This window comes from Aristolochia californica, unplaced genomic scaffold, assembly GCF_029961685.1.
Source record: "Aristolochia californica isolate CCGP_79_NKW_82.1479 unplaced genomic scaffold, dmAriCali1.0.hap1 SCAF_3, whole genome shotgun sequence".
Classification (NCBI taxonomy): Eukaryota; Viridiplantae; Streptophyta; class Magnoliopsida; order Piperales; family Aristolochiaceae; genus Aristolochia; species Aristolochia californica.
This window is the reverse complement of record NW_027181992.1, coordinates 46,483,681-46,591,555: the sequence shown is the minus strand read 5'-3', so window position 1 is coordinate 46,591,555 and position 107,875 is coordinate 46,483,681. Positions and strand designations below refer to the sequence as shown.

Sequence of the window (107,875 nt, the reverse complement as noted above, 5' to 3'; positions counted from 1 at the left end):
TAGGAGGAAAATTTACTCCATTATATTTTTAATAATAATTAAATATAAAAAATTTATAATATATTTAAAAATATCAATAAATAGGTTACTAACAACTAATAAGAAAATTTAAAACTATTATGACCTCTTTGAATATTTAAATTTACCATCACCTATTAATTTTAAATTTTATTATTTACTTAATTTTAAAATAATAATTTTTATTCAATTCAACCAATACAACAGGAGAAAAGTTGATTATTTCTCAATTTCTCTTTGAAATAAGATTTTTTTCTCATTTTTGTCGATCTTTTTAAGTTTTAACTCCTTGTAAAGGATAAAATAGGCTCTTTCATCTACAGTCGGGTTTTTTAACGTAAAGAACCCTTTTTAAAAAAAAAATATTTAAAAAATAATTGAATGATATAAAAGCTAGTAGAATAAATCTTTCACCTTACAAATATAGGCACTATGAGCCTTTATCTTTAAAGTCTTGGCAATTGTCACTTATGGCTTTAAAATGTTCATACAATTCACCTTTATTAGGCATAACATAGGGATCATATTATTTCATCTTATTCTTTTTCTTACTTTACATCAATATCTTATCCTTGTCATAAAAAAATCAATAATCACCTTAGGGAAATTGTATAAAAAAATAAACTTGGGACCAAGGGTAGATTTAGCCCTGTCATCTTAATTTGTGTTTTTATAATAAGAATGACAACTAATCTTAGAAATATTATATGGAAATGTGATAGACAAGTCACATAGATGATTAGATTAAAAAGTGCTTGTAGATCCATTGAAGGTGGGACAGATGACAAAAAACTAAAATAAAATAGGATGATATGATTCTTTTAGATTTTATATATTTTTTAATGATTTTATTAGATGATTCAAATATGTATATGGGTTTATACAGGTATTTGGGTACAAAACGTTATTTATTCATATCCATGTAATAAATCGAACACGAATAAATTAGCTATTTTACATGATTTTTTGTTCAGTATTCGATTATAATAAAATAAATAATCATGTAAAGTAGATTTAGAAGACAAAAAAGTAAGAAATATTATATTAAATAATTTAATTCCGATTGGATGACTATTTCATAAAAAAAACCCCTCCTCAGACACGTTACACGTTACACCTCGAACGTTCTCTTTAAAATGACATGTTTCCTAATTGATCATATCTACTACAATACAATAATTATCACTTTTCACTATATTTTTAAAACTTGTATTTATTTTCCATAATTTCCATTGACTTTTGACCTGCTTCCTCTAGAAAAAATACCCCTAACCTATTAGGCTTCTTAGAATATCTTGTATAAAAAAGCAATTTGAACTATAGAATGTCCTTCATTTAATAATCAATTTCCCTTTAAAATCCAAATGGGTGATGTTAATTTTGATTAATTTTCTTTAATTTACATTAAAACTAATAAATATAGAACATGTCACATATGTCACATACACGAAATAGACCCTTTTGTTTGTGTATACGAAACAACCCGGAGACCCTTCTAACCTTGGTTTTAATTGGTAGATGAGAGGATATTACTTTTAATGTATTTTGGTCCATGAATGACGAAACCCATCAATGGGTTCAGTGAAAAACAAGCGAGTAGTGGGTAAATGTCTCATCGAGGGCATGCAGTCACCGGTGGCGACGGGCAATAACTAAGAACCCTTACGTGGGCTACATGATTCTCTTTAACTCTACATTGGATTTACGCTATTCGAGTCAAGAATCGTGACTCAAAAGTCTTAAACAGCGTAGAAGAATGGAATCGCCCACCGAAAGATTTAAATCTCGAAAGTGGCCTCAGTTTGGCGTTACTGTCTTTTCTGCGTGTTTTCCGTCTCGTAGAATTGACTGAAGACTCAGTTACTTGGTTCGAGTTTGAGACTGGAGGACCCTTTTCGTGATTCTCCTCTAACTCGGGCATTAATAAGTGGGAACTTCTAGCGAACGTGAGCATTCAGTCCGGAAGAGTAAGAACAGGCCTGGAATGACAGGTAAGTGCCATCCGTCCAACTAATTTAGGTCTTGCCTTATTTAAGGGAGAGATGACTGTTTCCATCTCCTACAATCAAAAACAATGTTGACGAGGGAAAGCAATATTTCCACCATGAATTGCCAGCCTGCGTGTGGTTAAGCCATAAACTGCAGTAATGTCGAGTAGGACAGATGCATTCATCATTTAACTCTGCTAAGGAATTGATTTTCTCAAGTAACACTGTCAGTAACTACTGGGTAATTATATGTACAGCCACACACTTCTACAACTTTCTTCAGTTCATGTTATAGCAGGAAAAATGAAAATCGAGTGTAGATGACTTTAGTAAGCAAAGACTAGGGCTAAAGCAATGGAGAAACAAAATTTAGCCCAACAAATAATTGGACTGAACAATTGTAGTGATCTGTACTCTTTTCCAGCTTGGTTAACTGGCTTATGTGGAAGTAATCACTGTCAGGTGTGTATCAGCAAATCCTTTACTCATCTCTGGTTAGTTGCTCTCCTGGTAGACACCAATAGACAGCCATCACTATCCAGTGAATATCTAAGATTTCAAAACTTCACCTGAACCAAATTAACAAGCACACCCAATCTTGATATTGAAAGGCAAAACATAAACTTGCCCATGATAGAATGGTTTAGAAAGATGCAGGCACTATAACAAACAAATCATGTCAAGTCTTATTGACCATTTATGGCTGTTTGGTGACTGAAAAACAGTGAGAAGAGAACGATAGAAGATGTTATGTGTGGGTAATTTCAAATCGTCATCTGACTCTTCAGCAATAATACACTCATTTTAGAGTTGCATGTTTGTCTGAAGCCCATCTTAGTAGAACATTTCATAGCTTTAAGTGATCTTGTGTTTTTTAACTTTTGGATTTATTTTTTCCATTGTTTCCTTTTTTTTTTTTTAAATTGAAGGAAATTTCATTAAAACTCAAAAAGGGGAAACAAGAATTACCAAGCTCAGAAAACACGATGGTTAAGTCCTGTTGAGAGTTTCCCATTCTAGCCTAATGATTAGCCATAGAGTTTGCCTCATTGTTTCCTATTGGAGCAATAGGAAACTCATTTTCCAATCCTCTTAACATCTTATGAGATAAGAGGAATCAGAGTGCAATTTCTCTTATCCCCTTGAATCAGTATACATACAAAAAAGTTTTAGTCAAATTGAAAATTTTCTGTTTGAAACTGTCCTATAATTCCCTATTGGCACAAACACCCTAACTGTAGTGGAGTTCAAGAAATCACACCTGGGTTGCAGTATAAAGACTCAGAGAAAGATAAAGATGTGAAAAAAATCTACTTCATATTTGAGGCACAACAGCCGACAGTGGTGTTTGGAGATACCACCACATGCATGGCCACAAAAATGCCTTCGACTGCATGGGCCACAAAAATGCCTTCGACTGCATGGGTTATCAGGCCTCCTAGCCACTAAGTTAAATGGCTTCATTGATCTGGACTCCACCCATAGTGTTCCAGATCACTCTACGAAGGTACGAATTGAAAAATGAAAAATAAGTATTAACGTTCAAAGCATCCAGTTTATCATACATCGAGACATTAAGGAATTCAGAGCCTACCATAGAGATGGCCAATTAGTTTGTTTTCACCTACATCCAGAAAAGAAGCGACAGCCATACTCCCAAAGTCATGCCATGTAGGTGAAGTGATTCATAATAAAGTAATTTGCTTTTCATGAGACAATATAGACAAATGAATATCATAACGTCCACACCTTAAAGTGTTAAGTACCTCTAACTTGGCTTTTGCCTCAAAATCAAATGCCTTGCAGAGTATCTCATAACTCTTCTCAGCTCCTATCTGCAAGTAAATTGACAAGAGATAAGAAACCTAAACAAAAAGAAACAAACAAACTGGGAAGAAAATCACTTTTTATGACTTTTAAGCTTTAAGGTTTAAGAAGAAGCCTCACCAATGGATCTACTCTTGATGGAGAAATGATTGAAACTATGTATCTGTACAAAGATGGACATTCACAGTGTTAAATAAATATTAAATATTTGGAGTTTAATGACATAAACAGAGTTTGAATTCAAAGCTCACTCTCTACCACTTCAAGCACTTACCTTAGCTTGTTCATATAAAAGTTCATGGCTGATTGATTTGTTTTTTGAACAGTCAGCATGACAGCACCCATATGATTCTACGCAAGTGAAAGCCCATACCATAAAAAGTCAACCCTCATAGGAAACTAGATATACGCTCATACCTTTTTTTTTCCATTTATTAAAAATGAATAAATAGTTGTATCTTTATAAAAAAGGATTTACTACCTTGCGTGCAATAAGCTCAATAAGCTGCATCAAAAATTTTCCCAATCCCTTCCCTTGTACACAAGACTCAAGTTGCAACTCATACACATAAACAACTGGTATTTCTTCCTCAACAATAAATCGATAGTGTACAAACCCAACTAGGGGATCCCCCTCTCCCATCCAAAGAACATGACTGTCTTTGCCCTCTACTTTTGACGGAATTTCATCATCACTTTGTTTTGAAGATTCTCGCACAAAAACGTATCGAGCTTCAGTTGCTACCATTTCCCTGCGTTTCACCTTCTCTTCAGTAGGCCATTCTGACCCATAGGGTCCTTCCATGTTGACCTATGGAAGATAGATGTACAAGATGACTTAGTTTATTAGCTTTAAAAAGGAATAGTAAAACAAGATTATAATTTCTAATACCTTAAGAAGTTTCTGAATATATTGCTTGATAGGAGAAGAAAGCTTGTCACCAGACCCTGACTCCAAGTATACCGAAAGACCTGATTAAAAATAATATGTGGCACACCGACCAGCGAAATTATGAGCTGCCTTGAGGATTCAAAACAATTGAACGCCAATTCACATAGTCAAAGGGTTGGTTTTGAAAAAGAAAACATACACTAAACCTCAAAAGGACTGAGCAATAACAAGATGTAAATAAAAATGAGATAATGAGAATACAGAATGGAAGGTTATCAGAAATTTGTTGGATTTAGGATAGAGCAGTGCACAGCTTATCTTAACTATAGTCTTACCATTCCTATCATAGTGACGAAATGGTTGAAAAGAAACCAAATGGTCTTTCTCAGCAGATGCAGACTTTATTAGTTCATCTATAGCTTTCTTCTTCCCCAGGACCTACTTCATCTCCAACAGAAATTTAATTTTCTAATCAGTACAACTTCAGAGTTTTTAGAACTCAAGGCCATGGCAGTTCAAGACATTAAAAAAACTATAAGGACCATGAAGAGCAATGACATGGACAACTAAATGCGTAGATGACTTGGGTAGGAAGAACAAAATTTAGAGAAAAGAAAAGGTATATCAGTGAGAAAGGTGCCAGTGCATGTATATTAAACTTTGAATCAGTGGAGAACAGTTGAGAGAACTGAACAGCCAACAAATAAATGAAAAGTATCGTTTGTTTCCATGTAATAAACCCCATGTGTCTGTCTACTGGTCTTCTGTGTGAGCATCTCAATGCAAATTCTATAACAGAACTGGGGAAGGTTTCCCAAGTTTGAGCAAGTCCAGTTGCTCGTCTTTGATTTCTGGGGTGAACTCCGAATGCCTCTTTTTACTCTTTGGATGCTCCTCATCCAAATGAATATGAAACCACCTTGGATCCCAAGCTCGTCATATTTTACACAATCCCCATTGTAGAGTGAGTGAACCAATAAAATAAATCACCTAAGGAAGGAGAAAATGAATGTAAATTCCTGGGTGATTTACTTTCCTTGAGCTGAAGTATTTTTTACTTAATGGTAGTAAAGCGGAAAGTATGGGGCCACTCAATATTAAGGTCCCAAGTAGCAGAAGTGAGCCCCTTATGAAGGAAATCAGACTCTGCCTTTTGGCATGGGGTGATTCCCCTTCACATCCCCATTCACATAGTCTGAAATAAACGTCACTAGAGGCCTGTTTGGAACCCATAGAAAAGAAAAGAGGAGAGAAAATTATTATCTGTTGTTTGGCAGCAGAGAATCATCGAGAGAAAAGAAAATAAGAGAGAAAATTTTAATCATCAGAATTTTAAAATTTACTATTTTTTTTTCTTTTTTATTTTCCACGTATACCCAAACAAGAAAAACTATATTTATCTTCCACTTTCTCTCTCATTTTCCATTCGCATCCAAACAAGAGAAAATAAACCTCTTTTTCTTTTCTTTTCTTTACTCTTTCTCTTTCTCTTTCTCTTTCTCTTTCTCTTTCGCTTTGTTTTTTCTTTTTTTCTTTTCTTTTCTCTCCACTTTCTGTGTTCCAAACACAGCCTAGAAGAAAGTGAATATCATCCTCACTTTCGCGTACAGGAAGAAGTCCCAAAAATCTCCCACAAGGAAACAAAACTAGTGAAGTAAACTCCATCCTTGTTTTATATATTCATTCATTCAAGTGAAAGCACTTTTCTAAATCGTGGGCAGCTCGAATTCTTCATCCTATGATCACGGTGCTCATAGTTCACAACTTAAGTAATCTCTATCACGAATCGTCTTAACCTACCAAATCCCAAAGAAAATAGCTCTTCACCATCCTACAGCCAATAACACTAAACTAATACAAAGCGCGAAAAATTCTTCATCCGGCATTTTGACAAATTCAATTCCAGGAACCATCGAACGACATAAAACAAAATGGAACAACGAGGCAAGGAGGGGGAAGATTCAAGGGGATCGTGAGCAATAAAAATAACAAGAAAAATTAAATAAGCCAAAATTAAAACCTCTTTCCTCTTCATTTTCTTCTCTTTACTGCTCTGTGGCCTCCTGGGTTCCATTGTTGCGATTCTGCTCAGTCTGAACTCTGAATTCTTTCTCACTTCACATTGTTTCAGGTCTTTCGACAATAACCCAGGAATCGAGAAAGGAAAACGTGTGCGTCGAAGTTCTCGCGTTACTCTTTTCGTCGTTCGAGGGGGTTAAATATGGTATTTCACTTACCGAAGCAAAATGAAACGTCAGCGTATGGCGGGCACGGAGGAGCGATCGAAGTCCGCGCCTTTTCGAGCGACGGCAATACCGAAGTTTTAAAAAAGGTCGCGGGAATCTAGAGGAAATAACGCAAATGCCCTCGTCTCGAATTAAGGGTATTCCGAGTTGAACTCCGAACTCGAACGAGTTCTTTAAGAAGATCATGAAACTCCAATTCCAAAGAATAAGATGTGGGCCTCGAAATAAGCCCATTTTTAACCAAACACTTCTTTCGAATCCACAGAAAATAAATCTGGGCAAATCTAAGCATGAGGTTTTGATTCACATCAATTCCAATTCTCCTTGCGTCCTCACATGATTTGTTATTGAATAAACTAAAAATGGTTTGCATTATTTCTCTTTGTTCGATGGGGTAGTGAAGACCAGTCTGTTAGGAGTGGAAGACTAATATACTTAACCACAGGACCAGACGGAGCGTGAAATCTTAACACAGCCCCTCACGTGAAGCTCTAGGCCCGTCCTCCACACCCGCCTCCTTTACTTTCCCGCAAAGCGTTCATTGATACTAAATGTTGAAGTACCTAGCCAATACATTCCAAAAAACCGGCCTATTAAGAGTGGAAGACTAGTGTACTTAACTACAGGACCGGGCCGAGCGTGAAATCTTAATACGCCCCCTCACGCGAGGCTCCAGGCCCGTCCCGCCTCCTTTACCCTCCTCCCATAGAGGGCGTACTTTACCTCTTGGCAAGATTCGAAGGCGTAACGTGCCCAGTTTTGATACAAAATATTGAAGTACCTAGTCAATACATCCCAAAAGACCGGCTTGTTAGGAGCGGAAGACTAGCGTACTTAACTATAGGACCAAAGCCGAGTGTAAAATCTCAATACGCCCTCTCACGCGAGGCTCCGCGGAAAGCCCACTTTGCCTCTTGGCAGGGGTGACGTGGCTGAGCGTGAAATCTCAAAGGGGAACTTCTGTTTTTTCCGTTTCCGTTCTAATTACCCTCTGAATTTATTCTCAATAATTAAGCAACAAAGCTCAAGGGATAGAACTCAGACTTTTTTTTAAAAAACCCAGCGAACCGACTCTCGAGGAGTTGTTCTTTCCATTACCAAAAACTCACCTCCTTTTATCTTCTTCTCTGCAGGACCACACATCCCTGATACAAAATATTAACACAGGAGCGAGCAGGCAGGCAGGCGAGTAGCCTTCTCCTCTGCGAGGATATTTCCAGAGGTCGGCACATAAAGAAATGAAACTTTTTCTCAAGTTGGGTATGTTATTCAAGCCTCTTTGCTGTAATTTTTTTATTTTTTATTCAAGTCTCAATCAATCGGAGTGGTTGTTTTGAGGTCGAATAGAGTTGTGTTTTCTTCCCCCCCCTTTTGTTTTTATTGACATTTATACTGGAAGAATTCCTTCATTGGTTGCAAGTTGAGAACCCAAATTTGCAGCCACAAGATATAATATGGGGGGCTTCCATTTGACCCATTCATTGCCTTAATTTTCTTTTCTTTTCGTTTTGGAAGTTTTTAGTTGTCTCTGAGAGTGACAACTTGGGAAATGAAAAGAAAAGAGAGACAGACAGAGAGGGATAAGTTTGGCAGCAATCACATTAGGCTTTTGCCTGTGGAAAGCTGGTAACCAGCTCAATTCTTAGCAGCAGCAGCAGCAGAAAGCAGCATTGGCACTTTTGAAAACTACTGGCTATTGTTTCCCCTCTTACCTTTATAAGATACCCAAAAAATCGATATATATCGGCCGATATTAATAGTTATCATGTACTAATTTGTATCTGGTGCTACTGATGAATCATGTAAATGGCTCTAGGTTTGCTCGAATCTTAGAGGATAAAAACAAGTATAATATATAAAATGAGGAGAATTTATGTTGGAAAAACAACTTGGTCTGGACCTATTCAATCCAAGATTGAATGAAGTAATGGATCTTAGATACTCAACCTTGCCTCAAAATAAGTTCTGCCTTATCAGGTTTGAATTGAATAGTTCTTCCTAACATAAATTCTTCTGATTTTACATATTATAAGTTTTTATCCTCTGATCTTCCAAAAAGTTTTGTTCTTCTTCCTTGTTTGGCTCTATGGTTTCAGAGGACAAGAACCCAGTTTAAATAGAAGAGCAACTTGCTAAGTAAGAGATTCATTAAAATGCAGAACAAAACAGAGTGATAAGGCCTTATCAAAGTATCAGACTCACTCATCTGTTAATCTAACTATCTTTCTCATTTATTTCTTCATTTTTGGCATGAGATTCATAGGTTCTAATCGGTACACCATGTTTCAAACCCCTGTCAACAACAACTGGTTGGTTACAAGAAATATCCAGACTTGACCGATCCAAATGATCAAAGAAAGAAGAAGAATGCAACCAAGTCAAGCTCACATTTTGCTGCAGGGCTGCATCAAATGATAAAAAACAGCAACATCTGCTCAGAATAATTTACTGTCAGCTCTCCTGGTTCAGTGACATCGAGAGATGTATTTCATTGAAGGAATCACTGTGATAAATGGACAACAGAAAACCTGTTTCTGACTGGGGAATCAGGAAACTTTCCAGGCTCTCATGGGCAGGCTGCAACTGTTTTATTTTAGAGAAGTTAATGGAATCATCATGATCAAAGGGGTGTTTTTTAAATTAAGGTGTCCTGGTAAAAAACGTGGTAAAAACATGCACTTCACTCGGCTGAAAGCGAGTCTTCATCCATTCATGTTGGACCTACATAAACGAAGAACTCTGAATCTTTCTCATCTTGAGCTGCAGCTTAGAAGGTAGAGGCCAATTGAGGGGAGAAATTGTGAATCTACATGCTTCAAGTTAAGAAACTCATGAACAGTTAAATACCCAAGACACTCAGAATAGTATTCTCAAATCAATTTCTCCATGTTCAGTATTAATTCAACTATTCTTCTCTTGTTTTTTCAACTTCTTCTTGTTCATGACAAAGGAAAGAAAACCAGAAGCATTTCAATATCTGCTCCCGATTGAAAAGAGAGAAAACGCCGTTACTGTACATCGTCGCAAAAAAAAAAAAAAAGTATATGCACATAATGAAAAAAAGCTTCTTGAATCTTGCGACATAAAAATCACACCATAGAAAAAAGCTTCTTCTGAATCAAAATCTAGTTTTGAAAACTGGTTCTTCCCTCAGTTAACAATCGTCGGCTTGAAAACAGCTGAAGTGGTCGACTATTCTCTCCAATCTGTCCGACAATAAGAAGCTCTGGAAAGGATTTGAAATTCTCAACTTCTCGACCTCCACGTTGAAGACCGCTCGAACGGATCTGTGATCGGATAATCTTGATTCGCCTCTGCTGTATTCCTTCTGCTTCAACCCCTTCCCGTACCAGAGAATTCGATCACACCTGCAAATAAACCAACACCCAGATTAAATTTCTTCCTCTTCTTCTTCGTGTAATTACTAGATCGTGTCAAAGAATTTCGAACACCCAGAATTACCATGCCGGAGCACGCCTCTTTTCGCCCTTTTTAGGCTGTGCACAGCCGTAGTAGTTATCAGAGTTGGGATAGTATTTGTAGGTCGGAGCAAAATTGATGGGTCCTTCATGCCACCCTTCGAACACTCGACCCTCCGAGAGCTCCACTCTTAGCTTCAATTCAATTAGGTTCAGCGTCAGACACTGAGATTAATAATCGATCAATCAATCCTCTGGAAACTGGAAATTGAAACCCAGAATGGAATTCTCTCAGTACCTGATCGTTTTCTAATAAGATATCCCATTCACCTCTCTCCACCAGTGACCGCGTTGTAGCTGCAGGCATGGAGATTCTGTAATTCAAGTCTCCTAACCAGATTACCCGGCTGCACGAAGAGGTAAAACGAAATCAACCCAGATTCATAAAAAGTCCATGAGATAAACCAAAATCAATCCAGATTCAGAATATTAAATAATTCATGAGAAAACCCAGTTTAACAGCTAAATTAAAGTCGCTGGTGGCTTTATTATCTACCCATTAAGCAAAAGATAAGATGGGTGCTAAATGTCTTCATCGTCTGCAAATGGGGTTCTTTAAACAATCCAAGGTTTTGGCACTTTTTTCAACTTTCGATGATTCAGAGTAGGTTCACCCAGCAAAGAAATTCTTTCAGAAAGATGCTTTTGTCAATGTTTTAAGATCCAGTGATTCCAATCAATATTTCATAATTGAACTTGGCGTTAAAATATTCATCTGCAATTAAAATCGACCATGTTGATTAAGATAAAATGTTTAGTGGTTCGACTTTCTGCAACCACCCGTATTTTGTAATCGTTAGTATCCCCTCCATGATCATTAATGCCACCAAAATCAATAGCTTTGGAGATTTAAAATGCTAATATTCGACTAAATCATGTTGCAGAGAGAGAGAGAGAGAGAGAGAGAGAGAGGAAAATAACAAAGAACTACGCATTAGATTGATTAACTAAGGACGGAATCGAGCTCGCGCTTTGGTTGAATATGGAGAAGAAGCATAAGGTGACTTACTCATGATCTAGAATTTTTCCGGGCAAATCTATCGAGGGGCCACGGGGAAAGCTCGTTCTAGCCAGGATATCGGCGGCGTCGGAATTCCGATGGATCTCATCGCCGGTTTTCCCTCCCGATGCCAAATGACAACACACAAAGCAGAAGCTCGTTTCATGCAAGCAAAACCTAATGGACACTGACCCCTGCATACGCACAATCCCCACACAAGTTTGAGAAAAACTAGAATTCTTTCTGTTTTTCTTTGAAATTCATCACGGCGAACATAAGTTACATCGAAATATAGAACACGTTTTAGAGAACAGATTTGTTTTTCAGAGAATTGGAGTGGTTGCTGTGATAAGGAGGAAGAAGGAAATCGCCGTACCTTGTTTCCTAGACAACCCATGATCCCGCAACCAACGCAAGAAACACTGGGATGTCGAATGAATCGCCGTAGATCACCTCTGACCCAGACGGTGGTGAAAATTCCGACCATCTGTTTGCTGATGATGCATTTGAAATCTTGAGGAACGACTATCTTCGAGTCGCCATCTTTAACCGGGTAGACCTTTTGCTTCTCTCCAACCTTCGATTCTTGAATTTTTTTCCAGGTTTTTCTGGTTTTGTTCAGAGCTGCTCGGATCAGTGAGTTCCATTTCATGGCAATTTTACTGTTTTCGGAGCCCAGAACGTTGCCCGCGCTCAAAGGCACAGTCTCTTGAAACCTTTTTCAAACAGAAAACACAGATTAGCAAGCTCATTCTAAAGTACGTCGATAAACTGATTAATTTTCTGAAGAACCGCAAGGAAATCTGGTGATTACCCAAGAACATAGATGTCACAGGGATTATTGTCAATGTTCAGCCAATCTTCCAAGTTCAGATCATCAGATGGTGCAACACCTCCTACATTCCATGTGCTAACGAACAATCTAATCGAGAGAAAAAAACAGGAAACAGAATTAGGAAGTACGAATGAAGATACGAAGAAATGAAAATATAAACTATATGTGCTGGCAACTGACTTGTACTTTTGCGTGTCCTTCTCAACGCTTGTAGCTAACAAACTGTTGCTAGAGCTTTGGACTTCGATCAAGGCTTCTGTTTTCTGCAAGTCAGCCACAAAGCGGTCGCTGCCCATCCGTTTCCGCAGAAATTTGTTGGCTATCAGCTTCGGCCACATGACCTTCAACACCATAAAACCATTCATCGATCATTTCCTCTCTTAACATAAAAAAGAAAACCCAGTTCAGGAAAGCTTAGAGGGAGTGATATTAATGGCGGTTGTGCTTACTTCTCCCTGCGTGCTCTGCATGGTGATTTGGAGTAGTTAAGGAGAGTCGGTGTGGTGGAATGAGCTGAATAGGGAAGAGTGGAGCGACATGGGGCGAAAGGATTAAAAGGAGGAGCTCGTCTTAAAAAGGGGTGGGAAGAAAGAAAGAGAACAAGATAGAGGACCCACTTGGCATTCTGAAGTGCCAATTGGCAAGTTGGGAGAGGGAAGATTGCTCCAGCCTGACGTTGACGATGATGTATGTCAGCATGTCTGCTCAGAGCACAGGCCAATGGGATTTCTTCTCTTTTCTCTTGTTTCTTTCAAGGCCATTCCGATCATGGAAAATAAAAAAACGAAAAGCACCTAACGTATCAGATATCAAAATTACATAAAGCGTGCAGAATTTGCAAGAAGAAATTTTCCGAAAAGTGCAAAATCCGTTTCTGGGTTTTCTGCGTTGTCTTTATCTACTCAAGCTGTTCGAGCGAGAGCAATTTCTTACAGTAGAGTGAAGAACAAAACGTATAGTTGGAGTTGCAGAACCTTGCTGTGAAGCAAGAAGAATCACAGCACAGAATTTAGAGAAAACACCAATCACAGCACAGAATTTAGAACAAAAGCCAGGTGGGTCCTGAATCATCTTCCCTTCTCGTGTGAACATTCCTTCCAGTCGATGCGAATATTTTCATGTGGCAAATATAGTCAAACAGGGAAAGACAGATGAACAATAGAAAAAAAAAAAAAAAGGGATCTGCTACTGCTTCGAATGTTCCTCAAGGACTCAAATAGGTTTTTCTCTTGTCAAGCATTTGTTTAGAAATGCAAGGCAGGTAGATAAGCCCCACGCTAGAAAGCATAGAGCAAGTTGCCCACAGTCGACACAAGTTGCTTCCGTGAGGAGTGGGTCACAGGCCAGTCAAGTCTGCTCCAATGGTGACCACAAGAACAGGGAAGAAGACAAGCCGGAGCCTGTGGCTCTCAACATGAGTGCGTGTATCGCCGGCCGATGACAGAGCATTTACTTACATGGCTGGGAATTGGGGCCTTCCTATTTACAAATCGTTTTAATTCTAACACAAGATTAGAAGAAAACGAACAGTAAAATGAAAAGTACAGTAAAGAAGAAAAACAGTGACAACCATTTTCAAAGTTGACTAACTAAATAGACATAAACAACTCTCAGTGTAGGAGACTTGACAAGGATGACGATGTCAAAACCATTTCTAGATAGTAAGAACACCTCCAAAGCTTATTTTATGGACATGAACATGGAGCAGGTCATATGAAAGGATTTGCAGATTACAAGCCAAATCCATCGTCTTCCATCATGGACATTAGTGAAGCAAGCTTGATGGATCAGTTGCTCTAACGACGATGGAAAGTAAAACTATAATAAGCTAATGACCTTTGGTTATAAACAAAGAGCTCTTAGAGGTTCCAACCAAAGTTAGTTTTTCTCTTTAAAAATGATCCAAGTTGTGTTATGATCTGAGAAGTATAATGTTATGGTCTTGGGTTAAATACCTATGTCTTCCGCTCCTAACAGGCAGGTTTTTTGGGATATATCAGTTAGGTGCTTAACATTTGGTATCAGACTTAGCGCTACGTGTTGGGTTCGAATCCCGTGTACTGCAAGCGGCGTGTGGAGGTATGTAGCCCTGGGCGAAGGCAGAGTGTGTTCCCGCAACACGGGTCATTGCTATAAACGGAAGAGGCGACCTGAGTGTGTGCCTGCACCTTAAGGCCGTCGCTAGAGTGAGCCGTCGTCAGAAGTGGGTCGTCTCCATTGTAGGCCGCCGTGGGCATCGGCCTCGCGACGGTGGGTGTGATGTTATGGTCCTAGGTTAAGTACTTATGTCTTCCGCTCCTAACAGGCCGATCTTTTGGGATGTATTGGCTAGGTGCTTAACATACAAGGACAAGCTTTTAACAACATAGGCTGTTAATATTTTAACTTTCTTGGTTTAAGGCTTAAAAACTAATATAAGGAGTGCATAACTGCAAATGAAAGTAAATTAAAGTAGTTCATAACTTAGCATATTCTCACTATAAAAAAATTATTAGTTTGAACCACCCACACCGACCATCGACGAAGCAAAGAGTAACAAATGAAATTCCTTGTGTGATCTACCGGTTAAGCAAATGAAAATAGTTGCAGGTTTAGTAGAACTGATAAACCAACTAAATCAACAGTGACCAGAACTGATAAACGATTTTCACGAAAAGAAAAGAAAACTTCAAGAACAGAAATGCTGAGCTCAACTGATAGCTGTAGCTGTAGTGAATGAATACTTAATAGCCATTTGCATGTTTAGACAAACCAAGCTGAAGGACAGCAAGATTATTTGATTGATCAGGAGTTTAATTAACGCCGCGGTGCGTCTTTGAATAAGTTTTCGATATCTTTGTTTGAAGCCTGACCTCAAGTTTGCCCCTTTAATCTGGGACAGACCCATGGAGATGAACAGTACTCTCAGGCGTGACGAGAACAAGGTATTGTTTATTGATCATAATGAGCTTTAAAGAAATAAGCGAAAATGATAAAGCAATTTAATAACAAAATATTTGCAGTTTTATATTAGCAATTTGCCCAACGAATGAAGCTCTCTTGCTTGGAAACAAGTGGATGCATGTCAAGATCAATCTTAGCTTCAAATATGATAATAATGCTCTTGATTATATAGATATAATATCTGCTAAATTCACCAAAATTTCTGTTTATATTTGCTAGATTGCTCCTTCTCCCTCTCTCAATATGGTTCAGGTCCGTGCATATTCAAAATTGAAATGCGATTTATCCATTCCTTCTTCTTTATATCCATTGCCAACGTTAGCTCCATTAATTAACTACACAGCCAAATCAGTTCGGATATCGGAATCCCAGAAGATCTCGGCCACCTTAGACGCATAAAAACAAACAGCCCTTATCAGCAATGACCAGACGAAGAAGGTTGACTGAAGAGTTCTTCACCCTTTAACCTCACTGAAATCACGCTTTTTGGTGATTAAAACCCGAGGGAGAACGCAACAAAATAATGCAGATCATATGTTCGATTGTTGCTCCGTGTCAACCCGCGACTGGTAAACATGATCCATTTCACTTGGCCGAAATCATGCAGAGATCAATCCGCCATTGATGAGGCCACCCATTGGCGGATTGCTTATTATTCTAATGATGAGGGAAGAAAAAGGTCCCTGAAACTTTCTCCGGCGATAAGTTGGACTCCTCTCTTCTCCACCCACCTGTCCCGTGAGTCAATTTTTTCACCAGACCCATATAATCTAAACAAAAGATAAGGTAGAGAGGATTCGTTCCAGAATCCACCGATCACCCTCCATTTTTCTATTGTTTCGATGCTGAAGATGATACTGAAAACATGTCACCTTGCTCCCCAGCATCAGTCTACAGTCTCTCTATTCCTGCCTGCACAATTCAGCCCCGCCGCGTGGTGGATCAGTCCAAACTCAAGGCCTGAAACTCTGATTGATTGGCCGAGGGTCACCAATAAATAGATGAACTACCCACCCGTCTGATGGAGACTGTTTCCCTGCAGCATCGCTGTCGGATTCTCCGAGCATCATTACGACTTGGTACGTGTAATTTGCAGAGAGAATTTGCTGCCTGGACGAAAGAAAAAAATTCTGTCGAATGATTTATCTCTGCAAGTCCATCGTATAAAGAGAACAGTCTTCGTTCTCTGAATTGGCTTTGGAATGTTATTGGGTGGACGGTGCTTTAATATCTCGATTAATAAATTCAAGAATGATTATGTCATGGATTAGGAACTTTTGGCCATGGGTTAGAGTAGTTTAATGGGGTATTAAATGAGTATCAGTAATGCTAATCACGTCGATTTGTTTGTAACAAGAGAGACATGTCTCCTTTCCTTTCTTAGTTTTCTTAAGATAAATTAATTGGGTGATTTGAACTTTAAGCATGTTAAATACAGGTTAGATGCTAGAGAGAAGAACATAAGGAGACTAGGAGGGGTGCTAATGACATTGTTGAGGGAAAAAAAATTGGATGTGATTAGAAAGAGTAAAAATGTGCTTAACTAGTACGGAGAGTTTAGATTAGATGGGAGTGCCCAGGGACCGATCTTTAGAGGAGAAAACGATAAAGTAGTTGAAGTTTTATAATCTACGACATTCTTTATTGATATTTTAAAAAGTCATCGAAATAATTTTTTTTAAAATTTTTTATTTTTTAAAATATTTAAATTGTTCGAAATTGTGATCTGGAAGCGTAACAACATAGGTGGTAAGGTATAATGTATGGTCCTCCCTCACTCTCACCCTAGCCTAAACGATTAGTAGAGAGTTTATAAGGTCTCATTCATGCATGCTTGACCTACATGGTTGGATTGGGGGATGGAAATTTACCTAATATTTATTTGAATAGAAAATTTTACACTTGTTTGAGTTCTTATACATATTGACTTCAATTGAGCTGAGAACTTGCCATCATCAAGTGATCCCAACCCAATTTTGTTCATAGTGGCCTCATTACTCCTATCAATTAATCGAACTAAAAAATAGACAATTGGAAGCCAATAAAAGTTTAATTAAAAAAATAAAGTACGAACATTTTAAAAAAAGAATAATAAGTATTATTTTGATTCACACAAAGCTCACCAATAAGAAAAGGACAAAAAACAACTAAATAATTGACATATATAAATGAATGGATAATCCATAATAATATCCTTTAGCTTCCAACCAAAACAAAAATGAACATAAACCCATCAAATATTGGATTATTGAATTGAACATTAAAACAATACTAAACTTCATCAACTATTGGAGATATTGGTTTTAATATCGTACAACGAAAAGACGTATTTAATTTATTATAATATTCTCTACTGGGTCTAGTGAAGAACAAACTTAATAAAAAGGGGGGAGGTGAATAGGTTTATTCAACTCGTTAGTAATTTTTTACTTCTTTTGTTCAATCCTTTTTAAAAGTGTCAGCAATCTTGTATTATTCGGTTGTGCAATGTAATTATCCAGATCAAAATTTAAACAAAGCTCACCAATAAGAAAAGGACAAAAAACAACTATATAAATGAATGGCTCTCATATCCTTTAGCTTCCAACCAACACAAAAATGAACATTGGATTATTGAATTGAACATTAAAACAATACTAAACTATATTCGTTTTAATATCATAAAATGAAAAGACGTATTTAATTTATTATAATATTCCATACTAGGTCTAATGAGGAACAAACTTAGAGGGGGGAGGTGAATAGGTTTATTCAACTCGCTAGTAATTTTTTACTTTTTTTTATTCTTTTGTCCAATCCTTTTTTAAAAGTGTCGGCAATCTTGTATTATTCGGCCGTGCAATGTAATTATCCAGATCAAAATTTAAACAACAATTTATAGTGGATCACAATATAAAACTATCTTAGATTGTTAATCCACTCTCAAGATATTTACACCTTGGAGTTAATTATATATGATGTTGACACCACTCAATTGACCAGAACAACCAATTTACTAAGTCCACTCACATATATAAATACAACAACAGATTAGATTATCCAACTTAGACCTACAAAGGGATTTTCTAGTAGCTAACTTACAAAGTAGTTTAATTGAATAAACGATTTCAAAGTATACACCATGAATAATAATATGAACTTTAACGAACAATCTCAAAATGTTATGGCTCTCAATGTACTACCTTCATATCTTAATCGTTATGTTAAGCCCCTTCAAAATCGAATGCTAGAGTATAAACAATGATTTTAAAGTACATAAACAATTTCTAAGATATACTTAGCACAATGAAAAAACTCTGGCAAATTTATTTTCCTTTTTTCACTATTGGAGGAGACTCAAAATCTCAAAATCCTGATAGGTTATAGGGCTCTTGAATAATACTCTCTCTAAGAGGATTCAACATTTGGATCAAGTTTGGTTAGGAAATTCACCCAATGTTCAAAAAGCTAGATGTTAGGGCTAGAATGACCTTGTATCATTTTGCTTAACTAGGGCAAAAATAGATCTAAATAGTTAATCCTATTTTAGCTGCTAAAACACAATTGTAGATTACTTACAATTCTTGGAGCCCTTCAACTCCAATTGTAGATTATTAGCTATTTTGTCCGCAAGAGAAAAGACATGATTAAAGGAGTACTGAAAGGAAACAAAATGCTTTCAAGCTATTTGGATTAAGAAAAATGGAGCATTTCATGTTTGGAATGCTTGAATGAGAGTATAAGAAATGATTAGCATCACAAGAGTTATACTCCAAGAACTTAAACTAGAAAATATGAGACCAAACAGTTCAGAGCCTACTCTTTTGACAAGTTAAAAGATCACCCAATTTCTGTCCAAGGTGTTCGAGATAGAAAGAATCCCCCTGAAACATTAAGACAGATGCAGCGATTCCAGCTTAATCCAAGCCAACGAATGCTTATCTAGCAGTAAGTGCGAACCTGATTGAGCAACTACTCAGTGGCTGTTCGGCTGTTCTCCTCTTTCCTATTGCAGTTAAGTCTTTAGCCTAGAGTTCAACCATTCAATGATGTCTTGTGTGACTGCTTCCCTTTCAGGTTCAGGTTCAAAGAGGAGATCATGCACGAAGCCCTCATACAGTTTGATGGATTTGTCTGTGGAAGAGGCTTCTTCGTAAAGCTTTTGAGATGCCTCTGGATCGGTCACAGTGTCAGCAGTACCATGCATAACCAAAAATGGAGTTGTTACATTGGCAAGGTTTTGCTGCAAGTAGGTCGATAAACGAAGAATTTCATAGCCCGTCCTCACTCTAATTGAACCAGTGTAAACAAGTGGATCTGAGTATTTAGCCGCAAGTGCTTCAGGATCACGAGAAACTGGTAATCCAGGCTTATTTGCAGCACTGAACTGAAACTTGGGTAAGAAGAAAGAGAAAACCGGAGCAAGTATCTGGTACAGAGAAAATAAACAATACATCAAACACAAAGTTAAGGAAGAGATCAAAGAAAGGAGGAGCAGATAATTAGACAAGATCGGTCGTTGAATTAATCGAGATAAAAGGGTTCATGATTTCATATCCTTACCCCGAATATTGGGTGAGAAGGTTGAACTCTTATTGCAGGTGAAGTCAATATCATACCATCGCATTTCACTTTTGTGTCTAGTACTGCCTTCAAATATTCATGAAACAGAAGAAAACTCCCATATAAGTAGAAAATTTGGGGGTCCATTAAGTTGGGTACATGAAGCTAATAAGCTGCTGATTTAGAACACAGCTGGAAAGATTGTAAGTGGAGAACAAATTTACCTTAACAATAATGGCTCCACCAGTTGAGTGTCCAAACAAGAAACATGGAAGCCCAGGGTTTTCTGCTAGAACCTTCTCAAGAAATTGTTTCTGTAGAAATGTAGATGGTTAGGTTAGGGACTAAACAAGCCTTCCTTATCATCTCCTTACAAATGTAATTTATGTGGAAACATACCATATCACTAACTGCCTCATCAAGAGAATGGACATAGGCATGCAATCCATCGCTTCCTCCATGTCCTGAGGGGAAACACATTATATCACCATTATTCCGAACTGAATGAAATAAGTTCATGACTAAATACTCGATCAACTCAAAGCTTGCATTTATGTTGGATACAAGTAAAAGGCCATGCAAGAAGTACTTGGATTGCTTCTCTGGTTTAGTTCAGCAAGAAAAAAAAATTGTTTGATATTCAAAGGGTGAGTCATTTTTCAATCGCTTTGACTAAATTGAAAACTTTAGTCATACTAAGAGTTTTTACGATTCCAATTGGTTCAATCGGCAGAAACCAGATAAAGTTCCAAGTTCTTGTAGATAGTGAAAAATTACTTAATTGAGAAAAAGAAGACATTTTTAAGTTGTTTTTATCTCTGCAGAAGTAGCTCATATATGAGAGAAGATTAAATGCAATAAAAAATGCATGAAACAGCAAATACGAAAATTGGAGATACAATAAACTTATTTGTCTTCCAGCAGAGTGGTGAGGATATTTTTTTTCTTTTCCTCTTTTTGCATCTGAACATGAATCTCTATGGCCAAAATACACTGGCTACTGCATAAAATAGGCACTTACCAATCCAATCCATGCCATATACTTTATAGCCATTGGCATTCAGTTTCTTTGAAAAATTGTCATATCGGCCACTGTTGCACCAAAAAGTATCATAAGTTCCATAATCCAGAAGGGCAGCAAATTAGAGACAGAAAGGAGAATGCATGTCACCTGTGCTCGTTAAGCCCATGTAAAAGAACCACCAGTCCCCTGCAGAACATAGTTGGAAGCCAATCAGTTACTACTTGAAACAACCAGTTCTCAATAAAGTATTTACCCATATTTATAAAATGGGTGGTTTAAAAAATCTTTACAAATTAGCCATTGAGGTGGTTCAGTTTTCATCTAGAATTAACCAAAACCATTCAGATGGCCCAACATATAAACTAGCTTTAACTAGCCAAGTAACCACTGACCTACAACACATCCAGTTCAGTGTACAAGTGCACACCTTAGGTTTCAGTTCTCAAAGATGATACTTAGCGTCTAGCAACAGTAAATGACAAACTAACAGAAAGAAGGGAAATTTATCATTGTAACAACAGTCTCATTCCATTTTTAATGCCTAAGAAACATTGACATCAACTACTTACTTCTTTAAGTTGCACTAATTACCTTTATCAAATATCTTATGCAGGGAACTAACTGGTATGCAGATTCTCTGTTGAGTGCATAACAGTAACTGTAATTTAATGAACACAGATTAATAAAATATCATACTTCAGTGCATAACCAGTGGAGTAGCATTGAAGTAACTTCCCTTCTTCATAATATAACGAAGACAGTTTCTATAAAAAAATGAACCACCATCCTAATAGAGCACACAGTCATTTTTTTCAGGAGCCAAAAAATCATGTTTTTTACCTCAATTTGTTGTTAAGCATCTTAGCCATACATGAGATATAGGAACTCGAAACAAAAGCCTCAACCTAGAAATTCCTCCAAAAATAAATAGAGATATCTCCTAATTCAAAATCATATTCTATTTGGAATAAACAAGTACAGAGAAAAACAGTAACATTTAACAAAATTAACTTGTTTTCAGCTGTGAAAATGAGCAATTGATATGATTGTCATTATGATTTGTGCAAAGACAACTCACAATGCAATATATTTACAACCAACAACTCAAAATGCAATAGATGTACAAACTAAAATAACACAAAATATTATTTGCTAAAGGACAGTGGCAGAAGTTGGTGCTCATAGGAGGCAGATGTGGCACCTTCTGAAGATATTCCAGCCACTAAAACTAGACGATGATAAGAAGTTTCAGTGGACGTTTGCAGGGTATATACTCCAGGGTACCTGGATACAGAATTAAAATCTTACCAGGAATCATGAATACATGAAGGAGACACAATTAAGCATGTATTTATGAATACTAAATGCATTTGTCAGAAGCAAGCAAGCAATACACATTATCAAGGAATAGCAGGATGGCTAAATAACAGCAGGAAGAAGCCAAAACCACATGTGCAAACAAATGATATACCATTATTGCTAAATACATCAGGAATACAAGTCCAAATCTCTGATACAAAAATATCTGACATTGAATACTAGTATGGTTAACACTCTCACCATTTCATGTTGGTAAGAATTCACCGTTCCATTTCATTCAGAATTCAAGGATATGTGTCAACCTAGTCATAAGCCTTGCACATCTGGCATTGGGCATCACATACTCAAGCTGAATATTTGAATCTATTTGAAACCAAAGAGAAACTACCAGTACAACTAGAGTCAACTTAGGATTTATTTCTAACATGATTTCACTTCTCAAATACATATCAAATCGTGAGAATTTTAATTGTCACTGGTTTATTTTAAAAATGGAGAAAACCAACAAACTAACGATCCCTCTAACCATGGCACTTGGTTGTCTCGTGAAACTATATATTCTAAAACTAATAATGTGGCTTATCATTTGTCTTTGAAAAATTATTTCCCCAGAGATATGAACACAATTTATCATCAACCTGTTTACAGAGCTGCTTAATCAGTACATGCCCAACTTGTAATTCTTTTTCTATAAAGTAAATATATTTTTCTGACACCATCCAAAAATCAGCTCATAATGTCTTTCACATAATCCATTCCAGAAAAAAAAGTCAGCAACCAGATCCCCCAATTTGATTTCCACACTTCCAACGAAGCAATTTATATGAGAATACTATCCAGGGAACTATGGCCCTGAAAACCACTCCATTTTTCTGCAAAATTGAGCTGCCATGGCATCAAACTCACAAGGATGTATCAGAAAATATCTAAAGGGAAAGAAAGACACAAGCATATATACACACAGCAGCCGAGAAAAAATTAAACACTAAACACAAGGTGATTGAACACATAAGCAGATCAGTTCAGAGAATCAAGATTTCTCTCAGATCTAATTTCCAATAAGATACTCTACTGAGGTGATTCTAGTTCAACATCAGCCTAAAGACCTTTAGGATAAACTGTCATAAGCATGTCTTATATATACTATGAATTACCTAAGAAAGGAAGAGCTATGAAAATAAATAGGACAAACCAATTGAGATATATCTTGGAGCCCTAAACTCCCTGCATGACTAATATGGTATTTTTTCAACATCTTTCTACATGAAGGAGATAATTTAGACAATGGAAATGCATTCGGTCTTTTAAGAACTATGTGTGGAATGAAATGTAGCAGGCAGTTGCCAAAAAGGGAGACCTGCACCAGCATGTTCAAACTTTGGAGTCTTTTCAAAACTATTGTAGGTTTCCAACATTGGAAAGTAAACAACCATTTGGAATTCCCAAATGGTAAGAATACCCATCACTATCTCAACTAAACTACCAGGGACTCTAGAGAAATCAAAATAGGAGAGCACACATCTTGGAGTGGGTTTACTATTTATATGCTTTCAGCAGTTATTCACTCTGCGCTTGGCAACCCAGAATGTAACACTGCCCTAATAAGTGGTACTCCAGAGGTGCATCCTTCCTGGTCCTCTCATACTAAAGGAAGGTCCTCCTCTCAATGCTCTAATGACCATGAAAGGGGGACCAGGACCTGGACATGGACCTGGACCTGGCCCTGGCAAATGCAGCTCAGCTTTAAACTGAATTTCTGAGACAACATCAATAGCAGAGAAAGAACTGAAACACAGCTTTTCTATTTTACTGGAAGGGATAAAGAACAAAGACAATCAATTAAATTTAAGAATTGTAAGACCCGCATATAGTTTGCTTCAGATATTTAAAGTGTCGATCTCCTAAGCTCATAAGAAAGAGTATAAGTTTTGCCATATGTATGGCATCATTAGTCAAACTTTTCAGTGTGCCTGGCAACTCCTGTATAAGCAGCACTAGAGCAGGTAACAAATCTTGTAATCAGCCCCACCAGCAGCAGCTCCATCTTCGATTGAATACAACTGGTTAATCCTATCAGAGAACTAACAGAGAGAAAACCCATCCCACCACAAGAAAGAAAGGCATCCTGCAGGCTACTAAGTGGTCCACACAAGGCAATAGCAGTACTGGACCACTATTACTGGAAACATCAGGGTTCCCACTGTATCTTTTCACTGGAGATAAAATAAAGCTTTTGTGTTTCATACTTTCAAGAAATAAAATATCCAAGTTATTTGAGCTAGAAAATATTATGTAAGGATAGAATAAGCAGGCAACTTCATTTTTCACTTGTCTTCATTTGGTGAGAACTAATTAGTTATGTCTTAAATCCTTGTTGACAATGTGACAACGGGGCACTAAAGCCATCGTGGAGACACGGCCAAGAAAAGACTAATGTTCCTCGGGCATCGCAATCCCTTGGGGAGCGATCCTGCCACAACAGTGCAGCAGATACTGATTCAGAAGACATGATTATGGCAAATGCCAATATAAAACGAGGAATTACTATGACAAAGTTAATTTAAAAGGCCAAAACAATGTCACAGAAGAGCTCTGGAGAATATGCTTCTGACAACTGACACACAACATTGAAATTATAACCCTTTTCATCCTTGTTAGAGCAACCTTGAGAAAAGCACCAAGCATTGAAACCAGACAAAATCTCCTGAAATCATCTTCAATTTACAGTTACTCTCTAAGGCATTAAAGTTAAATATAACAAACTATAAAAACTTACAATCAGAGAGACCCATACCATATCACTTTGTAATCTGCTATAAGCAACGTCAAATGATTCAAAAAAGTAATTCACTAAATGTCAACCTAATGTAAGTACAAAGACATTTACGTTTAAAATATATGGTCATCCAAAGGCAATAAAACGACTGACGGATAATGCAATAAAGCTACGCAACCAAGCATATATACCAACAAACAATAAATGAAAAAATTGTAGAGTCAAACCAAAAAAAAAAAGGAAAAGGAGAGAAATGTCTATCGTCAAATTGCTTACCTGACCTTAACGGAGACCGGGGTCCAGGATTGTGTAAAAAGCGTTTCACCTCTTGCAGTAAGGAAAAACGAAAAATCCCTAATTGAGCTACCGTCGCTATCCTGCTCTACCCTTTTGATCGCTAGCACTCGTCTTGTGGGTCCCTCTTGATCATCTGACACAATCGCATTGGAAACCGGGGTGCTATTCCTCCGTTGAAGTATGGCGGCCGGGATGCGTAGGACAGGACCTGCCTTTCGGTGGCTGCTAAGTTCGCGCTTCTCCTCCTTCGGCTTCTCAATCGCAATGCTGCGCTTTCGCGGCTGGAATGGAAAGAGTAGTAGAAGCAAAAATGCGTTAAGAAGCACAAGGAGGCTTCTGAGTGCCTGTAAAGAGAAAAGGGCGCTGACTCGGCCACTTGCGCCGGCTGTGAGGATTAAGGAAGACGAGGCATCTGAGACTTTTGGTACGGTCTCCATTGGCCTCGAAGTTTTTGGTGGGCTATGATTCTCCTTCCGGGAGGGGGTTTCCCGGGTGCAGAGCTCCTTCTCCCACTCCCGCTCAGAAATTGCTTTGCGGAGGGCAACAGAGAGGCGTATACCGTTTGTTGGCAGGGAAGGGCCTACGCTGATCATGCGTCTGTGACGAGGAAAAGCTGATATAGAGGGCGACCCGTCGAAGGCGACAGAATATGGCGAATTTCGAAGGTCTTTCGCCAAATTTGAGTGCCTGAAAATAACATGTCAAACACCGTTCAGTTTGTGCAATATTAAAATTCTGGTTAAACATGAGTCGTCTGCAAAGATTCATACAGCTAAAATTATCTGGAAATGGATCATCTAAAATACGAAAAAGAGAGTCTACGTGTTTGAAAGATTGCCTTTTATCAAACTCTGCGAAATATGAAGGAAAAAATAGAGTAATCTAACAACCTTTCCAGAAGATTCATTTCATGGCATATAAATTAAGAACGACGAGCAAAACTCTAAACAGCGAACAACAGAAAAACTCCATTCCAGTACTCATAAAATTTTACAAATTTTAAATTTTTAAATGCCAAAAGAGGTGATCAGACTTCAGACGCCTCTACCTCGGGGTATAAGTCCTACATGATTCTAAAGACAAAACGCTGTACATAACAGTTTGAGTCCTTTAAATAACTTTACAATAATGAAACAAGAAAAATGATAAATAAAAAAAATTGACAAAAGATGCCAGAAGCCGCTGCTTATCCAATCAATCCGTAAGACAGAAGAGCGCCAGACCTGACAAACAATGTCGTCGCTCTACAAAAGCAACTCGACCTCGCCGCAAATTAGACAGTCCAAAAGAAATTAAAAATGAACAAATACGGCGACTCTACTCCGGTTCCTCCGCGTTGCTCGACCGCGATATGCCAAGAAAAAATCTCCCTCCAGCAGCTTCAATGGTGGAGAAAGAAGAGAAAAAAAATGATTTCTACCAGAATACCTGACTAAAAATCCAAAGGGAGACCGGAAATGAGGGATGGAGGACTTTAGGTGTTAACAGGGACTAAAAATGGAGAGTTTTCGAGGGCTGCCAATTTTGAAAGAAGCACAGAAACACAACACAGCTCTCCAATGGCGGAGCCGAGAAGATAAACGACGAGGGGAGACTCGTTCGCGTTTCGCGTAGGAAAGAGACGGTTGAAGCCACGCCACGTGTAAAGAGAAAGTTGATGGGATACGTGGTGCGTATGCGGCGAACTGACGTCTAGCCTCGGAAAAAGTCGCTTTCGCTCTTTCAGCTGCGAGCCGGTTCGTCTCGCCTGATAAGAGAGCTTCGCGTTCGCCACGTGGATAGTAAGGACCCTGAATTTCGAGAAACCTCTGCATGCTGAGTCGCTTAGTGACTCGGACGAGTATAGATTACCCGCAAGGAGTTACGAAGAAGGGAGCCAATTTTACTGGGTGCCGCCTCTAAGACTGGAGTCTTGTTTTACTAAATAATTTCCACTCGACCGAGTTCAATCACTAAACCGGTAAATTCTGATCCAACGGAATCGGTTGAATTTAAAATTTCAATTAAAAAAACGCGATAATTTCAAATACTTATTTTGCGGGGGGGGGGGGGGGCATTCGCGGATTTCAATTTGAACGCATGCCACGGATAATAATCCGTTTTATCTCTAATCCCTTTCCTGCCACGGAACTGGATTGGCGGTCGTGGTGGTCTGGATGATTCGCAGAGAAGCCGTGCAGGAGGAATTTGATCTTTTTGTTCAGGTGGAATCTTTTCGATTCCGTTCCGCTTTCGTGTTTTTTATGAAGAATGAAGAGATGTTAAGTGGGCCGGGCCGTGAGAGTTAATATGATTCAAGCGTATAACTAACTACATATAAATGTCACGTTAGCTCAAATATAATTTTATTAGATGTCGTATTTTTTATATATTTTAAAATATAATCATGAATTTAAAAATATACTTAAATTATTCATTAAATTGGTAATTTAGATTTTAAGAAATTAGGCATATTTTAGAAAATAAATTTAAATTTTTATATTATTTTATATATATATTTTACCTCATCATTTTTTTTTTACATTTGATATTTAATTAACCCAACTTAACTAAGATAAAACTTGATTTCCCCTATTTTTAAGTATGAAGCCCTATCTGGGTTAGTATGGGATGACATAATATTTTACCCTTAAGAAGGGGTGAAAAAATCTAATTAAACTTAGGAATCTAACTTAGCATAAATGGGTTGAATTTAAGTTTACTTAGCATTAAATGACAGCGGCTAGCCAATACAACTTAACAAACCGATCTGTTAGGTACAGAAAGCTACTGCCTACAAGAGTGGACAAAACCACTCTAACACCCACCCTACCTATTCTTGACCGCCTCTCACGGGATTCGAACATGGGATATGGTGTGCCCAGTTCTGATACCATGACAGCGATTAGCCAATACAACCCAACATACCGATCTGTTAGGTGCGGAAAGCTACCGCCTACAAGAGTGGACGGAACCACTCTGACAAAGGTTAGGGTTTGCCATAGGGATACCATGAGTAATGACTCCTCATTTAATGGTTTATAATGATAAAAATTATATTTGTCAGAGCTAGGTGGTTCCGGTCTACCTGGGTTAGGTTTCGTTCACCCCTGGTCCACCTAGGTTAGGTATTTGGTTTTCTGCACTTAACAAACCGGTTTGTTGAGTTGTATTTACTAGGCATTTGATAATATTAAATTTAATTAGGTTTGATATATTTGAAACAAATGAAATTGGACCATACATTTGCTTCTTATAGCTTTTAACTAATTTAAAACCTAACTCGAAGTAATTTGGTCTGATTGAACATGGGTTAACCTTTTTTCATTATCGATCATTTAGTGATGACATTGTGTTGAAATAAAACTTAGATTTTGGGAGGTTTTTCTACCCCAATTCAAGAGAAAAGGAGTAGAGGTCTCTTTGTCACCCTCCTTAATTATAATTAGAGGATAAGGGGAATTATAATTAGAGGATAAGGGGAAGAGAGGGTCGATTATCTTCGAGGGTTTAGGGTTTAGGGTTTAGGGTTTAAGGTTCAAAGTTCAAATTAACCTATTTAACAATAAGTTTAAGTCAACTAAACCCTAACTCAACTATTGGTCTAAAACCGGCAAGAATGTCTCTAATTTTATTATATTTATAATATTATTATTATATCCCAAAATTGTCTTATAATTTATTAGTGAAAATAAAAGTATAATTGAAAATTTACTATTTCCGGAGTCTGAACTGAAGTTTCACGAAGGACTACGTCGTCGTCTTCCTACAAAGCAACGAACAGAAGAGGAGAAAAGCACCACTTACCCGGAATCGTGACCGTAGACTCTGAGAAATTTTCCGCCCGGCGGAGGCAGAACCTTGGCCATCTGAATTTTGAAGTAGCGATCCAGGCAGACTCAAAGCAAAGACGTGGAAGAGACGATCATCCATCATTAACGAACAACAACATGAGGCGAGAAGGTTGAAAATGAGAAGCGAATGGGGAGGATGGAGATAAGGTAGCTGGTACTTTTTTATTTGTCCGAACTACCAAAAACGGTGCCTTCGTTTTCCTTTTGGCTAACAAAACTGAAAGCGCGAATTGCCGAATGTTCGTACAAATTCGATCTTAAAGCCAGCGTGGGCCAGTCCCCCCCTCCTCCATTGTCTTGTAGCTAGATCCGTCCAAGCCATGAAACGAAGGAAAGGCCAGATTAGAGCGGGATTCTGCAACAATTTGACAAGGTTAACGGGAAGAAACGTGAAGTAAAATATGTGCAAAGATCAAACGATAAAAGTATAAATTCAGGAAAGGAGAGACGCTCAACTTTCAAGTCTTATTTAGTTGTAAATTTGATTTTTTTAATTTGATTTGGTGGTTTGTGTCAATATTATTAAAACTGAAGTAACAAAGTATGATCATTGGTTTTGATCCAACCGGTTAGATCATATCTAATTCTACCACCTTTTCTCTCTCTCTCTCTCTCTCTCTCTCTCTCTCTCTATCTGTATATATAATTGAAGTTAGATACCAATTAGGCTTTGGTTGGTTGATAGTATCTTTTTTATACAAGTACTTGGCCATTGCTTGAATCCTCTCTCAAATAAAATATTTTTCATTATTTTTTCATAAAAAAATAATTTAATCTATTGAGATAATCGATCTTGTTCCAGATTAGATTGGACCAACCAGCTAAGTATTCATGTTTTTAAACCAAAAACCATTTTCCTTATTTGAGAACCGAAAAAAGCGATTTTAGTTCAATTGGGTTAGCCAATCAGTTCGATTCTAACAACGTTGTTTTTAAATCTCTTATATTGATTGTCACATCGAGTTAAGTCGGTTGATTTTAAAGTAAGTCCTATTTTTTCCTAAAAATGAATTGAAGAATGGGTTCAGTTCTAATTTAAACCCAATTGAATCGGCTACTTCAGTCCGATTTTGACAACATTGACTTTGTGTAATATAAAATGATAAAGTTTCACTTTAAATTATTTTCAAAAGTTTCATGTATATAATATCATTTACGGATTCAAGGTAAATAAATATAAATATATCTATGGAGATAAAGGCGATTGGAGGGACGAGTTGAACTCCCTTACCCAATTCCTCAAATAGTCTAACCATGTTTATAACACCTAAGTGCTTCCTCACTTAGGAAATTGAAATAGGATACATTGCATGTTGCAATAAAAAAATACTTGGAACGAAATTGTTGAGAAACAAGTATGAAAGAGTCTTACAAGAAGTCTGGCAAAGCCATAATTATTATGGTGAAATCTTAACGGAGGAGGTCTCACAAAAAAATCTTAGTTAAAGGCGTTTTAATTATGTTTGTATTCTATTTATGTTCAATTGTTTTGGTACTTATCTTTTAGTACTTAACTTTGGGTATAACTGGGACAAGGGTAGTTTAATTGTATCTGGATTTTATTTGTTTCCTCTATCACAATAGAGGTTCATTGTAATTAGAGTACATCAAGTCAATGAAGGTTGTTTCTTTTCCAGAAATTCGACAAAAAACATAGTTAGACGAATTAGTAAATTGGTTGGCTGCTTGAGAGAGGAGGGTGATTTCGATAAGAGACAAAACCACCTCTTGTATTTTGGGCAATTCTTCCATTTACTTCAAAAAATTAGTGGCACACAAATTCATACGGGGATCGATGACCAAATCTCATTTACTTCATAAATCAACACATGTCATTTCAAAGGTATACAATTTTTCTACTTCAACATATTTCAACCCATGGAAATTGGAACTCTCCGTTGCCAAACAAAAGCCTTGAAGAGAAATATTGAAGACTATAGGAGCGGGGAGAGTTAACTTCCATTGGAAAATAAAAGTTTGGTTAACATAACATTTGACCAAAGAAATGAAGTAGAGATTAAGTATACAACAATGGGTTATAAATAGATATCTCTAGATATATATCATCTTCTTTACAAAAGAGGGGGAAAATTTGAACATAAATGATGACATTGGGAACCCCATCGACCATGTGCAAATGGAAGGGATCATTCACTACAAGAAAAAGAGTTTTTGGAGGTAACTAGGTTTAAGAAAACAAGAAGTTAGATATAGATGAAAGTGGACAGTATATATCAAATTTGTCTTCTATTTAGAAGTTGTTGTTGATAGCTACGTTTTGATGAATTTATAGGTATCAAATTAACATGGACAAAAGTTGGATGACAATAGTCTTCTTTAGATTTGTTGACCAGTATAACATGGGGTTGATGCCTTTATTCAGATGGCACAATCTATGGTTGATGGGAAAAACATAATTTTATACCTATGTGAGAAATATGGGACTAATCATTATCAACCCATATTTTAAATAAAGAACCACATGTACCATCATACAATGATACAAAGTTAGATCATATGGACACTTCGGGGGGGTTAGTGCACATGACTCAGGACATGATCTTCATGCGCATTACGCAGGTCATGTCCTGATGTCGTTAGGGAACGCCCAAATTCATGTCATGTACATGAATATACATGAATCAAGAGTTCATGTCTCAAGAGTAAAGGGCGGAAAGTGCTTTCCGCTCGATTTTGAGAATCATGTACATGACTCTCGCGCGGGGCTGTCTCTCGGGGATCTCTCTGCCGCACACCCTCTCTGCCGTTGCATTCCCGCAGCCCTCTCTCTTTCTCTGCTCCCTCTCTCGTCTCCTTTCCCGCAACCCTCTCTCGTCTCCGTTCCCGCAGCCCTCTCTCGTCTCCGTTCTCCATTCCCGCAGCCCTCTCTCGTCTCCGTTCCCGCAGTCCTCTCTCGTCTCCATTCCCGCAGCCCTCTCTCATTCTCTGCTCCCACTCTCATTTCCGCAGCCCTCTCTCGTCTCCATTCCCGCAGCCCTCTCTCATTCTCTGCTCTCTCTCTCATTTCCGCAGCCCTCTCTCATTCCCGCAGAGCACGGGAGGTCAAACATTTGCAGAGCTTCTCGCCCTCCCTCTCTTCTCCCTCTCGGCGTACCGTCGGAGCGCCGCCTCTGTCGGCATTGCCCCCCGCCGCCGTCGCCGGCCGTTGCCTTTGCCTAGCCCGGCCCCGTCGCCATCGCCCCGCTGGCGCGCTGCTGAGGAAGACGAAGATGTTTAATTTTTCCTAAGTTAGGAAAAATTAAACTATCTTCATAAAAATTATTATTTTATAATTTTTATTTATAAAATAATTATTTTTATTTATAAAATAATTATTTTTATTTTACAATTACTATATTAAAATAGTGATTTAATAGTTATAATTAAAATATTATTAAAATAAATATTTGATAAATTATTTTGGCATAATTATCTGATTGTTATAGTTAATTAAACCAATGGTTTTAAATTTTGTGATAATATATTATTAATTAATAATACATAAAATATATTATGTACAAATATATAGTGTGTTAAAGTTATGATTAGATCAATTTTTTCTCTTAAATTATTCATTTTTAGGTTAAAATATATCATATGTTATTAATAAATTAATAACTTAATGTATTACTTTTGTTTTTTTATTTATAATGTTATTTATTTATTATTTTTAATTAATCATATACGTATTTCATTGGCTCGTGTAATTACCATATTAATGTACAATAAAATATCTAATTCAATTAATAAATATATTAGTATATTTAATTATACATTCAATAACTTATTCGTGTAGTAATAATGGTTGTTTTACCTAATTTGGGGTTTAAGGATTATGTTGTAATTAAGTGCACTGTAAAGGTTTAGAAATTCTCTTATTTTTTATGTTTTTCTCATGTTGGGGCACTAACACTGGAAACTGTTTTCCAGTGCACATGAAGTCGTCAACACTAACACAAATTCTTACCTGATCTTCATGTACATGACATGACATGATCTTCATGTTGGACATGACTTGATCTTCAAGAATCCACTTTGGGGCACTAACCCCCCCTTCAGAGAGAACAAGTGGACATTAGTGAATAGATATGTCAAAGGCAAATTGTTAGAAATTGTCTAAGCAAATAACCGGTAACGATGGAAGCATGAGTGATGGAATCGACATGTTCATCCATGACTTACAAACAAGTCGGATTAGAGTACAAGATAGGTAGCCAATGCATAACACCTAGTGCCAACAATCGAGAGAATGAACTAGTGGTAATAATAGGTTTACACAATTATTTGTAGATGTGAAAAAAGAGTTTTCTCGATTGTCAACGTTTCTTTAAGCTGAAGTTTCTTATCTGATTGATTTATATTAAGATGACAAACAATATGAACAACAAAACAATGGATAATATAATTTTCTAGCAAAAATATTTTCCTCCATGTGAAACGGCTTCCTCACAATTATTACAAGGAAAAAATTCTTTTGTGTGATTTAGGATTTTATTATGATAAGATATGTGCATACAAAAATGATTATGTCTTGTTTTGGAAGGAGTACAAAAGCTTCAACAATTGCTCACATTGCATTGAGTAGAGGTACGCACACTCAAAGTAAAAAATAAAATCCACACCTTCAATGTTTCTTCATGTAAAAAGAAACAACCAAAGACATGAGGTGACATGCTGATATGTATTTACATGAAAACAAAACATCGTGATATCCAACAAATTCAAAAGCATGACGTGAACTAAACAAAGAGTATGTGTGGTTTGCAAGAAGCCCATGAAGTATTCACCTAAGACTTGCCAATGATGACTTCAATTTGTTTGGCAACATAAACACATCATATAACATTTGGTCAATGGTATTAATTCCATATAATTTACCACTATGGAAGAGCACGAAAGATAATTAGTTTCTCTTGACTTTACTCATTTTAGGGCCAAAATCGTCAAGCAACAGTATTAATGCCTATTTGCATCCATTGCTAGATGAGTTGAAGGATTTATGGGACAAGAGTATGCAAATGTTTTATGTATTAACGAGTAATGTATTTAGATGCATGTTGTTCATCTATACACCATACATGATTTTTAAGCCTATGATTCATTGTCAAGGCGGAGCACTTAAGGAAAGTTATCATGCCCAATCTGTATCAGTGAGGCCAAATCTCAGAGGTTGAAAGACGAAGGTAAAGAATGTTACATAGGGCATCATTTTTATCTACCTTTAGACCATTCATGGAGGAGTAGGGTTAAGTTTAATCTAAGACAAAAACATGAAACCCCTCCAATTAGTTAAATTAGTTAACTTGTAGTGACAATGTGTTACAATTAGATAGGCTTACCCATCAACTAGAATGCGAACGAATTAGAAAATAAAAAGAGTATTTTTTTTGTTACTATATTGATCAAAGTTAAAGTCGAGACACAACTTAGAAGTTAAATACATTGAAAAAAATATTTGTGACAATATACTAGGGACAATTTTAAATATACCTAGAAAATAACCGACTCTCCCCAACCCAAACTCGACACGAAAGAAATAAGAATTAGAAAATAATTACACCTGATTTGATATCCCTGACGGAGAAGAAGAAGGTTTTTTTGTGGCTCCGGATTATTATGTTTCCAAAAGAGTTTGCTTCGAATATAGCTCGATGTAAAAATGTCCTGGCACTTTTTTTGCATGAAAATTTTTGTTTTAAAATAATAATTCTATTAAATTGTAAAATAAATAATAATTTAAAAAAAATGAAGTACCTTCCATCTATTTGTTTTTGTTAATGTCCAGAGGATTATATTTAGAGTTTTGTCTCATGCAAACTTTTTTTTTTAAATACTATTAAAATAATAACTTATTAAAAAGAGAGTTGATTTTAAAACTACCCTTATATATGCTTTTGAGAATCGGTCAAACTCTCAAGGAGAATTTGACCAATACACAGGAGAATGCAGACGTTAACGGGTCAAATGACGAGGGAAAACAGCCACCCGCTGCCAATCGGCATCTCTTCATCATTATGTTTCACAATTCACAGGTGTTCATCGGAATTCCGAGGAATCAGTCGACGGTTACAAAGAAAAAGAAACAAACGTGACATGTAATGGTATACTTTTTGCTTCAAAATTTTAATGGTGTTTGGCGTGAGTAGTTCAACTTCATCTGGGTTCATTTATTATGTGTCGGAGTGTGAAACGAGGGGTCTCGTCTTTCAACTGTTTTGGGTCTTCGGCTGGGGAAAGCTTCCGAACGGACTCGGCCTTTTTAGACGGTCCAGCAGCTGTCAACTGGGGAGACACAATTTGATAGAGATCAAGACGACATGTCGACTTTGAGCGTTCCGCCTGTGCTTACCTCGCCCCGCCAGGACGCCATGGATCTTTACCGTGCGTTCAAAGGTATCGGCTCTCTCCGGTGGTGCTTATTTCATTTAATAATTATTTGCATGGGTTTGTTTTTTCATTGTTTGTTGTGTTTGTTAGAATTGATGGTATGTTGAGCAAAAAGTTTATCTAACATCTGATGGAATCTAGATCTTCTCATACTTGACCATTTGAACATATTAATGTATTATTAGAGCAAGCATAGAACAGAGAGCATGTTTACTTTGCAGCTGCAGCTGTGGATAAATGATTTTTCTGTCAGGACAATCTTCCTCCAGTTTTTTTTTTTTTTTCTTGCAATTTTAAAATATTATAGAAAACTTATTGACGGGTTAGACCAACAAATCATCTTCTAGGGTTTCTTTTTAGTCTGCCTGTATAGTTGTTCTAACAGAAAGGTGCTCGATGCTAGAGCGACTTGAGCTTAGTTAAATCTGACAGACAATTGTCAGAATTTTTCTTTGGGTTTGCAGTGACTAAGAACAACTTACGGATTAATTTTAATATAAGTGTTAGGATTTAGAGAGATTGTTCAAATGAATGGATATTCTCAATGTGGTTTTTACTTGTCCAACCCTATAACTTGATAAAATTATCTCAAACATAATTTTTTATTTTGGATCATTTTCCAAGATTGCATCTACATGGCATCACTGTTAGTACATATCGTGGAAGAAATGATATCCTAGAGCAGAAAATAGAGCAAAATTTTCCCAATGCTTGGCTCATTTAGGTGAGGGAAATTTTAGCCTTTGGAGCAATGGTCACATGGGGAGTAGTGTATGTGAAAAGTCTACATTCGAAAAAAGAAAAGAAAAAAGAGAAAGAAACTTGATGTTTCATATTGCATCTGTCCACAGTCCTGTTGATAGCGAGTTTACACACATAAGCATTACAGTGATGAAGTATATTTTAGCCCATAACAGTGACAAAACTTTTCAGGATTTGGCTGTGATACTGCAGCTGTTGTCAATATTCTTGCCCATCGAGATGCATCCCAGCGGGCTCTCATTCAACAGGAATACAGAGCCATGTACTCTGCTGATCTTAGTACCCGTCTCTCATCAGAGCTTAGTGGACATCTTAAGGTATCAATTTTCATAACCTTTAAAGTCTTTTGCCATTGGATTGTGAGGCTCAAAGAAAACTGTTTTAAATCTTGATATATTTTTTACATCCAAGTGCCTAGGATCAAGATCTGATAGTAGGTTTGCATGCTTTTCTGTTTTTTGTGTGCATGTCTGTGGTCAGAAAGCAGTTCTATTATGGATGAATGATCTACCAGGGCGTGACGCAATCATTGTGAGGCAAGCATTAAGTGGTGAAATCATTGATCTTCGAGCTGCTACTGAAGTGATATGTTCTCGGACCCCCTCTCAGATACAAGTATTTAAGCAAGCATATTATGTCAAATTTGGGGTTCACCTTGAGCACGACATTAATTTTCAAACACCTGGTGATCACCAAAAGGTACTCTCGCATTTTCGCTGTTTCTGTTGTCGTCCTATAAAAGCAGCAATCTTAATTAGCACTAGTTGATTCCACTGTTTCAGCATATTTAAGAAAAGCATTTGTCTATATAAAGAAGGGCTAACTTACGTATTTGGACAAATTGAACCTAATTTATCAAGTTAGTGACCCTCAATTAAAGGGGGTCCTTTCTTTTGCATGGAGGTCTAGATGCATGCTAAACCATGCACTGTTTCCTGAAGTTTTACTTTTTAAGTACAAGTACAAAGAAATTTGTCTCGGTTAACTGAAGAAAAAACTAAAGATTTTGATTTGAGTTTGGTACTTCAAAAAGACTCATGCAGCAAGATTTTGATTTGAGTTTGGTAAAAAGACTCATGCAGCCTAGAAAATAGGGAAACAGTAAAAAAGAAAAAGAGTTGGGAAGTTGTCTAAAAAGAAGATTTGAGGACGTTTTAGGAAGAGTTGATTCTTCCACAATCATCCGTAGTATGGGTCAGTGCAAGCTATCCCATCAACAAGGAAGAGCAGATAACTTGGGGATAGTTCAAAGCATGAGTGATGCAGAAAAGAAGCTGGACGATTAGGAATGCTTTCTATTTTTATTTCTTTATGCCTTCATACTGTAATGAGAGGTAATTTTTTTTCTAAAATCAAGGAATGTTGCAGAAGAATGGCTTTTATACATGTAGATGTTATGTACTGTAGCATGTGCATTTTTTTCTTCTCAATTGCTCTATTAGGTGTTTAATAAGCCTTGGATGGGCTTTTCCAGTTTAGATGAGATGGTGTTTCCAGAGATATGGATGCAAAGATCATTCATCGCTTGTTACTTATAGTGATTCTCCTCGTTACACAGCTGTTAATTTGGTGCACAATAAAAATGTACAGTGACAAAGGGAGGAGCCTGAAATTTGGAAATCAAGGTGTTTTGCCCTCTTCAAGAATTTTCCCCCTGCCCCAGTACAGTATGCCTCAGTTTCCAAAACTCTCTGGTTCCACCACTGACTTTGACAATGAATCTACTGTCATTTTGAAAAATATGTGATTTGGGGAGGAAATAGAAGAGAAAATGGATTTCTGGAAGAGAGGCAGTTTTTCTGCCTTGGAATCCGAGCCAGAAAGGCCCTTCCTGCTTCTTTATAATCAGGGTTTAAGTGAAATTTTACAATATGATAAAAATGCCCCTCAATACTCAAAATTACATATCTCCTAAAATACATGTCTAAATTGAATGAAAATTTAACTAGAGATAAAATAAGACATTCTCTATCTAATAGCCATACTATAAGAGAAAAATGTAATATTGAACTAAGAAATGACCAAAATACTCCTGAACTTGTATTTTAACACTCTCCCTCAAGCTGGAGAGTAGATATCAAACAATCCCAGCTTGTCACTAAAGGATACATGTTTGTGTCTCCCCAAAGGCTTGGTAAATATATCTCCCAACTGGTCTGAAGACTTTACATAAGGAGTTATCACCTTCTCCTACATAACTGCATCTCTAATGAAGTGGCAGTCAACCTCTATATGTTTCGTTCTCTCATGGAATACAGGGTTGCTGGCAATAAAAATGGTTGCCTGGTTATCACAACTCATAACCATAGGGTCAGGTAACATAAATCCAAACTCAAGAAGCACAGACTTAATCCACATAAGTTCACTAACTGTATGAGCCATTGCTCGATACTCAGCCTCTGCACTGGACCTAGCCACAACTATCTGTAAGAACTTTTCCAACTTATCAGGTTGCCTCCAACAAAACAACAGTAGCCCGATGTAGAACGTCTATCTATCTTACACCCAGCATAATCGGTATCAGAATACTCAAGTACATTAATTTTCCCATTATGAGTATACAGAAGACCTTTTCCAGGTACCCTTTCAAGTACTTCAAAATCCTCTGAGTAGCTTCTAAATGGACTTTTTGAGGATTTTCCATGAACTGGCTCACAACTCCCACAACAAATGAAATATCCGGCCTGGTAACTGAAGCATAGATCAGTTTACCTACTAACCGTCGGTATTGAGTTTTATCCTTGAGTGTTGGACCCTGGGTGTCATGTAGATGATAGTTAACTTCCATGGGGGTGTCTATAGGTTTAGCACCTTATAAACCATGCTTCTGTAACATATCCAATATATATTTTCTCTGAGAAAGAACAATACCTTGCTTGCTACGAGCAACTTCAATGCCTAGGAAGTACTTGAGAGAGCCCAAATCCGTAGTCTGAAAATGTGTGGCCAGATATTGTTTAACTTCTGTAATACCATTAAGATCATCACCAGATAACACAATGTCATCTACATAGACAACCAAAACCACCATACCAGTCTTCCTTTTAAGTAGGAACATAGAATGATCACAATGACTCCTATAGAACCCAAATTGTAGTACCACATCCACTAAACTTTTCAAACCAGGCCCGTGGATTCTGTTTAAGTCCATAAATAGCCCTCTGCAACTTACACACCTTTTCTGTCTCCCCCTGAGCAACATACCCTGGAGGTTGCTCCATATATACTTCCTCATGTAGATCACCATATAAAAAGGCATTCTTCACTTCGAGTTAAAAGAGAGGCCAACCCTTATTAACAACCACAAATATTAAGATACGTATCGAAGTAAGTTGGGTCACAGGAGAGAATGTGTCAAAGACATCAACTCCAAAAGTTGTGTATACTCTTTCGCTACCAGCCGAGCTTTGTACTGTTCAATAGAGCCATCAACGTTATATTTGATAGTATAAACCCAATGACACCCAACAATAGCAGCTCCTGCAGGTGGATCACATAAATTCCATGTTCACCAAAGCACTCATTTCATCATCCATAGCTTGTTTGCATTCTAGAGAGCACAAGGCTTCCTGCACTGAACGAGGTATATGGGAAGTAGACAATGACATAGCAAAGGACTTGAAGGATGAGGGCAAAAAATCAAGTGACAAGTATTTGGATATCGGATGAGAAGTACAAAATCGTTTACCTTTTCGTAGACTAATAAATAGGTCCAAATCAAAGACAACAGGATCTGCAGGCAATGAGAAAGTTGGTGGATCATGAGAAGAGAGCTCTGTAGTGGCAACTGTTGGAAGCACTGCAGGAGTACGAGAGCAACTACTGTAAACACAAAGAGGCAATGAAGAACTCGATGACATTGGTACATCTAAAATTGCAATAGGAACAGGATAGTTCGAAGGAGATTCAAGTGATACTGGAAGCTCAGTAGATGATGAAAAATATGGAGTATGTTAAAAAAAGGTCACGTCGGCTGACACATACGTTTTTTCGTCGAACAGGATCATAACATTTGTACCCTTTTTTTTAACGAGAATATCCCAAAAAAAAAACATTTGACGGACCGAGGTGACAACTTATCGATCGATCCAAGCATATGAACAAAATAGGTACATCCAAAAATACGAGGAACCACACTAAACAATTTACAATTGGGTTTTAAAACCTGAAGTGGAACTTGACCACCCAAAACAGTTGAGGGCATACGATTAACTAAATAGCACGAAGTTAAAACTGCATCTCCCCAAAAAGATTTAGGAATATTCATATGCAATAATAGTGTCCTTGTAACCTCAAGGAGATGTCGATTTTTATGTTCAACCACCCCATTTTGTTGTGGTGTATAAGAGCAGGATGTTTTATGGTTAATACCATGAGAATCACAATATACTGAAAATTTATGGTTAAGATATTTCAAACCATTGTCAGTACGAAGTACATGAACACATGTACCAAATTGATTTTATATTTCATTGAAAAAATTGAGGAATACATCAAATACTTCGGACTTCTCCCGTAGGAGATACACCCAAGTGACTCTATTGAAATTATCAATGAACGACACAAAATACTTAAAACCACATGGGCTAGGAACCCGACATGGACCCCATACATCAGAGTGGACTAATTCAAACAACTTGGTGCTTTGACTAAAACTAACTGGGAAACTGGAGCGACGATGCTTTCCCAGTTGATAGGATTCGCAATCAAATGAAATATCGGCTGGTAGAGAAGGAAAAAACTGACGCAACTTAGCTGGTGAGGGATGTCCCAAGCGCAGATGCCAGAAGTAAGAAGAATCTGTAGTAGTGAGAGTTAAAGCTCGAGAAACGGATACATCATCCCGCATGTAGAGCCCTCCCTTCTCATGTCCTGAACCAATCGTCCTCTTCGTTTGCAAGTCCTGGAAAACGCAAGAGGTAGGATAAAAGGTTACTGAACAGTTTAAGGATTTAGTTATATGACTCGCATACAAGAGATTAACTGAAAACTTTGGTACAAATAAAACAGAATCTAAGGATATTTGTGGAGTAATGCGAACTATACCCTCCCCCGAATGGGAGAGGTAGATCCATCAACTAAAGTAACTCGACGGTATGAATGAGATGGACTAATGGATTGAAATAGAGAGGGCACACCTGGCATGTGTGTAGAGGCTCCTGAATCAATGATCCAAGAGGGGGAATGAGACACATTTAGTGCATTCATACCTGTACTAGCCATTGTGGTACTCGCTGAGGAAGAAGAAGGAGTCTTGGTAGTCTGAGAAACAATAGATGAAACAGTCAGTTGACCCAGTCGCTGTAATAACTGCTGAATTTCCTCATACGATCCAGTGTGTGAGGAAGTGTCCTTATATGTGACTATAGAATTGGCCCAGGTAGGTTTACCAAATTTATCCCAGCATTTCGCAAAAATATGATTAGTCCTACCACAATAAACACATTTTCGATCCCCTCGATCTTACATGCCACGATCACGGGTTGTGTAAGAGCGACCTCTACCTTTATTATTACCACCATGAAACTGACCGCCAGGCTTACCAATAGAAGATTGAAGGTTAAGAACAACTGCTTCTGAGAGGGCTCCACCTGACTCATTCTTATTTACAATTGCACCTTCATCTCGAATAACTCTGTTAAAGGTTGCTCAATAGTGGTCAATCCTCATTAACCAACAATTGGGCTCTAATAGCATCATACTTATGCCCCAAACCATCCAAAAACCGGGCTACTTGAATCTGATTTTCTTTCTTACGGATGTCTTCAACATTCGTAGTAAAATGATGTAATGTACTAATCTCCTGTAGTACTCCCCTCATTTCAGTGAAATAATTTGTCACTGATCGACCTCCACGCTTCATATTAAATAACTTCACATATAACTCATAGATCCTTGATAAATTACTTTCTTGAGACAAAATGGAAGCCAATGTAGTCCACATTGCCTTAGTAGTATTGCAACTCAAAATCTGATCACTAAATCTGGATTCTATACTATTAACCAACCAGGTCATTACTAAATTATCTTCTGCTACCCAATCTTCAGTACCAGGTATCGGGGGATCATCAAATATATATTTTGTCGTTCTTCTGGCCCTCAAATGCATCAAAACTGATCTAGACCAGTTTACATAATTCAATCCATTCAACCGGATCGTAGTTATTTGAATAAACTGAGAGAATTTCACATTTGAGCTCTCAGCAGTCCTTTGGACAGTAACCCGTGTGCTGGAATCAGCCATTAAATATCACAAACACCACAATTCAGTACACTAGAGCGTCAATTAACCAAATGGAAGCACTTTCCCCAAATTTCAATATTTGCGTAGTCAAGTGGGCCCCACACCGAATTCAATTAGGGCAATTAAGCACCCAATTCATTCAATTTAGAACCAATAGTGATCAATTCCAGCAATTGAGACCATAAATCAATGAAAGAATGACCTAATTGCAAGAAATCAAGATGGCGTAGGCTATATGGATGATGATGCAAACATTAGGTTGACGACGCAAACAAATTTGAGAAATTTCCTCAAATTGGGATCATTAAATACTTCTAAATCCCAACATTCAATCACATAGAAGCAGTAATCATTAGCTAATAGGCTAAGATAGGCAGAAAAGGGAAAAAATGAAAATTTTACCCTACCAGTCCAGAAATGTGGGGAAAACCTTCAAGGAGATTGCTAAAAATGGAGAGAAGATCCACAAAATCTAAAGAAACTTGCCCAAGTCTTGCGTTATTGCTCTGATACCATGAAAAATAAGTGATTTGGGGAGAAAATAGAAGAGAAAATGGATTTCTGGAAGAGAGGCAGCTTTGTTGCCTTGGAATCCGATCCAGAAAGGCCCTTCCTACTTCTTTATAATCGGGTTTAAGTGAAATTTTATAATAGGACAAAAATGCCCCTTGATACTCAAACTTACATATCTCCTAAAATATATGTCTAAATTGAATGAAAATTTAACTAGAGATAAAATAAAACATTCTCTATCTAATAGCCATACTATAAGAGAAAAATGTAATATTGAAATCCTAAGAAATGACCAAAATACCCTGAATTTGTATTTTAACACATTTATAAAACTACTTGTAATGGTTGGCTATCCTATTCTCTTCCATGATGGTTGCTGTACAGACGTTTTAATTTTTTGAGTTTTGATTGGTGAGACTTTTTTGTGCCTTTCAGTTGCTTCTTTCATATGTAAGCACACCACGTTATGAAGGCCCAGAGATTGATCATGGGATGGTAGAAAAGGATGCAAAAGATCTCTATAAAGCTGGGGAGAAAAGATTTGGAACAGATGAAAAGACCTTCATTCAGATCTTCACTTCACGAAGCAGTGCACATCTGGCTGCTGTTTCTAATTTTTACCATCGTATGTATGCCAACTCACTCGAGAAGGTGCAACTCTAATCAAATCTTCTTTCCCTCTTCTTTACCATACTGTTAGTTGCTAGTAGTATGTCATTATTATTTTTTTATCACATTGGACTGTACATATATTACTTCTACAGGCAGTGAAGAGGGAGACATCTGGACTTTTTGAGTTTGCACTTCTAACAATCATACGATGTGCTGAAAATCCTGCCAAGTACTTTGCCAAGGTAAATTTTGTTTTTATTTTTTAGTGGATTATAAATATTTTTATAACAATGAACCTGCTTTGGAATTCTTTCCCCCCTGTACCTACCTGGAACAGGTAAACTGTGAGTTTTGAAAACCTTCTGAAGTCTGTAATGATATAATTTGGTCAGGAATCTGGTACATGGGATCATTTCTGGGTCATCCATGTGCTTTTACTGGTCAACTAATCTCAATATGTGAATCCTATTTTTGTGGTGATGAAATTGAGTGCACAAATCAATCTCAAAGCTAACAATCTTACTTTCATAAGAAATTAGCAGGTAGGCCTTGTACAAACGTTTACTTTCAGTTTTGGGCCTTTTGTTATCCCTCTGGTTCAGCCAGGTGGTTCTTTCTCAAACGTATGGGCACATATTATTTGTCTTGTGCATTTTCTATCGGTTGCTCTCATGCTTGATCTTAATATATTTTCAGGTTTTGCACAAGGCAATGAAAGGACTAGGAACCGACGACACAACTCTTGTGAGGGTAGTGGTGAGTAGGACTGAAATAGACATGCAGTATATAAAAGCAGAATATGAGAAGAACTACAAGAAGGCGCTGGGAGGTGCGATTCACTCTGAAACATCAAGCCATTATCGTTCTTTTCTTTTGTCTCTTGTGGGTCATAAGCATTAGAAAACTTGTTTTTCATCCTTGGTCAATGTCCTGTAACTTATAATGTCGATGCTGCTTGTGTGTATTTTGTATGGTAAATGATCGGCATGTTAAGAGTGATTTTAGTGTCCGCTGATGACTGAAAATTTGTTGTTGTTGTTATTATTATTATTATTGTTGTATTGTCATCAAAGATTCCAGTATTCATCTATTTGTACAATTCAAATTACTATTGTCGACATTTTCACTAAAAGTATTCTACGTCCTATTTTTAAACTTTTTCACTCCAAATCCGACGCTCACTCAACTTGTTGGGGAGTGAAAGATAATATGCCATAATTGAAACCAGATACCGGAATCAGAGGCAGAGAAGCTTTACATTGTAGAGGAGGACACATGAGCTGCAAATGAAGTCAGATTATGGGACACTGTATATAATGAAGTCAGAAAATAGGATTTCTTATATAATTAATAATTTTTTATAAATATATTATTTAAAATGGGGGAGGGCCGGTTCTTGTATGCTCTCTCTTTGCCTACTCTGTTACAAGGGAAAGCCACGAATCATGCTAGCTACTGCAAACAGTGGGAGAGATCATCGAAGACCTGGCTTCCCTTCGTCCTCAAGCTTGTACATATATGTGCAGTCATGGTTTCAGATTCAGACTTAAACCAGAAAACAAGAGAAAATGAAAGAAACTAGAGCTTCTTAATAGTTCACAGACAAGAAAGAGCGTTCCACTCTTATGAGACGAACAACCACATTTGTTTTAGAATTAGAAATGGAGGAAGGTTGGCTCAATACGCGGCTGATTATAAGCTTATCTTCTCAGTCAGATTTATGTTAGACGCTCGATTTGTGATCAACTCTGTGTTAGGAGTTCGTAGGCGGAGGAGAGGATGTAGAGAGGATTTTCTTAAGCAGCTGGAGGATGGAACGAGCAGCACGGATGGCAGGGTCGACGCTCGTTGCCTCTCTGAAGCTGGCATGGGCTCGGAGAGCCACCTCGATGCCCACTCCCAGCCGTACCTGCTCGTCCTTGATTGCCTCCTCGCACAACCCACATACCCAGATGCCGCCGAATCGCTCCTGTACCCAAACGATGTACTCGTCTGTGCACTCTTCGCACATGCCGCAGCAGCCGCATCGAGCCGACTTCACTGCTTCTAAGCTACCCATTGTCTTCCTCTGTGTTTTCTTCCTGGAGCACTTTACACTTGTTTCTGCTCTCAGCTTCGCCCAGTGTAGTAAGCTCTTGAAGTTTCGGTGCTTTCACTTTTATAGGAAAAGGGTGCTTGGGTTGTCTTTGGTTGAAGCAGGAAAAGTTGCCTGAAGTGTCTTTATGGGTGCTCCGCTTTCTACTAAGCTTTGATTTCTCTGGGCTCTGATTGAAAAGATATCACAAGAGACAGGGCTTCCGGACTGTTGTTGTCTTTTGAGGAGGAACTGATGAAGGAAGAGGATGGCCACTTAAAAACAACAATATCTCCTCTTTCTGTTTTCAACTGTTGCAGGCGACTTCTTTTTCACTACCCAGTTGATGAAATTGCTGGAAGCAATCACATCAAAGATAGACCAACAAGATCAACAAACTCATTCTATGAAATTGCTCAATGGGAGTAGAGGGGGGAAATGGCAGAAAATGGGAAATTTTTGGCCGCTTCTGTAGAGGCTGGGCCACATAGTATTCAATTTATGGGTGGAAACATCCAATCTAGGTGATGATTGGAGGTCTATGCTCTGGTTTGAATCCATTGTTTCAGAGATGAAATCCATGTGCTCCTGAATGGAGTTTGAATTCTATATGTAAAGCTGCACCGAAATCTGCCAGAGGCAAATGCTCTCATTATTTCTCCGTTTAAAATATGGACAAAAGTTGTCCCCTATTCAGTCTACAATTGTGGTGGAGCAGTCGAGGCTCAGACAGTTAACAAGATGGAAGAGTTCTGGTCAGACCCATCTAGACCTAGTAGAGATCACTGATCAGCTTCTTTTGAGGGAAGAAGGACTGAGAGCTTCTGATTGATAAAAAGAACGCTCTGGGTTAATGATGTGAAGTATGATCATCTCCCTGTGCATCGTCCTTCGCAAGATAGCGGAGAGGTTCAGTATAATCCAGTTTACATAACTGAAAACGGGAGTTTTTCAACTTGATCTCTGAACAGTAAGTCCAGTAACCCAGAAACCAGTTCTTACAAAAAGAATAAACCAAAGGGGTGAAACCAAACGCAGAGAAAACGTGCATGGAGCTTTATGTAGTGACAGCCAAATAAGTGAAAGAATCAACCGCAGAAGACAGGGAAGACGAGAGATGGGAGAAAGGGTATCTGCGAAAAGGGCGCTCAGAAGTTCTGAAGCGGGATGGTTACTGGTTGGGGATGAAGCCACGTGACTGATAAGTTCACGTGAAAGAGAGAAGGAGAGATGGATTGATGAAGGGGAAGGAGGGACTCGAGACTGGATATCTTTTTGTTTAAATTCTCAATCGAGATCCTCCTTTGATCATTTTATTCTTTCACGAGAGAAGATAAGGGATGGGAGTATCTTCGTCTACATTGGGGATAAATAATTCAATGCAGTAGTATTCATGCTTGCTTTTGTCTTACTAGTTGACCACAAATTAGTGCCCTTTTTCTTCCTCATGAACAAATAGTAAACTCCCCTTCTATCCCACCTGTTTTTATTTCAGTAGTTTGGTACTGAGGAAGGGACCATAAAAACAAGATACCTTCCCCCTTCCCCTCATCAATGAAACACAAGAGGAGGGGAGGAGATGGCTCTTCTCCTCTGCATAGAGGGGATGATAAATTTGAATGAATGACTCTTTGTTTGGGCCTGGTAGTAGTGCACCCTAGAGAAAGTGAAAGTGAAAATGCATTTACTTTCATCATCCTCTCTTTCGACCCTCTCGGCTTCCCAACCCTCGTCTCTCTCTCCTGGCCTCTCTCGCTCTCTCGGCTCCTCTCTCAACGTCTCAGTTATTTTCTTCTTTTTAACTCTCACCGTTTGAACCCTCTTTGAATCCTATTCCTCTTTTTGTTTAAATAAATTATTTAATCATGACTTTAAAAGTACTAACCTAAATACCCTCTATCAGAGTTTTTTTTATTTGTTATAATTAATTAAAATAATATTTATATTTTACTTCGTAATTATATTATTAATCTATACCACACTAAAACCTATCTTATGTTATTAATTAAAAATAACATATTTATTTATTATATTTATTATTGCTAATACTATATTAAATTACTAATTTAAGAGCGATAATTAAGATATTGTTAAAGTTAAAATTTGATCAAGTATCTAGACAATAAAAGTAAATATTTTTGTTTGAGTATTCTATATTTTATAATTAATTAAATTAATAATTTACTTTCAACTCATAATTATTATATTAATTTAGGCTAAACTATAGTCTATCTTAATTTATTAATAAAATGCCCTACTTAATTATTTATTATGTCAATATATTTTAACATTAAATGAAATTACTTATTATAAAATTAACCATGTTGTTTAGGTTCATTATTTTTTTAGTATATTATAAAAAAATATCTCATTTCCCTATTTTCATTATATTTTTCATTATAGCACTAACACAAGAAAAAAAAAACAAGGTAGAGTGTTTGACTCATGTCTCAATCAAGTTGACTCATATTTGGCCGGATAGGGGTCAGATGAGAGTTAACTCGGTCCTTTTATTTTAAAAGTTAAGTTTTCTCCTATTGACACCAAATCTAAGGTCAAGTTAGCTCGAGTCCGATCTGACTCTTTTATTTTAAAAGTTAAGTTTTCTCCTATTGACACCAAATCTAAGGTCAAGTTAGCTCGAGTCCGATCTGACTCTGATTATTCAACTCAGGTTTCCTGGTGCGGGAGTGAGAACACCATAATTTACCCCAAGCTGATTTTCCTCGTCCCAACCAGGACGATTCGCGTGTCAAATGGGCCCGTCGCAGAACCCATGCTTTACGCATCTTTGCTACTTTGCTTGCCGCCTTCGGCCAACGTTATCCATCCACTCTACAGCTTATTCGTAATAAATTGCAATAACCGATACAGATCAGCATCCTTTTCGAATAGCGCAATCGTAGACGTCCATTCCATTCGACACTTCCGCTCATCAAACCCAACGGCTCCACAGCCAGACACGTGTTGCGGGGCCCTGAGCAAGCATGTGCCAGCTCTCCAGTTCCCTCGACTACTGTTCACGAGTAAAGAAGATCCAGCAAAGCGTGATGCTGGAAATCTCGAATCTCAGGCTTCTCAGTTGATGTTCCGACGTCGTTTTGTTACATTTGTCGATTTTTCACCGATTTTCAGGTGTTTGGGCGGTTGTGCAGATTCCATGGGTTACAGTTCATCCTTTATGATGCTGGCTTCAGCGTTACAGAATCATAGACCACCGCCGAGGACCCTGCCCTAGGGAAATTTCTGGCTGTTCTATCCCCTTGCTATTGGAGGTTGTGCCATTGATTTTCACTTGTTTGTTTGCTTTTTCTTTTTCTGTTTGTTTTGATTTGGGAGAGGGGATCGTAGGCTACGAAGGTGTGTTGCCTCGTTCCTTCCCTGATTCTTTTGTTTCATATTGCATATCTCATGTGTTTGTTTACGTGAAATGGACATCTCATCCATTCTAAGTCGTGTTCTGGTGCTATCTGTGCCTGTTCTTTTTCTATTCCACTTTTTAAGTTTCTGATACGGGTGTTCTCGACTATAAGTGCATGGACGACTTTTTTTTTGTAATTAGGTCACTGACTCGTTATTTTTTTTTGCTTATTCCAGATTTAATCTCTACTTTTTTGCTATTTTTTTTATTTTTTATTAATATGCCTCAGAAATCTTGTCGCTGCTATTATACGTTTTGAACCTAGCAGTTTTCTTCCACTTTCAGTAGTGTTTCATCGATGCTGATTTACTTCAACCCTTCGAATAAGAGCATCCACTCGCAATCATGTACTTCGTCTGACAATCTTTTTGTAATGTATGACCGAGTATTACATTTAGGGTTTCCTTTTTCTCCTTAAATCGACGTAGATAGTTTATTAGCTCTACCTGTGTTATGAACATATAGCTTTTTCCGTGCATTGTCATAAATATCTCATTGGTCTTTCTCATTAGTTATATGTTTCGTTTCTTTCACTTTTTTTTTTTTTTTACATGAATGACTTTGATGTTCAATCGGGTACTTCGTTTAGCTTCTCAACATTACACTTGCTGAAGTTAGGCTTTCTCGAGCTGTGGCAAGTGAAAATCGTTCTTTCTCTTTATTTTTATCTTTGCTGTACCTTATTGGATATCTGCTGCTCTTCATGCGGTGTTTTGTACTTTTTGTTTTCTCATTGGATATCTATTGGCATGTATGTGGTGGAGCTGGAAAGTCTGTATATATATGTATTTTCTGTCACTAAGGCTTCTGTTGCACAGCAGTATGGAAAACGTAAACTTGAGCAGGATATCTGGCTCCAAACGTAAACTAGAAATCCAATCTAGCACGGGCCAACGAGCTAAGTTTGCTTATGCCAGTATAAAAAACCAGGAGCTAGTCTCTGCAAGATGGAATGTTGCAGAAAATTGTTCCAATTTTTCAAAGAGCATGTTGCCCCGGAGAGTAATGTTTTATTCTGACAAAGAATGGAAAGATTTTCCTGAGGATATGATCCCTTTGGTGGTTGATGCATTTAAGTCTAAAAGATCAGCTGTCGACGTGGCAATTGCAAGTAATAGCTTCCTTGTGGATTTTCTGCGCATGACTCTGTTTAATTTGGAAACTGGGACCCAACAATCTGTGGCATGGATCGATCAATCTGACAAGTGTTTCTTTCCTAAATACTGTTTTGACATTGATAATATGCCACGTGATAATGATGACACTGAGATGAAGCTCGAAATTGATATCAGTGTTGAAGATTCGTCAGAGCCCAAAAACCGTAACAAGATTGGGCGGGATTCTGAAGCAAATGAAGTGATTGCCGAAAATGGGGTGCCATGTTTGGATGCATCTCCAAATACCTTTGGTTTTGATTCGGTAGTTGACAGTTTGGTTGCCAAAGTGGAAGTGGGTTCCAAAGACTATCTCACTGTCCAGAATACTTTCTTAAGAGGGTTTGGTGAATCCCTTAAATCCGATAACATAATTTCAATATACCGATACATGCCTACGGGCTGCTCAGCACTGGCCCGCTCGCAGTCATTTGAAAAACAAATAGAGATAACAAAGACGTACCGTGGAGATGCCAATGTACGGTTGGCATGGCATGGTTCATCTGGCAAGTCCATAGGTGGAATTTTACGTTATGGTTTTGGGATGGACAGGAGGCCATTAAATGGTGTGGCTTATGGGACTGGCATTTATTTTTCCCCCGAGGATTGCTCTCATGTCAGGTGCTCTTATTGTATTTTCCTTTTTTATTTTGTTTTAAATTCTATCGTAGGATCCTATAATACCTCAGGTGTTTTGAAGTTATGTCAAGTAGTATATGTGGGAGCATTAAAGAGTGCCAATTCAAGACATGAATTCCACTCTGGGTCTCGCTGTTTCGGCAATTCTACCCCTCTTGATTTGTCAGTTTGATACTCTAAATCTAAGGACAATGCCAGACGATAAGGAAAACTGGACTGTTGATAGTTGTTTGCTTGTCATGTCTTTGCTGGAACCAGCAATATTTTGCTTCAACTCTAAACTGCCTTGTTGCTTCAATATGCTGCATCCTTCTTAGCTTACTCCAGACGGACTGCTCTTTTTTTTGGTATGCATTCCATCAGACAACAATTCTCTAAATATATGGCCCCATATAGCATGTTCTAGTGTGTGAAGATTTTCGGCTCAGATGAAATGTCTCAGTAGCCAATTGTAGCTTCATGGTTATTTTAAAGAAATCTTCCAGATGTCTTGTCTACACCAAGTCTTCCATGTAAGCTTTTGATATGTTATATTTTTCAAATGTTTTTCAATGTTAATGTTCTCAATGAGCATTGCGTGAGATCTCTTTCATGAGGATACCAGATGCCCGAGTAGTTGAATAATGACTGTATCACCTCTTGCAGTGTAGTTCTGTTTCCTACACCTCTCTATGGAGAAACATAATTTATATTTTCTTTGTTCCTAACTGCAGTGCAAAAGATTCTGATGTTGACGAAAATGGAATGCAACACATGATGTTGTGCCAAGTTATCATGGGGTGCATGGAACTGGTCCAACCAGGATCGAAACAATTCCACCCCAGCAGTGAGAAGTTTGATTCTGGAGTAGATAATCTTCAGAATCCCAAGCATTATGTTGTTTGGAGTACACATATGAACACCCATATACACCCTGAGTATGTTGTAGCGTTTAAGCTTCCTCCTCCTGTCCGAGGTAACTTTCGAGTTAAAAAAAACTGCAAATTACTTAGTTTTTCTTGGTTCGAGAAAAGGTATATTTTGTCCTAATGCATATATTTCTTCCACAGAGCAACTTGTAGGGCCAAAACTGAATGTAATGAAATTTGTTGACAATAAAAGCAGATGCCTACAGGTAATGTATATGAAGTGGTAGAAGCTGAATTGTATTTTTGAGTGAGTTTCCAGAGTTCAATAAGTGTAGCTAATTAGCTCTGGAATTGAGCAGTTTGTGGCTTGGCAAGTTAGGGTCCTTTTCCTATGTAAAGTTCAACTTTGAAATTCAGCTTTGCTTTCTTTCTTGGTATTCTTCTGCTCTAGCCTCCACAGGTAGCTTCTGTGCCTTTATCTGAATGTTAGGAATAGGAAGGTTCTGTGCCTTTATCAGAATGCTAATCATTTAGCTGATGCTCAGGCTAAATTAGGCGTCTCTCTCCAACACCTTGTTGTGGAGGGAGGCCCTGTTTAGCAAGGTATTGTAATCTTCATCTTTTTTTATTTTTTTTTATTTTTTTATTTTTTTAATTTTGTTTTAATAAAGCTTATACATCTTCTTTCAAAAAAAAAGGAAGCTGACTTCAACCTTTTGTGGCCTAATTAATATTGGGATTTTAATTGCTTTATTCTTATTTAGTTTCCTAATATGTGTAGGTTAAACCGCCTACTTCACCTTGGATGCCTATTCCAATGATTTTCGATGCTATCCAAAACAACATATCTTCTCAAGCTAAAGATGCACTTGACCGCCACTACAATGATTTTGAGGTGTCTTTTGTTTTTGTTTTTATGAAATGCAGTTGGCCTTTTGGTATATTATCTTTTCGTTCTTGCCGGTAGTATTAACACACGTTTTGAATTATTTGTCAGAGTAAATTGATAACTAGGGTGGAGTTTGTTAGGCAGTTGAGATTGATTGTTGGCGACAAGCTGTTGAGGTCTACTCTGACAAGATTTCACTGCAAGGTAGGATGCATTCACTTGCTTACTCTTTAACTTTGGTTATTTCAGACAAAGGAAACAGAAAGGCAATATCAATTGTAAGCATCCTCAATGGTAGTTAACATATTCCCAGATGTGTGCATCGGAGCCTTTTGGATTTAATAGTACCTGTATGATCCAAATTCATCAGAGGCTTTTATTGTTTTATGTAATTGATAACAAACTGGGGACACTCTGGGAAGGTCATGACAATCCTGACTTTGTCCCTAATCCTTCCACAATAGACTCTGTGAAGTAGCCACCTGGCAAGCTTAGGGGCCATTCTTTCCAACATTGGCAAGGTTAAATGTATAATCAACTTAATATTGTGAGCAATTCACATTTTGAAGACTTCTGTAATGTGTTATAGTGATTTTGATTGAAAAACCTAAATGCATCTTATTGATTTATGTTCATGATAGACCGTGGGCCGGTATGTACTTTTATAGGAGCTATTTATTTGTTGTTAGATATTTAGTTTCCTTATACGATTCTTCTGAATCTTTGAATGGAATCAGTCTATCAAATTTGATTTAGTCACATACAGAGGGTCTAACATATTTAAGGAGACGTGTCTTTTCTATGCAACAATAAGTACCTTTTAAAATATTTTGGACGTGTTTTGATTTGATATATGTTTGGGTAGATTAGATGGTTATATGGTAAATGTGAAGTTTTGTTATCAATTGATTTATTTTTTATTTCATTCTCAAAAAATTATTTTATTTATTTATGAAAAGACGTGCTGCTCTTGAGTTTGTATCCTTTCTTTTTGGTCATCTTTAGGAGATATGAGTCTTCAAAAAAATTTGTATTCTATTCCTTTTGCTTTCTTTAACGAAAGAAGATCTACTGGCACTTTATTGTTTGGTGAAGGGACAACTATGATGAATTTCCTTAATTTTCTTTTTGCATTGTCAAAATGTTTTTAGAAAAATCTTTGTTTGTTTGTGTAAGTCTCTTTGGTTTTTATGAAACATTGTTTCAATAAATTTCTGTGATATGTATCACTTACATGGGCACTAAAGGAATTAAAGTATATTTCTAGGAATAAACCATGGTTCTCATGCAACTCAGAGCTTTGCGGTGCTTATCGTTATTCTGTTACAAGTGGTTTCTCTTCTTTCCCGAATGTCCATTCACTTAGAATAGAAAGTCCTCAGATAACAATGACATTGATTCATATGAGTTGATGTCTTTCAAGCTTGTGTTGACTGTGGGACCAGCATATTAGCTGTAGGAGCCACTCTCGTGTATTTCATCGTTCATCCAACCTTATTAGGTAGATTGTAAAGGATTCAGTAATCCAAATTGGATTTCATCCCCTGGTGCAAGTAACATGAGGAAAAAAAGTGGTTTTTTATTTTTAAATGATCTCAGACATTATGTCAGTCTTCTTACTCACATTTTACATTGTTTGTGGAGATATCTTTTTCTTTAAACTATCAAAGGATGATGAACTCTTAGTTTGTTATTTCATGGAAAGGGGGAAAGACTGTGATTGATGCTTGTTTATGTTGAACATTTTGTATTAAGGATCAGTTTCTGGATGTTTCAGAACTCAAGTTTTTTTCTCTTTTGGTCCCTCAAGCAAGTCACAGAAGGTTGGCAAAGTTAATCTGAAGTACACTGGATTAAATTATTTATTTATTTTTTATCTAGATAATGAAATTTGTTTTACACAATGAGAAGAATCGCATTCACAACAAGGTGTTGAAAGGAGACACCACTCCTAGTTGGGAATCCACAGTGCTATTGACCAATCAATTTTATCCAGAATCACAAAACCTTTGCAGGGTAGGGCTTCCATAAACCCAGCAAATGATTACTGGTGAATTGCCCTCAACTTGGAGGGGAAAAGAGTGCCCTCTGGCTATAATATGGTGGATGCCCTGAAAGAGAGCCTTTCCATCTGCCTCAGTTGTCACATTAATCGAAAGGAGTGGAACAGATACATGGGACAATACCATCAGAATTTTGAAGAGAAATTTTGAAATGACAAGCTAGAATTGGTTATTTGTGGTGTATGACCATAGTTCATAAAATGTTTTATGTATCTTAAACTGCAGTCCGACACTATAGCTGATAGGACACCATGTTGGCCAGAGTCGTTTGAGGAGTAAGAGGTCATAGGGAGAGTAGACAAGATAAAGCAGTATGATTTGTTTTTGTTTTCACAATTTTTTTAGCATGTTTAACATTGTCCTAGTAAGCAAAATGAGACTTGCTGTGTATGCATCTATTGGTAAAGAGCATATTGAGTGGTTAAAGTCCTATGTTAAGCAATAGGCCTCTTCTGTGGCTAATCATTTGGGTATGGAACCAATCTCAATTCAGTAGTGATATCGGAGTAGGATGTGTGTGTGGGCAGAAGGCTAGTTTGTAATCCCCAAGTTATTTGTGTGTTGTAGGTTCCATGAAGTGGGAGTTTGTGTGTTATTTGCTCCATTGAGAATTTGTGCTCACGTCTCAAAGTCTGCTATGTGTAAGCTTAAACGTGAGGGAGAGCATTAAGTCGGAACAATTCCCACATTGAGAAATCTTAAAAATGTTAATGGTTTATAAGGTCAAGCCTTATGACTTGTTAGTCATTTTGAGATGGAATGGGCTCAATCTAAGGGCCCTAATTGACATCACAAGTATATCATTGAGAACAGGCTATTTTCAAACACCCTTTACTTCTAGGAGCGTCTTGGTCTTGCAATCATATCTATTCTTGATCATGTTCCTGCCATCGTTACTGGTTAGAACATTTATAATACTTGACGTCTTCTGCTGTCTTATGTTTATAATAAATACAAGAGAAGATCTTTCTCATTGAGTTGATGTTAACGTTGTTGGACATGCACATTACATGCTTAATTTTAAGGTGGAGACAATTTTTTTTTTAATTTGTTTAAAAGCAGTGAGTATTTTTCTATTTATGTAGCACTCCTCCGCCTGAAAAGGCAAATATCTATTTATTGTTTCAACAATTTTTTTTTGTTGTTTTTTTGTTTTTTTGTGTGAAAGCAATAAGAAATAAAATTCAGTGAGAGACCTCAAATGTGAGCGTGAAATACATGAAAAAGTACAAAGGGGGAAGGTACAAAACATAAAAATATCTACAAAGGCAACGAGGAATAAAAGAAATGACAATAATAGTGGGAGTGAGCTGATGATAGCGAGATGCTGGCAAGAAGCTCTTTCACTCACATATGAGTCTACAACACTTTTTTTTTTGGATGAAGGAGTCCGCAACACTGTTAGGAATGTGCCGCCAAATGATAAATTGTTTGCAGATGTCCTTGATCTCATAAAAATACCTCAAATATCTTCCTGGTGGAGTTTTCTTCTTTGAGGCCCAGGAAATGACAACAGTGGAGTGTCTCTCTAATATAAGAGGGGAGGAGAACCTCTGAGAAAAAAAATCTAAGGTCCAGCAGGAGTGCCCAGAACTCGGCTACTGTTCCGACAAATGTCTAAAAGGAGCAGAGAAGTCAATTGTTTAATTTTTGTAAGTAGTAAGAATTTGTTATTTAAAGTGTTTTGGAAATTTCACTTAAAACGATGATTTTTTTGTGAAAAATAAACAAAATTCTTGTTCCAAAAAAAAAAAGACCCAAGTTTCACTTGTCTTCCTTATGTCCTGAGTGAATTGATTTCTCTTTTGCTATTCATTGCAATGAAAGTCTCTATCTTGGTCCTTTTTTGTTGGATATCCTGTGCTTTTTATCAGTTATTGTGGCTGGGGAACTAAAGCTTATGTAGATTCTCAAAGATGAACTATGAGATGTCCATTTACTTAATGTCTAGCATTGTAGTGTATTTTATAAACGTTTTTGGTAATGACTGATTCTGTTGATTGCTTTCATGGGTATCAAGATTAAATTATTTACCTACTGAAGCACCAAGCGGAAAAAAAAAATTCTAAACTATTAGCTATCCTATATTACTTGGATTTTTTTTCCTGCAGAAATGCCCAGGAAATATTTCCTGTTCTGTTTACCTGTTATCTATATTTGGTGGGAACCAATTCCTTTGGGTTCTAAGTTATTTTCTAGGGTTTCAGGAATCCAAAATATTTTGCATGCTTAACAGTATGGTAAAAGTTAACAGCGCAGAAAAAATTTCTTTATTATCTTCCTGGTTAAAATCTCAACCATTTTTATGCGTTCAACAACTCACAGCTGTGGACTACTTCTACAGATATGCGACACCAAGCATGATCACCTTAGATTCTTGGGGCAGTACTCTTGGCAGTTCCTTAGTGGGCTTTTTCAAGGTACTAGCTCTGGCCCATGACTAGCTATTTTGGGCCTTCAGAAAATTCTTGCCCAATACATAAAGAAAAGATATTTTGATTTGGGCTTCTAACTCCTGGAAACAGGAGGCCTGGTCCAAGCTAAAGTGGGTGAAATGTTGGAATGGATAATGCTCAAGTAGTGTTATCTGACAAAAATTTCTTCTGCCTGAGATCATGAAGGACTGTTCTCCATGGTTGCTACAAATAGTCGACGGGGGATCAATATAAATAGCCATATTATCTGAAAATGGCGCCTATCTGAAAATGGCGCCTATTGGTTAATGAGTGTCACCTGCTGAAGTCCACTTGGAAGATTCTAGAGCTGCTTTTCAGTCGCATTTGAGCTTCACTTTTGAGTTTACTGTTGAAGATAAGTGCTTATTTTGCCCTTCATCGTTTTATTAACAGGTAATGATATTACATGGATATACATATATATTTTTTGTTGGCAAAAGCCTTTGATGAAAACATATGATTTGGTCCATTTGGGAGTGTTAAGTCCACACCTATGTGCCTCCCATACTTCAGCATATCAAGGGTATAACATAGATTTAAGATCCTGCTATATTCTTTTTTTGGATTTTTTTATCCATTATTAGTGGCAATTTTTATAATAATGCTTATGCTGCCAAAGATATTTTTGTTATTGTAACCTTACAAAACTATACATAGTTTATGGAGGGTCTCACAATTTGTTTGCATCTTTTTCATCAGCTAGCGTTATATTCATTTGTTAGGCTATTCTTAGTTAGACGTAACTATAGTTGGCCATCATAATATTCACTGTTCTTTTGCCTTCTGCTCTTTTGTTTTCTTTTTGTGTGGAGAATGCTCGAAATTTTATTCCTAGCCCCAAGGCAATAGAACAAAAGTTGGGGTAGGAGGAAGCTTATAATGAGAGATTAGAGGGACACCCGTAACTTGCTAATGAGTCTGCCAATTGATTGACATTGATCCATCCTGAAGCAATGTTTATGATTTCACGAAAAGCTTGTCAATGTCTCCAAGGAGGATCCATCACTTTGGAACACCAACTAATCACCTAGCTTGAGTTGCCTTCAATCCATATCTGCCTACCAATGGAGTTCTTGAAAATAACCCCTGTTGAAGACTCTGAATTCTGCTATGGTGGGGTCAGCGATACCAAGCGGGCGTGAATAGGAAGCAATAGCGATGCTTTCTTGGGTTTCGAAAACACTGCCAAACTGTTTGGAGCTTGGACTCCCAAAAGCAAAGCCATCAAAGTTCAGTTAGTTTGATGACACCTGGAGGAGGGGGCACCCATTCAGTGACCAGATTTTTCTGAGAAACATAGCTGAGCAATCAACCTCCAATTACTCCTGAGGATACCGCCATTGAGGCTTTGAAACTCCTTCCAACTGCTAATCCAAGCAAAATGGATCAGTAGTACCTACAATAACCCTTCCTGCATGCTGCATTTGCTGTTAAAGTGGAGGCTGTTTCTTTCCATTCATATCCCCCAAGATATGTCATCAAGGTAGGTGGAGAACAGAAGTCTACCAATTTTTGGGAGACAAGATTCTGCTCCGAGCTTAAGGAGGTGGGGCAGGCCACAAGGAAACCAGATGCACAGCCCATCTTATTCATGAAATGCATCAAGATATTTCAGGCGATGGGGCAGCGGATCAAACAAATGGCTCACACATTCTTTATCCCTTCTACACAGAGTACATGTTGTGTCATCTTTCCAGCCATCCATGGTTTCCTTTGTTCCCTTTCCTTATTGGATTCCAGAACAGGCATACCTCAACAAGGAGACTGTTCACTTAAAAAATGTTGAAACAGTGAAAATCTTCCCAGAGTAATGGATCAACCAACTGGATATGACAACAAAATGTGCGGTTCATTAGAAGGAATTCCATGAAATGGATACGTATAGCATGACACTGGAGTGAACAGAAAAACAATGGAAGAACCTGTGGATATCAGCAAAACAACAATTTCTGTTTGCCAAGGAAATTGACTTGTGGTAAAGACAAGATAGACTTCTACCAGGAATCTTTTTCTATTTTTTATTAAATATGGGGAAAAGGAAAGACTCAAAGTTTGTTACTTTTGTTCAATTCTGAAATTTCTTATTTGATGCAGATTTGCAGCGAATTTAAAAAAAAAAAAGGATTTGTAGCATCATTCTAGTAAATACAGATTGAGATCATAGAAGTGATACTTGCATTTTTTGTCTTATGTCTTTTATTTTGATTGGTTTCCAAAGTATCATCCTAGTGTCTTCGTGGGATGCCTTAGGTGTTATGCGAGCTCTGTACTCCAAAGCTCCTTGAATTACTGAAGCACTTCTGCTTTCTTTGTTCTACCTTGTATGTTCTACTGCTTCCCTCCTCTTCTCTGTCTCTCTCTTATATCTTGTATGCTCTACTGTATGTTGTACTGCTTCTCCTCTTCTCTGTCTTTCTCTCTTAAAGTTTATTTTGTATATTCTTTTAACTTTTGCCTTTCTGAGTGTGTTCTTGATAATTGGCTGCTACTGACTTGCAATTTATAATATTATGGTTTTTATGGCGAATAGAACAATTGTCTGGTGTCTGTTGGAGCTTTGATCATCAAGGTACTGTTTGTGTCATCATAGGAAACTCACTTTCCCTTTGACCAATTTTTTTAATTAGAAAGTTTTCCTATTGGATAAAGAATTCTTGTTGACTGCATATTTTGCATTTGTTCCATCTAAATTTATTTTTGTTCTATCTTTTCTTATTAAAGCCATAGGAAAATCAATTCTCCCTTCCCTTTTTATCTTTCTGGGTTGGACAACAGGAATTCCTATCCCCTAAAACTGGCTCAAATATCCAAATTTTTTGGTCGAAGGAAAATTTTCTTTGTACTTTTCCTATTATTTCCTATTGGCAAACACAGCCTATGTATGGGGCGTTTTCTCTGATCAGCTTTTAGCTGCCTGCAATTCTTTTAGAGTCTCACTATAGAAGGGATGTATCTTTGTTTTCATTCCCTTTGTGCTTTTATTGTTTGATGGACGCCTCAGACCAATTTGTATTCACATGTTGCTTGCCCAATAACATGCTGTAGCTAGAATATCTGGTTTCAGAATTTTTTGGTTAAAATTTTCAAGTCTTTATTTGAGATATTCCATATTTCGTTTGTTGGTGTTCTCATTTTAAACACATTTGTCCTCTTATATTTCTAAATGCTTGTGTAAGTGAAATTTTATATTTATACCAGATACCGTAGAGGCATCTTTTTACTTAGTTGATATTTGATGTTGCTGCCTCTTATCGTTGGTGCTGCACAGGAGAAAACAACTGATTGTCTGGAGCATACAGAGTAGTGGTTTTTCCCGTTGACAATTGTTTCTGGGGTGGTATGACCTTGGTTTCCTTTTGGAGCATATGTAGACAGGTATGTTTGCATTATAATCTATGTTTTCTTTATGAAAGATGATGATAAAATGACAATGGTTGTTATCTTTTCACATCCTCTGTGTTAATGTGATGGACATTTAAACTGTGGATTACACTGGAAAAGAGTTAGTGCCAGATATAGCATGAACCTTTAATTTAATTTTTTGAATGATGATTTTATTAAATAGAAGAAAACAAAACAAGGTAGGAGTGCCAAAAGGAGCCATCGGACAAACAGACATTGAAAGCTAAAAGTTCAGTGTGCTCTTCAACTAGTTGTTGATGAAAGCACCCTCCATAGTCAAAGACTCTACTATCTGATCAGCAGATCTGAGCATGTGATTTCCAAGAGATGTGGAGAGACTGCTGTATCTAAGGTTCAATCAAAGTACTGCTCTAATCTCCAGAGATGATTTGGTGCATTCCTTATCTAATCATTGACCAAATTAGGATCTCCTTCAACCACCAATAGCCCCTTAAAGTGTTCCTTATAAAGCCTGAGACCTTGGAGCATAGCCATGACCTCAGCCTCCAACGAGTTCTTGTGAAGAGAACCTTGTTCTCAGCCTATGAGCTAGATGTTCACTTTGGTTCAAGTAGTGCAATATCTTACCTTTTATCCCGAAAATTTCAGTTTCGACCAACTGCTTATCTCTTTGCTACCTATTAGAGCAATGAATTTCCGTCCCTCTCCAATGGTGGTGGCTGGCAAAATTGCTTGGCTATGATTATGAGATTGTGTACTAGGAAGAACTAAAAATTCTGGAGTCAACACCCTGTCTAGAAGGCATTTCTTGTCTCTCTTTGGTTTTTGACTTAATGTGATGCTATTGCAAGACATCAAGGACATGTAAAGGGGACAATGAGGAAGGTTCAAAAGCTGGTTGAGAAAATTTGTAGCCAACCAAAACAGCCACTCCAAACACCATTGGTGTAGGTCGCTTCTCCTGTAAAAGAACTGAATAGTAGGTACCTAAAGTTGTAACAGTAATACAAGCTTCATTGACCAAGCTGCATCATTGACCAACTGCAAGTTACAAAAGGTTCCTCCAAATGTATGGGTGCGTCAAAGTCACTTTCTGGCCAAGAAAAAAGGGTGGCATCAAGAAGCTTGTGGATGAATGTGATATTCCTCCTGTGTCGTAAAGTATAAAAGGGGAGCAGGGCCGACAGCCCCCCTATTCCCTGCATTGTTGAGAGAATAGCTTTCACTCTTTTTGTTATGTGATGGTGGGGCTCCTCCATTGGTGCCAAAAGAGATGGGAGGGGGTGGTCACTTCCCCTCCTCTCTTTGTATATTGCATGGGGGAATTTCCTTGGCATGACAAATGACCTAGTTGACCGGTTCATTTTTTGAACTAGTAAACCTTTCTTTGTCAATCCGTTTTAACACATTTTTAGATCTCGAAATGTTTTGACCAGGAGGAGAGACCGTCTCTGGCTTATGAAGTTAGATTGGTAGGTCGATGGCTTATGAAGTTTGGTAGAAACCTTCCCACGCCAGTGGATGAGATTGAAAGGTCTGGTACTCTAGCTCCTAGGGAAAGTTTTTTTTTTTTTTTTTTTTTTTTTACAATTATGGATCAACTGGTGGTCAACACAAGTAGACTTGGGTTCAACAGGATCTGATCCACCTTTCATGATTGGATATTATAACATTGGTTTAAATATTACATATATGCCTACGTCTAAATTTCCAATGCTTACGCACAACCATGATATCACAAAGCAGCTCGTGAAAGTTCTGCCTGTTAACACTAAAAATTTTATTTATTAAAGTTTTTTTTAAAGATATTAAACATTTCGACATCATAATAATTGTGATACTCCAATTTTTATACTATGTAGACTTGTGAGTAATTCAATGTGTCTCTGAATAAAGTAATTTGGTACCAAAAGGTTATATGAGATAACCCAGTGTTGCTTGCTCCGGTTTTAAAATCTCTAGTGTTGGTCCTTACAGATTAACTCATATGCATCCATGTAAAATAGAAATAGTTTTGTTATTTTTATGTCTTCTCAATTAATAGATTTAAAACCGATGTTTGGATAGGCATTATTTGAAGACCCAACAGGGTCTAAATGTTGCAATTAAAGTAGGATAGGTTTCTATTTTGACTGGGGGTTTGTGGGAAATTGCCTCAAATTAGTTTAATGCGGTACATATTGTAAAACATTTTTTTTTTTTTTTTATGATCTATAGACTCATACAGCATCATGGCGTTTCATACTTTTACCAGGAAGACTTTGGTACTGAATTCTTATAGGATTGATGGCAGCTTGATTTTTCTGAGCATTTATGGCTTCGTATATGAGCAGGTGAAAGCAATCAATGGGAAGGCCGCCCTACTATTCCAGTCTGTAGCGAACCTGTTGCTTATTAATTTGAAGTATGACTTTTGAATTGAATTCTAAAGTTTGAATTGTTTGTGGTGAAAATAGCTAGATTGTTGTAAATGCAATCAGTCTTGCTGATAGAGGAATGTGAATATGTCCGTCTGTCGACTATCTTTTACTCTTGCTGCAATTGAGGAAATTTCATAGACCTAGTCTTATAATTGATTCCTCTAGGGTGACCGTCTTGGTACGTTTCGAGCATGTGGTTATCATCAACTGATAGTAACCATTGTATTTAAAGTAGTCACCATGGAGGGGGATCTTGTTGCTCGTGTGTTTGCGACATGGTTAAGTCTCCTTTAGTTGCATAAAACCTAATTCAGAAACGAATGCATTCATGAAGATGTGATGTTTTGTTTATTCTTTTCAGTTTTTAAGCCCTACATGCGTAGTCACCTAGGTATCGGCCCATCTTTCATTATGGTTTGGTTACGATAACAACAACTAAGTAATTATGATTCAAGAATTCTCTTTATTTTCGATTATATTTGGATACAGGCAAAAGCCTATTTCGATGTGCTGTGTGCAAGGAAGGAGAGTGATGGATTCAGCCTTGTCGCAATGAGTGGCCTCCCTTCGTGCAGGAAGGGAGGAAGAAAGTCGATCAGACAATCTGGGCCTTATGTGGAAACTGGGGTAGTAGAGGTGAGCCCTGTGAGGAAATTGGGCGGTGTCCCTTTTTTATATCGTTTTAAACGCTTATCTTTATAAAAGAATACCTCTAAAAACTATGTCAACAAATGTATTATATATTTATTTGAAAATGCACGTATTTTATATTTAATATGAAGATTGACTCGTATTTTGCAGTACAATGACCACGATGAAGTAAAAACTTCTTTTTTGAAAATTTCAGTAGTTGGAAGTAAATTTTAATTTTGATTTTTCAAATGCCATAATTTGACAGTAACCACACTAATGTTCACACGCCAATCTGGAGAGCAACCGCTCCCCATTACTGCTTCGTAGAAGACCATTCTACGAACCTCCACAGTTCAAAAACTTGCCTCCCATTTCACCTTTCCTATATACAAACCAGAAATATGAGAAACCTACATATCGGTTAAGGAGATGGTCTCATCCTGGAAGAATTACCAACGCAAACCACATTTTAGGCACTTATTTGCGACCACTTCCTTCTAATCCGAGCGCTTCTCCTGACTGCGGCTCCGGCTATATCGAGTAGCAGAGTATGCTGAAAGTGCAGACCCTGTCAGGTTCAGCGAATGTTTGGTGAGATCTACACTTGTCTTTGCTGCAACCCACACTGCCCAGAAGAACCCGATCCATCCTGCAGCAAAAGATTTTCCATCAAGAACTTGATTACAAGTTGTTTCCCAAAACAAGGAATTCTAATTCTCTGAAAATACAGGAAAAAACAATAATAAGATCTCCAAAAGCTCTCTCATCAAGTTTGATGAATAGTTTCCCCTTTTGGGTAAGTTCAATCATGAGGTTATTGAACACTGGGACATTCTCTCTCCATTTTCCTCCCTCCCAAGTTCTGAGTGCCAGAACTTTCCTTTTCTTCACACGAGGAGCTCGGACACATGGACACAGAGAATTGGGTACACCAACCAATCAACCATATTAACTCTGAAGTAGAACTCCTTTACGAGTACGAAGTCATGTACATGAGACCTTCTTGAGATAAATTTTCTGCGAAATTGCCCCATATCTTATATCATCCATGGATTGGAAAATAAACAACTGCGTTTGATGACCCAAAAATCTGAAGGTCAAATAAATCCATTATAAAGGCAAAAATTTGAATGTCATGGAGTACCTGTAGCTATGAGAACAGCAATGATAGTTGAAATGGTTGCAGTTGAAATAACAAAGAAAGCCAGTGACATTGCAGCAACATAGATTGAAGCTATGCAAGCAAAGAAAAGAGCTAAGAAGCCTCCAGCAGCCGCCAAGGATATCAATAAAGATATAATAATAGCATTAGCTGTTGCTGCTAGAAAGAAAAGCATGAACACCAGCAACCCCGTCAAAGCCAATGAAGTGATAGTCCCGACCTGCAATAATGTCATAAGAAGGAAAATCAGGAAAGAGAAGGTGTCTATCTGTAGAGAGAAGAAGAGAAAAGAACATAAGATACAGAAACTTCTGCTCAATTTTGGTGATATTCGGAGTCAAAGATGAAATTTCTTGGACACTGACTTGTATTATCATCTGAATGATGTTCAAGTCCTATACCCCATATTATCAGTAAATATTCTCAATTTGAACCTATCAATTCCCTGTGATTTCAAGTTACTCTGAACATTACATCGTTTACATGGTAGTATCACGCTTCACAACTATCCTCATTTACTTCAATCAGGAAATTCTACGAAGTGAAAAAGTTTTCTCGCCAGCTACAGAACAAGAATCTGCGGATACTTCCTCCTAAGAACAAGACCGCTAGAAAAGTAAAGTATGTCATATGAGTGGCGTACAGACAAGGAAAATTCGCTAAATGAACTAAATGAAGTATTACCGGCATCCTTCACAAGGCAGCATTCCTGAGCATTGTGCAAAGGATTGTCACTAAGAATTTTATTTTATTATTGAGAATTGTCGCTAAAGAACTTATCGCATGGCTATCAAAAGTTAAAAAAAACACAGTTCCCAGGTATAAGAAAAATCACAGAAAGGAGAGTAAAAAAGAATGCTAAATACTACCTTCCTCTTACATCACAGCCGGATACAGCATATCTCTCTAACAGAACTTAAAAATCTAAAAATAGGAAAGATAGGAAAGGCTAATTTTATGAAATCAGTACGCAAGCTTCAAAGAAAACCTTAATCTACAGAGAGACAACGAAAATACACACTTTTATCAAGTTCGAGAAAAAGAATAAGGGAAAAATAAAAGGCCCAATCCACCAAGACCGAATTGTCATAATACGACGCCTAAAATTTCAAATACAGAACCAAGATACTTCCGCCCGACACTCACAGAGATGACAAGGAGCGCACGGAGAGGACTGCCTCGTCGAGTCCACAACAGAAGCTTCCGAGTAGAGTTCCTGGAACCTTCTCGAACAGAAGTAGCGTTCCTGTTCACCGACGTTTTGATCCGCCGGACGATTGAAGAGGAAGAACCGGAGGCATCGGGATCGGAAAAGATGATCTCTGACACGAGCCGACGAAGAGCACGGTACAAGGTCTCCTCGCTCTCCGTCTCTTCGATCTCCCCCCGATGGAGAGGGTTCAGATTCTCGGACTCGCCGTTGGTCCTGGAGATCTTCTCGTCGGGCTCCGCCATTTTTTCTTCCTCAGTCGCTCATCGCTGGAGAGGGAAAACGATGGTCACTGACTCTGTGTGATTTGTGATTCAGCGAAGCTTCTGTGTGGCTTCTAACCTGCACGCGGCGGTTAGGTATTGACACGTGGGATTCTTAAACCTGGTTGGCTGCCACCTCATGTCACTTGTTATGTCTACCCTAAGAGCCAATAAGGTGAGAAGCATTACAGACTAGTTTAGATTTCATTCGGTTCACGAGAAAAAAATTATTTTTAAAAAATTATTTATGACATCAGCAATTCACCTGTAATCAAATTCGGCTGGGCTGGACCCAATTAATTAGGACTCAAGCCGAACCTAATCAGATATCCAAGTAATTGGGTCGTACTTACAGAACAAAAATCGATCCGACCCGGCCACTACTATGAAAGAATCCAAACACCGCAGCAAAAAAATCAACGCTAGAAGGAGGGCTTGAACCTCCGACCTTGTGGTTAACAGCCACACGCTCTAACCAACTGAGCTATTCCAGCAACTGTTGAGATGAGAAGTAAATAATATAATTCTATATTTAAATAGTACTAATTAAAATTAAAAAAAAAAAATTTCAGGGAATCGAAAGCCGAAACTTTGAAATAATCCGATACAGAATCATTTTCTACGAGATCAATCGTCTCCCTTCATGACACTCGAACCCCTCCTTTCTCCTTCAACCAGCCACACCTTTGACACTGTGCCCGTTCTTCGATTCTGCCTCCAGATTAGCAAAAGCGTCAAGCAGCTGCAGCAAACACATGCGCGGCTTCTCCGCACAGGAACGCTCCAGCTTCAGCTCCTTCTTCTTCTCACAACCCAAATCCTTAAGTTCCAAAATAGTCTCAAGTATGCTCGGAAAGTATTCGATGAAATCCCCCAGTGCCAGAACCTTTTTGTCTGGACCGCCCTTATTCGTGCTCACACCCTCAATAACCTGTTCGCAGACTCCCTCTCTCTCTTCACCAAGATGCACTCTTGCGGTGTATCTCCCAACGCATTCACTTTCTCCTCGGCGCTTTCTGCAGCTGCCCGTACCTCGGCGGTCGTTGAAGGTCGCGGGCTCCATACCCACGTTGTAAAGCTCGGGTTTTCCTCAAATAAAGTCGTGGAGACAGTACTCTTAGATATGTATTCTAAATGCGGAGCTGTGCCGGACGCACGGCAAGTGTTCGATTCAATGCGCGAGAAAGATATTGTCTCTTGGACAGCTATGGTTTCGGGCTACGCTAAAGCAGGTCAAATGAGTCCTGCGAGAGAACTGTTCGATGTTATGCCGGAGAGAAATGTTGTTTCTTGGACTGCAATGGTTGCCGGGTATGCAAGCAATGGCGAGCTGGGTTCGGCCAGAGAATTATTTAGTCAAATGCCGGAAAGGAACTCTGTGTCCTGGACAGCAATGATCGCTGGTTACGGAAAGTGTGGAAATGTACCTTGTGCTCGTCAGTTATTTGATCAAATAGCCACTAAAGATCCTGAGGTACATGCAGCAATGATCGCTTGTTATTCACAGAACGGATTTTCGAAGGAAGCGATAGAGTTGTATAAAGAGATGAAGAAAACAAAAGTAGAAGCTAACGAAGTTGCTTTGGTGGGTGTCATCTCTGCTTGTACCCAGACTGGAGACACCGATGTCGCTGACATGGTGGCTAGCCACATGGAGGAAAGAGGCTCCAAACTAACCCTTATCGCAGCAAATGCTTTGATTCATCTGCACTCAAAATGTGGGACAATTGAGAGAGCCCTTCGTGTATTCCATAAGATGCAGGAAAAGGATGTCATCTCTTACAGTGCAGTAATCACAGGGTTAGCTGTTCATGGGCAGACCAAAGAGGCACTTAATATCTTTGAACAGATGCACCTGGAGGGAATTGAACCAAATGAAGTTACTTTTGTGGGTGTACTTAATGCTTGCAGCCATGCAGGGTTTGTGGATGAAGGACTCGATTACTTTAAGATGATGACAAAGACTTACGGGCTTGTTCCAAGAACAGAGCATTATGCCTGTCTAGCTGATCTTCTTGGCCGCGCTGGACGTTTAAAGGAGGCACAAAAGCTTATTGAGAATATAGCTGGTTTGTCAGACGCAGGAGCATGGGGTGCTCTGCTAGGGGCTTGTATGGTGCACAGCAATGTTGAAATAGGAGAAACCGCAGCCAAGCATTTGTTCAAGATCGAACCAGAGAATACTGGTAATTATGTTTTACTGGCTAATATCTATGCATCTGTAAATAGATGGGCGGATGCTGAAACTGTAAGAAAGATGATGAGTGGTAGAGGACTGAGGAAGAATCCTGGCTTTAGTTGGACATCGAGTTGAAAATGGTTTACTCCTAGTTTCTGTATCCGATTCCATGATTTATTGATTCAAAAATTAGATAAAACTTTCTTTGCGCTTGTCCTGATTATCCTTTTGTATAAGCCTCCAATGTATCAAATCGAAATCAATCAAGATCACAGGTTAGCTTGAGACTGAAGAATTAAAACCATTCTTCTCTTCGTTCATCTTGGTAGCAGACCATGCATTAAAACCATGGAATCTACTATTGACAATAACCACAATTCCGCTCAAGTAATATGCTTCTTTATTTTCCCTTGTAGCAAATGTACAGAGTTACAGAAAGTCAGACCTTATTTCATGTACATTATTACTAGTAGAACGTTTCCCAACCAGCTTGGTGGAACTTGGGAAATAACTAGCCTGACCATGCATCTCTGCCAGCTCTCTCACACGAATTAAGATGGGTGCTGGTATTGGTATTGAAGAATGTTTTCGGGAGTTCTTCACCTGCGAGTGGTTGAAAAAAAAGTTATGGGGTTAATGAAGAAAAGCAACCCATTCAGATTCAACCAGGCCATGGCACAAAACAAATGAACCGTTCACCTTAAGAGTTCCTCAGTCATACTTTACAAAACAATGTAGCTTATGCTAGATTCATAGTCCGGGTATTGTTTTGTTCCTAGTAGGTTAGTTTTCTAGTACTCCAGAGAGTAAAGCCCCGAGTATGTTGTCAGTATTTTCCCTCTTAGAAACCAGTCATCAATGATGGAAGGGGTGTGCAGCTTGATAACATGATAGAGAAGCTCCCACGTATACAGCCAACTTCAAATTTAAACAGAAGAAAAAAACACAGATAACAGAAGAAAAGATTGTAGGCATCACTCACCCCTTTGTTCGAATGAACTTGAGAAAAGCTAGCTCTCAGAAGATTCCTCCACTTGTCCTACAAGGAACAAACATCTTTCAGCTCCTGATCTATGAGTTCTGGAACTTCTTGTCATCTAAAAATGTCCAAAGGCTTTGAACATCTTACCTTAAGATCAACAGAGGTGCGATAAGAATATGAAGCAAAGGCAAGCCGTTTGATCTCAGACCACCTTCCGGCACCATACCTTGAAACTCCCTCAACAAGCTTCACAACCTCAGAAAGAGACCAAGCTCTGTGATGCTTTCTTCTAGTCCCGCCATTGGCGGTTGGAACAGTTACTACATTCTCATCTGAAGTGTCATCTCCAGATGAATCCACATTTTCCATCTTAACAGTTTCTTGATGCCCATTAATGTCGATACACATCTGCTTTCCTAATTTATCATCAGACTGGAAGTGACAAAATCAGTGAGCACAAATACAAAATACACACATATTCAAACACAAATAATTAAAATAAAAGACTAGGCCTGGAGAGAAATCAAATGGCATCAACTCCAGGGGACATACCACAAATCCACATGTGATATGTGAAAAATTAAAGTTGTGGACCGTAGTCAGTAGCTAACTATGGATGAGGAGCATGGAATACTTAAGGTGAGCTACAACAATGTTTGAATAGCCTAACATACCTAAGAGATAATTGAGCATGCCATGACGTTGTTAGGATCTCATAGAGACCTTTTATTATGATCTTAGTAGTTCTGGCCCTTTATGCGCCTCTAAAATCTCTTTCAGACTGTGACCAATGCCCCAGTTAGCCTAAACATGAGACTAGCTATCAGAAAAAGCAATAGCTAAATGACGGTGTGCAATACCGGTCAGCCGTGGACCCCCTGTTCCAGGGTGTAATCCTCCACAAAAAGTCAGAAATTTCACTTATTTCCCCAATTCAAGGTGAAAGATGGGGTTGCTCCCTAACCAAAACTTTTGGATAATTTTGAGCCAAAAGATCCCAATTCAAGATAAATTTTTAGCTTGCAGTCACTCCTTAGAATCTACCCCGGCATCTAGAAATTGGTTAACCGGCAAAGATACAAGTACTTGGTGTCCTGCCCAAGAAAGAAACACGTCCTATAACCCTGCTTCGTGGTGATTTAACATAGATTCTAGATCTTGGAACCAAGCCAATTTATGAGCAGCTTTGTGATAATGGAACCAACCGGCATAGAGCATTAATGCAAAAATACTAATGCACCAATTGTGATACAACAGAGTTGCAACTTGTGAGTTATTCTAGACACTCACCAAGAAAAAACCCAGAGGTCATTTATGGTGAGAAAATCACAAGGCACCAATTCTAGGGGCTTGTTCACATAGTTAATGAAGGACCATAATGAAGTTCAGTGTCGACCAAATTCCTATGACCAGAGTCTGGATTCTAGAAAATGCTCTAAAAATGTTTCAATCCCAAGACTTTACAGCTTCTCAGGTTCCATGTGATGTTTTTAGATGAAAATTTTGGAGTTGCTGTAAACTCATGAACCAGAAACAAAGTACAGAAATAAGAAGAATGTTGTCTTTCTTTCTTTTACAAAGTTGCATGGTGTTTCTTACCGACTGCTGAACTTGTTTTGAAAGAGTTCCACTTTGTAAGCTTTCAGTTTCACCATCTTGTCTTGAAATTTGTATCCCAAGGGCCTCTTCAACCACTTCAGCTGCAATTCCACTCGGTTGGTATTTCTGTAAATTTTAAAAAAGGCATTCATATCCAATTTCATAACTTCAGTTTATAAAAGAAGATATTGATTATCATTTTACAGATTGTAAGGCCCAACAGAGATGGGTGCAAATATCAGAGAAATATACAATTCACAGCTCACACAAACATACCATGAGAGCCATAAAACTTTGTCGGGGACGCCCTCTACGCACTCGAGAGACATATGGAACTTGAACACCAGATCCCCCCAAAGAATCATTCCTAGTGACAAACATTTTTCTTGAGGAAAAAGTCCCATGAAGGTGCCCAATTTGAAATCTTTGTGGGTCCAGATTGTGTCTGCAACTTTTTCCCAAAGAAACTGACCTCCCACTGCATTCCCTGGTCTCAACTTCTGACAGTTCTTCAATATATCGTTTGGTAGGCTTTCTAATTCTCTTGGCAGCGGTCTCTACCTCATTAAGTTCTTCATTTTTTGACTCCTCAGTTTCTGTTTTAGGTCTCCTTAATCCCTTGGTGGACAAAACTTGGCAATCCTGCATTTGGTTGGATGGTCTAACAGGCATGTCCGTGCAACCCTCACTCATGTTCCCAACAGCATTGGGAGAACCATCCAGTTCTTCTCCTGCGTTTTTGCTGATTAATGTTTTCCCTTTGAGTATAAAATTTGTGGTTGGGACATCATAAGAGTTGGTCAAACCCATTGCAATCCGCCTTTTGAGCCACAATTTGTCCTTCACCGATGTTGTTCGGCCAAATGTTGTCTTAAAAGTTTCCTGAAGCTCTCTTATCGATAGGTTGTCCAGGCAAATCTCCCTTTCTGTTGTAGATATATCAGGATTATAACTGGTGCAATTATTAAGATGCACAGATGTGGTAAGAGGCTCATCAGTGGACATTGCCAGCATCTCATTAATCCTCAATTCAACACTATCAGTATCTTTTAATCTGGCATTTGGAACAGAATCCTGCACAGGATTTTCTACTTTCAAGTTGCCGTCTCTATATGGCTCTTGTTCATGCTTATCCAGCATCATCTCCTCCATGCTGATGAATTTGGACAAATGATCTGAGTACCCACATGACAACCTGAGCCTCTCTTCCTGTTTAACCCTCTGTAACATCTCCTCAATGTACTGCAGCAACCAGGAGAATTATGAACTCAGAAACTTTAACTAGGGATTGCTCATAAAGAAACATAACATGGAGAGGTTAATATTCTAACATAAACATAATACGATTAAAAAATGGAAGAATATATCATCGTAAATTACTTTTCTGATAATTAAATGAATTATACAGCAGAGCAGAATGGCATATCAATGAATCAAAATTTTACTAAAAATATGCACCATTTCAAAAAAAAATACTGATAAGCACTTAATACTTTTCATCACCATGGCCACAAAAATGCTACCCAAATGAGCAGCCAAACCAGAACCACAGTCCTGTCCTGCTATTTCATTGGTAAGAATCATATCTTCAGTTAATCTGGCCTGGTTAAACTGATCTTATTTAGTTAGACAAAGGTCTCACTTCAAAATTTGCACAAAATATATACTCTTATAAATAATTTACTTTTTTTTAGACAAAGAAATTTTCCAAAAGAATTTTTGAATTTAAATATGAAACTTTTAAACTGGAAAAGGGAAATATCCAAACTTGAACACAACAACTCAAAGAAAAATCAGTTTCTAATGGCCTGGCAAACTAGAAGTCCAATAATATGAAAAAGAAATATCACAACGAAAGCAAGACAACACTGCATGCACGTTCACTTATTTATAATATATAAGGATAACCATATGACCCAGAACCAGCCATGCCTCATTGTTTTCATCGCTGGTCCAGTTCCTACAACATTGGTCACAATGCTGTAGTTTGGCTCGGTCAGAACTTATTCTACATCTGCCAGTATAACCCATACAAATGCCTTAAAATCTGATATGTTGACCCAGGTGCAATGTACGTCAACAATACAGAAGACCATGGTCACCAGAGGGTACACACCATTTGATCACCACAAGATAAACGTTTGCACACACAGAGGATAGATAGGATAAACCACAGTTGCTTAGAAGAATGAACAGAAGGATAAAATCCTGTAGATATCGAACTCCTAAAGAACTAAAATAAATATTTGATCAAAACAATCTGTTGAACACAAGCTTTTGAGAAAAGAACATATGCCTAAGAAACTATCATGACTGCCAAAAAATGGTCGTGATTTATTATATTCAAACTGTTATTGCTAAAAAAATATTGAAGGGTTAATTACACTAAGTCCTGGAGAATATGCAGATAATGTCACCACTGACCTTTTGTTAAAAGAATATCTCTTTTCTTTGATGCCCAAGACAAAAAGCCAAGAAACATCTGAACTTTTTGCCTGCATCACTCCTAAAGCAGTATAAATTGACCAAGATATCTAACTTTTTATACCAGGATTACCTTAGTTTGTTCTTTTGCCTTTTGGCCTTCGAATAAAATTCACCTCTTTCAAGGAAAAAAAAAAGATTCCTTATATCCACATATTCTGCACCCTGCTGTTGACTACAATCGTAGCAGACATACACAAATAATAGATCCATGACTTTGAAAATCTATCTTAGATCTATCCCTCCATTGCTAATCCAATTCAATGTACTGCTAATGCTTTCAAGCATTAGGGGACAGTACAGCAAAGTTTTATAAATCAAACTTCGGACTATCAGACGACCTGAAATTTAAGAAACATTTGTACCAGATAGTACAGAAACAATTCCCATTAGCCTTGAAAACATGTCAAGCAACTAGGAGAAGTTACCAAAAAGAAGCAAAAATAAACTTAACCCAATAGCGTAATGTTTATATTACTGTGATAAAATTTGATGGTACAGTTATAAGAAGTAGAACAAACATGTATCAAGTTTAGAGCACTTAATCACTAATCTGATTAATTTCATTTTTCGAACTAAAATTTGAATCATCTAATTAAAGCTGTAACTAAGAAATCCTTAAAAGATCTGAGGCAGACATTTTCATCTAATTAAGCTATAATTTTTACCACATAAAATCTTTTATGAGATCCTCTCCTCCCATCCCATCACCCCAGCCATGGTGGCTCATTGGTGACTCACAATAGCTGCAGTTATAGGGTGCCCTTGACTTGAAAAAAATGAGAGGACCTTTTTTCTCAAGTTTCGGTCACTTGGAAGTGTAACTGAAAAATAAAAAATTCACTGGCACCTTTTTTCCTGCAACTTTGGCTCACTTGGAGTGTAACTGAAAAAAAAATTCACTATATTTTCTTTTGGACTTGCCTGGTAAAGGATTTGATGATTTCCACTCTGCCCTTAATAAAGAGAGCTAGGCCTCTAATCCTAGTACCACCTTAAAGATGGAGGCCGCTGTCCACTCCCCAATTACTCAACTTTGATGGCACCTCATAATTAAGTCCTAGAATAGCTCAATTGGACTGCATAGCTCAAGATCATGATGGTCATATCATGTTTTTTTTTTTTTTTTGAATGGTCATGATGACCATATCTTGTTTGCATAACATGGTCCACTCAGTGAGATTGATTCCACTGATGCTGAATTTTAGGCCCTCCAAGAACTCAAAATTAACTCCAATTATTGTTGAGGGAATTCTATGGTGACGATATCTTGGACCAAAGAGGCACGATTCCCCCATTGGAGATATGATCATGTTTCCTTGGAAATAGGTGGTATCCCTTCATTGCTCTCTACATTTTGGATCCCATACCTAGGTCAACAAATTTTATGACTTCTCCTTTGCTAGAGCTGGTGCCGTCCAGCATTACTATTAGAGGTACTTGTTCCTCTCCAGTTATATATTCTGAGCTTGTCACTAGCATATCATTTAGTCTTCTAGCTTTTCATTTCTCCTCCAATTCGAGGAACCTTTTTAAAGTAACATTTGACTACTGTTCATAGAAAAGAATAACTTAGAATATTGTCTTCTTCAGTAATCTGGAACATATGTTTCCATAGATAATTAGAATGCTCAATGTTTAGAATGCTAAGTTATTGTGCTTGTTCTAACTCAGTGGGACAAAGGCCTTGGATCTGTCCCAGGACTCCGGGCAGATCATTAGTACCCGACTTTGTTTCAGTGATTCAACATAGTCCACATCAAACATCTATAAGGAGCTTGTTAAAACCCAAAAGAAAGAAAACCATTTCATCCCTTACCCTTCTAGTATTGCAACTTTGGCATAGTTACTTAACATTAACCGTATCAAACATCCAGTGATCTATTTTGAAAAGGAAACATCCATAAGGGCTTTCAAGGCCCCAAAGGGAAAGAAACCTTTTTTTTTTTTTTAAAGCGAGAGATTTTAATAGAGAGGCCAAGGGGAAGCAGCTATCCCCAATAGAAAAGGGGAGGGAGGCCACAAGGAACAAGAGAATACAAATAAGCAAAAGAACATAAAAGAAAATTACAAAGAGAAAGAAATACTTTTTTTTTTTAAAAGGATGTATATATTAACAAAAAGAATTACAAAGAAACAAGGAGCAAATCCCTAACAACAAGAGATTGAAAGGTTGCTCCCGACTTGGCAAGCACATTTGCCACCGAGCTAGCAAATCTTGGAATGTGAGACCAAATACAAGAAATTGAGAAGCAATTTCAAGAACTCAATTTCAAGAATTTCCCGAAGAGAATCCCAATGGCGCCACGGGGGGGGGGGGGGGGGGGGGGGGGGGGAGGATGCTTTTTTGCACCAACCAATTACCACCTTCGAGTCCCCCTTAATGTGAAGAGGACCACTATAATTGTCTCTGAAAACGCGGAGCCCATTGAGAAGACCTTGGAGTTCAACACGTTGAATCAGCAATGCCTAACATACTAGCATACGACAGACACTGATTGTCTAAGGAATCCAAGATAACACCCCTAAAACCAGTAATTCTAGGATTACCTAGAGAAAAACCATAAAAAATTTAACTTTCGGAAACCATGCTCTGGGGGGGTCTATTCCTGCATGATTGGGATCTTGGTTCCACACCGCATCTTTGCAATGATGCTCCAATTATTGTGGATAGATAAACTAGTAAAGGAGGAGAAACACTTCTCTTTCTAACAACTGGTTACAGCCAAAGGAACCTTTTCTCCCCATATCCCTTCTCTTTCTCCCCCACAGCTCAAAGGTTTCCAAAGGAAATGGCAGAACCGCCACTTACAGTTTCCAAAAGTCCAGAGTTGCTTAAATATATCTCATTCAAAGGAACAAAACACAAGAAGATTTTTTTTCAAAGATCTACCTAGGACTCAGGGTCAAATCCAAAATCCTAAGACAGTACCTGGAATGTTGTTTGTTAAATAGTTAACTTAGATTCCATTCTGTCATAAAATTTGCATCAGCCAATTGCTACAAGTAATCCTTCTGTTGGATGCCACCAGTGACAGATAGCCCATGAGAGTCATCAAGTTTACAGTTACTCTAACAAAAGCAGCAGGAGGCAGCTTATTATATGCCATCAGACTATGCAGCAAACACAAGCTTATGATCACAAAGCAAAAGCTGCACACAAGCTGCCAAGAGGGGAGGCAAGAAAATTTATGTTTCTTTTAAGGAATAAATAAAACAAAAAAGAGGAAGGAAAGCAGACACACCAGAGACAAGTACAAAAACAAGAAAATGTGATAAAGGATAATTCAGGTTGGGTCCAATTGAAATTAATCCAGCAAATATACCCACTCAAACCCTTGATATAAAACCAATTCAAGAAGACAGCAGTTGAATAAACTTCCTATACTCAAATTGATGCAATGGATCAACAGGGAAGTGTCTGGAGAGAATTACTAGGTATATCTCAAGATCATATCTATTCACCTTGAAATAAAATACCTCCTTCAATCATTCTCCTTCCCTTCATCTCCTTTCTTCTTGTTGCTTGTATAAAAGCAATCTGTTCTTCATCTTATCATAGTATCAACTAATTAAACACTTCTACGCATTTTGGATTCCTATTCTCCTTCCCTTCATCTCCTTTCTTTTTGTTGCTTGTATAAAAGCAATTTTTTCTTCATCTTATCATAGTATCAACTAATTAAACACTTATACGCATTTCATAATCCAAATCAATATACAGCATATTCCATACTTCCAAAACTCCTATTCCTAATCCTGGCCAGCTTACTAAACCACACGAATCGAGTATCTTGTGGCACTTTTCTTTATTTATTGCTGGAAAAAAATACAGTGACCTGACATCACACCAAGTTTCTATGATGCAACACATAAAAGTCAGCATAGCATGCTGAAAATAACCTCATCTGTTCCCTACCAAGAAGTCATGTAAATGTAACACTCCAAGAAAAGGAAGACACATAAAAGACCCCCAGGGAGCAGTAGGATATCTGATAAAGAATGCTGTCACTGGAAAAGGTTGACAACAACAATATCGAAAACAAAGGCTTGGTGTAACTATTTTGCATCAAATGAATACTCAGTTTAACAAGGGTTGGTGTAACTATTTTGTGTCAAATAAATGCTCACTTTCAATACTGAAACTAAGAATTCCTTAAAAAAGGGCATTTTGAGAATGAACTTTTCTTCTCATACAGTTATTTACAATCAACTGAAGATTGCAACAAGAACGAACAGCGAAAAAACATTTCAGGTACATTTGGAATATGGGTAAAGGTGACCAATAAGAAAACAAAGATCATATCCAGCAGCGAAATGCACCTCAAGTCTCGCATTTAACTTTTCTGCATCAGCTTCTACATTCTCACAACCTGTTATTTGTGCAATATTGAGAATATCTTGTTAGCACCACATTGAAGAAGAGTGAAGAGAAAAAGGTACAGAAAATTGTTAAATTGAACCAACAATGAAGGAAGTCATGCCAATCGTATCAACCAACAAGAATTAGCCACTGATAGAAAAAAAGAAACACAAAGAAAACCTTTAGAACCCTCCATAATGGGCTTCTTCAAAGAAATTCCATTGGAAATATATCCTTTATTGATCCTCGCATCTTCAACTGAAGGTGGTTGACTCTTGTCGTCATCGAGAAAATCCTCAACTGCCATAACCTCATCATCTGTAGCAGGGACCAATCTCCCATCACCTTCAACCTAAACATGAAAGCAAGGAAATCTAAGAGAGGTGAATACATCAACATTGTAAAACATCCCCATATGCATACTTTTCTTTTTTTTTAATGTAGATCACGCACACAATCACTTGAAAACCCTGGTGAGATTTTAAACCGAGTACTGATGCTAGAAATCCCCCATGTAGCCATTAAGCCAATAGCCAATCCTCCACACATATCCATATAAATGACTAAATAAATAAAAGTGAAAACAGTATTCATTTAGATTATGAAATGATATTGTACTAGAAGCCTTACCCGAACAAGTTTATAAACCACAGGATCAGCAATCTGCTTTTTTGAAGAGACAGAAAGACTGACACTTTCATCTAATGTTCCCGTTAAAGTCCCACAATTTGTCTTTGCCTCGGGCAGCGTTTCCATGGAAAATCGACCACATGCAGCAACTCAAGCAATAAGCTGCAAAACAAGAAGAATTACTAGTGAGAACTTCGAGTTCCACTTCACGAACTTTAAGTTTCGCATCGTAATGACCGTATCCGTTCCTGACTGAACGTGGCCGACACACTTCGCTCCCTCTCCCCCCTCTTCCCCCCAACAGATACCATATACAACGGACAAAACAATTCCAGCATGCACTGCAATCAAAAACTTCACAACACCAATGCCCTAATTCATAGACGCAAATTTAGTCCAGCATCTTCACCACCATTAAAACCCATTTCCAATTCTCAAACAGCTCAGCCTTTCCAACACAAAAGTACCCAACTCCCGTCACGAATTTGATGCATACAACGCAATCTTTTTTCAGAGGAAAATAGGAAAGAATCAGGAAAAAAAATAGTAGAGAGAATAAAAATCGCTGTACTGAATAACTTACCATCAAACTGAACCTCTGCGCTGATTAAGCTGATCCACTGGCATTCTCGACACTCCACAAAGATCGATGGATGAAGTCTCGACGCGCAGATAACAGCAAAAGCGATTGAAAACTCCGGGACGAAAGATAGACAACGATCCGCTTCCAAGCGAGCAAAATTTTGAAATGACCGAGATTTAAAGGTCGGAAAGCGATTTGAAAGGATTTGACAGGGATAGGTTATTTTAGAGCCGCTGCCGGAACTAGGAAATGTGTAGACTTTATTGCGCTTCCCTCGGTTTTTTTACTATTTCGCTGCGCCACTGTTCGTGCTCGCCATAGCCCAGTGCGGATTCCAAGTGGCTTTATATGCTGGATTTGAACTTTTGGACGCGAAGTCCGGACGGAGTTGGACTCCTGGAGAATTAACTGATCCGCCAGGAACATTATTTTTTAATTTTGTCCACACGTGCGGAACGCTTGTGTATTCGACACACGTCGCATGTAAGAAAGAGGTGCACAATAGAAGAGTGGATTTCCGAGAAAAGAGGTTGGAAAAGTCCATCCCACTTTCATCCCCCACCTTTGCTTTATTATATTTATGATAATATTATTATCTCTATTTTTATAATTAATATTTAATAAAATATAAGAAAAACTCAAATAAATATTCACAAAAAACCATATGATAATAAAAATATAAAAAAATTAATTAAATTTATTTTATTTTAAATTAATAGTTAAATAAAAAATTATACACCTAAAAAATTTCGAACTAATGGTCAGGAGTCTTCTTTTATATAGAATTGCGACGGAGTTAGTAGAATTCTTACTTATTTAAATAAAATTAATAAAATGATGTAATACAAAATTAAAGTATTCTCATAAATTTCTTCACAGTATTTATATTTTACGTGTAATTAAACAATAAAATGACACACTCTAAGCGAAGTTTACCGCTCTATAATAAATCTCTCACTTTTAACCTATTTTTATACAATATTTTATTTCTAATGAAAATAAAAACATTTTAACTAATTCTTCCGTTGTTTCTTAAGGTGACACAAATGCAATAAAATCGGTTACAGAGAAATTTTTATAATAGAAAAAATAATTTTCTAGTCGTTTTGTTTTCCGATGGCGGCACAATTAGTCCCTTAGAGGTGTTCAAACTATACACAACAAGTTCAAACTTATTGCTTAAGATGGATAAACAAAGTTAAAATTTTGATGGAACCATTCATTAGGCATCATGAGACCCATCAAGACCCTTGTAGTCCTGTTGGGTTAGCCTTTTCCCTTCGCCCAACCAATTCTGACTGAACCCAATTCAACCAACTACTCTCCACCAAGCTGGGAATTTTGTAAAAGAGAAGGGGATATATTTAGAATTTACCATGAAAAATATGACGGGTTCTATTTAGGAACTAGGGTAATTTTTGAAAGAAAAACGTTAAAAATTGTTCTTCCCGCGCATTATGCTAACTGCTTCCTAACTGCCATTGGCATCGCTAATCTGGTGCCCGCACTTTCGGTCCCTCAATCCGTTGTCCATCAAATCCATCCCACTGGCAATTTATCAATTATCGATCCAAAACCTCTGATTCTTCCTGTTCATTTTTGCTCTCCTCTTTCCTCCTCCCAATTTTTTGTCCAGCTTCCCTTCCTGTTTTTTCCTCCTTTTTTTGTTCTCTTGTACATCTTCAATCTTTTCTCTCTCACTTTTTTCTCCTAGTCCCTGATTTTCTTAGTCCGCTCTTCCTGTTTTTACTCTCTCGTTCTTCGTCCCTCAATATTTCTTCTTCTCGCTTCCTTTTTCTTGACAAATTCTATGGGCGGGTTATCCTATTGTTGATCTCGGTGTGGTAATTAGTGGTTTTAGACAGGTAATTTTATTAAATAGATTTCTCACTTTTTCTAGGTTTTCCTTCCGGATAATTTTTTTTTTCTCAACTTGATGTGTTTCCGTGTGTGTTGAACTAAAAATTTCATGCTTTATATTTATTTGGCATGTTATTTCGTTTTAGTTTATTTGTTTATTATTTTCTATATTCCTTGTCCAATTTATTTTGATACATTCCACGGTCCAAAACTGTTGGGTGTTTGCTTGGAAAGAACTGTGTTTAGCCGCTTAATTATGATTTTTTTTTTTTTTTTTGCAAGAGTTCGGGTTCTAATTTTTTAAGAGGAACCTTTAGAATGATAGTTAGACACGCAACTATGGTTTTAGGACAATTTTTGTCATGTAATTTTGGAAAGTAGTAATTATAGGCTGTTTTCAAATTTCTTATACATGATGGCATTTAGACGCTAAATTGTAGAGAACACAGACATGCATCGATGGCATTGCAGAGACCGAGAGATAATAAAAGTATCTGGCAAAACAGATGGACATAGGTCAATACTTTTTTTTTTTTTTTTTAAAGAAGAATATGACACTTAGGAGGCTTTACTTTTAGCTAAAAGCTAATATTAGCTATTTTTTTCCTGGGCATTGATACACATTTTCCAAGAAGTGGTATATGGTTTGTTGATCTAAAACCACCAATTATTTCGGGAGGTTGAATAAGAATCAATAATCTGGTATTTGACAATAAGTTTGATAACAGTTTTTCTTGAGTTTTTTATGTAATCACTTTGATTGATTGATTCCGCTGAGAGAGGCAATCTTTTAATGTTCTTGATGTGCATTTTAATTGATTTAGGGCCTCAGTTTCTTATCTCTACCAATGAGTATGAGAAGGTTTGTTGGATATTTGAAGAATTGCAGGAAGAAGGAACGGTTCAGAATACAGTCAGCCCTGCTTTGCTTTCACTGATGCTTTTTTTTTTTGCAGCTCTAATGGTGGCTCCTCCGTTTTCAACTGCTACCGGCTTTTTTTTCAAATAGGTACCCAAGACATAATCACAATCTTTTTCGCATGCGCTTTTTTCTTCTTTTAATTCTGTTCGTTGTTGTAAGCTTTCGTGTTCTTTTCTAATCCGCTGTCACTCCATGGTTTTGAACTATGATCTAATGCATCTTTGTTTATCTTTCAGTTTTACTTTTACTTACATGTCTTAGCACTCAGAATTGCTGGCATTTTTCAATCTTTTGCCTTGATGTTAAATAAGCATATCCATTAGGGTTTAAATTTTATACGCTTATGTACAACACTTATTGGAGCATTTCTTTCAGTTATGCAGAATTCTTATAAAACCCCCCTAGTAAAAATATTCTAGTTTCTCGTTTTTTATATGATTTACCAACCTTGATTAATTTGATTTATGAGTCTGTCACACAGCGAAGTGGGAGGATGATGATGGGTTGGGACGAGGTGGAGGAGGAAGATGATGATGACCGCTTCTTCGAGTCAATGGAGAGGGTGTCATCTGCCCTTCCTGTTGATCTTTCCTCATTTGGACCTGATGACGGGGATGAAGAATTTGCTGATAGTAGGATGTCATTTGCATCGGCTGTGGGAGGTCCCTCCCAGTACCGGCAGTCCTCTGCTGGAGAAGAGGATATTGCAGGTGATTCTATGGAGGATTACAATGTCTGGATGATGGACCCTGGATCCATCAAAGAGCGGCGAATGCGCCTTCTTCAGGGGATGGGGCTTTTTGGCAACAAAGAATTCCTAAGGCTGACCAGCATTGAACTTCGCAAAGGAGCTGCTCCCACATCCCCAGAAGCAGCACGACCTCTTTCTGCATCGAGCTCGCCCGTACAATCTGCATCTCCTCCATCCAAAACAAAGCAGATGTCGACCTCGCCCTCAACCATATCTAATCCTTTGCCGGTTATTGCCCGCTCCAGATCAGATGTAGCTGCAGTAACGGATGTTGATCGTGAGCACCGTCGCAAGGAGCTTCTAGGGACATCACCTCCACCGTCTCTCATTAGACGCATCCCTTCTGCTCCCTCCTCTTTGTACCGTTGTCATAACGAACACTTCGCATTGCTTTCTGGTAACTCTTTTCCTGTCTCTGCAAATCGTAGCAGGCGTGATGGAAAGGAAATGCTCTCATCACCCAGTGGTGGAGCATCTTTCGTCTGCAAGATTAAGAATTTAGACACTGGTAAGGAGTTCATAGTCAACGAAGATGGCACCTGGAAATGCTTTGATGACAAAGAGGCCGGTCAACAACTTACAATGGAAGAGTTTGAGAGGTGCATAGGTTATTCTCCCATTGTCAAGGAACTCATGCGAAGAGAGAATGTTAGAATGTCTCGGGATAATTCAACAGCTGAGAAACTTGAGTATGCCATCTCTGCGAAGAGTCTTAGATCATCAACCACTAAGAAGAAGGGTGGGTGGTTTAAGAATATCAAAGGGGTGGCTACATCTGTCTCTGGAATTATTGGAGAGAGGGACAGGGACAACTCCTCTTCCATGAACAGGTCCAGACACAACTCTAAGTGGATGAAAGTCCGTCCACATGGTAAAAGTTACAAGGAAATTAGTGGTCTTTACATGTCCCAGGAGATCCAGGCACACCAGGGTTCGATCTGGTGCATCAAGTTCAGTGTTGATACCCGCTATCTTGCCAGTGCCGGTGAAGATCGTGTAATACATGTGTGGCAAGTCATTGAATCTGAGGCTGTCATATCTGGACCTGAAGAATCCAACTTTAGCCCTTCTCGCTCCATAGCAAATGGTTCACCAGATCGACCTCCCCTCGCTGATCACTACCCTTCAAAGAGAAGGGGCAAGTTGTCATCCTCAACTAGGAAGAGCTCCATTCCTGACTATGTCGTTGTACCTGACACTGTTTTTTCACTCTCGGACAAGCCAGTTTGCTCGTTCCAAGGTCACTTGGATGATGTTCTGGACCTATCGTGGTCCAAATCTCAGGTTTCTCGTCCTTGATAGCTTTTATGGAATTGATATATAGACAAATCTGCAAGCTCTGTATATGCAACTCTGACCAAGTTTATCCTTGTGTTTACAGCTTTTGCTTTCTTCTTCGATGGACAAAACAGTTAGATTATGGGACATGGAAAGCAAGGCATGCTTGAAATTGTTTGCACACAATGACTATGGTGAGATACTATCTGCCTCTGCTCACTTGATGCATTCCATGTTGATTCTATTATGGCACCAACAGAATCCGAGATCCAGAGCATAGTGAGAAATGACAAATAAGAGGCGCTATGGATAAGGGGCATGATTTTGCAATGCTGCTGATAGTCAACTCAAAGTTAAAGAGGTTTCATTCCTGAAAAGTGTCACAAAGTTGCCATGGAATTACGAAAATACCATCACTAACTCCCAGTTGATATTAATGTTGCCTGTAGGAGTGGCTGGTCATGAAAGCATGCTAAAATTCTTAACGAATTTAGAGAAACTTAGTACCATTTTGTAGTCATCTCAATTTGGATTTCATTTTGCAAGGTTTATTATCTGAAATTTGATTGTATTTTTGTGCTACTGTTTGCTTCTGCAGTGACTTGCATCCAGTTTAATCCAGTAGATGATAGATACTTTATCAGTGGCTCACTTGATGCCAAGGTTCGGATATGGAGTATACCTGACCATCAAGTTGTCGATTGGAGTGATCTTCATGAAATGGTTACTGCTGCTTGCTACACGCCTGATGGACAGGTTCAATTATTCACTTTTAAAACAGTTTCTTCCTGCCTTTTTGAGCTGATTGAGCATTGCCAGCATTTTTCTATTTACTGATGGATTTTATTTTGCTTAAAGGGGGCTCTTGTTGGTTCTCATAAGGGAAGTTGCCGCTTGTATGAGACATCTGGTATAAATTCTTTGTTTGCACATCTTTATGAGCTCACTGCTCTGTTTTTGCTACATACTTAATAGTCACTGCATTGTTTATTTGTATTAATTTCCAAAAGTTCTTTAGGTTTTGTCATTAGTTCTATGCTCTGAGAATCTCCCATAATCAGCAGTTAGCATTCAAGAAACATCCGTTGTTCTGAGTATAACTAGCTTTTTCCATAAATCATGACCTGGCTTGATGAAATTGAATAGGGCCTCTAAACTCAAAATTGTCATATTAGGAGAACTACACAGCCAAAAGTAATAGATTATAGATGAAATTGTGCCTATAGTCATTAGTGAAGTTTTCATTTAAAAAAGACTGGTTACAGAGGATATCTTTGATAAAATAAAGAACTGATATAAGTTGTATCTTTTTTCTGTTTTCTGAGATCAAAATCCATAAACAGATATTTGGATTGGGCTTTTGGTTCAATTGTCACATGGAGGGGTTTCTAGAATAAGGTCTTATGTGGTTTTAAGCCTTACTGGGAGAAAGGGGATTTTACGTTTGTAATCAACACTCAAAAAAAATTCTTAATACGGTTATAAATTTAACATGGTCAGATTCGCATTCATAGCTACATTCCTCTTTATGTGGTCTTCGAAGCTAACAGACTTTGACATTATTATATCTTTACTGATTGCTATCTTATGCCTCTCTCATAGGGGCCACTTTGGAAATTAAAGTTCTTCAAGTCTCTGTTTGCACAATCTTAACTGTACACTTTAAAGAAATTATGTGACACGTGAAGAGAGGATAGAGGTTAAGAAAAAAAGCTCATTAATGCACCTTTGGAATGGAAAGATCTTCAATGATTTGCGAAGTTATTACTGATTGCTATCTTAGGCCTCTCATAGGGGCCACTTTGGAAATTAAAGTTCTTCAGGTCTCTGTCTGCACAATCTTAACTGTACACTTTAAAGAAATCATGTGACACGTGAAGAGAGAAGAAAGGTTAAGAAAAAAAGCTCATTAATGCACCTTTGGAATGGAAAGATCTTCAATGATTGGCGAAGATAAGCCATAGTAAGAATGAAAAATAATGGAACAGTTTCAAAAAAATAAATGAAGGAGAGACAAGTTGTTTCCTTGGTGTCATTGATGCCCTTTGACAAACTTGATCCTGTTTGATCATTTTCAGATGCTTTTTCATTCAGTAATTTTTTTCTTCTTTCTTTTGTGATGTCCATTTTCTAGTCTGAATGTGCAAATTATGTGCAATGTATGTAAAGATGCTCTTGATGCAAAATATTTTTGCATTTCACATTATATGTCATGTAAATGAGTTCATTTTCGTTTATTGATTTTTTGTGTACATTTCTTTTTCATGTATTTGTTTAACTCTCAAATGTTTGTGTTCCTTTACTCTTATGATCCAGAATGTAAGCTTCACCAGACGGGTCAAATAGACATTCAACCTAAAAAAAAGAAGTCTCATGCAAAGAAAATTACTGGGTTCCAGGTGACATCTTCCTTCCCAAAACCTGAAACATCTGCAGCATGTGTGCACATGTTAGTCCAATTTATTAAAAGATAGTAACGTCATCAACCAATAGTTCTAACAGATTTTTTACTATCAATAATGCATGGTGAAATCACATAGTTGTCTTGCCTTCTAATTTAAGCTCTGGATACTTGCACCAGCCATCTTATTTTTCATCTTTGAACAGTTTGCACCAGGCAATGCATCAGAGGTGTTGATAACTTCTGCTGATTCACAGATCCGCATCTTCAATGGTGTTCATCTTGTTCAGAAATTTAGAGGTATGGACTAAATATATGCAAAAGCATGCTTATTTCTGGGTTTATATAGCAATACTTTTCCAGCCAAAAGATGAATGTGTCAATTCTGTGCTAAGACTATTCCCTATTGATCTTCGTTGCTTGTGTCTATAGTTGGGAAGTCTTATTATTCCCTGAAGTAAATATGGATTTTGTCTTCTTAAGATCACTATGTGTGCTACCAGCAAGTGGCCGGTTTTACTGCCCAATCAATAAAGTGGTTGTTCTAAGCTTTTCTATGGCGTCTTATTTTGGACTTTTATTAGAAATAAAAGTATGAAAAAAACCATGAAAAAAGAGAGAAGAAGATTTAAGAAACAGACAAGCAAGATGCTGAAAGGGTGCTCTGTAAACTGTTTTTTCAGTGTTCAATTCAACTCTTTAAATAGATTATTCATTAGTAAAAGTTTTAGCACAAAAAAATATGCCAAAGCTCTCAGAAATCGAGTACATACTACAAAGGACTTCTTAAGCTAACTGACTTGATTTTTCAGTGTAAAACTTTTAACTCAGAAATTAGATTAGAATACTGCTTAAAATATAAAACCTACCAACAGTCCACCTGATAATCCTGGTCTGTATTTAGACCAGGACTTCTGACACTTCAATTTTAATAACCTCAGCAACTGTGTCATTTAAAAAAAAAATACTAGATCAGAGATTCTACTATTTACTGTATACCTCTATTGTTATATCACTGGTGAGCCAGAAATAAATTGTGCTTTATCACATGACATGATTTTCCATGGATTTTACTCCTAAGGCGCTCACAGTAAGGATAGGAATGCATGAAGATGGGTGACTGACCGTCTGAATGGAAGCAGCTTGTCAGTTTATGTATAAGAAGGTAGTTCATCAGAATTTTAGGCTTCTGGTTGTAGCCATTTGTCATCTTGTGCTTGTTAATTGCTGTTTCAAGATTATTTGCATTGAGTGCAAATCCATGAGATGGATGGATCATGGTAAACCCTTGTTGTCCATGAGATGAACAAAAAAATTAGTGAGAGATGATGGAAGATGAAACGCATGTCACATTCTTGAATTATAGCCTGATATGGTTTATTAGACGGCAGTTCTAGTGACCAAATAATTTTGGATGTTATTGTTTAGTGAAGCAAAGATGTTACTCTGGTTTTTGAAATGCAAAAACTTCTTCCACTCTGGTATCTCAGTTTTATTTCGGAGATTTAAGACTGTAACAGAAGATTGGAACCTTACAGAGTACTGAAATGATGGTAACCTTACCGAATAGAAGTTGTCTAACAAAAAATTCCTCCTATGAAAGTTCGAAAGGACAATATATGTCCTAGCACTGTTTAGTCATGGCAGTGGATCAGGAAAGCAACACCTAAATGGTGTCTTGCCTGACCAGGAAAAGTAAGTGGGTTGCTTTGAACACATGTTCGCCTCCTCCTAAAACAGATGCTGTTTCTACATCTCAGAAACCGTCACTAGTCTTGTTGGTCTTTATTGAGTCTGAAGGACTACTGAAGGCGCAACCATTAGAAGGTTTAAACACAAGGATGGCTCTGATATCTATCTAGGTTATTAATGCTGTAGTCCTAAAGTTGAATCAAGTCATTAGATGAGTCTAGGTGATAGTTTTTTTTTTTTTTTTTTTAAATTGTTTGTTTGAGTTCTTGCATCTAACACACTTAAGGATTCTTTACATTGACTTCATTATATATTATATAAAGTCACGTAAAGATCAAAGCTTGGGGGAAGTTCAATGCTTTCCCTAAAGGGTTGACTGTCATGAGACTTCACCATCCCTGTTCACTACAATAAGTTCAGATATTTCCAAACACCAGTAGCTATAACAGAGAAAAAAATCGAGGAATATTTGGATTTCAATAAAGAATAGATACTCTGGTAATTTACAGTCATTTATCCAACAAGTAAAGGATTTAATCTAAGATCTGAATTGAATTGGATCGACGACAGCATGGATTTGTCTTCAAGAAAAAGGGAATTCCTTATAGTTTGTGCTCGTGGTAGCCTGTCGGTTTGCTTTAGCATCAAGTGAGCACCTTTATGAATCCGTAAAGTTGGAATTTTCTACAAAGAGATCTTGTTTTTCGTTATCATAGTGCCACTATTGTGTTTGTTTAAACTTCCGTATGCAATTTAATCTGCTGGGTAATTTCTGCTTTTTATTTTCATGTTTGGCAGGATTTCGAAACACAAGTAGCCAAATAGCTGCTTCATTTACTGCAGATGGGAAATACATTGTATCTGCAAGCGAGGATTCACAGGTGTATGTCTGGAAGCGCGATGAGTTGAAGCATGCAGGCAGCGGCGGCGGAGGTGGTACCGGAGGTGATGGTGGGAAAAACAAAGGTTACACCACCACTCGAACTCATGAGCACTTTCAGTGTAGAGATGTATCAGTTGCCATCCCTTGGCCTGGTGGCAAGTACGAACTACCACCTGTTCCAATACTCTCCAAGAGGCACCACTCCAGAAGACCAAGCTCAGTACAGCCCGTCTCTCTCGAGGATAACTTCCTCAGCAGCAGGAGCCTTTTGCCTCCTCTTCCGAGAAAGAGTTGTTCGGAACAAAATAGCGGAGCGCCAGAAGATGATCTGTCCCCCAGAAACCCATCTCGCTCTGATTCTGGGATCAGTTGTAGCCCGTCATTTGCCTCAACTTCACGATCTCGGTCCAATGGCTCATCCTCCATCTCTGCGTCTGCCTACTCTTCACCGTCTTCACTTTCCTCTTGGTCATATTGCGACGGGAACAGTTCGTCCACCAATCTTCAGGTGCCCACGGCATGGGGCCTCGCCCTTGTGACAGCAGGCCTTGGAGGAGAGATCAAGGTATATCAAAATTTTGGGCTCCCGATCCGGTTGCAGAATCAATCGCTTCTGAGACTCTGAGCTTTATAGTTCTCCATCTATGGAGCAAGGATGTGTAGTTCTTCTCTCCACAGAAGAGGTCCTTCTCCTCCTCCGAGCTACGGTCTCTTTACTGTAGATCCCATGTATGATATACCGAACGAGAGCAATCAATTCTGGGCAAATCAAATTAAAATCGACAGGTTCTTGTTCGGGGCTAGTCAATGTGCATGCCAGGTTCTCTGCTCTGCATATGTAAAGGCCTCTTTTTTCACTATTCATTTGCATTATAAAATTACTTATTTAGGATATGGAATCCTTGAAAGTAGTCCTCTTTCTACCCTAGAAGATGGTCAAAGTTATACTTTCTTAATCCTTATTCAACTTTTTAAAGAAATATAAAAATATCAAGTAAAAATGTGATGTATGTTTCAGGTTAAATGTTGTTGTAATTAAATTCTTTTTTGACAAACATGCAACAAAAGAAGCTGAATAGGAAAAAAAAACCCATCATAAATTCACCGTTATGCTTAATCAATTGTTATAATTCTTTGCTCTTTCTGGTTTGAATGTAATAATATAGTAATTTATTTATTCATTTTATTTAATTTTATAAATTATAATTAGATTGAATTAAGTTAAAACAATGAGTTATTTCAAATAAAGTGAAATATATTTAACTTTAAAGCACATATCTAAGTAATTTACTTAATATTTTAAACAATAAAACTTACTTTATCGTCGTTTAAAATTATTTTTATCATTAAAAATAATTAATAAATTAACTTAAAATAATAATTACTTCATTCATTTGTTAATGCTTAGAATATTATTGACTTTTTATATTAGTGAAGAATTCAATTATGATTTAGAATTAAAAATCGAGGATTGAATTTCATTTTTTTCTATTTTGATTCATTATCTGGAATTCATTCAGTTTTTGGAGAACAAAATTGGGATTCCATAGTTACTGCAAAAATTAGGGCTTCTCAAAAAAACTTACAACAATATTCCAAAAAATTACTTTGTTTTAAAATTTTGGCGAAAAAATGATCAATCAACATTTTCTAAATATGATTGATCAATGTAAGAATGATCAATCACATTTCTAAACTATTGATCAATCATCCAAAGAGTGACAAACCTTCATCATAGTGCATGATTATTCATAGCTATACCATTGATTGATCATCCAGAATTTTGCAAAGTAAATTTATAAAGCATGATCAATTAACATTTATAGGGCTTGACGATCAACCGTGATGTTGGCAGTTCGTGTGCAATGGTTGATTGATCAATGTTAGATTAATAAGTTAGGAAAAATTAAAAACAAAGCCATTAGAAGAAATTGATCAATCGGTTATAGAGCTGTTAGAACAGGTTTATTGATCAATAGTATTAAGCTGTCAAGTTGACTTTCTCTAAAGTTTCACAATGGCTAGTTTTCGATCCTAGGTTATAAGTAAATGACCTAGACACATCCTTGTGTAAAACAGGGGAGTTTATTTTTCTGTGTGTTGATTTCTATTGAATGAAGAGTTAATTTTTACAAGAGTTCTACAATCTATAATTGTGATTCTCGCGATTTTATACAATCCATTTACAATGGTTGAACTTATCTTTGATTTCAACCGTGATTTCTCAACACTCCCTGTCAAGTTGGAAAATTAATATCACGAACTCCCAACTTGCGTATCATAGTTTAGAAGACTTCCTTTCCCAATGGTTTGGTGAACACATCCACAAACTAATTTGTTGAAGCAACATATTTGGTTACAACCGAACCATCTTGTATTTTGTCATGAATAAAATGACAATTCATTTCTATATGTTTGTTTTTTTCATAAAAAAATGGGATTGGCTGCTATGTGTTATCACAATATAACAGTGCTGGCTTCGGATGTAATATTCTCAACTCTGTCAACAATGAATGTAGCCAGAATAATTCACAACATGTATCTGTCAATGCTCTATATTCGGCTTTTACTGAGGAAGGAGATACGATTTTATGCGAAGATCTAAAAAAACACAATAAACCGTAGTGGATCTATGAGATAATGGACAAACAGCCCAATCCGAATCAGAAAAAGCTTGCAAGGATAAATCGTTCTAAAAAGGAAAAAACAAACCTTGTCATGGACTGCTTTTTAAATAACGCAACACACGCAAGACAACTTCCTTGTGTGGTTTGCGTGGTTCATCCATGAATCTACTTAACACATGGACCGAATAGGTAATATCCGATCGAGTGATAGTCAAATAAAAGAGGCGCCCAACAAGTCGCCTATACTAAGATGGATCGTTAAGCAATTCTCCTAAATCTGAAAGCTTTATGTTTTGCTCCATTGGAAAGTTCACGGGTTTAACAGCCAAAAATCCACCATCTTTTAAAATTTCCAAAGTATATTTTCGTTGCGAGATTGAAATACCTTTATTTGACCGAGAAACTTCGATACCCAGAAAATACTTCAAATCACCCAAATCTTTAATTTGAAAATGGCTATGCAGAAATTTCTTGAGAGCTAATATGGAATTGACATCATACCTGTAATAAGAATGTCATCAACATATATCAACAGAGTTGTAAAAGATTTTCCTTTCCGATATGTGAATAATGAGTAATCTGCTTTGGATTTAACAAATCCAACAGCTTGGATAGCTATAGAGAATTTGGCAAATCAATGTCGGGAAGCTTGTTTTAAGCCATATAACGACTTGTGAAGGTGACACACAAGATTCCCCCCCTATGGCCGAAGACCAGGAGGTGGAGACATATAAATGTTTTCATGGAGATCACCATGAAGAAAGTATTGTTGACATCAAGTTGGTGAAGATACCAATTCTGGGCGGCTGCTAAAGCCAATAAACAACAAACAGTAACCATTTTAGCAGTGAGAGAAAAAGTGTCATGAAAATCTATACCTTCCAATTGTGTGTAACCTTTTGCAACCAAACGAGCTTTGAAATGCCCAATAGTACCATCCGAGCGCCTTTTGATTTTATAAACCCAACGACAGCCAATGGATTTCTTACCAAAAGGAAGTGTGTGGTTGGCATCCAAAGCGGCCAATTCAGATTGCATTGCTTCTGGCCAACGAGAATGAGAAGTTGCTTCCGTATAAAATGTAGGCTCAATATCTTGATTGACAGTAGCAGTATAAGATGTAGGACACACTCCTATCTTCTGTAGGTAGTGGGTCTACACGCAATGCTCAGAAGTGTAATAAAACTCTTCCATCACCGTGTCTAAACCCTAGACATCAACTCTCGAGTGTAAGAGTAATAAATGCCAATTAAGGTGGGTAATGGGTAACATAGATGTAGTAATAAGTTCGTACACACGGTGTCCCAACTCGGGGCACTGACTCTCAAAGGTAAAAATGGGTGATAAGTGGGTAATGCCTGTCATTCAAAAGACGACGATAAAAGACCCATGGGTATATATACAAAAAAATCTCAATGGACATAAAAACAAACCCCATATATATGTATTTATATATGGACTTAAAACACCAATCAAAGCAACACACAAGAGGTTGACCCAAAGGGGTATTTGAGAGTCAAATAAAGGATGGTAGGAGAGAGGCTGCCAAATAACTAATGGGTAATGTTGCGGTGAGTAACGATGATAAGAGACAAAATTGCTAAGAGGATAACACGTACCTGTTTTTGTGCACTTGATGACAAAGGTGACAAATGGTCGGGAGACGTCACTTGGTTGTAGACATAGTCACATAAAATCGAGGGAGGTTTATGGGGTGTTGGGAACGACATAAAATAGGTTTGGAAGGAAGAGTAGCAGATGATGGTGGAGGAGGAAGTGGAGTCGATGGTAACTGTTGTTGGTAAAGATTGAGTACAAAAAGAGGAATCACCAGGGCTGAATTGGAGGGAGTGGATGGAATGGACTCAAAAGAAAAAATATTTTCATGAAAAATAACATCACGGTTGGTGAACATTTGATGAGTGGTAAGATCATATAGCTTGTAAGCTTTCTGACCAATTGGATAGCCAAAAAAAATACAGCGTTTGGCTCGAGGAGCGAATTTATGGGGGACGTGCACTTCAGTAGCATAAGCAAGACACCCAAAAACCCGAAGATGGGAATAAGAAGGGAGCTTGCCATAAAGCCGTTCAAAATGAGTTTGGCGAGAAAGAAGTGGTATGGGCAAACAATTAATTATATGAACAACAGTATAAACACATTTTGCCCAAAAATGTAAAGGAAGGTGGGCTTGAAAACGAAAAACACAAGTTGATTCAAGAATATTGTGGTGCTTGCGCTCAACAACCCCATTTTGTTGGGGAGTATAAACACAATAATGCTAATAATTGGTCCCTTTTTTGTTTAAAAAATTTGTGCATGGAAAAGAATTCTCCACCATTATCAACCTGAATGTTGGCTATAGAAACATGAAATTGTGTTTGGACAAAAGAGAAAAAATTGACAAGTAAATGTTGTATTTCACTTTTGTGATGCATAAAAAATACCTAGGTGAATCTAGAATAATCGTCCACAATAGTCAAAAAATATTTCGCACCAGAAAGAGAGGATGTTTTATAGGGCCCCCAAATGTCACAATGAATTAATTCAAAAGATCTAACAGAAAAAAGAAGTCTACTTTATTTTGAAAAAACACAAGCATCACAAGCAATATTAGACTAGAAAGAGAAATCTAACAGATGTTTTGCCATAAAATCTAATCTAGAGGAAGATAAATGCCCCAATCGATGATGCAACAAGCCGGTGACCTGATGACCAGATGAACGATAGGAAGTCGTTGTTACAGATGGAGGTGGAGGTGGTGGCTTCTTTGATGCTAACACAACCAAATGATAAAGTCCGTCTCGTTGTTCACCCAAACCAATCATTGTTCTTATCATCAAATCCTGCAAAATACACCAATGAGGAAAAAAGTTATTGAACAATTGAGATCTCTGGTAACTCGACTCCCTGACATTAAATCCACCTTAAAAGATAGCACACTAAACACATATTGTTAAAGTAATAATGGAAGCCAAAGGTAAATTCCCAATAGAAGTAATTGGAGCATGTTCTCCACTTAGCATAACAACTGGTGGCAAAAGAGTGTTCTTGTTGTTGTTGATGAGCAAAGTTGGAGATGAAGAAATGTGGTATGTTGCACCACTGTCGATAATCAATCGATGGAGTTGCAATAATGTTTGTAACAAACCTGAGGAAGCGGCGACAACATTAACTTTAGGATTGGCGGATTGTGTTGTCACTTTTCCTTGCATAATAGATAAGATTTGTTGGATTTGTAAAGCAGAGAGACCATTCGTCACTGATGGCACTTCTTGCAATATTAGACCCTCCTTGACATTGTTGACGGATGACTGATGACTATTGTTGCGTTTGAAATGAGTACTTCCCTGAATAGGCTTTTTTGAAGCATGTTTAGGGTGGTCTAGTGGGTACCCATTTAGCTTCCAACATGTTTCTCGGACATAATGATCACGATCACAATAAGAGCAGTGCAAATATTTTCTATTAGGGGTAGAAGAGGAACCTTGTCCACATTGAACAGCCAAAGCTACTGGTTTATTCTGTTGAATGACCATGACTAAGTTCTCCGTCGTCTCACATACAGTCCCAAAGCTTCTCTGCTTCTCTTCTTGTACAATGGAAGAGTAAGTTTTGGCAACATCAGGAAGTGGACTCATCAATAAAATTTGCCCTCAGATTGCACTATAGGACTCATTAAGGCCCATGAGAAATTGCATCGGTCTATGTCTCTTATGGTTTGTCCCACAAGAGCAAACAATGTCATTATAGGATCCTAGTTCATCCCATAATCTTAAGCTTTGTGTAATAAGCCGCAACAGTCATCTGATCTTAAGTAAGACAACCAATGTCCCTCTCAATCTGAAAAATACGAGGGGCATTGCCAATCCTGAAGGTCTTCCCATACCTCCTAGGCGGTGGTCGAAAAAATAACGTTGTCTGTAATATCTGGTGTGAGTGAATTGAGAATCCAAGAGAGGATTATATCATTACATTTTCTTCATGAAGCATACTCGTCTAGTTTGTCTGTGGCAGACGGCATTATGGTGGTTCCATCTATGAACCCTAACTTGGATTTCGCATTCAAAGAAATCGTCATGGCTCTACACCATGTCGAATAATTTTTCCTATTGAGATGCTTGGAAACAAGCACCATTCTTGGATGATCGGAATGATGAATAAAATATGGATTGACAACATCAAGCTTGCCTCCATTCAAAGCTTGATCGTTCATCATGATGATGGGAAACGGTGATAAAAGGGAGGGCAAAGAATAATTTACCCCGAGAGGAGCTTGACAGTAGAAAATCAGGTCCGAGTTGACTCGTCAAAAAAACTGGTGTGGCTCGGCTCAGTTGGGTTAGCTCATCTCGGATTTGTATTGGCTCAATCGACTAGGATCTGTATCGACTCGGCATTGGTACTAACCATTGCGCCAAAAGATCGATCTGTTAGCGAAAGCGCAACTTGCATATTAAAGACAAGCCCATTCCAATACTCCCCCGCACGGGGAACACCCGTGTACAAATACAAATGCACAATCCCACCTATACGGGGACGGCCAAAGACAAAGTCCCACCTATGCGGGGACGGAACAAACGGGGGGAGCGGGACTCGAACTCGAGACCTACCTGCTCTGATACCATGTTACTAACCATTGTGCCAAAAGATCGACCTATTAGCGACGACGCAACTTGTATATTAAAGATAAGTTCATTCCAACACTCCCCCGCACGGGGAACACCTGTGTACAAATACAAATGCACAATCCTACCTATATGGGGACGGCCAAAGACAAAGTCCCAACTATGCGGGGATGGAACAAACGGGGGAGCGAGACTCGAACTTGAGACCAAGAGCGAGACTCGAACTTGAGACCAACCTACTTTGATACCATGTTATTAACCATTGCGCCAAAAGATTGACCTGTTAGCGAAGGCGTGACTTGCATATTAAAGACAAGCCCATTCCAACAGGCTTGGAGCTTTGGAAAAGGCGTTGATTTAATTCAAAGCATTAGCACCAAGGTTTGTTATAAATCTTCGTATTCTCGCCTCACACTTTGGAGTAGAACGAAAGAGAAAAAAATTGAAGAAGCAACAAATAGCAGGTGAACGACGACGAACAGTGGGTGACAAACGATAGCGCGACGACGAAAAATAGTGAGCAGAGAACAGCAGCGAAGCTCTGTGAATGGGGAGAAAGAAACTCGGTGAACACCAGCAAAGCACGACGAATAGGGAGAAAAAACTCGACAAAATTTTTGAGAGAAGACAAGGCTAAAATCTCTCAACCTCATGGTCGGATGAGGGAGCGAGAGCGGTAGAGACAGGGTAGAGTGTCTGCTCTAATACCGTGTAAAATAGGGAGGTTTATTTTTCCGTGTGTTGATTTCTATTGAATGAAGAGTTAATTTATACAAGAGTTTTACAATCTATAATCGCTATTCTCGCAATTTTATACAATCCATTTACAATGGTTGAGCTTATCTTTGATTTCAATCGTGATTTTCTCAACACCATGAACATCTAAGAACATTCAATTGTAATCGCAAGCCTTTAAAAAATTTCTCTTACCTTATTGCTCTTTTGTTTTTTAAAAAGAAAAGAATTTCTTCATTCATTCAACTCTTCCAAATCTCTCATTCATTTTTAGTTTCCCACGATTTGCATATTCAATCTTACATTTGCTTCAAAATTGGAGTTGTAGATCACAATAGGAGTGAGAGTGAGATTATCTCTCCACAAAAAGGGTATAAGTTTTTATTTTTAAATTGTAATTTTATTTTTCTTTCAAAAGTTTTTTTTTGAACCAAGAATCTAGAAAGGTGGATTATCTAGAACCATGAATATAGAGAGGGAGGTGCCTACTAGATCCAAAATCTATTTCATTGTCAAAAAGTTCTCTTTGGGAGAGATTGAAAAAAGTGCAATAGGGAATCGTATTTGTTTGGGATAAAAAAAATTATTAATCTTTGTATTTTTTAGTAGAGGATACTAGTATTTTTTTGGCCAAAGTTCTTGGGTGGTGATTACCACTAGAGGAACATCAAAAACAAAAAATCTTGACTTCTTGTGGTTGTTTGATTTACCTTGCATTTACATTCATTTTAGGACTTAAATTTGAACTATTCTCAATTCAACCCCCTCTCGAGTGCTACTTGGGCCAATAATTGGCATCAGAGCAAACTTAGAACGATTAACTTAAAATTCATAATAATTAATCAATTCTAAAACTTCTCAAGAAAAAAAAAATGCTCATTCCCAAAAGTCAATTTGCAAATCCACCTCCCATGTGCATTGGGGGTAAACTATGATATTGGAAAGTAAGAATTGAATTCTTCTTCCAATTCATGCAATGAGATAATTAGTATGTGACCAAAGAAGACAATTTGATCAACACAAAATTATGAACGGTGATAAGGAATCTTAAGGAGTTTAATGAGCATGTTAGAACGACAAAGAATAACCTATGACAGACTCCAAAGCTACCTTTTAATATAAAGTTACAAAACACCCTTATTCTAATTTTCCATTTATCATCTAAAAAGGGATCAAATATTAAAAATTGATGTTTCATACATGTCATTTCAAATAAAAAAAATTATTTTTGTTTTATATCTATAAGCTATGACTAGAGTATCTTTTTATATTTTAATACAGAACAACAAAAACATATTCCTTTAACATTTATCCCATGTATCATGCTTGATGTTCATATAAGTTTTTGTCTTATATTTGTCACATTTTAATGATATAATGAAGATTTTGGTATTATTGTAAATATATGAAATTAAATATCATTCATGTAAAGAGCATAACATTTTTAAAGAAGAAAAACTTAGGTGCAACTAAAGTAGTTTGAACATGAGCCCATTCTTCTTTTTTTATTTTATAATATAAATACATTATTAACTTTATATGGAAGTTCTCTAAGGAATTTATCTACAACAATAGTTAACAAACTAATTATTAAATTTTATTATTTAAAATATGAAGAATAATCATAAAATTCATACTAATTGCCAAATTCTATATCTAACAAGCTAATGTTAGATCATTAAATTTGACCATCAATAGAGTCAATCATAAATATTTTTAAAATTTTAAAATAATAAAAATTTCATAAGATGGATAGCTTCTTCCCCCATGGGACAAGTCAGGTAGACTATCAACTCGATCAATAGACCGCATTTCGTTTAAATTGGTTGGTAGGCTAATCTAATTCGGATTTGAGAACTCTGATTTTAAAATAGTGAACACACTAGGGAGTAAATTTTAGACTTCAAAACCTTATGATCATTGGAGAATTAGGTTAAACAACAAGATATTTTTTTTATTTTGAAAAAAAAAACACTTTTTCACTCATAATATTTGTAAACCTCTAAAAAAATTAGAAAAGAGCTCTCTCTCTCTCTCTCTCTCTCTCTCTCTCTCTCTTTTTGTCATTGGCTGTTCCTTTTTCATGATCTATTGATTGTATTTTTTTTTTCAGTTTATCTCTACTAAAACCATATAAACTTACTTCTATCTTCCTATCTTAAAGAGTAGTTTTTTCCCTTATGAAACTGCAAGGTGATTTTATTAATATTCTTCAATTTTTGTGTTCAAAAAATTGGATTTAATGAAAATTTATCTGTATCAGACATCTTATGAAACTATCCAATGTAGATGGTTCCCATTAATGGGCACATTTGAGATGGAATCAAAGTTGTCCATTCATGTCCATGGCTTCCTTACAGACATAGTAACTGGAAAGAGAGAATTGGGAACCAGGTCACTGGCTTTCTGGATTCAACATCATCTCGAGCTCTCCCTTTAAACTAGATGAGGAGCTCAATTGGTCATTCCTCCAGAAATAGCCATGAAACAACCATTCAAGCTTTCACATCGCATAGATCAATGGCCCAAGAAGACAACATATTACATCCTAGGTGTGAAGAATGTAGAAAAAAATACGAAAGAAGAAGAAAACGATGATGCATCACCTACACTCCATTCATTCTCGTTCCTCTTCTTTCCAGATTTCATGCATATGAGATACAGCTACAACCCAAAACCAGTGAGCTCCCTTTGGAACTCCCACTCTCTCATGGCTAGACATACAGAAAGCAAGAGAAGAAAAATGATGATGTCGAGTAAAAGCGTGGGATTACATTCATGGATATCATAAGACTTGCTTCTCCTTCTTCTGTGTTTTTATCTTCTTCTTCTTCTTCTTCAGCTGCTATATATAAAACATATACTCATCTTCTTCTCACATCTAAACATATTGAAGCAATGAAGGGAATACCAACACAAATTCAATGGGTGCTTCCCATCAGTATATCACCATCAATCGTTCTCTTTCCTATGCCAATCTGGCCTCCCGAGGGTGAACTCTAAGCTGGGATTTTTGAGCTCCGAATGGGGCCGTGGTGAATCTTTGGAGCGTGTAGAGTTACTTTCCTGTCACGGAATGACAAGCTTGTTAGAATAGACTCTTACAGACATTCTTACATGCAGATGAAACGCATGAACCATTCTTAATCTTCTGCAACATATAATTCTGTTTTCAAGTGCAATTTTGTACCTCGAATGCTAATCCGGATTTTTGTTGAGAATATAAACCCGGCGTTCCCAGTCCGTCTGTTTCACTGGAATTTGTCTGCACCCAGTTGCCTCTGCTGCAAAAATCCCGACTGTAACCATGTCGTGATTTGCTACAAAATGGTTTGCATCACTCAGACTAACTACTATTTTTTGGCATGCAGAAAAGTGAATGAGAAGGGTGCTTTGGGTGAGCAGATATCATGAATGAAGCTACGACCCAGCTAAATGCTTAAACAGTATTAGGATAAGGTTAGTGGAGGTGCCCGTAAGTGTTTCTCTGTGGTGTTTTTTTTCTTCTTTTTTTGTGAAGATGAGCTTTATCAAAGAGAACAAAGAGAAACAACAATATTACAGGAGCGATCTAGCAAGAGAGTCTGCCAAGGAATTGGCTGATCTCGAAGATCAGAGCTTCCTTGAGCTATGATAGAATGATTCTGAATTTAAGTACTCAGATTAAAGGATGTGGAAGGTAAATTCCCTTGCTTCAACACTTTAAAATTTTCATGTCCAGGTCCCCTTGACTAATTTCTTACAAGCTCAAATATCTCTCAAGACAGAGACAGAAACACCAACCCGCCGAAGCAACTCAATTATGAAATATTCACAACTATGCAATCAAAATTCTGCGTGAAATGATCACTAGCTAACTGCTTGAAGCGGAGCAAATCCCAGAGCCTACATTGCTGTTTAAGAAAAGAATGTATGGCCACATTGTGAAGATGAACTTCTTGAAGTCTTTCTTCACCATTTACAACCCCCTTCATGTGTCGGCACTTATGGTAAGCTTTGAACATGTTGAATAATTAGGGAACCTGGCTGTTCTAATCCCATAAAAGTTATTCTCATTCAAAACCTCAAGCTTAAGGTGGTCGACTGGGGAGAGTTCACCTAAGTTTTCATACTATGTTGGGAAGATAATGGGAGGAGAGAAGCGGCTAGTATTGCCCACAATTCCCATTTGTGAAGAAGCATTTTTTAGGAAGTTTCTGTATGATCTTCTACAAGTTTGCTTTTGTCCTCGCAAAATTGCTTGGAGACTAATGAAATCATTCAAACCCGATCGAGACAAAAGTACTACAATGGCTTTCACTGCAGAGGTCATAGTCCCATGTACCGAAAGAAGCAGGAGAAGCAAAGAGACAAAAAGGGAGCTGAAAAACCAACCTTGGACCAACTGGCCTGGTTGGAGTTTATCTGGAGACAAATGAAATAGGCAAAGGAAAGCTGAAAATAGGAATACGTAGACTGTGGCAGTGTATGTACGTCGGAGCAGAGAGCTTTCTGGATGAATAGTGAATGCATCGCACTGTAGATTAGCAGATTTACAGAAACGTACCAATGCGTTTCGAACGCGAGGATGTTAGAATGGTCGAAAAGCAAAAGAAAAAAGACGAGGAAACAGATTACGAATTTTGATGCAGGTAAAAAAACAAACGAGAGGAGAAAGGAGGAGAGAGAGAGAGTGAGAGAGGAGGAAGGACTCCGAGAAAATCATCAAAGCAGACAATGTAGTACTATGCCGGAATATAATATGTCATGCTTCAACAAAAAGAGGAGAGCACTTAAGTCAAGGGATGTGGGCTTCTTGGTCACACTCTCGGTCGAGCGAGAATAAGAACCTCCTGATGACAATAACAAATAGAAAAATGCAGGGAGGGGGATTGCTTTTTTTCTTTACTGGGTAGAGTTTGATATCTGGGTTGCTTTGCTTTTAACACTTTTGGAGCTAATTCGCGCATCAATCTCAAATGAAGCGAAAAAGCAAAAGCTGCCAGAGAAACCCTTTTATATTCTTTAGAAATGGAGGACGTGTGTGTTGATTTTTTTAAGCTATGTTGAGTCGAACCATGCAGAAAAACAAAAAAAGGAAGAACGGGTACAGATACACGTGAGAGAAAGAGGAGTCGATCGAAGAGGAAAATGGGGATTAATAGGTCACCTTGACGAGTTGCTCCATAGGCTCGTTGAAGAAGCGTAATCGATGTCAGTTTGTGTAGACCCCTCAGATCCTCTGGGTTCTGCGAGTCGTCTGATGTTGAGATCGTTCATGGCAGTTGCAGGCGACAGGTCTTCCTCGCCGGAGCCATCGGATTGACCTGTTGGAGAAGAAACGAGAAGGAAGAAAGAGGAATAAGGAAACGAGTGGCCCGTGTTAGCGTTAGGTGCAGAAATGGATAGCTGCAGGAGGGATGGAGAGGAAGAAATCGAGAGAAGAGATTTCCCAAACGGGTGGTGAAGATTCCAAAATTAATGGGGAGAAAACTGCAGAAGAGAAAAAGGGTGAAAGCTAAGCAACACGAATTACCTGAGGAAGCTGCAGGCTTGTCAGTGGTCTTAACAGTTCGATACATCTGCAATGGCAAAGAGAAACAAAGACAAGTAAAGAAAGAGCAGAAGAAGAAAAAGGAAAGAAAAGGGGGACAGATTACTAAAATAAAGTTCCCATTTCCCTAAAAAAATCGTTCAAATCCAAAACGGGTCTTGAGTCTTCTCTCACTTTTATCGATTCTTAATATATTTCCATTAACCACGAGGTTGATATTTGGTGAGATTAGTAATGGCCTGTATTATTGTGAAATGATGGCTTCTTTTCTCTCTATCATTTCTGTACTCGATTTCTCTCTCCAGAAAAGAAGCTGTCTAGTCTCAGAAAACCAGACTCCTCTGTTCATTTCATTCATTCAGTCATTCATTCACTGCAACCCTCGGCTACTGTGCCGGAGTCTGAAAGTAATGGATGATGTTCTGATTAGAAGCAGAGAGAGGGATAGAGATGAAGCCTCGTCTTTCTTTAATGTTTTCTTTCCTTTCTTCCATGGAGCTAGCCGTACCTGTAGATGGCTCTTCACATGAGCTAGAGTGAGATCTTTGACATCCATGAGCTCTAGAACAGACTTCGGAGTAGCTCCTGGTAGCCAAATACGAAAACAAAAAAACAAAATGGGGAAAAAGAAATTCAGAAGAGGGATCCGAGACAAAGTCTGGAACTGGCAAACATTTGAACTTGTTTTTACTTCAGAAAGAAGAAGATAAGATCAGATAAACGAAGTCCATCACTCTGTAGAGAAGCTAAATGAATATTTGACACAAAAAAAGAATAAATTTGCCTACTTTCATGTCCGCCGAGAAGCTCGACGGCATGGACGAAGCGAGCATGGAGGGTACTAGTCCACCGCATTCGAGGGGCCCGCATGCTCCTCTTCGTTGGCAGCTTGGGCATAAATCTGGACCTGAGCACACCGTGCGAGCCGTCCGACGATCCTAACCCGTACTGAGGATGGTGATTTAGCTGGTGGTTCCTCATGGACTCCGACGAGAACCCATTAAACCGCGTCCCAGCTGCCGATATCCTATAACTCGAAGAAGCAGGCCCCGAGTGTAATATCGCCACCTGGTCCAGCCCTCCCACTACACCCACAGTGGCGCCTGACGACGAACAAGACGGCGACGGCGAGGACCAGGACGGATAGGACATGGGATAAAAACCCAGCTTGGGATCCTTCTGATCCAACGCGACGAACGGGAAGGAACGGTTGTGATACACAGGGATCCCCTTGATCGGCCGGAGACCCTCCGGAATTTCGAGGAGGGAAGAACCGTGGTTTATGTGGTTCATCCTGTGGTTGTTGAGATGAAACAGCGACGGAATCGGTGGCTGGTCTTCCTCGAAGATATTTCTTCTGCAGCGGCTCTCGGCTTCCATCAGACCGGAGGGGTTGGTGAGAGCGAGGTTGGTGCAAGCCAGCGAGTGGGGCCTGAGGGAGCCATCACTGTGAGATTTCAGGCCTTGACGCCACTGATTGAACCCCACGTCTTGCTCCCCGTTGCCGTTGCACATGGATGTCGGAGCGCTATTCGGAGGACTAATGTGTAAGGATAGATCGGGAGCCTGTGGCACCGAAGGGGGCTCCATGAAAACACCTTGAAAGGGCATCTCTTCCGCCGATTTCCGCTCACTCAACTCTCGATATCACACTCCGGAGCAGAACCCACTTCGTTTCCATCGATCCTGACCTCCCCAACTCTCACAAAACACTGCGATTTTTTTCTCGCTCCCCCCGCAAGCTGAAAATCTGGTCCGAGATAAACGCTAGCTCTTAAGATGTATATAGAAGAATAAAACCAGACAATATAGAGAGAAGCTCAAGAAACAGACATGCTCGAGCAAGAGAAGAAAAGAGAGCGGAGAGAAGGGGGGAGCGATTGGGAGAAGAAGAGGGATATGCAGATGTCTGTGACACAACAAAAAAGGATAGAAAACGAGCTGGGCATTGAAAGGAGAGGGATTTGGGTCTCTCTTCCTCGAGAGTATATCTAAGAAAATGACACTCGAACAAGCTCTCCCTCTCTCCTCATTTTCTCTCTCTAAAGAGTCAAAACACGCAAAGCAGCAAAACCGGAGACTTGAACTCAGCTTCTCCCGGAGACGCCGGGTTAAAAAAGTACCCTTCTCTCTGAGAGCGATTCCTTTCCCCCACTCTATTCGCTGCTCCTCTTTCTCTCTCCTCCTACATACTCTACTGTAGATTATATAATCTACCAAGTAAAAAGCATTTTTCTAAATGTCGGCTGTGCTTTCAACTTCTCACGAGAAGCCCTCACGAGACTTCAAAACATTTTTGTGGGCATCACTTTTCACCTAAAATTTTACCAGTTCTTCCCAGCTTGGAATACTTTCATGAACAGTTCTTTCTTCATGGATGAAAATGAAAGAGAGATCATTCCCGGACCAGCACAAGAATCCATTTTGACAATTCTTGGATCTTTTTTTCTTGGTGGTTTTGCTGTGATTCAGACTCTAACCCAATTTTGGTACGGGTGGCTTGTGCCAACAAGTTAAGTTAACCCTAGTCTTGCACAAAACTATCGGAAAAAATAATCGGATAATTTTTGTTTAACTACAATTTTTTGGAGCTCGCAAAAATTTCGACCCCAATTCATATTTTTTCTAAGAAAATAATTTTATCATTGCTTTCGTTAGAAAATTATGGGGAAAACTGAGAAGAAACCAAAAAAAATGGTTAAAGGGAGTTTATTATTAATAAAATATTTTCCAATGTAAAAATTAGTCGACGGGAAAATAAATTTCGGTCATTATTTAAGTTTTACTATGATGGCACAAATAATCGTTTCTCTAAAAAAAATTCAACTACAGTCTCTCGATCCCGTATTTGCAAGGGGACTCCAAAATATGGCACAAATAATCGTTTCTCTAAAAAAATTCAACTACAGTCTCTCGATCCCGTATTTGTAAGGGGACTCCGAAATATTTCTTCAATCTCAAGTAGTCACTAAGATCCAAAATTTTGTTTGATTTAACTATTCTTAATTAAGAATGCTTAATCTCAAGATCCTTAACCTGGAATCCACCATAATCAACAAAGGCATTAGAAAATAACTCATTCTTGATTTCCCCAAACTTGGAAGAGGACAACATTTAAAATAGTGGAGAGTGGAACAAAGTAGCTTCAATGACCTAAAGGATAGTGTTGTCTTTGGTAGCATTAATTAATGTGCAATGTACATATTGTCTAAAGCCCTAATTCCACATCCTCCACCTTCTCATTCCCTTCCATCCTCCCAAATATTCCCTTCTAATCTTTCAAGTTTCCTCACCCTTGTCTAACACATTGGATTTGTTTATCATGTCATCTTCACATGACCTCCCCTCCCTCCACTGCACCTGGTTGACTCCCTCCATCAACTATAAATTTCTAAACCCTAGGCCAAATCAAAACAAAGAGAGACAAATGTGGATTATTTTTTATTGGGAAGTGCCCTAAGCCATTAATGCCCCCCCACAGGGTTCTCATAAACATGCATTGGAGGTAGAGGGTAGTGTGACCTGAAGGATGTGTGTGCTGGAGAGATGATTGACAGTGTTGCCTTTGCCCCAACCCCTAGGCTCCCTTCTCCTTCTTTCTACACTAATCTCTATCTCTATCTCTATCTCTATCTCTATATCAGACCTATATAAGAAAAGAACAGATTCAAAGAAAAAAGAAAACCCAGATTGCTCGAGTTCCTAAGCTATGAGTACAACAATGGCATTAGAATATAACATATTTTAACAAACCTTTGTTTCCTGACCTCGGCGCACTGCATTAATGGCGTAAAAAAAAGTCTACACGGCTTGAATTCCAGACAGAGCAAACTGAGATTTATCCATATTCCCTTTTTCTGCTTCTTCCGTCACATGGAGAGGACTCTCTAAAGAGATGATCTCTTCGGTTCTTAGATCAGAGTGACAAGGGAAGACGACTAGATTTTCACAGAGAAAACGAGGGATTTGACATTATCTGAAAGCCAAAACAGGTTCCTAATCTTGGATCTACGTAAAACTATTCTTGAAGTCTGTCCCAAAGTAGCTAGCTGAAGCTAGGATCAGAGGCCTCTTCCCAAGTAATAATTTAAACGTAAGATAATTGTTTAGTTTTAGATCCTTGTGGTGCTATTCTTAACTCGTTTCTCTCTTCAATATGGACAGTTCAGTTACTTGACATTCTTCCCTGCAAGGAAGTATTTCTGTTCTGAAATTTTCAGGGAGTGGTAATGGATCAGTCTCTATGTCATGGTTGCCGTTGTAAGGGCACTTTACTTCCTTTATCCAAAATCTGATGGAACTGGAAAGAAGCTGAAAGCTGTTCTTAATTTCAAGTTGGAAGCTTAGCTTTTACCAAGTCTAACTGGCTCTCAGAAAGAGTCTCTAGTGCAGTTTATCTTTCTAAGAAGCCTGAACGCAGATTCAATAAATCACTGATGAAACAACTCACTAGCTATCGACAATTGGAGCATTTTGCTGCTAAGATCTCAGTTTCTTGTGAAGTCACACCTGAATACTGCCATTGAACACCTGAAGTGTGTACAAAAAAGCCTTTTCTTCTTGGTCCACTCTGCAAAATCTGCTTAGATTCCTACTTCATAATTGTAAACGTTTTGTACTCGTGTTAAGACCGATCCAACAATTTTATTTTGGCCGCTGGCTACGAACTGTAGCCATTCTAGCTTCTTCTTCTTCTTCCAAGGAACTGATACAGGTGAAATCATGTTAATGATCAGAATGCTGGGTCGTCAGCGGCCAGCCTTGATTTTAGTTCTCTTAAGGGGAATCAAAGGAAATCCTCTTGGATCTGACCAGTGCGATGAAGGGGCCGAGGGGCGGCGGCAGAACCCAACCCCATTCTCCATTTGATGTCCCTAACTACTTGGTTTGGAGGGACAGCAATTGTCTGTAACTAGCAGCGTGCTGTCGATAGTTACGTCAATTATAAGGCACAGATGATACAGGAAAAGACCCATCACTTGGAAAATTTGGATCAACAAACACATGCGCTGATTAGACTGCACCCAACTTTAGAGATGATGAACCAGTAGATAAATCCCAGAAAATGAGCTGAACAGCGCGGATGGAGTAGTACCGTTCCTTTCTACTTCGATTCCTTCGCAATAAATTAACCTTCCAGATGGATTAACCGTTTAGATTTATGTGGAGTTACTGTTGCTTTCACCTCTGTCGTCAAGTGTCACATCTAAGAATGGCGTTGGCGATCCAGAAAATAAAGAATCATACGTAACTTTTGGTATTTATTCAGACAAAGTGTCATGTTTCGTAGCTCTTCAATGGTAGAGTTTGCTTTTCTTTTCTCTTTTTTTTTTTTTTTTTTCCAGACCTCTTTGTTTAGACGAAATCACGACTGGCGTCTAACTCCTTTTGCTACCCATTTCAGTGCAGAGAAAAAAAAGTTGTTTCTGAGCAGGAAGAAGAAGAAGAAGAAGAAGAAGAGTACAAAAAGGTGAAAATGAACTACCTCAGATTTCGAGACCCAGAATAGGAATTCACTCCATTGAGAAGATGCAGAAAACTGTAGAAAGGGGCACACATGGCTGGGTGATATTTATGGCATGGAACCCTCTAAACCTTCCTGTGGAGACAGG

General features: G+C 38.0%; 11 protein-coding genes, 1 non-coding gene and 1 pseudogene across 24 annotated transcripts; 4 read left to right on the top strand and 9 right to left on the bottom strand.

The window, feature by feature from the left end:
• Window positions 1-2,194: 2,194 nt before the first annotated feature.
• Window positions 2,195-6,891, bottom strand: LOC137960128 (uncharacterized). 2 transcript variants are annotated; one of them, XM_068807630.1, is made up of 8 exons: window positions 6,746-6,891; window positions 5,061-5,163; window positions 4,726-4,805; window positions 4,315-4,644; window positions 4,108-4,184; window positions 3,954-3,996; window positions 3,773-3,841; window positions 2,195-2,513 (listed from the first exon to the last, which is right to left on the bottom strand). In XM_068807630.1, exons 1-8 carry the CDS (start codon window positions 6,797-6,799, stop codon window positions 2,502-2,504), a joined length of 768 nt encoding a protein of 255 aa, XP_068663731.1. In that variant the 5' UTR covers window positions 6,800-6,891; the 3' UTR covers window positions 2,195-2,501. The 2 variants fall into 2 exon arrangements, with proteins under 2 accessions (XP_068663731.1, XP_068663733.1); XM_068807632.1 differs by having other exon boundaries at window positions 2,504-2,575.
• Window positions 6,892-9,981: 3,090 nt separating this feature from the next.
• Window positions 9,982-12,805, bottom strand: LOC137960182 (type IV inositol polyphosphate 5-phosphatase 9-like). The gene is made up of 9 exons (XM_068807700.1): window positions 12,735-12,805; window positions 12,466-12,626; window positions 12,265-12,372; window positions 12,028-12,166; window positions 11,827-11,979; window positions 11,460-11,644; window positions 10,689-10,797; window positions 10,434-10,585; window positions 9,982-10,339 (listed from the first exon to the last, which is right to left on the bottom strand). The coding sequence occupies exons 1-9, from the start codon at window positions 12,753-12,755 to the stop codon at window positions 10,126-10,128; spliced, it is 1,242 nt and encodes a 413-aa protein (XP_068663801.1). The 5' UTR covers window positions 12,756-12,805; the 3' UTR covers window positions 9,982-10,125.
• Window positions 12,806-18,938: 6,133 nt separating this feature from the next.
• LOC137959974 (uncharacterized) lies at window positions 18,939-29,232 on the bottom strand. Its single transcript, XM_068807412.1, has 8 exons — window positions 28,974-29,232; window positions 25,167-25,874; window positions 20,942-20,980; window positions 20,792-20,862; window positions 20,170-20,234; window positions 19,995-20,084; window positions 19,771-19,857; window positions 18,939-19,636 (listed from the first exon to the last, which is right to left on the bottom strand). The coding sequence occupies exons 1-8, from the start codon at window positions 29,033-29,035 to the stop codon at window positions 19,223-19,225; spliced, it is 1,536 nt and encodes a 511-aa protein (XP_068663513.1). The 5' UTR covers window positions 29,036-29,232; the 3' UTR covers window positions 18,939-19,222.
• Window positions 29,233-35,132: 5,900 nt separating this feature from the next.
• LOC137960016 (annexin D5) lies at window positions 35,133-44,610 on the top strand. 2 transcript variants are annotated; one of them, XM_068807465.1, is made up of 6 exons: window positions 35,133-35,413; window positions 36,362-36,486; window positions 36,650-36,868; window positions 43,362-43,577; window positions 43,691-43,780; window positions 44,235-44,610. In XM_068807465.1, the coding sequence occupies exons 1-6, from the start codon at window positions 35,338-35,340 to the stop codon at window positions 44,436-44,438; spliced, it is 930 nt and encodes a 309-aa protein (XP_068663566.1). In that variant the 5' UTR covers window positions 35,133-35,337; the 3' UTR covers window positions 44,439-44,610. The 2 variants fall into 2 exon arrangements, with proteins under 2 accessions (XP_068663566.1, XP_068663565.1); XM_068807464.1 differs by having other exon boundaries at window positions 35,140-35,413; window positions 36,341-36,486.
• Window positions 44,611-45,291: 681 nt separating this feature from the next.
• On the bottom strand, window positions 45,292-45,597 carry LOC137959636 (uncharacterized). The gene has a single exon (XM_068806989.1). It carries the CDS (start codon window positions 45,595-45,597, stop codon window positions 45,292-45,294), a length of 306 nt encoding a protein of 101 aa, XP_068663090.1.
• A 3,065-nt stretch (window positions 45,598-48,662) lies between these two features.
• Window positions 48,663-63,002, top strand: LOC137959079 (inactive poly [ADP-ribose] polymerase RCD1-like). 7 transcript variants are annotated; one of them, XM_068806371.1, is made up of 8 exons: window positions 48,663-48,887; window positions 49,855-50,808; window positions 51,540-51,781; window positions 51,876-51,940; window positions 52,456-52,569; window positions 52,672-52,767; window positions 56,971-57,046; window positions 57,248-59,122. In XM_068806371.1, exons 2-8 carry the CDS (start codon window positions 49,856-49,858, stop codon window positions 57,310-57,312), a joined length of 1,611 nt encoding a protein of 536 aa, XP_068662472.1. In that variant the 5' UTR covers window positions 48,663-48,887; window position 49,855; the 3' UTR covers window positions 57,313-59,122. The 7 variants fall into 7 exon arrangements, 4 of the variants coding, with proteins under 4 accessions (XP_068662472.1, XP_068662473.1, XP_068662469.1 ...); XM_068806372.1 differs by having other exon boundaries at window positions 49,852-50,808; XR_011114040.1 differs by lacking the exons at window positions 48,663-48,887; window positions 56,971-57,046; window positions 57,248-59,122 and adding exons at window positions 59,613-59,651; window positions 60,351-60,457; window positions 62,779-63,002 and having other exon boundaries at window positions 49,652-50,808.
• Window positions 63,003-63,715: 713 nt separating this feature from the next.
• Window positions 63,716-66,192, bottom strand: LOC137959971 (uncharacterized). The gene is made up of 3 exons (XM_068807409.1): window positions 65,807-66,192; window positions 64,643-64,880; window positions 63,716-64,147 (listed from the first exon to the last, which is right to left on the bottom strand). Exons 1-3 carry the CDS (start codon window positions 66,113-66,115, stop codon window positions 63,996-63,998), a joined length of 699 nt encoding a protein of 232 aa, XP_068663510.1. The 5' UTR covers window positions 66,116-66,192; the 3' UTR covers window positions 63,716-63,995.
• A 361-nt stretch (window positions 66,193-66,553) lies between these two features.
• TRNAN-GUU (transfer RNA asparagine (anticodon GUU)) lies at window positions 66,554-66,627 on the bottom strand. The gene has a single exon. It is a non-coding gene; the product is annotated as a tRNA-Asn (tRNA).
• A 149-nt stretch (window positions 66,628-66,776) lies between these two features.
• On the top strand, window positions 66,777-68,565 carry LOC137959232 (putative pentatricopeptide repeat-containing protein At5g37570). The gene has a single exon (XM_068806606.1). It carries the CDS (start codon window positions 66,777-66,779, stop codon window positions 68,445-68,447), a length of 1,671 nt encoding a protein of 556 aa, XP_068662707.1. The 3' UTR covers window positions 68,448-68,565.
• Window positions 68,544-79,307, bottom strand: LOC137959231 (uncharacterized). The gene is made up of 9 exons (XM_068806605.1): window positions 78,954-79,307; window positions 78,371-78,532; window positions 77,921-78,092; window positions 77,701-77,750; window positions 71,170-72,135; window positions 70,894-71,019; window positions 69,442-69,726; window positions 69,295-69,351; window positions 68,544-68,915 (listed from the first exon to the last, which is right to left on the bottom strand). Exons 2-9 carry the CDS (start codon window positions 78,494-78,496, stop codon window positions 68,742-68,744), a joined length of 1,956 nt encoding a protein of 651 aa, XP_068662706.1. The 5' UTR covers window positions 78,497-78,532; window positions 78,954-79,307; the 3' UTR covers window positions 68,544-68,741.
• A 1,323-nt stretch (window positions 79,308-80,630) lies between these two features.
• LOC137959132 (uncharacterized) lies at window positions 80,631-89,632 on the top strand. Of its 2 annotated transcripts, XM_068806452.1 has the most exons (9): window positions 80,631-80,818; window positions 81,770-81,822; window positions 82,217-83,770; window positions 83,868-83,958; window positions 84,363-84,520; window positions 84,623-84,674; window positions 86,081-86,163; window positions 86,372-86,465; window positions 88,656-89,632. In XM_068806452.1, the coding sequence occupies exons 3-9, from the start codon at window positions 82,229-82,231 to the stop codon at window positions 89,363-89,365; spliced, it is 2,730 nt and encodes a 909-aa protein (XP_068662553.1). In that variant the 5' UTR covers window positions 80,631-80,818; window positions 81,770-81,822; window positions 82,217-82,228; the 3' UTR covers window positions 89,366-89,632. The 2 variants fall into 2 exon arrangements, with proteins under 2 accessions (XP_068662553.1, XP_068662554.1); XM_068806453.1 differs by lacking the exon at window positions 80,631-80,818 and having other exon boundaries at window positions 81,581-81,822.
• Window positions 89,633-93,985: 4,353 nt separating this feature from the next.
• Window positions 93,986-95,505, bottom strand: LOC137959635 (uncharacterized; annotated as a pseudogene).
• Window positions 95,506-98,994: 3,489 nt separating this feature from the next.
• On the bottom strand, window positions 98,995-104,185 carry LOC137958970 (transcription repressor KAN1-like). Of its 4 annotated transcripts, none has more exons than XM_068806203.1 (6): window positions 103,052-104,185; window positions 102,772-102,848; window positions 102,246-102,291; window positions 101,880-102,036; window positions 99,921-100,050; window positions 98,995-99,796 (listed from the first exon to the last, which is right to left on the bottom strand). In XM_068806203.1, the coding sequence occupies exons 1-6, from the start codon at window positions 103,872-103,874 to the stop codon at window positions 99,683-99,685; spliced, it is 1,347 nt and encodes a 448-aa protein (XP_068662304.1). In that variant the 5' UTR covers window positions 103,875-104,185; the 3' UTR covers window positions 98,995-99,682. The 4 variants fall into 4 exon arrangements, with proteins under 4 accessions (XP_068662304.1, XP_068662305.1, XP_068662306.1 ...); XM_068806204.1 differs by having other exon boundaries at window positions 99,921-100,029; XM_068806205.1 differs by having other exon boundaries at window positions 99,921-100,014.
• Between the last annotated feature and the right edge of the window lie 3,690 nt (window positions 104,186-107,875).

What these genes read in the sequence shown, in the direction of transcription:
- LOC137959636 (XM_068806989.1), bottom strand. Translation starts at nt 45,597, where the DNA reads ATGGGTAGCTTAGAAGCAGTGAAGTCGGCTCGATGCGGCTGCTGCGGC.
- LOC137960016 (XM_068807464.1), top strand. Translation starts at nt 35,338, where the DNA reads ATGTCGACTTTGAGCGTTCCGCCTGTGCTTACCTCGCCCCGCCAGGAC. An exon ending in AGCTTAGTGGACATCTTAAG is followed by an intron (nt 36,487 to 36,649) that starts GTATCAATTTTC and finishes GTCTGTGGTCAG; the next exon opens with AAAGCAGTTCTATTATGGAT. An exon ending in CTGCCAAGTACTTTGCCAAG is followed by an intron (nt 43,781 to 44,234) that starts GTAAATTTTGTT and finishes ATATATTTTCAG; the next exon opens with GTTTTGCACAAGGCAATGAA.
- LOC137959079 (XM_068806368.1), top strand. Translation starts at nt 49,787, where the DNA reads ATGTGGTGGAGCTGGAAAGTCTGTATATATATGTATTTTCTGTCACTA. An exon ending in GAGGATTGCTCTCATGTCAG is followed by an intron (nt 50,809 to 51,539) that starts GTGCTCTTATTG and finishes TCCTAACTGCAG; the next exon opens with TGCAAAAGATTCTGATGTTG. An exon ending in ATAAAAGCAGATGCCTACAG is followed by an intron (nt 51,941 to 52,455) that starts GTAATGTATATG and finishes TAATATGTGTAG; the next exon opens with GTTAAACCGCCTACTTCACC.
- LOC137960182 (XM_068807700.1), bottom strand. Translation starts at nt 12,755, where the DNA reads ATGCAGAGCACGCAGGGAGAA. An exon ending in TGGGTTGTCTAGGAAACAAG is followed by an intron (nt 11,645 to 11,826) that starts GTACGGCGATTT and finishes GTGCGTATGCAG; the next exon opens with GGGTCAGTGTCCATTAGGTT. An exon ending in AAGAGGCGTGCTCCGGCATG is followed by an intron (nt 10,340 to 10,433) that starts GTAATTCTGGGT and finishes GTTTATTTGCAG; the next exon opens with GTGTGATCGAATTCTCTGGT.
- LOC137959971 (XM_068807409.1), bottom strand. Translation starts at nt 66,115, where the DNA reads ATGGCGGAGCCCGACGAGAAGATCTCCAGGACCAACGGCGAGTCCGAG. An exon ending in GTGCGCTCCTTGTCATCTCT is followed by an intron (nt 64,881 to 65,806) that starts GTGAGTGTCGGG and finishes ACATTATTGCAG; the next exon opens with GTCGGGACTATCACTTCATT. An exon ending in TGCTGTTCTCATAGCTACAG is followed by an intron (nt 64,148 to 64,642) that starts GTACTCCATGAC and finishes CTTTTGCTGCAG; the next exon opens with GATGGATCGGGTTCTTCTGG.
- LOC137958970 (XM_068806203.1), bottom strand. Translation starts at nt 103,874, where the DNA reads ATGCCCTTTCAAGGTGTTTTCATGGAGCCCCCTTCGGTGCCACAGGCT. An exon ending in ATGTGAAGAGCCATCTACAG is followed by an intron (nt 102,292 to 102,771) that starts GTACGGCTAGCT and finishes TTGCCATTGCAG; the next exon opens with ATGTATCGAACTGTTAAGAC. An exon ending in AATCCGGATTAGCATTCGAG is followed by an intron (nt 99,797 to 99,920) that starts GTACAAAATTGC and finishes ATTCCGTGACAG; the next exon opens with GAAAGTAACTCTACACGCTC.
- LOC137959232 (XM_068806606.1), top strand. Translation starts at nt 66,777, where the DNA reads ATGACACTCGAACCCCTCCTTTCTCCTTCAACCAGCCACACCTTTGAC.
- LOC137959974 (XM_068807412.1), bottom strand. Translation starts at nt 29,035, where the DNA reads ATGGCCAAGGTTCTGCCTCCGCCGGGCGGAAAATTTCTCAGAGTCTAC. An exon ending in ATGAGGCAGTTAGTGATATG is followed by an intron (nt 20,085 to 20,169) that starts GTATGTTTCCAC and finishes ACATTTCTACAG; the next exon opens with AAACAATTTCTTGAGAAGGT. An exon ending in GTGGAGCCATTATTGTTAAG is followed by an intron (nt 19,858 to 19,994) that starts GTAAATTTGTTC and finishes GAATATTTGAAG; the next exon opens with GCAGTACTAGACACAAAAGT.
- LOC137959231 (XM_068806605.1), bottom strand. Translation starts at nt 78,496, where the DNA reads ATGGAAACGCTGCCCGAGGCAAAGACAAATTGTGGGACTTTAACGGGA. An exon ending in AAAGTTTTATGGCTCTCATG is followed by an intron (nt 71,020 to 71,169) that starts GTATGTTTGTGT and finishes TAAAATTTACAG; the next exon opens with AAATACCAACCGAGTGGAAT. An exon ending in GCACCTCTGTTGATCTTAAG is followed by an intron (nt 69,352 to 69,441) that starts GTAAGATGTTCA and finishes TGTTCCTTGTAG; the next exon opens with GACAAGTGGAGGAATCTTCT.
- LOC137960128 (XM_068807630.1), bottom strand. Translation starts at nt 6,799, where the DNA reads ATGGAACCCAGGAGGCCACAGAGCAGTAAAGAGAAGAAAATGAAGAGG. An exon ending in TTTTATATGAACAAGCTAAG is followed by an intron (nt 3,997 to 4,107) that starts GTAAGTGCTTGA and finishes ATCTTTGTACAG; the next exon opens with ATACATAGTTTCAATCATTT. An exon ending in CATCAAGAGTAGATCCATTG is followed by an intron (nt 3,842 to 3,953) that starts GTGAGGCTTCTT and finishes ATTTACTTGCAG; the next exon opens with ATAGGAGCTGAGAAGAGTTA.
- LOC137959132 (XM_068806452.1), top strand. Translation starts at nt 82,229, where the DNA reads ATGATGATGGGTTGGGACGAGGTGGAGGAGGAAGATGATGATGACCGC. An exon ending in GCTACACGCCTGATGGACAG is followed by an intron (nt 84,521 to 84,622) that starts GTTCAATTATTC and finishes TTTTGCTTAAAG; the next exon opens with GGGGCTCTTGTTGGTTCTCA. An exon ending in CCGCTTGTATGAGACATCTG is followed by an intron (nt 84,675 to 86,080) that starts GTATAAATTCTT and finishes CTTATGATCCAG; the next exon opens with AATGTAAGCTTCACCAGACG.